Below are 144,179 nucleotides of genomic sequence, written 5' to 3'. Positions count from 1 at the left end.
CAGCAGCCAGTAAATATCAAATGATAACATCGCCAGCAACGCTGTCAAATTATTTAAACAGTCAGCTCTGTAAAAGCTTAGGTGACCATCGTTAATGTATGTCAGAATATGCTTGTGTTTGATATCATATCTGGCATCACAAGGGACAGAGCAATACTGTCATCGATAAAAAAAATTGTGCGTTAGACGAGAATGCCTATTACAGCTTCTCACCACAGCTACTCGATATCTTTGAGACATGGCAAGGGGTATAAGAATTACCGTTAATGACCGGAAAATTCTATGAAGGATAATATATCAGCTTGAAGTTGCCATTCACCTGGATTTAGATGCAGCAGGTAACAACCTACCACCATGAAAGGCAACATACCGTCGCATCCCAAGAGGTTTAGCTTGAAACTCAATATTAAGCAGAAATACGGTTTAATAACTGCGTGAATTGCCGTAGAAATGTGGAGATTTGAGGATTCTCAGTTGGAAATTAGGCCTTTCGTTCTAAATCGGATGAAATACAGTTACCATGGCAACCATGGCCCTAAACAGTTAATACCGTTTATGGAGAAGGGGAGAGATGCAATGTCCAGTTAAATTCATAAAGATCTACTTCGTTAAAATAAATTAGCACTGACATTTCTATTTCATATTCTAAATGTCATTTCATTGATCAAAGCTTTCAAAGACAGTACACGGTAATAAACACTTGAGATATTTGGAAGTTGATTGTTCTATACCTGGAACAAACGTTTATGAAACATTTCGGATTATAAACAGTAATCTGATGTGTCAATTTCTGTAATGTCATTTTATCAGTCCTGTATAAATCCGTGAATTTCGTATCCATAAACTTTTAATGTGCTTTTGTCTAACAGGTGTGACATGCAGACATTAACCAGTCCCATCGCCTTTATCGAGACACAGAGTTTATTAAAATCAGTTCTAATCAATTCGTGTCTTAGTTTCAACAGCAAGTTTTCGACACGCTTCCAAACTCCTCATTATGAAGGTTTGCTCAATGTTTCAATAACTGAAATTTCCCTTCATTGCAGGAAAGGTGCATCCCAGCTCTAAGCTATGTCACTGTTTATGATAATGACGCGCTACTTCCTCCTACATTGTGTAAAGTTTATGTTGTGACTTTGTGACGTTAGTATATGTCCGCTAGAGCATCCCTCAATGCTACAGCCAGTAACATTAGGCTAATTTTTCGAAACTGGGACTAGTACACAATTACAAACAAACCCGACTTTGCCATTGTGACCTTTACAGGGTGGTTGCTAAATCACTCCTTCAATTTAACCTCAACTATCAGACCGGCGACAGATAGGCAACTTTTGTCCTGTGGTGTCCGAGAAAGAAATATATAGTATAGTTAAGGTTAGTATTTTACACGGCTGGCCGGAAGCTTCCGTGTGGTAAAGGAGGCCGGCCTAGGGCAGTTGTCGGCTAACAGGAATCGTCTAGGCTAGACACTTTCCCAAATCGGCCTTCTGTAATACTTCCGGTTCCGGTCATCTGACCATAAATATAGGTCACACGAGTGCACTGATTTTCCTTTCTATTTATGCAGTAAATTTGTCAACTTCAACCACAAAAATGCTCTCTTAAAACGCAGATAAATTTTAAAATGTTACCCCTCTCAATAATTAATTAAATGAACACATCACAAAAAATGGTAATTTCACATTTTACAACAATAGGTTACAACATTTTCTAAGCATTTTGTAAATTATTAAATTTCTAACAATTTGAAAATCGTTAGCCTTAATAAATTCTTTCCTTCCGCCACCTCTGCGAAAATGTTGCATTTAATATTTCTAAAGTTACAAATTGCATTCCAGTTCAAGGAAAGTATACCCCAAAACTTTAACGTGGTTAATGTACATCAAGCAAAATAAATAATAAAACTACATACTTAGCTAAGCACAGAATTAGCTGTGCTTAGCTATATACTGTTATGTGACACCTTAAGTTACATTATAAACTTGTCACAAGCTTGCTTGTCATACACTGATTCCAAGAAAGGCAGATTTCATATCTAACTGCTTAAACTTATCGGATATGAAACAGTACACCATTCAAAAGTAAAACTTTGCAAGTTTGAATGTATGCTTTTCTTGCCGGTGATTGCTAAACATATTTTTCTTTCTGCTGTGCATGTTGCCATTGTTTTTTGGCAACAGCATTTTTTATACTATGTTGTATTTTTACTTTGGCTAGCTTTAATTTGATGATCCAACAGAAGAGCAGCCCCATGTCGGAAATGTTAAATGGTTGTAATTGAATGAAGAACAGGGACTTTAGTTTTCATTTATAACTTGACAAGTCTTAATAGCGTAACCTTTAAGTTTTTCTCCCTAGGTGCCAATCATTCAGTTTCCGGACATCTCCAAAGAGATCGACCGGATTAATCAAACTAAAGAGGTCTCAAGATGATAATGTTTAAGGTTGTCTAAAATAATTTCTTATCGCATGTAAAAGTCTTAAATACGTAACGGAGTTTGTAATGGATGGTGAGTATAGAGAAATCTAATAAAAATGCAGTATGCTGGAAATTAGTTACAGTGTGTCCGTTGTAGCTTGATGTATAGTGATGGCGTTCGAAGCTGTTGTGAGGTACGGTACATTACTTTCTCTGGATTTCTGTACATATCTCGTCTTGTAGCACTTTGTGATATTCTATTTGTTGTGTGACGATTTCATTCAACGTCACAAAAGCTATTACTACAAAAAGTAGTGTGTCAAGGACATTCCACCAAAGGCCTTCTCTTTGAGTTCCTTAAATTTTACGGTGAGTACAGTTCTACAACACACATGAATAAATTATGTCATAGTATACGATTCGGATAATGATTTCATTCATTCGTCTAAACCATTCCTTGAGTCCTTCCATTATCATTCAACTGTCGATTGCTTCTCTTTGGATGAGTTTGTCCTTAAATTTCGTACTTAATATGCTTTTTTTAGCCCTGTTGTGATTTATGTTGAACGTTGTTTTGCAAACAGGCCTTGTCATTTTTGACCCGGAATATCTCTACAGTGATTCCAGATAAAGGAGAAATAAAAACCATATAAACCTAGAAATTAATATATGAAGTTACATTTCTACTACATAAAATGACACACACAGTGACTCCCAAGTTCATCGTAAAACTCAAGGATGCCTATATACATACATACTTACATATGTGTTCATACATACATATATAGTACATAAATACATTACATGCACACATACACAAGCCGTATGTAAATTCGACAAGAGAGGGGCCTAAGTGGCTCAGTTGGTTAGCGCGCTAGCACAGCGTAATAACCCAGGAGTCACTCACCAATGCGGTCGCTGTGAGTCCAGCTCATGCTGGCTTCCTCTCCGGCGGTATGTGGGAAGGTCTGACAGCAACCTGCGGATGGTCGTCGGTTTTCTCCGGGCTCAGCCCGGTTTCCTCCCACCATAATGCTGGACGCCGTCGTATAAGTGAAATATTCTTGAGTACGGCGTAAAACACCAATCAAATAAATAAATAAATAAATTCGACATGAACATTTAGAGTATATCCTCATACTACTATCCACTAATTACTCACATGTGAGCTTTTGATGAAGCAAGAAGTAAAATTTGTCCCTGTTATTATGATGAATATCCGGCAACATGATTTAAGAAATGGTCTGACCACTCAGGTTACCTTGACGTTAGGTCAACTATACCTTTACCCTGAGGTAAGGTCAACTATACCTTTACTGTGAAGTCAGGTCAACTATACTTTTACCGTGACGTAAGGTCAATTATACCTTTACCGTCACGTCTGGTCAACTATACCTTTACCCTGACTTCAGGTCAACTATACTTTTACCCTCATCTCAGGTCAACAGTACTTTCACCCTGACGTCAGGTCAATATTACCTTTACAACGACACTAGGTCAACTCGTACATTACTGTGACGTCAGGGAAACTATACGGTCTACCATAAACCCGACAAAATACAAATAATTACTGTAAAACGGTCTCTTCAGCCTAGGGCTTGCTCGCCATACCAGTGGAAGACAAGTTCGCCCCAAGGAACGTAAGTCTGCGCATCTGCATGGTCATACTTACGTCATCGACCAGTCATTGTCAGTAAGAACAATTGACTGTATACTTAAAGTTATCAGCAAACAGTATGTCCTGGTGATGAAAGTGTACGTAAAATCGCCACCAATGCGTTATTGCCACAGACAGCTGGTCATCACAGCATCCTGTACAGGAAAGCTTCCTCTAGGCGCTTCACGGTTTCCGTAAGCCACTGTGAGGTAAAGAAATACATGAAGTCGCTTTACAACATTGTGAACAGCTAGTGCAGTACAAGTGACGTTTTCGACATATTTAAATATTAACACAGGTTCAGTCTCATCCTCCCTGTGGGCAAAGATTAGGAGGAAGTGGCCAACGATGCCGTTGGGAGTTGGTTATTCTAGTTGCCAACCGACGTCTGCTATACTGGTGGCCCCTTACCACAGAACGTAATAAATGAAAGTAGCACTACGGACTCATGTGTGTTGTTGGAGATTTATGTACACAGTTTCTCTACATTCCCATACCCTGTCTTGTTAAGCAGTACATGTACATATATGTAAAAATGACACATAGGAGGATTCTGTGTTTACGTCCTCTATATGGCATGTTTGCTGTATCGTATACCAATGAACCGATCGTATTCACACGCTGGACTGATGATCGCAGAGGGCAAAAACCAAGTCGACTTCAGTCGGGCGCGGCACACCAGTCACGCGAGGCCACCTGACAACGGTAAATGGTAAGCATTATCATTCATGATATAATCAGGGTGCTGTCCGGAAAGTGCCTTTCTGAGCGAGTAGTTCTCCCGGACAACTACGATGTCCCCAGATCCCAATTTCGCCGTATAACGGTTGCAATTACCACCGTACACTATAATATTAGGAATCTGGTTAACAAAATGTTAATTGTCACCACTGTTGCTGTAAGGCAAGGTTAGGTCCTTAATTCTGACACAGCGAAGGATGGCAGAGAAAATGTGTTAGCCTAGCCAACCCTACATGTCTACACTGGGGACGGTGACCTGAGAGCGGCTAGCCACGTTAGAAATAACTGAACATAAGTGATCGGCACAACTGTATCAGGAAAGCGATGTTATTGCTCCTTAATTTAAACAAAGCGAAGGCTATGTGAGGAAATGTATTAGGGTGTTTGGCTTTTATAAGCCTGCTGCCGAATGACACTTTGAGGACCAAAGGCAGCCTTTGCTGTGTTCAAGGCCCATAAATTCCAGACCCCAACCTGTGGAATCATTCATCTCCAGATATCTTGTGTCGAAGTAAAAGGAGTTGATACCAACTTAACTCGATCACATAAATCACGCTGACGGAAAATGTGTTCCCTATTTTCAGAAAAAAAAAAAACATTTTTTCTAATGAAATAACACGGTTGTAATTTTCTGTAACTGATACTAGATGATTAGAGGCATACACACGACCAACCTCCTCCTACCCCACCAAAAACACACAACCCACGCTAGTTTAGGCCTACATTTAACAACATTTCGTACCAAAGCTTCGATGATTCAGGGACTTCGTGGGCCGTTTAGAGACGATGTTCGTGGCTTGGCACTAATTTGAGATATAGGGATAGTGACTGGAGTAGGCTGAATCAAGGTGTACAATTGGTGGCTTTGTGCAACTTTCGAGGTGGGTCTTGGTTGAGTGGTCTTAGGGTGAATTAGGACACTTCGTTATTTGGTAAGAGCTGTAATTTTATTCAACAGCAGATTTCCCGTAAGATTGGTATCGTAATTGAAACACACTGCATGTGTTCAGAAAATACTAGAAAATCACTATACCTATTCTTAGAATATCGCCTTGGAAATCATTTATGTGGAGCAGGCTTTTACTATAGTGTGGCCAACAAGGTGCGAATTACTTGGATTGAGGAGGAGAAAATCTCGGTCAATGTAGAGATTTTTCACATTAAAAGCACATTTTGCCAGTAAAACGTAATAACCCCAGATGCCCAGACTGATGGTGAGACACGCCCGTAAGATCGCTATCTCCCAAACCTCATTCCCGTTAAACTAGTGAGGATCGAACTGGGATTTGTATAATTTATAACACAATAAAACCGTAGGAGAGCAGTCTGGTTTTGAAAAAAGGACACACAGACAACGTTTATGTAACGGAGAAAATTTCTCGCGATTATTGATTTGAGATCCACATTTTGTAGGTTCCTCTTACATGACAAAAAAAAACTAATTTCGAATTATGGCTAGTGCCAAGCATATCTTAGCGAGCAGCGGGATATTGGCTCGGCTCTTCCTCTTAGAAGAAATGCTTTTTATTAAACTTTGTCTTTTCAAGACAAATGACCTTGTTTCCATGCATCTGTGTCTGTTACCGCCTTTTCCATTCATTATACCTCATGTCGACAAAAGCTGTCATCACTGAGTTGTCATTAGCTGTCACGGGATGATCATTTGGCGCTGGATAAAAAAATACCGTGTAATTCCGAAAATCTCTGCCTCATAGATTAGACTGTCCGTGATTGATCAGAGATAGGAAATTTCCAATCCTATGAGCCATCGTGATCATGAACTGTTGGTCTATTGGGCTGGTTACCAAAGTTAGAAAACACGCAATTGTCCGGGAAAGAACCAATTTGCAAGCCAGAAGAATATACATTGTACATCAGAACAAATGATCTTACTTCTCACGTGGTCTTCTCATGAAGGTTGTTCAACGAACAGGTTGTGTGATGTATCTGACTATTAGACATCTTCTCCTAACATTAGAGAATTGTGCCAGTTACTATGTGACACGCATGATTTTGTTGTCAGCAGAGCGTGTACCTCAAACCCAATTATCAGACTCTCCTCATTCTGCTGAAGGAGGAGTGTTTATCCTATGAGATAGGATCCCACAACCTTCACTTTAAAGTGTGTATTTTCCTACAGCCAGATACATTTCTTTTTCCTAAAAGTGCACCATGTGTACATATAACCCTAGCCCAGACACGCATCAGTCTCCTTGCAGCGCGCTTACTGTCGTGTCACGTGCATGTAATCCCCGATAGATCCCGGACCCATTTCCTTACCGATGATATGTGTATATTAGCATATACTGCCAGATACTTCCAGATATATCTCTAGATACTCATTCCCTTAAGATCAAATCAAGAATTGCACTTCATTTTCCTTGTGTGCTGTTAACTATCTACTCGATTTAAGACCGATTAGGGCTGTTATTTTTCACAGACTTCTTAAGTTTTTCACAGGCACTTGGTAACTTTATTTGGAATAAGTCGTCAGCGCATGTGTATGAAATACTGTATATCTGCACTATATTGGGCTACCAAGGTGTATATGTGGCAATTGAATGGGTGCCAGCCCACATTGGTGTTGACGGAAATGAGTTGGCTGACAAACTGGCCAAAAAGGCCCTTGATCTACCCAATATATCCCACACCATCCCGTTGTCTGTACAAGAAGCTATTAGTTATGTCAAACCGAAATTTATACCAGTATGGCAAAATGAATGGGATAACTCTGTTATAGGAAGATTCTTTTATTCTCACAACCCTCAAATCTCTGTAAGCTACTCTCAACTGTCGCTGTGACGAAATACTCTTATTTAGACTCTTGTCTGGTCACATTACAACAAATAGCTATTTGCATAAATTCAATCTCCGTGACACGGGTCTTTGTGAGGGAATGTTTTGTAGAAGATATTGTTACGCATGTTCTTTTTCGTTGTAGGCGTCATATTGACGCCAGGCGTGTATTCTACGTAGAATTAACTCGTGTTGGTGTTAGGAACCCGTCAGAAGACACGGTTTTAAAACCGGTGAGAAATAGCTGTTGCCAATTTTCTCGCTCGCTGCTACAGATCCTAACACTTAAAATGTGTACTTAACGGTGTACCCAAGCATGTCTTGAAATGTTATCTATCGTTGCTTAAACATGCGTAATTTGTCAAGGGTCAAAGCGTAGCATTTTCTGTGGACTCAATGTGTTAACATTCCCCCTCTGTCCACGTGTGTATCCTTATACCATCGGTGTTCTTTACGATAGCTGTGTAAAGGCTTAGTTCTCTTGAGTACTGGACATTTATGTAAAGCAGCCTCAATTGGCAGTTTACATGGGAAAATAATTTATTCAACGTTCCGTTATTGGCGTGCATCATTGGACTTGGAATTGGAAACGCCATTACAAACTAATTCCCCCCCCCCCCCCCCCCCCACCACCACCATCCACTTCATTTTCTATCTATTATGTGTCATCTATCACGAAGTGCAACTTATTCTCTTCAACGCCAAGTGCAATGGGACTGCCTGACATACCTGTTTACCGTAACTATGTGGCATATTATTCATGTAAAGGTTACAATTTTCACTTGCAGATGTAGAATTTCCAGTTTAAGGACATTAAGATGGTATTATCGTTATTCCCTTCAATGCTCTTCAATATATTGTGCCTCCTAATTTGAACTTGCCAAGCATAAATAGGCTATTCTGGAACCAGCGAGACGCAGGCAAACATTAGAGCATAATCTCACGTTAGCTCAGTACTGCCACCGTGATGTAAGTGTGGAACTCATCCAGTAGAGATCATGCTGTTGGGTCGCGTATAGTTAACAGCATCGTCGTAAAGTGCGCAGTAACCTTCCTGGGCAGAATCTAGGCGAGAACTAAGACCACCACAAAGGTCAACTGGATATAGGCCGTCTATGTCCACAATGTGACAAGACATTTATTTCACCTCCAAGTTTTGTAGGATAAAGTTTGCTCCATTGGGTTTAGTTAATTGAATTGGATGGTCAAGATATTGCCATTAGAAATTAATAAAAACAGTCCTCACTTCCCACATATTTGCTTAAATCAACTGAAACCGACACACAATTATGCGTTGCGTAAGCTTTGCTATTTTGCTTTGCGTAAGCTTTGTTGCTTTATTTCCTTGGGTTTTCACGCCCAAAACTCCAATATGCATGTATTTCAGCTATTTAGTGCGGTGGTCAACGTTTTGAGTTGTGAATACTTCTTAATACTAAGAGTGAATAAATTTATACCCTTTGATAACACTTAATTATAGATGCTGACAGGTGCTGCACTCATGATACACATAGTGCTGATGATACAGGTACAGCTGACACGTGCTTCACTCATGATACACTTTGTACTGATGATACATGTACAGCTGACACGTGCTTCACTCAAGATACACTTTGTACTGATGATACATGTACAGCTGACACCTGCTGCACTCGTGATACACATTGCACTCATGATACACGTACAGCTGATACATGTCATGTTGATGATACACATTTTAGTATTTATACACATTGTACTGCTTATACACATTGTACTGCTGACACACGTTACCGACACACTTTGCACTCCTACATGATACACTTTGTACTGCTGATACCCGTTACCGATACACTTTGCACTCCTACATGATACACTTTGTACTGCTGATACACGTTACCGATACACTTTGCACTCCTACATGATACACATGGCGTGCAACTTTACAGGGTTACTGGACTAGTTTTTACATTAATTGCATGCGACTGCGTTATTTTTATAACTGGGACCTGAACATACGACTGTATTTCTCCTTGTACCTATCCATCCTGCATACTGAGCATGTGTCTGGCCGTTTTCCTCCGACACATATCTGACGTTTTCCCTTCCGACACACGCTTTTGTTGATTAAAACCGTTTCAAAGCACCTGTGTCAGTGTCGATTGGATTTAATCCGCTAGATCAAGGATGAAATCGTGCCCAGCTTGGCTTACCCCAGGTCTCGAAAATTTCCATATGGATATATTTATATATCTATCCGATCATACCACAACAGTCTCAGGTTTCCCAAGCGCATAGACATTTTCCACGGACGATGTATTGTTCGCAACCAAGAAGGGCTCTTTGTGAGTGAGTTTGCGGCTGTTATATATAGACTATCAGATAAGCAACTGCTTTGAAAACTTACGAAACACGTGTTTCAGAATATTCAAACATGACGAATAAAACTGGTGAGACCATATCAGCAATATATCCGCGATGAAACTTTCGTAAGAATTCAGTCCTGATGCTTCGGAAAGTTCAGCCCCTAGTCCCTTGTTTGTTTGCTGTTGGATTTTTTTTTTCAGCCTGCTCCTCCGTTTTCATGTTTTGTCTCTGCGCCTATGGTGTCGTTATCCATGAATATGGAAAGCAAAATTAGTGTTTAGATGACAACCATAACTGTTCTATTTTCAGATCACTGAATCTTAGCATATCAAGAGAATTAGTAGGTGGCAGCTGGTGGATGGCTGAATCACAGGGCAGTTCTCATTAGGTTTTCTCGCGCCCTTTTCGAATAAGTAAGTGAAATAACTATGTCGCATTCAACCTCCTTCAACATTTTGGTTGCAGTGTGACGAGATCAGGGCGTTTGAAGGATGATTACTAAAGAACAAAATGAACAGCCCAGATCAAATGTCACATACCAAGATCTACATTAGACATTTCTCAGTTCTGAGCATTGATACTTACTATTTCAGAAAGAGAAAGCTTCAATACGACCTCTGTTGGTTGAGATTATATTACACTTTGTATAAGCACGATATCGTTAAAACAATCCAGCATGCTTTTCCCTTTCCTTTTACATGAACACAGCATACCGGCACTCCTACAATTTCAAAAGAGCATTAATTCGGAATGGATGTATTGGTCTGTTGGCAGTTGCCTTGTAAGCAAGGGAAATGTAAATGTGAACAGGCAAAGAGCGATAACTATTACACATCCAGCGTACATTGCACCAAGTCTCTTAGATACCCGTTATGGCTGTCTGGTCGGCAAAGATGTGCCATTTCTGCTAGATCCAAAATGAGAATTTTTGATGATATCGACTTCACACGGCTGCATGTGTGTCAGATCTCCAGGGGGAATCCATCGATATCCTAATGTTGACAGTCATATCTTATTTGAAAATAAGTACCCGTGTACTGTGACGAGAGACAGTATAGAGTGATAGCGTTGTAATTAAAACAAGAACGTTGGAGAAATGGATGTCATTTTTTTTAGCAAAAAACACGATCTCGCACTGATTCGAAGTAACCGAAAAACGTCCATCCCGCAATAGTTTTTTTTAGTTGAAAGTTAATGGTCTAGCTAGTTTTATTCGTCATGTTTGAACCTTGCTCAAACACATGCGTTTCAGCCTGAAGCCAAACAAAACACGAAAATCCGCTTAACGCTATTAACTGAGAGTTGTAATTATTGCGCTTCCATGACCACGGTATCCCTATAGTTTAGTGCTTGCTGATGTTGCGGACTGCTCCACTGACCAAAAATTAAGTGGAAAACACCAGCTGTTTACAGCCTCATTGGCCATTATTATTTCTTCCTTTCGTGTTTGTATTTTAAGATCTTCTCTTTAATGATCCTTAGTCACGCCAAGTTTCCTATTGTTACGTGGATAACGATTTAACCACCTAAAAATGCATCTTATTTATGTACGTTTAGTTTTTTAAGATATATTCTGAAATAATAGCCTGTTATGAATGTCGGACTATGTAGGAAATCATAACACATATAGTATGGGTGGGTTTCGAATATAGCGATACCGTCAATACAATAATCACAGTGGCAAAAATCTCACCATCATAGTGAAACATTATGACAGCCCGTGTTAAAGAATGTTTTTTAAACTTCAACTAAAATTAACGGTAGGAAATAGCGTACACCTGGAGAGGCAGTTCAAAATACCTCATCCAGTGGGCTTGCGGGAATGCAGTAAGGTTTTCGCACAGGCCAAAACTAGAACAAGTGCAAAAGCAACCGCCTGGGCGCATCGCTGTGTCGTTTCATGTTCTCTACACCGTAGTGACGAATTTCTCTAGGCGCAGATAATGGCATTCGCCTAGGATAACTGACTACATTTCATACGTTTTGTGTGAGGCGAAGAGTGCTTCGGGATGTAACATTGCTCGTGCTGTTATCAATTGCTTGTTTCTGTTTCACTCGACCTTTCCAAGAAGGACTGGCAAAGCCGCGCTACCATTACAATGCTTTTTGCGATTAGGCCTTCTCGGAATAGACCAATGAAACGCGACCAATAGATAACAAGGAAGCACAAGTGCGGCCAGCCAAAGCCAGCATGGGCATTAAGGTAGCACAACTGCTCGGATAATTGCCGTGTTGTATTGATTAATTTGACCTTGTATACCTTGATGTATTGTATAAATCAGGGAAGATTGGGCTCCGGCTGTCCCGCTGTCGTCAGGGTTGGGTTTCCTGACATGACGAGAGCCTGGTACATTCACAACAGCTTTAACATGTTATCGTGCTAAAACATGAGTAGAAATCATCCATTTTTGTGTAATTTTGTTTTTAAGCGAATGCTAGGCAACACCCCCCGGGCGAATATGGCAGCTGATTCCCAACGTTTTAGACAAGTAAACTTGTGTTAACACACATTTGTCCAGCAAGGCGAAATAAGTACAGACCTGGACCATCGACAAACAGGGAAACTCAATTATAGCTTAGGCTTGGCCTTTACTACCACCAAGCACTAAAGAGCAAAGAGTCATGTATATGTAGGCCTGCATCTACCTGAATCATAAACACGTGATAGACAATACCTGCTGGACACAACTACATGTATATAGATGAATATACCAATATTGTTTATCTTATTGACGTGTTATTTTGTAACGATTCTTTCTTATCAATTATGATTAAACTTCTATCGGAATATCATCATTAAAGACCACTGAAGATATTAACTATTAAAGGGCATGCTGACAGTTTTATGGCCAATAGGCTGCTTTCGTCAAATGAAGTAACTCTCAGTCATTTTTTGTCTATAGTGTCTCATAAAATTTCAATCTTCACGCAATGGTTTATACGTGTGTGAATGGCAGTTTCCAACAACAACACCGTCAGATTGGTCGTGTCAAGGTAAGGAGAATTTGGAGGTGAGTATATTGTTTAAACTTAAGACAAGATCGTAAGATGCTTGTTTACTTGTCGATGTCAGTGATATGACGATTATGTTTACGGATGACATCGTTTTTAGACAGAGTTTGTGTTAGAATTTTTATCCCAGATGTCTACGCCATACAGAAGTGCAGTTGCCGTTTACACAATTGTGTATAGGGCTTTATTAATGGGTGCACACCTAGAATAATGTAAATACATGTATTATGCTGTCTAAATTTTCAATTTCCACAACAACATGACATTGGAAGGAAATTTTTCGCCTTTAAGCTTAACCTATGGCAACCAAAGATCGTCACTGCATGTTCCAAGAAGGCTAAACCAAGCCAAACGAAAACAAGTGCTCGTATCACAAACTGTAATGAATCGGTAACAGCAATGCAGCAAAGCATGCCACTTACTATTCAAGTCATTTCAATGGACTGACATTTTAAAAAAGTCCTGCAAATTGACCAAAAGTTTTTAGCACGAGCAATTGTCTCATACAGTGACTGTAATTCTTGAAGCTCTATTCCATGTACATAGAGCAATGTACATGTATCGCTCTCCTTGTGGTCCGATTTTGCTGATTTTGGAATACCGTGCCTTGATCGTAAGGTACTTATGCCATACGGCAATCCTTGCAACACTGCACACCTTGTCGGTACCAAGAGAGCTCAAAGTCTCTCCGGGATAATAAAACTGTCTAGGTCGCGAGGTCCTGTTGGTGTGAATAGGTCAAGCTAACATCCGTGAGATGTCCGTGTGTCAAGTTCACTTAACAGATGACCGTTTCCAGAAATATGGCTGGTGAGACATGAATGTTGAACTACCAGATTAATAACGGGGCTTTTGACATGGATTGAGTCGCTGCCATTGGATGCCAGGTGAAACTTTTCTGAGGTTTGGTGCTACGTCCTGAATCGTATGCTTGGTTTCTAGCTGTTTAAAGATATAAAAAGAGGGTATGGTAAGAGCATTAGGTAGGCCTCTTTTTAATATAGTATGCAGAGTTAGTCATGTACCGGACTGACTGATATATAGGCACCATATCAGACCAATGTCTCTTCGTTCAACTGTGAAGTACAGCACGGTTTGTGTGTGAACGGTCAGAATAATATAACAATTTGAAAAAAGCTGCTATCATCTTGCGAAAGGTGGTTCAAAGCTTGCCGCTGGTTATGAACGGCCCTCACACGCCTCTTCAGCTAAAGGCGAGGGAGCTGAGTTTGGGTGTATTTATTGTGATTATCTGAAAATAAAACGTTGAAAAACATCTGACATTATCTTGTTCTAGAGGCAGGTGCCATGGAACGCCGCTTCAGGGTGAATTTCTCTTTACGTGTTGCATTTGACAGCCAATGTGACGTTCTTGGGGACTGAAACCCAATCCTGCCCACCAGGAATTCAACGGAAGAAAAAAAATGCTATGTTGGAGGAAAATTATATATTATTCTAGTCTTGCGTGTTATCCGGTTCTTTCGTTGCACTCTAAAGTGTGACGACACCTAACGCAAACCTGTGATAGTTTTATTAAACAACAGAGCACTAAATCGGCCAGTGAGGGTTGTCCGTGTCTAATGCTTGTAACAGTCACATGTGATCTTCAATACATCCCAAACAGCAACAATAATTCTCGCAGCCTGGACTTAAATGGGAAACGACAAGGGTACTGGAACACCCGGAAATTAAAATGCTGAACTTTATTTCTGGGACAACGTGTTCAAAATTTACTGTCGACATAAAGTGACAGTTGTGAGGTGAAGAAACGGCCTGCATAATGAAGCAATTCCCACTAAGTGTCAGTGGAATTTCTTCCATTATGCCGATTACGTTTAAATTGAAAGCGGCAATACTGATCTAGTGTCAGAGACTGTTAACCTACATGGTTATTTTGAATCACTAATTTCACTGAATGGATTGAGTGAATGAGAGATTTAATTTGATTTATGGATTGAAGGATTGATTGATCGTTTCGTTCATTCATTTATTCATTCATTAATTGAATCATTGATACATTTATTTCTTCATACATGCATTCATTCATCCATCAATCTCTTCATTCATGGAATCTTTGACTGAAATAGCCATTACATCTGAATAGCTTATTGTAAAAATTTGCTTTATGTCGGAATTATTGATTTCTTTAGATATGTATATTTCTGTATATGATAGGTGTTTTACACCGGGTTCAGGTTAGTGGATGAATGAAACCAGAGTCCGGAAGAAACATTGAAGCCACAAGGAACCGGATTGGTCAAGACCGTGTGACGAAGGACGTCTTCATCCATTGACCCAGCAATCCTCTCCAGCCATGAAGCAGCATTTGAATGTTCCGAAGTAGAAAAGAGCGAGTGAGTGATAAACGGTGGATCAACTGCTACGGTATAGCCTTGACAATGACATACCAAAGACTCCAATATTGGCATTCGTGCTTCATGCATTTATGCGTGACCTTAACCAGTATACAGATAACATCACAATACCTCGAAAAACTGGTGACCTCTGACAATTGACAAACATCAAATGCGTGTACATCAACTTAACTCCTTTGTGAATACGTAATGCGGCGTTAAACTATAATCACTCGTTCAGTCATTCTTAGTGAATGCGTGTTATCCATATAGCCATGTAACGGTATACAAAGAAATTCGAATTGCATGCTACTAGCCGTGCATTAGGTAAAACACTGATTTATAAGATTGCTTAACGTGATGGTTAAGCATTCAGCAGGTATGGCGATGAGGTGTGTAGCCGTTCAGTGAATAATTAGGAAGTTTGTTCAATGTTATCCTAAACATGCGTGATTTTGAACTTTGGTTTTCCGCTTGTCATTACATGTAGAGATAATGTGACCGCCGTGGCAATTAGTCTGTGTCCGTGATCATAGAGGAGACATGACCACGTGAACTACGCCAGGTGCTCCGAGCTGAACTCGCTGAGCCCAATTAGGTCTTAATGCATTCTCACTTAAGTAGCGCAATGTGTTTGAAGCTTTTCACAGTTATATTAATTATAAATAAAGGTGTACCCAGGGGCAGTGTTTGACAATGAGATGTAACACCGATAAGCGTCCCGTTAAACAAATCATCTTCCACAAACGGGGTCTCTGCTGCTAGGGTATAGGGCCACGCCACATCCCCATAGTGCCACACGACAGTGTCATAGTGCCACGCCATAGTGTCATAGTGCCACGTCACAGGGTTCTAGTGCTCAGCGACATCAGTGTATTTGACTCTTCCGATCATGCCGACAGTAGTTTTACCCTGATGTTATTAGTCATAGTCAAAGTTGTCATGCACGTGGAACAGACCAGACAGGTTTGGCCAGAAACTATAGTAGTCATATTCCCAACGCTGATGTAAGTAATTATACATTCAATCGATCATACCATCAATCAAACTGCAGACGACCCTGGCCTGTCTGACTTCCGTGAGGTATGATCAATCGCCCGAAACGTCGGTAGCCTTAGCGTCAAATCCTCAGCACATCTTCACAAGTACCGCCAACTTATCAGATGTCAGCTTTGAAGGAAAAGCTGAGAATAATTCAGCAGAGTTTGGGTAGCGGAAATCTCTAATGACCACACTCTGCATGATGTGGCAGAAACTTAACACGATCATATCTAGCCAAATGGGATCTATCATGGTATATACTATAATTTGAGTTCGTTTAAGTTAATACTGATACTATTTCGTCTGGATCCAAAGATCCTTATCATGCTCCTTGCCAATGTGGATTTAGTCAAAGGAGAATTAGTATTAACTTATTCCTAACACGCTACACGTTTCCTGCGCCCCGCATCGTTTCTTACTCCACAGACGTATATTGCTGTATCCTGATTTGCCCGCTCTTGTTGCTCTTTGTTAAGAAAACACGTCGGATGCCTTTTGTCAAGATTTGTGTTCTTTGTATACCACGGATTTTTCACCAACATGTAGGCCTACGACACACGTTGCAAAGTTCGCTAGTACACTGTCAAAGGGTAGCGGTTTTTCCCTCATAAAAACCCTCTTCACCCTCATAAAATTACTACTATCGCATAAGTGCTAAACCTTTCAATGTGGCGTTATACACAATAATCACAGAGAGCATAAGTATATATATTTAAGCTTTATGTAATCTCTAACAAATAATCAACCTGTGCAAAGCGGCTATAGAGTAGATAAGACAAATTGTCAGCATTGGTCCTCTCTCATATAACTGATAATACATCAGTTATTATCTAATTTGTAAATTTTAACTTCTTGCAAAATGTCACTGCTAATGTTTTTTTTTTTTGTTTTTTTTTTTTTGATTGGTGTTTTACGCCGTACTCAAGAATATTTCACTTATACGACGGCGGCCAGCATTATGGTGGGTGGAAACCGGGCACAGCCCGGGGGAAACCCACGACCATCCGCAGGTTGCTGGCAGACCTTCCCACGTACGGCCAACATGAGCTGGACTTAAACTCACAGCGACCGCATTGGTGAGAGGCTCCTGGGTCATTACGCTGCGCTAGCGCGCTAACCGACTGAGGCACGGAGGCCCCCACTGCTAATGTAGAGACAAATGAGTATATAATATAGACAACATGTAGCATTTAATATAGACAACATGTAGCATCAAATCAGCTGAAACAGCATTAGTACAGATCAAAAAGCTGCTTTATTATCCACTTCTTGAAAGACTTGCTAATTTTACAACAACATTCCGCCATCGAATAAGTGGAATATTTTTGAGTACGGTGTAAACACCGATCAAATAAATAAATAAATACAATAACATCAACACCCTACCACTTCACATAATTCTCATAACCCAAGAAAAACATAGCTTTGCTTTGATGTCTGCAAAATTTTAATCGGGACAAATGTGTTCTAACTAGTCTCACATTTGAAACACCGTCTTCAAAAAGCTGATGTATCGTAACAGGTATTAAGCCTAGTTCTCTCTCGGAGTCTGGTAGATGGGGAGTTTTGCCTTAAGTATTTAAGCCATCAACGCAACCGTAGGTTCATTCAGATTGATGATATATGCCACAACACCTTTGGTGCGTAAACGTTTTACGTTGATGCTGGCCTAGAAAGCTAGCCTCGCGTGACTTCCTGGTCTTTCCGTACACGTTTTGAAATGAAGTCGACTTTGAATGTCGAGAGGAGCGCGCGCAAAACGGATGTGGGGTATTCATAAATCTGATTGCTCGAATCTCTACTGAAGTCCCGGATGGTGTGTCAGACTGACGCCGGGCTACGCGGGAGGAGAGGAGTGCCGACACGCTTGTACCTTTACCTCTGCATCGATTATTCCACAGCAGTTTTGTCGATGGTACATAGCTTTCGTCGCGTCCTCACAATAATCTATCGGCATAGAAACAGATGCCATTTACATAGCGCTGTTCCGTCTATCTAGCCTCTATCTGTAATATTCACAGGTGTGTAGGCTGGAGTATCTGCCCCTAACAGGAAGTCTCGACCAACTGTGGAGTTTATTGTTATGCATTAGGAATAATGAGGACATGACCGACTGTCTCTGTAGTCCTCTGTATCTGAACCGAGGTGTCCAGACTTGTTGTTCTCACGTTGGAAGGAGATAAATCTGACTCATTTTGCCTTGCCTACGTGTTTGGCGAAAGTTAAAAAAAATATTATGCCGATCACACTCTTATCGATATCATAGTTGAAGCTTCCTTTTGCCCGGAACAGTTTCGAAAAAACGACCAATTAATTAGATGGCTTCGTGCAGTTCGTAATCATCTTGACATTATGAAACTTCACTTTCTACTCGGCTTCTCCACCTCTTTTTTTTAATCTTCATGCGTGGTTGTTGAAGAGAATCGAGTGTTGTTCGGAAGGACCACGTTGTGATTTCCGACGGGCAAATACATGTATGAATGAATGAACCATCGAGAGAGTAACCATGATCCGCTGCATTCCGTTTTGTCTTACACTTTAAAACGGATGTTCTCAGGAAATCCTACTCAAATCTCAATTAGAACATTTGAATCAAATATATGTGGCCTAGACCAAAGTAAAGCATAAAAGCACTAATATTCTAAAATCAAGATTATCCGTGAATGTGGGGTTTGTTCTTATGCGTGAATGTTGGGTTTGTTCCTTATTTACTGCATGTTCAAACAACATATACGTACTTGAGGGAATTTGACTTTACATGCAGGTTTAGATATGAAAAAACCCAAAAAGAGTGTGAGATCAGTATGTCTTCCCAAATGCACAATTTGAGGAGACCGGGGTCCAAAACGTTTCGTAGTCCTAAAAATATCGTCCCAAAGTTCAGAGGTTATATCCTAAACTGTTTTCTTTTGTGTACGTCTAACTCACCACTATCCGGAAATGACCCTAGCTATACCATTTAGACATAAGACGTCGTCCTCCTGCTGTCGCACGTCCACAAACCCCCTTGATGGACAAGAAAATAAATAAGTCTGTATTGTTCACCCGATCACACCAACATTGTCTACTGATCTAAAGCCTCTTTTGTGAGCAAAAGGATTATCTTTGCACGGGTGACAGATTTGCATGTATATGTGTTTGTTTGCTCTGCTAATGCTGATGTTGTCCACGTAAACCAGGCTATATGTGTGTCTAAGTACCGTAGTCAATATAACAACCAGTGTCGTATTACAAGTGCCGGGTAACTATAATTAGTAGGGTTAAATGCCTGTGCTCAATGTCATCCGTTATACACAAAGTCATTTCATAGACTTTATGGCAGTTTATAGTTAGCCATCGCTTGTTTCCTGTAAAACCTAATGACCTTAAAACCTTAAATTAACGATTCCAAACAGTTTCGGAATTTCCGAAAGTGGAAGCCATTGACTGTCTCCTTTAAAAAAGCGTTCATTGTTATGCAACTTACGTGTGTGCACCATTGATATTGCATCAAGGGTTTGACTCTTTATTATTTAGATTAAAAGATAACTGACTACACCAATGTGTATGGACGTATAAAGGGGTTCAAACAGAAACTGCCTATATTCATTTAACGGAAGTGTAGCTGTGTCATTTGTGGGCATGTGATGGCTTATATCATAGCTCATATCACGAGATCGAGCCATCCTTACCTTACCATCGTCAGCTGATTCACGTCACCGCTCACCGACATGTATCACCGATCAAAGCTTTCGCTCCATGTTCAAAAAGCACTAAGGGAATAGCATATATTATTTATCTGACCCAGCAACCCCGCGGCTCTGTAAACGGCTTCCGGTTTCCATAAACCTCACATTTAAAGGAGTCCGAAGAAATGAAGCGTTCAAATTGTGTCATTAGCTTTTTTATAGTTTCTGCTTTATAACCCAGATTAAGCTCATTTAAAAGTAACACTATATAGCAAACGTAATAAACGCGACACGGTAGCGACATTGAACAATTCACAGAGCAAGGATAAGCCATAGTTCAATTACTGCGATGGCCGGCCAGTCGGAATAACCATATTTGAGGCCGGCCAATGACGGGGTATCCATGCTGTTTTATAAATGTATGCGTGAAACAGGCGGATGGGAGAGAAATTTTATACGCTAATTGAATATAAATATTGTCATCCGAGGCAAACAGCCTTACGAGATTGAATAAACTGAAATATGGCTTAAAGTCAATTCCGGCCTCACTTAAACATGGGAATCTTATTAGAGACCTACATCGATTGCCAGAGAAGCTTCTAATGCTGTCCGATTATTCAATCGGCTCATTCCATTGGACCGCTGAAAAGGCAGCCAGAACCAAGCGGCCTTTCATATACTCCGTTGCGGAATCAGTACGGCCAGTACTGGCGCGTACTCCCGATAGAGTCACAGCCTCTGCTACGGCTTTCCGTCTGTACCAGCTATATCCAAACTTACGTGACGATTTCATTCTGACTGGCCCGATTGGCCGAAAACGTTAGGGACTCAATCTGTGGGGTCTCATTTTACATAAAGTGTGAAAATTAATAGTTATTTGTGATCGAAACTAGGGCATGGTAAGAAAAACATGCAGTATCGTGAAGGCAGACGAGCCGTTTGAAAAGAGGGTGTGTGTACTTTGGATGCAAAAGCCGTGCCGAGACGATTCCCTGAAGTGTACACGCATCTCACCCACTGCTAACCCATGCTAATCTAATACCGTGTCAACGGTCGTCATTCGGCTTCTCAACTAATACCCTGGTGCATTTATATGTATGCTGAACGCGGCTGGATTATACCGAGCTTCCCTAAACAGGTTCCCTTCATGCAGAGACAGGACGTTCTCTCCTAACTGGTGTGCTGAAATCCCCCAGGAGCTTTTTTACCCCAACAACTTACATGGCTGGACCGTATGCAGCTCTGAGTTAGTGTTATTAGAAATGCTGTCGAAATGGATTCCTCTGAAGCCGAGTTTACACATCTTCCAACGCAGAGGGTTCGCTATCTAGTCTTCGTGATCTATCTTCAAATTTCTCTGGGTGAGTTTACATGTTCCTTTCCCTTACCAAACTTTTTGAGCGAATTTCTTCTGAGGTGAACGATGGGGGTTTAGAAAGCAAAGATAGGGCCAATGACGTGCGATGGCCACATATCATTGTCAACTACCACCAGTATTCACCTACTGCGAGTAAGGGTAGCCCTTATTGAAGTAATACCAACCCCTTCATATCGTCTCTTTACAGCTCTCATTTAATTCTGCTAATGGTTCTGCTCTTCTGTACAGTTAACATGCCATTCCTATAGAAGGAACAGCTACAAATGTTCACCTCCGTAAGTCGTATGATCTGCATATAGAGAAAGTTTGACACGGAAAACAGTTGTTAATATGAACAGTAACCACGTAACATATAAGTTTTGTACATGTATTTACCTGTGAGTGTGCCCTAATGACATCTACCACATTGGCTTACTTATTCCTGCTTGCTGACAAAGCCAAGACTTTCGTAACGTCTTCTGTCTAATTTCAGTATACCAAAGCTGTAGGCTAGGAAAAGTAAAAGTGTAGCTCCTAGTATTCTGCACGTGGAATTCCCACAACGCAATTATTCGTTGCCAGTAATTTTACAACATCGTATATGGTAGCAGTGAGTTATGTTTGCGGCATGGAAAACTGTGAAAGTCAAAATTTTTGCCCACTGTAATCAAGTGGCATACTTTCCCGACAGGTGCGAGAGACAACCGTTGGAAGTGTTAAAACCTTTGGGAGCATTAAGTGGTGGATAATGCCAATGTCTGCTGCTATTTGTCAGATTGATTGTCAATAGAGTGACGCAACACTCCACCATGACCGTTAATTCTATCAATTCGCGCTTTTTGTTATACAGTTCCCTTACAAAATTCAGATAAAAAGGCTTTTATCCTGGATTCTAGTTCACAGCAAAATCCCTATCCGCTATACCTTCCTGTTAAACGCTAAAATTTCAGGAAAGCATATTTTAAAACGTGTGAATTGGAATCGCAGAAGACTATCATGCCCTACATTTTGCCGCACAAATCTCGTTATATAGAACTACATGAGATGGGATTGAACGCTGCAAAAAAAAATTCGTTAATTCTGTCGATTGTGAAGAGGGCTCAATACGTTCTTAGGGCTTATTTCGATTTTAGTTAAGTGCATGCGTGGGTATGTCTTGACATTAACAGATACGGCACAAAAGCTACTCACTCCTATTAGAACACGAAATTCCACGACTAGCTGGAACCACAGAAGTGGATTTTGTTAGATATAAAGAGGGTCATTTTAAGCGTTTATTTCCGCACATAAAACTGTGTTTCTTAGCGAGGCACCATACTATATTTGACAGTAACGCAATGCGGATTCGTTTGCCTGTGAGGAAACTTTCCCGCCTGAAGCAATTCGGGACTAAACTGTGTTCATAGTTTGTAGTTTAACTCTGCCTTGCGAAGGCAACCGGTTGCTCACTCACTTTAAGAGAATAGTGGACATTTTAGTTTTACTCGAGTGACAAGTCCGCCGGAAAGACACACCGTGGGTTCTGAATACTTAACACGCCTTCGCCTGCTGTTTATGTAATCAACCATTTTCAAATGTAAATATTAAAAACTACGTCTAACTAGAGCCATGTTATTACGAACAGTATATACTCCACGATATATCTTTGTGAATAGATGGGACAACACAGAAAAGAAAATCGACAGTAACAAATAACGAACCCTCTTTTGTTTAGTGGCATATATAAAATGCCCCTTGAAAGCACGATGGCTTTATGTTATGACTTTATGGAACTCTGTATATTGTTATTTGTTATGTGTGATATTTATGAGGTTCCCTACATACTTTAAGCAAAAATCAAACATTTCCCACGATGATACCATATTTCCACTTGCTTATGTGACAGTATACATAGACTGATGACATTGGTCCTGCAAATTACTGTCCGGACGTGTGCAGTGTCTTTCGGTTTCATCAGACCGCCTTAAAATAGGAAACTAGTGTAGTTAATCGGCGCGGTGTAACTTCGGCTTTATAAAAATGATGAAAAAGACATATGTGGAAACTTTAATGATTACCATGTACAATGGGCTAATAACAATTATCTTCGACTTTTGTCCTGGATCCTGATACCTGAACGCCGAGCTCTGTGTCCATTTGTGCAGGTGTTCAAACGTTCAATGGTTCTTCGTTCACATCAGCACAGCACATTCAGGTGGAGGAACTACTTAGCCAGGATAGGTAATTAACCAAACAGCTGGTCAGCAACTATTGCTCAGCTTGCGGAGGACATTCGCTATATAAGTCCATTAACAAAATCAATACGTTATTCAACTAATCGCAAAATGTACAATGTAGACTATTTAACGAAGTATTCATTCACTCCGTTCTTTTCATCACTATTGAAATCCACTTATTTGAGACACAGGATCGTTGAGTTATTGTCACAGAATTTCTTGTTGATCGGCATGAGGTGGTTTCCTCTTTCCACCTTCACTGCCGGTGTTTGATCTCGCTGCTGACAATGCAGTGTTTAACATCAATCCGTCAAGAGGATGGCTAGCCGGTTAAGCCATCGAATCAGACGATCGACGAAGGCATAATTATAATGGAACCCTCGTGGATTGCACTGGAAATGTCTCCTACAGTGGAATACTTTAATATTCAACCTTAGCGATAGCCCAAGGCTGCGGAAGGCCGCTGGTCGGGTGAGGTGTCACACTTGAGCAATCCACCACAAAAGTCCCACCTGAAGCTGTAATCACGCCAAACGAAAAGGGAAAAAGGAAAAAATGATAGCAGTACGGCAGTGAAATAATGAGCCATGGGAGAATTCAAGGGTTAATATTTAATATCTATCTTTCTGCGTTTCAGCCACTGGCACAACCTGGTCCGAATGGTGGGGCTATGAAGGGATCTCTGGTGAGTATGAGGTGGTGGGAGATCTAGACGGTCTGCTTCGTCAATTCTTCTGCTCTGCTCAGGCGAGCAATCCGAATACGCTTAGCGTCACTTCCTGTCCTTTGGCGTCCAAAAGGCCAGTCCGGAAGATCAGTCGACTTAGAGATATGTGAGTGAGAGTGGCCGATTACTTGCCATTAAGGCAAGCGGTCGTCATCCAAACCCCTTCCCGGATAACTTCCCAATACCCTCCCGAGCTCAGAGTAGATCGGGAATATGAGGGCTCGGGAATCGTACAACAGTCATGTAACTAAGGCCACTTTCCATTCACATTCCTTGCCAATTTCTGCGCGCGTCGCTGGTTTTTATATTCAGTGCTCCGTTTTACATCTAGCACAACACTAGCACTCACATTTCTGCCTTTTGAAGGCCAACGAATTGCATTAATATACGGAAAAAAATAGTCCTTCGCAGTCGTCTGTGCTTCTATTGCCTTGATAACAAAAACATGTTCCTCCACCCTAGATTCCGGGCTCGGCTGGCCTGTACAACCAAACGACTCGTCAAGCGAACAGCTCTCATAAAGGCACTTCACCCTGGGTCTATTCACTAGCGTCGATTAAAGCTTTTCCCTATGCCTTATTGCAAATTATCACTCCTAGATGGCTGTAATGTGTAGCAAAGAGCCCTGTTGTGATATTTTTTCAATAAGCTATTTGCTCGGCATGACAGTTCAGCTTTTAATGGTGTGCCCCGTGAGGCTCTTCCAGTCGTCATTGCACAAGGTTCTCGCATGCACCCTTATGTCGATTCAGGCTTAAGGCTAACGGCAATTCAAATGTACCGTTCTGAATTATTTCCTTAGGAGTGACCCCCAAGCTATAAAGGTGCAAATCGTAAACAAATACTCGTCATGCAAATTCACACAGGCGCTGCCATCGGTGTTGGAAGAGACGTTCACTTGAAATACTATAGCCCAACAGAAATGGATAGATTTCTATTAGCGAGCGTGTCTGTCACTGTACGACTTTGATACCCGCCGGAGCTTTCGCTTCCCTGGAAAGCCCGAAGATGAACTGCTCTTGTCCAAACCCAACTCTTGAGAAATCTTAGAACCGATATCAAAATGATACCCTATCTCCTCACAGGGCACTGCCGAATAAATCAACACCGCAGTTAAATTCTGACAGCACATAATTTGTTAGCCCTAACATATACAGCCACTGAGTCGCGGCGCTTCGCCCAACACCATTACTTTTATAAGGTAAATGGGCACGCAAGATATCAGCTTGCCAGCGAAGAGATAACACCATAAATGTTATTGAACACCCGCTGAAATCAGACAATTTATGTTGCTACTTCTGCTGTCTACTTTTCTTGGGGATAAACTAAAGAAGGCTTCATGACGGCATATACCCATTCATCCATTTTTCTATTTCTAATTTATTCTAGTCACGGGTTTTTGTGTATAAGTCATGTCTTTGTTCAAAAAAGGCGGTTTCGTTCGCACTTATCTTTGCGAAGAACTAAAGTTGTTTTGGTTTAATTTTTATTCGTGTTCTTCTAAACGTTATTATATCGTATCAAGGTAATTCATCCCACTTTCATTCCTGCATTTTGCAATATTTAAGTCAAAACGTTACAAACGTCCCGCCAAACGTTACAATGGGGAAACCATTCAATGTTTACCCATCAAAATTTCCCACATCTTCCGACATTATTACACTATATGAAGTTCAGCTAGAAAACATTACCCAATGAACCAGTAACTAGACTCATGCTAGATTCCTCATGTATCCACCTCAATTAGTTATATATACTGTCAAAAAGAAGTTGAAACTTTTAATATTATTCCAAGACTGGGGAATATTATGTTAATGATACTATGATATTGAAACAAAGTAGTCATCCAAATAACCAAGAGGTAGTTCCAGGAGTATAGTATCATGTATGCTGACACACAAAAATGAAACACCATTTTTGTACACATAGATTAACAGCTTATAGTTAGCATAGAAAATCAATGGTGACTTCTCTGTTGAGTGTTGCCTTGGTGCTGTTTCAGTACCACTCAACTAAGCGCGTTTTGTCCCCTACCTATAGATATTAATTCTTATCGACGAATCCGGATGGGCGTCGAAGATTTTGGATGACCCTCAGAACCAGAATATACATATCATGATCAAAAGGCACATCTGGCAAATAAAACCTAACGGGATCGGTCAATATGCAGCCTGACAATTTTTTCTCCTGTGTCAAAGGTTTACCACAAAATTTGCTTCCATAACAACTTATGAATGCACACTTTGTTTCAAGCGACACGCGTGAGGGCTCATTTCCCGTCACTACATGGCTTCTTATTAAACATTCATGTCCTAGCCTCTAAGACCGGTCAGTGTTAACCGCTTTTTTCTTCCCTGCTTCTAACATTAGCGGCTTTGTTCCTGGCAGCTACTTAACGTTGAGCACTGTTTGCTAACTGCTGTCATTGTTATCAACAATAAAAGACAAGGTTTGACATTACATTGTTCATCATTGAATGACATGTATTTTGCGTATGTTATCTCTTTGACAATGGAGTGAGATTTAAAAATGACCTTTTTCAGCCAAGTTGCGCTTTTGGAATTAAACTTGTGAAGCACTAGCATCAAACCCAGATATATGAACATGAAATGCAACCCCACATATCAGTTGCAGCCACACAGAGGGAAATGTGCCACACTACCGGTCTCAGGGTAATGCTTACTGCCAATACCCATATATGACTAGGACATAGAAAAAAATCGCATAGTTTCTGATGGAAATCCATTCCCTTTCGTATAGTTCCTTGGTTTAATGTTTTTCTCTTTTCCTTTCAGGCTCGAAATTTTGGGGAATCATACATCCAGAATGGGCCTTGTGTTCCAAAGGGAAGTATCAGTCCCCGATCGACATCGACCCAAAGCTGCTGCTCTACGATCCGAATCTACGGCCGCTAAACTTCACAAGGAAACGCGTAAGTTGGCAAAGAATCGATAGGCTTAGATCGTTACGCAACGTCAATACAAGGTTCGAATCGCTCCCTGAATGACACCAAGGCACACAAATAACGGTGTATACGAACTGTCACCGCCTACACGCTAAGATAAGCCGAGGTATTAGCAGGGGCTTATTCTATGCCCAGGAAACCTTTTAAGTGGCAGTCATTTATTATATCTTACCGTCTACCGTAAATATGCTTAACACCTATTATCAGCCATTCATTTTCACGACGCTGTTTTGCTAATATTAACATAACGTAGATTAGAACATAGAAACCAGGTACATGTGAATGTGTGTCAAGACAGGGTGTCTCCAAGGAAATCAGTGATCCATTGTTGTGAGGGCAATGTCCAAGGGACGTAATCATAGTGTTTTGTTTTATTTTTTTGTGTTTTTTGTTGTTGTTTTTTTGTTGGTTTGTTTGTTTGTTTGTTTGTTTTTCCTTTTTTCTTTTCAATTTTTCCAGATTTCCGATTGTTTGTCCTTAAAAAAACTTCCGACGGGGAGTTTGGATGTAAAGTTAATTTACAGTCGTCTATCTGCTACAATACATATAACTGAGGTCAATAATCTATACGTCACCACGGCCAGAACCCATGTTTACTTTCACCTGCCTTCTGATAAAGGCCAGATACACGCGCTTTCTCGATTTTGTCTCGTAGGAGTAACGCGAAAGCTAGGAACAAACCTGGAGGCGAACAGGTTTTCTGTCATAATCACGGAAAGTGATATATGAGACTGTGAAATATCAGCAAATGTAAAACAGCACTTTGTGGCAATCTTTCTTCAACCACAGTGAACATATACATGTGCCATCAACGACTAAAAGTTGTGTAATGCGATAAGTTGCATTAATGACCTTGAGAAACCCAATAAGTCAGTATTTAAAGTAAACAAGCAAGCAATATAGACAAAACTTTCGGCATACTGTACCCTTTCAAACCATGGTTCAGTATCGGTCTCGAACGGTGGTTTGCCTCCCTGTCTCATTTAATTGTCGGTTAACACCATTTCCGACGTCCGGTTTCTAATAGTGTTGTTGCGTGGGTCAAAGACTGTCTTGCCCCAGGGAACCATCTAAGCCTCTTGGACGTACAACCAACCCTACCAGTCCACTCGGTTACCTTTCTTTTTCACATGCGTATTTTTTTTTATCTATGAATCAGATTTGTCACTTACACTTTCATGGGTAAAGTTATGCTTTGGACTTTAGCCAACAGGCGGTAAAACACTCGTAAATTAAGAGAGGATTGTATATTTTGTTTTATTTTATTTATTCATTCTGTACTTTAATACGTGTACACAGGAGATGCCTCACTCATGCGGGTGTTGTCAGGCTCGTGGTAAGCGACAAATCGAGGAACACTCGTGGGTATCTATAGCAGGTTCGCTAAGTCAAGCAACTGTCAAACCTGCTGATGTCAGGCCGCTGTGGGAGCTGGTTTCGAACGCTCGACTACGCTAATCCACGGCATGTGATCTCAGTAGAATACAACGCATTAGGCTACGGGGACCACTCAAATGCCAGGTTTTATTTTATCCTTGAAAAGGGTATTAAACTGCGTAGGCTCTGTTTCGTTTTACACTTCCTATCTCCACGCACCTAACCGCACAACAGGACAGGCTAATGTGAAGCGATTATACAGTGACTTTTCTCTGTAATTGTATAGACTGGTTACAAACATAAGCAGAACACAATTTCAATGGCAGTTAGTCTTCTTTGTTCGTCTCCATCAGACTCCATTAGATGAGACTCGGGGTAGTAATCAGGTTAACCATCGTTTGTCACCGAATTGAGGCAAACGACATTCTGTTGACTCGCGTGTGACACTTAATTCGGCTATGAATAAGTTATATCTTATGCCAGTCAAGAGCGGATCAATTTTCTGGCGCTATGGTTCTACAGATTCGATGGTATCAGTGATGGGGATGAGCATGCGATAAGATCACTACCAGATGTAAAGGGTTCAGAGCACAAAATGTGCAAATAAATAATTAGCCACTTTAAATATTGCTTTGAAATGACTGCAATATGAACAAAAACGAACGCGGGGCCACAGATTTCGATAAAGAGTCATTATTTCTATTCTATTAAAACTACTTTCAAATTTTACATATTTGTTTGACACGAAAATAACGCAAACGCAGGGCATATTGTACAATCTTCCTCCCCTACTTTGCTGCAGTCTCTCGTCCGCTGTCAGCACCTTCCCGAGAGCGTCATGGAAAGGATCATACACACACAAAGGAGAGGGGTAGAGCAATTAGCATGAGTTTGTTGTTGTCTGCGTTAATGAATTTGTGACTTGAACACCTGTGATAGCCCCCTGTTTTGAAATGGTGACGTCCAAGGTGAAAGTTTGTGACGCAAGTCGTGACGCAAGTTCATGTTCGAAGCGAGCGTCCCTGATTTTAGGCCATTGACGTTCAACGTTGCATGTAGTATGAAAGTCAAAAAATTACAATTTTAGATATCCGGCTTTTCGTCGTTTTGGCGCTTTGAACAAATATTCTTTCTATATTAGACACCCTGATATAACTGTTTTCCTATTTGGGGCTGCTATGAGTTCTTCGAGGCCTGATAATCCTAGATTAGCTACTTTCTTGAATAACAAGAAAATCAGCCTATCAGTGTTCGCTTTGACCTTTGATTTGGGAACAGTTTAGTGCATTTATAGCCGGTCACGTTTTACGGAATGGACTTTGTCTTAGTAGATTTACTTGTTATACATGTAAACATCCAGGGCAGATAAAGCAGAAGTCATCAAGAGTAATTAATAAATATTAATAGCTGCGCACTATAATCGTCACATCATGTGCGGTACAAAGAAGCCATACTTGTTCAGGCATCAAATCTATAACCTGTGCCTAATCCGTCATGTTCTTCTGACTTCGACATGAATTCCGATCGGCTTTACCCGTTATTGGCAAAGGCCCTGAGAACCCTCGGTGAGTACAGAATAACAAATATCATGTCAGCCAGACGCAATTTTTGTTCATTTGCCGACTATTTATTGCTTTGTATAGCCTTTCTATAAACGCCATATCCAGAAAACTGTATTACGAATGGCTTACATTATGTATTTAATTCGCTGTAATTGTTTAGATAATAGAAGCTTTAAAATGCACTTGATGTATGTTAGCCGCATAGCCAGAATACGTGATGACGTCTTATCGAATACCAGGCTGACATATTCCAATTTATCTTTCACTCTAACATCTTGGCAAATAGGAAAAAAAAATCTCTGAATATCATTTGTTTTCTACAAAAAGAAAAAAGCTTGCTCGTGTCGCCATGCTTAGGGGATTAATCATAAGGCATATTGGTTTAGGCTGGACCCACATCGCGCATCAATCAACATACCAGGGAGGGGACAGGACTGTCTTCCTTGCTAGGGCGGTAAAAAAGACGTCTTCTAGTGATTCCCCGTGGCTCTGAATGTATTCTCAGCACGTACAGAGGGCAATTAGACCAGTGTTATCAGCGACCAATGTTCGTTATTAATAAATGCATAGGGTCAATTAGCGAGAAAGTAAACTTGGGAAAGTAGCATGTTACCGATTAACTGCGCATGGAGAAATCACTGCTGCCCACATACCGTGGCATGACTTTTGACAAAAAACTAACCGAACGGGATAACGAGTGACTGATCGATAATACCAGAGATCTGTTTTGACATACGATGGACAAATCGCGGTGGTAAAATAACGAACAAGCCACTTAACACCGCAGTCCAGACGCTGGCCAATAAACGGACAATGTAGAAGGTCCCGCGTCTGTGCCAAGCCTATCTTTTCGATTCTTTTCTAGATAGCATTTTGATGTGGCGAGAATAAGAGTGTCTCGTCACAGAAGCAAATGTCCATCTGAAAAAAGTTCCGAATTAGACCAGTTATGCTGATTCGCGAGGCAACAGCTCGTTATAGCTGCATTGATCAGCAATACAGGTCTGATTGTTAACAATGTTTTCAAACAGCCGGCTCCTTGATCTACCTGCACTTGACGCAGACGACAAGCCAGAAGCGCAAAAATCGAGTTTATGGCTTTTTAAGTTGATCTTAACGAGATCTAAAAAATCGAAATAGTGAAGTGCGCGTGCTATATCAACTGTCTTCTTTGGAATAATGACTGCAAAATGGCAGCTTTTGGAGAACTTGTATAGAAATGTAAATGGAGACTTCATGGTGAAACAGAAGGACTTCGAATTTCGCCACTTTGAAGGTTACAAATTACAGCTTCCAGTGCTGCTGGTATAGCATATTCTACAAGTCCAAAAGTCTCATGTGCGGAATAAATTGACGTAAAATTTATATCCACCAATGACGACGTTAAATGAGAAACTGATCCATTGAACCGCACTTGAGCATTCCATCTATATTGAATGAGGTGGACTTTTTCCTGTCGCTATGGGGATCCCGCGGGGCCAATGGCAACTAGTATCCACGTAAGCAAGAGGATTTCAGGCAGGGCCTTGCAAACCCTACACTTCAGACGTACGTGTGGGATTCAGAAGGTTTGCCGCTAGTGCAAGATCTAACGATCTTTCGCTGGGTTTTTTGAGGACCGGGTTGTGTTTGCTACTGACATAAAGGGAATCTCTTTCTGAGCTGGAACTTTTGCAAAACGACCGAGACCCATGACCGATAGCCTCAGTGACCTCAGTAATGATCACTTTCTGTGCTTGCTCAGGAAAAGGTTGAGCAAATGGTTAGTCCCATACACGGGACGTTACTTTGAAGGCCACAGCAGGACAGCCCACCTGACCTTGGACAGTTCTATTATTGATGGGAAACATTCACTCGAGCCTTATGTTACCAGACTCAGCGGAACGCATCTCTTACCGAGTGGGTTCTTTAAGCAAACGTTATTCTAGCTCTTTTTCACGATTCTAAGCTAAGATGAGGTTACATTTCTTACATGCCAAAAAACATGAAATGAGGTGACAGATAGGTCATGGTTGAAGAATAACTGCGAAACGATAGTGACATTCGCCTTGCCTTATACTATCTCTTGTACTGATCATTTATGTTCATGAATTTTTCTGTGTTTTAACGGCTTTTGTAAATACGAACATGCTCTCGCTTACCCTGAGGTGGATGCTGCCTCAGTTCAAACCACTGGCCCTTGAACAAAAGGGTTTGATTTCAAAAAACTTGTTCATTACCGGTTAGATGGATTGCGACCTTACAGTTCAAGTAAATGTTTGGGTGGTAGATTCTTTCGGGCTGATTGCTGATCAACCTGATCGAAGACGTATAGACGAAATATATTTGTAACTGTCAATAAGACATGTCAAAACACTTCTCTGTTAAAATTGCACAAGTAGGATTGCTGTTCAAATTGTCTACTAAAGGGCAAACAGCTGTGTGCACCTCTAAGATACACATTTGTACTGGACAAGTAACTCTCTGGAGTCGTTTTCATCCTAGTGGATGTCGTTAAACATCGTGTAAAACAAGGAGACATAAGGAATTCATCTATACAGAGCACACATTATTGCTTTGCTGGGTAACCTGAGAGCGCATTATTAACGGCTACGGGCAAAAGCAAATCTGGCTCAGGTTATATTTGATCCTGTTTGCTGACAAATTTTTGCAACATGAGATCGACATGTTAAAAGCGGTAGCGTAATGAAGTACAGAAGTAAACATGGTTGATACCATATCTGATCGTTGTAAGTGCTTTCTGAGGAGTTCTCTAGTTATATGAAACAAAAGCTTGGTTTTCAGGAAGGTGTGTTATATGCTTATTACTTCAAAGTCGACTAAACCTTAAACATGGAGACGAGCTGGCGTGAGTTCAGAGCGCATAAGCCTTCTCGTACATCATCTTGTATAATCAGTAGCCTAAAATCACAGCCAAGGCATTCACCTATTCGTGTGGCCATTTCTCTATTTCACCACTTCTCGTCCTCTACTGACGCGAATATGCCAGATTGTTCTTCGTCCAGATCGATTAAGTTTTCAACGATACGCATTTAATCCCACCGCCAGAATCTCCTAAGTGGTTATCAGACTACCAGATTTTATATGAAGAGTTAAGCCAATCAATCCATCACTCACACCGCCAAGTTGCGTAAATTCTTAACAGAAATCAAGTCAACGACTTTGGGCCTCAGTATCGTGTGAGCCTCACAATAATTAATCACAATTTGCCCGTCCCAATTAAGCTTGTAACATGGCGTAGCTGAGATGTTGTTAACGGCATGGAGTGTCTCCAGGAATCCATAAATCCATGGCCTAATCAGCCCTCAAAGCCCCCTTTCTGATGAAATTTGGGCGGCCCCTCACCGACGGTTCCGCAAAGGCTCGCTGTTAGTGTCTTAGGCCACGCAACTCAAACATAACCCGATCGGAACAGATGGCTAAGACAGATGCGCTCCGTTCACGTTTGCTCCACGGCGTAAATGAAATCAGGGGCAACCCACATGTCCTTTTCTCTCGTGTGCACGATGTGTAAGCACAACTAGATGTATACATTTGTCGATAAAAGATTGTGACATTCATTCAATGCCAAAACGAACGTAAAGCAAGCTTTGGAGATTTACGTTCCGGCAATCCTCAAGTGCAGGAATTGGTTTGAAAACAAACCGTGATACTACAACCATTCAAACGCCTGATAACAGAAACAATGATTGGATTTTAAAGTAAACATTTCATAGGATGTAATTTCGATTCCGTTGTAAATTCAATAAGATTGAAACCATATGGAGTAGGCAAATACTGCTAAGACCCTTGGATCTGCAAATACTGGTTCATGCTCGCACATAGCGCGCCAATTAGCTGCATTGATTTTCAAACGCGCGCTTTCCATCTGGCTCTGCTAAGTTTTGTCTCTCCCCTTCTTGTCTTGAATATCCAGTGGATGAGACGTTTTAAAATTCCATAGAAAAGTTAAATCGATTCCATTACGGCTGAAGGGTATATGTCAATAGGTAGGTTAAGGCTGGGAGCTAGGGTAGGGCGATGTCCACTTGAGATGGAGATATTAACTCGACCCGACAGTCTGTAATCCGGGTGTAGATCGATGAGGCGTCCAGGCCAGGAAGACCCCGGGACAGTAGCCCTGTCTATTTCAGTGACACATACCCAGCAGGACACATCTCGGCAAAACTCATAATTACGTTAGTGGAAATCTCTGCCACTGCTTTATCTCGTACGAGTCCGACCGACATCACAGGGCTCTGGACACCAGACAAACTTAGGTAGGCAGATTTGTGAAAACAGACAATAAGCCTGTGGTGTGACAACTCCGTCTGACCGACGGGAATCGACCGACGGCAGTTGAAGATACTATAATTGTATTGCTCTCTGCACATGGCTATTAGTGTGTTCCGCTATCTCCATTTAAGACATGTTCCCCTATAAGGAAGATCGTGGCCTTCAGCCGTAGCATTCTGTACAATAGGCAATGGTCAATCAACCTACTGCGATAGCCTACCTGATACCACCACCTTTCAATTCGATCTTTCTGAGACCTAATCTTTTAAGCCTTCTGTCAGTGCCACCAACCATGTGTCGTTAAGAGTTGCAGCAACACGTCTTTGGGTAATAAGTCTCCATATCTCAAATCATAATTGAATCAATCGTTCACACGATGCGATTTTATCAAAATCTACAGATTTTATGACACAACGTCTGTCCTGTTTTCGTTAAACTTGCTGTAAAAGCAGGATAGCACGTCTGGGTGGACATTGCAACCATTCATTACACATTTCAGAAAAATTAATGAATTTTCAGAATGTTCTTACTTTCATCTTAAGGACAGTGAATATATTTTGCACCTTAACATTAAAAGCATTAAAATGCTCTGGGGACAAATGTTAAAACAGAGATCCGTTGTGTTCTTTCAGCTAATAGCTTTCGGAAATGCTAATTAGTACTGTTTCATTACTATACGTGGAATTCAGAGTTTTTGTGTTTCGCGTGCTAGAAGTTTTGGCCTACAAAATCAGGTTTCTTTTAATCTTACTGATGTAATTCTAATTCCATATCATTTAATTGTTCATGATAAAATGAACAACATAAGGTCATAATTAACACCAGTATAACATCAACAGCAGGCGCACTTAAATAATCGTCATTATCGAATTAGTTGGCCGCACTCGGCATCTTCCGGAGAACGATAAGCCCATGGAAGGTGTAGGGTAAAACCAGGAGATGTAAACAATTAAAATTACAATAGGCAAGCTGTACAGAGGATTTGACTTTTATTATTCTTTTAATTATGAACTGAAGAAATTAATATCAACTATTGTGGAAAAAGAAAATAGTCTGAATTTAGTAAGGGCAGTGGATAATGAATTGGTGGCTTATGAAATGCACTGGTGTTGCATTCATGTATTTCCCGAATTATTCGTTTGACGCCTTGTTGAAGGCATTTCAATTGCGGATCAGTTTTATGGGGAGAGAAATCTGGATTATCTGGCTTAATTTGTTAAAATCCTGCCTCACTTTCCCACGTATGACGTACGTATATGCCCACCATATGGGTGCAAACAAATGGTGCTTTTATGGTCACGAAAGCCCCAAGAACAACGAGGGTGTCCAAGGCCGGGATTGAACCCGTACCTGATGTGTCTTTGCTATTAATAGATAAGCGCCTTTATCTAATCGGCCACGATCAGCTCCCCTTCACACGTTGAAAGAACAGCCGGAATGACTCAGTTCTACGTTCGTAAGTCTATCTATTCAAATCGCGATTTAAGGCAACAAAAACACCCAAATAAAGTATTTATCAGATTAAACACTTTCTTGGAAATTAGTTTGATTTATTTTTTTAGAATTTTTAAACCGACTAAAATGCATTTGAAGCATAGGATTCTATGGTGGCCTGTTGGGATGCAAAAGGTATCGGTGTACGTCACAGCAATATTTCTGGCTAGAAATAGTTCGTTTCAAGGTCCGTTTTCTAAATACTTTCATGGCTCTTAATGAAGGTGCCTTTTGAATGATGAAATACAGCAATCTATGTGTGTCAAGCGACAAAAAGTTTAAGTGACATTACTGGTCTCATCGTGGTCAGAACAGGCCACAGTAGAATCAAAGTTTAAATGCATTTTACAAAGTCGAAAAATACTCTAAAAAAATAAATCAAACTATTTTCCCTGGACAGTATTTAATGCTGTTTCATCTGACATGTAATACATGCAAGTTTGTTCTTTGCCTTTAACGTGGTTTAAAGCTGTGAGAATTGTTAACCCTTTACGGGGCTCGTAGTTCTATTTCCTCTGGTTGGGTGTTTGACAAATGGGAGTTTTTTAATGAGAAAACATCAACAACATGCTGTTAGCCTGCCAGTCTGCCTTTGGTCTACGCCTCCCCTGATAGTCTGACATCTGCGCGACCAGCCCATATGGCATGTCACATTCCATCAGTACTTGATGCTCATCCATTCCGTTAGGTATTCGGAATTCTTACGGATAATTGATGAGAACGATAAAGACTTGTAAGTACTTCTCATTATGTGTAATTCATATGCTTGGGAATGTGTGGTTAATCATTAATGTAGTACAGGTGAAACAGTGTATATGCACACGACATTGACAAAAGAGTCGGTCCACTGGCCTCAAGACGACAATACATTTTCATCTAATATTCTACCTTTTTTTTCTTTTGTCGATTTATTTCTGGGTGTTGCGATATCAAATATACACGTATACCCAGATCTATATCTTTGCAGGCGCAGTTCAAGCAATTAATGACACCTCCAGGGTAGGGTATAGTGGCGCCCTCTGATGTCATTGTTTTACCATTCAGTGTCCAGGTTACCTGCAAGCGCTGACTGATTTATTTATATATTTATCTGGCTGGGGTTTTAAGCCCACCTAAATGGCACTAAAGGGTGTTTTCCACTGTATACAACAGGACGCATCGTCCCAGAACCCAGCAACTAATATGAAGGAAACTGCCTTTAGTGTGGCACTTTGACCAAAAATGCTGATTTATAATGAGATAAGTTGAATATAGCGACCGAGGTCATAAGATACATTTTCCCGCGAGATAGTGATTCGGGTCCAAGCTGGATGGGCCATAGTTCTCTAACTGCTTTACATGTTTGCCAACAAATCGTCATATTAAATGCACAACTCAAGAATAAGGAACAGACTATATAACTTGAGCCTGACTACTTTAGGCGGAAAAGGCTCTCATTTATATTGTTCATATACTAGTGAGAGCAATGGGTGCAGACGTCTTATTGGGAGTAGTGTTATTTGTGTTATCAACACAAAACGCTGGGCACATCTGGTGTTCACAAGCTATTAGGAGAATCTGCTATTAATAGCGAATGATATTTAAGATGCCTTTAGCCTTTTTATTACATTTGTTTACGATTCGCGGATTTGTCCGATTGCACTGTTGGATCTAATTAGGACGTAAAAATTGCATGGATTGTTGGAAGCCTTGTTGCAGGGTCTTAAGAGAGACCATAACAGTTCCAGTAGTATAAAAATGTCGCACAGAAGCCTGATTGGGGAGATCGATCTGTTACATGTATACACCTACAACAAGGAACCTCTCTCGGTTACAACCACTGTTGTCGACAGGCTTCAAGGAGACGTGTATAGCTCGCTAGCATGCACTCTTGCCAGGCAAGTGTGTTTATTAATATTAAAATGTATCTGAGGCTACATGTAACTGGAGTATCTCAACGGAAAGCAACACTCTATCAAATGAATACAGAAAAAAACCTTACGGTAGATATAAAATTTATATTTCCATCACATATCACCATGCATTTAATTGCAATTTCAAGTATGCCATTCATCACTTACGAAAGATAGCCCAAAATTTCATTTTCAAGCGATCTCCGCGCGCCCTTATTTTTAATAACATTTTTTCCTGGACAACGTGTTAATGACTTCGTAAGTTTCATTGTATACTAACACAGCATATATGTAGCAAAGAGGTAAAATATTTTCTTAGATTATGATTACTAACAGCAGATGATTTATGACAGGTAGTGAAGATAAATATTTCTGAAGGCCGTGTTTTTTCTTTCAGCTTTTGTTACATAATTTCAGTGTATGACAAACTTCATAATGCGTCATAAGCAATGCTAAAACCACTTCGTCGTGTATACATATTGACGATACAGAGACTTGCATCTGTGTTATGCAAACACGTGTTTCGCAGGCACCCCTGACACCCATAAGCCATATGATTTGGGAGCGGGAATATGAATAATTATCTCTTTCTGTAGCGGGGATAGAGAATTATCTTTGCCGGTTGAATAATTCCGGCTTAAAATAAGATGGTCTGTATGACCACGCAATGAATTCTAGTTCTGGGCTGGCAAGCCAAATCACAGTCGGTGGAGGAGATTTAATTTTGGTCCGCCTTGCGTTCACAAATGACATATCGCTTCTCTGCCTTGTAGGTGTCTGGCGTCTTCGTTAACACGGGTCAAGATTTGACCTTGACCTTTGACCTTGATGACGAGGACTCCGGCGTTTTTATTGATGGCCCGCTGACCTACAGATATCGCCTGAATCATTTAATATTTCATTTTGGAAGCGCAGACGACAGAGGTTCTGAGCACGTGATAGCAGGAACGGCATTTCCATTAGAGGTATGATATGGCTTTTTTACTCTTTCCTGATAGGCCCTTTCGGGTAGCTATTCGGATGAAAAACTGAGATAAGTGATTTGCGTAATAACTGAAAGAGTTGGGGAATGTATTCCTAGTATTTTTTATACATTTCCTACTGATGTTTTTAATGCTGCTTGAAAGCCGTTCTGGCAGGTTTAGATCCTCACAAAGCCAGACCCTTCCAGCATGTCAGAATCAGACGCCTTCTTCTGTAGCTGTACAAATACATTAGATAAACTCGATGGAGTTGCAATGGCCCCGCTGTTTCGCCGACACAAAGTCTGCTTAGGTGGGGACTAGGCTGTCAGAATAAAATCAATTGATACCTAAAATGACTTAACCTGGTGGCTGACTCCCCCATTCATCGCCACATCTCCGTGCTCTTTCAGATTCAGTTTGTGGCCTATAACTCAGATCTGTTCTCAAGCTTCAAACAAGCGGCTGTTGCCAGTTTCGGCGTTATTGTGATCAGTTTGTTAGGCCAGGTGAGTGTTCTGAAGAATTCCTCTGAATAGCAATAGCTTAGCCTTTACTGACAATGACAATGTGTAAAGCAAGAATAACCTTAACTCTAAAGAGATGAACTGAGCAGCCTATTGTTCTCTCGCAATCAGTGAGTAACACGTCACCAGATTGCCCTAAACCTCCATCGTGGGTTTAAGCAACAGACTGATCATGTTAGCTGAGAATTACTTTTGGCGGGAAGGGTTCCCATTGTTTCCTTAACATTTCATAACTTTTTTTCTTAATTTTCTAAGTTAATTTTAATTTAAAAACCTACTTCTTGTGGAATCATTTTTTAAGAGAACCAACGATGGCTTAAGCTATAAATTACGAAACGCCATCTAATTTATAAGTGTAACAATTTAATGATTTCAAAACTGTTATATGTTGTTTTTTAAATGAATTTGTATCACCTAAAATTTTGCATTTTCTTCCTTTTATGCTTTTTAGACATCAGCAGCCAACAACAATACGTATCTTGACGCATTAATTAAGGACGCTGAGTCCATATCATATAAAGGTAGGCTAACTAAACATGACAAATTTAATGTTTTATTTTGATTTTATATTTTTTATTTATTTGATTGGTGTTTTACGCCGTACTCAAGAATATTTCACTTATGCGACGGCGGCCACCACTATGGTGGGAGGAAACCGGGAAGAGCCCCGGGGGAAACCCACGACCATCCGCACGGCTGGAGAGGAAGCCAGCATGAGCTGGACAGCATGAACTCACAGCGACCGCATTGGTGAGAGAATCCTAGGTCATTACGCTGCGCTTGCGAGCTAACCAACTGAGCCACGGAGGCCCCACTGTTTTATTTCATTAAAAGTGATTTCATTAAAAGCCATTGCTCCATTTCATGTAGTGTTTCCTTTAACCTATTTAGTTCAGTTCATGGCGTTTTCTTTGTCTCTCAACAGGGGACAGTAAAGTCGTCTCTGACGTTTACGTGGACGGCTTAATACCCAACACCAGTCAGTATATAACATATGAAGGCTCTCTTACAACACCGGGATGTCACGAGGTCGTCACGTGGATAGTTCTAAATAAACCTGTCTATGTCACGCCGACTCAGGTAAGGCACCAATCTCAGGACTCCAGCCGTTCTACCAGCTCGTGAAGACGAGAATATTGTACTGGGAGATTTTAACACAAGTCTGACCATCACAGCCTTTCAAATAGAGCTTCAGATCAAGTGATGACTTGCCAAGCCGTCAGGATCAAGATGTTATACCCACACATCATATACCTCAATCGTCTCCATGGCGCCATATATCGTCACACCTCATCAACCACACGCTATCTCCCTCAGACGTCTACGTGCTTCCATATACCTTCGCACCTCATCATGCACATGCTATATCCCTCAGACGTATACGTGCCTCTGTATCTCCCTACACGTCATCATCCACACGCTATCTCCCTCAGACGTCTACGTGCTTCCATATACCTTCGCACCGCATCATGCACATGCTATATCCCTCAGACGTATACGTGCCTCTGTATCTCTCTACACGTCATCATCCACACGCTATCTCCCTCAAACGTCTACGTGCTTCCATATACCTTCGCACCTCATCATGCACATGCTATATCCCTCAGACGTATACGTGCCTCTATATCTCCCTACACGTCATCATCCACACGCTATATTCATGTATCCCACACTTCACCATGCACATGCTATATCCCTTAGACATTTACATGCACGTGCCTCCATATCCCAAACCTCATCATCCACAAGCCATACCAGAGTTTTACAAATTTCATATTCCACCTGTTATAATGACTAAGGTGTTGCTATATGTGTAGTTGTATCAAGGCCATATATGAAATATCCCTTAGACATCTACATGCACGTACCTCCACCGCTTAAGTCACGCCCACACCTCATCATCCACAAGCTATACCAGCGTTTTACAAATTTCATATTCCACCTGTTATAATGAGTAAGGTATTATTATGTGTAGTTGTATCAAGGCCATACATGCTATATCCCTTAGACATTTCCGTGGCTCCTATATCTCCACTCCTCATCATCCACAAGCTACATCCTTCAGACATCTACACGCACGTGCCTCCATTTATCCCCATATCTCACCATCCACAAGATACAGCAGTTTCACAAAGTTCATATTCTCCCTCTCATAGCGACCAAGGTATTACTGTAGGTGGACAAAGCCCATAGTCATGGATGACAAAACATCTATTGCTAAAACGCGATGTAAGCCTGTGTAAACGGCCCTTTGAGCACTGAGAATATTCTCACATGGGCTATGAGAAGAATGGAAGAATGGGAAATCTCGAAAATTAAACCAATCCCGCTGCCTTGTATTTAGAGTTTTATTAGCAAGCGCCATGAGGGAAACAACGAGCATATTTAGAACAGCTGTCGCCCTTCTTCTCAAACTTCATCAGCTTTGATTTTAAATACTTAGAATTTCAGAACAATTATCTTCTTAATGAGAATGAAATACCCGTTATCAACAAAAAGTCTCCTGTAATTTGCTTGCCATTCGAGAAACGATTAAGACGTTTTTCTTCTCAAAGTCTTTAACAACATTTCATTAGAAAATAAGCTTTTTAGCGCCTAGACAACTTCAGATGCTCTTTTTCTGTGATTTACGAGCCAATGTTTACGATGATTAAACGACCCAAAGCAATTACATCTCAAAATTGCGGTGCTGAATTTGTAGACGGGTATCTTACTAATAATGATCTGCAATGCTACATCCTCAGAGGTCTTTCAGTATCCACACGGAGTGTAGGAGTATAGATAAAGCATAAACTACCTTTGTTGATACACAGGACACCAAAACATATTGGGACAATCAGGTTAAATTTATATTCCAAATATTCTTATTTCATTAAAATTATTTTTTTTTTTCATTTTATTTATTATTTTTCATTTTATTTATTATTTTTCGTTTTATTTATTTATTTATTTATTTATTTATTTAATTGTTAGTTTTAATAGGTTTCATCAACATTCTCATTCCATAACACAAAGGAAAGCAAATGAACCACTATTTTAACCTATGAAAACAAATTGAACAATAACAAAATTTAGATTGAGTCGCGAAAAAAAATTCGTGCAAAAGAATTTGAAATTGCAACCCAACAGCAACGTTTAAATGTTGCACTATGGCCTTATATTTGTCTTTTTATACCTCATACCATACGTAAATACGTTTAAGTGCTGAGAAATGAAGACAATCCTCTCTATTAGAATGAAGATAAAGACCACGTATGAGGCATCATCAGCACAGAAGGTGGCTTCATTATCTTAAAAGTTTCTTTCTTTGCTAGATTTTTTCAAAGCATATTCGCCAAAAATTTCGTCCACAGAAATGCAACGTCGTTTTTGCCTCGTAATCAAATAACAGCGTTCTAGATAACTCGGTTAGAAACGATTTGCTGACAACTGGCGGGTAACTTTGTGACAATTACCCCGAGCAGGAACTCTTGAAATCAATCCCACTTTATGGTTACAAGAGCCATAGACGCTCTTTCGTCTTTGACCTTTTTCTTTGTTAGACACACACAGAACGGAAGCACTGGCGAATCAAGTAAGCCCCATCAGTAGTCACTTTTCTATGGGATAACGTGCAAAGACCTTGTAAATTACACACTGCTTATTTAACCACGTCCTTCAAAGGACAATATATTGCCGCCATTTGAATATTGCATCGTCTTGTAAACATCACGTTTTGTGTAGAAGAGCGAGGAACTGCGGACTGTTACAGCCATGGCTCCAATCATGCACCACTCTCTTACTTTTTCTTTTATGAATCATGAATATCCATGCCTCCTTGAAATTATTTTTGTCGTTTTAGTGCGAAAATTGTTAAAGAGTCTTAATAGATTTTTGGAATTGACGTTCAACTTGCCTGCTTAAGTCACGCCCATTAAGATTCCATACTAGAATTCTTCCTGAAAAGAATTACATCGCAGAAATTCGGTGAATAATCCATTTGAAAGTTATTGAGAACTATGCATCTATTAAAGGGATTATTAGAGATGACTACAGATCTTGCAATGTGCTGTAAAGAGCCTTGAGCCTTAATCATCGACGACTGAATGCACCCATCTTACTTACATTGACGTCCTGTCTTCGAATCTGTTTTCCGCCGATTTGTTAATAAATTGACTTGTTTACTTGTTTCATTTACACTAAGCTACATGTAATGTCAAAAGACTATGAGTAAACCAGAGTGGTGACGGCAGGTTGTGATAGTGTCAAATGCTTTCACGTAATCAATGAACTCATTTTACCTAAGTTTAGAGTTTTATTCTAAGTATTCGTCAAAATGCGTATATAGTAGCAACTTAAACAACTTTTAGCACCATGACCTATAAAAATATTACGGTATAAAAGATTACAGCAACGTAGTAAATCCTGCGAGCAGTAAGAAACCATACAGGCATGGGCCCGCCTTGTTTACAGCGATCCAATAACTGATATATAACTACAACGTTGTTATTGTGAAGTTTTGTGATTGTAAAATGATTATTTGTTTGTTTTTGGTTCAGTTAGCTTCTCTGAGAACCGTTCATAAAGAGGGTCGGGGAAAAGATGATCGGCTAATGGAGAATAATTTCCGTCCAGTAATGCCTTTAAACAATCGAGCAATCCGAACGAATATTCTCCCATCCGAGGTAAGTTCCTGTTCTCATTGGTTAGCCTCAGTTGACCACCAGACCGTTTTATGGGGGCTCCGTACGGCACTGGTGCCTTTCTGACAATACGTCTGCTAGCTTTGGTGTGACAACGGCAGAGAGCAGTACGCAGACGTAGGCGGAGCACGCTTAACTGAGAGAAACGAATTTGACACCCCAGACGAGGTGCTTAATAAATAATAGAGAAGTGAGAATATGGGCTTGTCTAAGATTTCCATGTTCTATTTCCATGCGGTACACGACTCTCTTTCACACACGTACGACTCCGTAGGTGGCGAAAATGTCTTTAGGAAACATCATAGATTGTACTGACGGGTCTAGTCTGAATCTAAGTCTTGCGTTTCTTTTGCCAGCTCTCTCTTGTACGTTGGGGAACTCAAACAAAAATATATCTGTACAGCGGACAAGGCAACTGGGTGATATACAGGATAGAAATGCCCATTTCTATACCATAATGTTTTGTCTACCTATGATTTAAACGCTAATCATGTGCTCTCAAATGCCACAAGACTTTGGTAACAAGGAGCAGCTGCAGCGAAAATGTAAAAATTGCATCTGATATAATGGGATAATAACCGATGCAGCGAAAATGTTAAATATAGAATATAATTTAATAAGTAGTGATATCTTACAAATTCCTATGAAAATCCATGGAGTTTATGCACCTAATTCTGCAGTAACCATGTTATAGGGTGTGTGTAAGTAGCTGCTGTTTAAACATTTACATGAACAGTTAGAATAAAATCCCCCGGCACAAAGATGCCGGATTTCACCGGCGACGTGTAACCGAATTCATCACACTGTTGTTGCTACGCTGGTTCTTGCATTCCACGCTGTAGTCCTTTGTGTCACGCGCATTATGAACTTCGCCACTAGAAACGTGGTAGAAAGTCACACGTCGAACTGATTCCCATGATTTTCCTTCGGGGTCCTGAATGGAGATATGTCATATTATTAAAAGTATTTTAATTCTGGTAGAGAAAATTGGTTCTAACATTATGACATTTTGCTGTCTGTACAATACATCCCAAAGCCGTAATCCGCTCTTATCCCACATCAAATCACATCAAACCTCGTGGGTACAGATGTCAACGTGATTGTGCAGTCAGTGTATTAGCTTTTAAGTAAAGCTCGATTTAATCCCCACATGCATGCGATATCAGACTCCCACCACGCTGCCTGACGTCAATGACAATTCGTGCTTAAACCGGCATGCGGAAGCAGTCAATTCGAACGTGAACATGAAGAGTGCAGGCGTGAGATCTAACTTCAAAAGGGCTGGTTATTTATAGGAAAATGAATGACGGATTGAAATTTTATGAGTTTTGGAATTCTTTTGGAATTTGTGTGAGCCATATCCAAAATTTTTCATATGATGCCCTAATCATTTATTAAATAATCATGTGGTAATTAAAATTGACCGGCTGACCTTAATCATACAAAGCAACAAACCAAAAACGCAGTTATGGTAAATTGTGCGTTTTTCTTTTTTTTCGACAATTTGCGACATTCATTATGTCTCTTGCACGTCGAGGTTTTTACAAGGGGTCATTTTCGATACACGACTTGATAATGCAGTGTGGACACATCCCTGTACCATAAATGTTGTCGTCTAGTGCATAGGCATACGTGAGTGTCATTTCCTGTGCAATAAGTATTTTGGTGGTAATAGTATTTACCATCACTTTAAATGTCGCCGTCTGATAAGCATTACACATTATACAAAGGGTGCATTGGTCTATTGAGTATATGAGCATTAATTCCTCTACAATGAATGTTGTCGTCAGCACTAGGGCATTCAGTGTTGCAAAATAAATGACGTACCCTCGTGAGTAAAAGAGCAAAGAACAGGAAATTCGGGAATGGGATATTTCTACAGGTGTATACAGATTTGTTATTGCACAAACTCGATGTGTTTATTCCAGCTTCTTTATCTGTTCAAAATACATTAGAGTCCCGATAATGCATTTCTTTGCACAACTTAAGCAGGCCGCCTTTTTCTTCTGGAGTGAACTGATTTGTACCTTTTTTTTAGTGGCTATTCCTGCTAAATCGACCGCATACTTTCGGCGGAATTTATGGCAAGACGCACAACACAATGCAACATCTGCCGAATCCCAAGTCGTTTCTCTTTGTCTTGGATTTTCCTGTCATGTCTGTTATTTTCAGACTGGTCGCCTCCCAGCAGTCTGTGGTCCGTGAAGAAAAGGAATATACTGATCTTGTGCTAAGAGGAAATCTCGGCACTGTCCACATGTGTCTAATTGACTTCAAGCTTCATGAAGGGTATAATTACGAACAGGCGGTATAAGCTAAGAGGTATAAACTTTGGTTGCGAATGAACGGTTAACGGTACAAAGGTTGTATAAGTCTTGGTTGCGAACACGCGTTGTAGCTAAGCTTTATGAAGGGCAGCTGCGAACAGGCGGTGTGGGGTAAGCTGTTTGACCGCACTTGCGAACAAGCGACATGGTTGTTGTATAAGGGATGTTTGCGAACAAGCGTAGTGGCAAAGATGTGTGAAGGGTAGTTGCGAACAAACTTCATAGCTGAGGTGTATAGGTAGTTGTGCTGAGCTGTACAGAGAGTAATTGGAAACAATTGGTATAGTTATAAGATATATTATGAGAAGTAGCGAACAAGCGGAATAGCCAAACTGTAAAGGGTATTTAAGTAGTAAGATGTATTTGACCAAAGAGGAATTGCGAACAAGCGGACGATTCCTTATAAAGTGTGGTTGCGCCAGGCCATTGCGTTGACCGCTGTTGGCTGATGAATGGCCCGAGTGGCGAAGGTTTTGTTGAAGATATAAGCACTGAGCAGAAACCATCCTGTCTGTAAGAACACTTCTCTGTGATGTATTTGAAAAAAGATGTCATGTTAGGACAACCACTGATTTCCTTCGGCGTTTCAAATGAAATCGATGTCGACGACGTTATTCGTTGGACTTGTAAATCACCATAGAGCAGGTGTGCGTCATATTGAACGTTAATTCATCTTACCCTCAACATCTTAGACTCTTGACGCGTTTATAAATATACGAGTCCCTTGCCTCGTTTTTTGCTTCATAATGACATCGCACAATTTACTGTTAGGGCTGGAAACATTACTGTTGATATTTCGATAGTGACCACTAAGAGCCAGACTGCTTTCATTCTCAGGAACAATAAATTCAACAGGATTGCTTTAGACATGGAATTTTTGGATTGCCCCGCACTCAGTGCTCGTGGGGCGTTTGTGACAGCAGGCTGTCGTCGACGCTGGTTTGGACTTTGTGTAGTCTTACATGCGTTGAAAACCACTTGTTTTCCACAAATATAGCGTGTCACAGGTGGCAATGTTCGTTGATATAAGTTGAAAAATAGTCGATGGTTTACTTCGGGCATTCCGGTTTCCTCCATCCAAAATCTGATCGCCAATGTATCAGTGTAAACATCTGAGTATACAGTTTTAAACAACAAGCGAATAATTAAATAAATAAATGATAATTATAATGCCATCGAACAAATATAGAAGTCGTGATACCTATATTTGTTATGTTACGCTTTTAAATTATTCATTAAGAATTCCACAGCTGGCAGTCACGGGCTCAATCAATTCTCTGGCAGTATACTGGTATTTAGGATAAGCAGCTAGAAAACCTCACACCAGACAATTAGATGAGTCCTGTCACATACCAGTGATAACTAAACTGTTTCTAAAATACACACATTTTGTCAGGTCCGATGCATCTTTCGAAATTTAAATATTCTGGCATATGTACAGTTCATATTATAGCAACTATGACCACAATCGTAACTGTATATACAGTTTTAGATTGCCACAGGTACATGCCCAAGTTTGTATTGAACAATCAAGATATTGGGCAGTATACAGCAATAACTTCATCCAGTAATGCAGTACCTCAGTTTCACTAGTCTACATGCGATAAGGTCGTCCGTCATTTGTTTTTGAGCATTCCAGTGGCCTACTACTGGATTAGTTGCCTTAGCCAGATGGAGCCATCTGTTACATTGTTAATGTGACGGATGTAGCTGTGGACTTGGCTCAATCAATCACTTTCCCTACATATCAATCAATCGATTACGGAGTCGTTCCATTCATCAGAAGAGAGCTGTGGTGCATTTAAGGCGCATACGCCATGACATCACCTTGTTACATTGTATTTGTCTTGTGGGATACAGAGGATTACGGTATACTGTGTATTATATCCACGCGTAACCGCAGCGAAGACCTCTTAACCTGCGGGAATGTGTTAACACATATATCGGTGTATAAGGGTAAATCGATGTCTCTGAGCATTATGGAACAGGTAGAGGAAGTGTCGACTAGCGATAAGCGAGGGAAATGACTCTTAGCCAAGGGATTATATTGAGTCGGAAAGAGAGAAAATGACCAATGCGTATTAATGCCAATATACGCTGTATAATAGTACGCGACCTTCGCAAATTAAACATTACTAGATTAAAAATAACTCTTATTTTTTGTTTGCAGTCACCCGAATGCAGACGAAAAAGGACTTTTTCCTACGAAGGTAAGAATTCTGATAACAGATGCAGAGTCATGATTCCTTAATCCAATCTTCTTTAAGCGTAAGATAGATTACGTGTCAAACTTAAAGTGTACACTTTGCTGTTGTCTATAATTCTGCAACGTATCTGAATGGTTATAGTATGCTTACTAAAGTATATGTTGAGACATACCCCTTTCAGCTCAAGTGCTGCTCTCTGTATACGCTCGCTTTACATCACTGTCACCGACAGACTGACCTTTGCCGCAGGTGCGATCCACATAAATTTGTTTACTCTTAGCCTCATCGCTGGTATCCTCGCGCAGAACTAATTAATCAGCATTCAGCAACAAACTTCTTTCAGTTGTTGGCTAGAATCATGTACACACTTTAGAAAATGCCTGTGTATAAAGTATTATTAAAAACAAAGGGGGAGAGTTTTTGTGTTTTCTAACATCTCTTCCTGCCACATCGCCGTGACCTCAGTGACTTCGGCGTTCTTCAAGATTTCTGTATAAATTTTGTTAGTGGTGGCAGTGATGTAAAGCGAACGTAGAGAGGAATGCGTGGGCTGTAAGATGTATGATGTTGAAGGTGATATTCTGTCTACACAGACAAATAATTGCGCTCCTTGTGAAACAACAAAGTGGCTGGATCTAGCCAACTGTCTGTGATGAATAGACTTGGCATGTTGAATTACTACGCTCAGTCTGGAACGGTGTGCTGTTTCTAATGATGAAATCATAATAAGGTATGCATAAGCTGCATTCAAAACATAACATTTATCCGAAACGGTTGGAGGATTATGGTAATCAGCGGCATGGAAACTGATGTATGGTTGACGTCGTAACTTCGGTTGAAAGTTGTGGCGGAATCTCGGGTTAACTTCACCGAGCTTTACAAGAAAATGTCATAGATGGATGCTACAGTGCATAGATACGGACAAATGGACATCGTGCATCAGCTATAGTTATAGTATATATTGTTTTCTTTAGTGATGTCATGCACTATAAGCTTATTACCTTTTAACCGAATGTAATCCACAGTTACACACTTTTGGTTAAATGACTTTACGTTATATCTGTGTGTTCTGTACAGAGTGTAATCGCTATTATCTGTGGAAGAATGGGATATATCTTACGACCATTTACCAAGAGTCTGTTACATTCTAAAAAACAGTGCACGCAAAACACCATCTAATCTATAATATTATATTTTATGAAAGAAAATATTCTTCTACTTAAAAACAAAAGTTATATCGTAAATAATTAAAACGTGGTCATTTTTCTTGCTTTCCAGCCGAAGTGAAAGTCAAATATATCTATACTTCCTTGAGTCTTTAGGCAGTCCTCAAAACCGTCGAAACAGGCTCTTTTTAAAATCGATGACGCTACACCCCTGATTCCTACACGAATTTCTCCTTCATAATGCGTCCATCTAAATACTTCATCACACCACTGATTTCGGCAATACAGATTCCCGGTTTGAAAAAATTCTGTATAAATTCTTTAAGGCACTCTGTATATTTAACAGACTTCAGTACGTTTTTATTAATTTATTTATTTATTTATTTTTTTGCAGAGAGATTATGATATTTTTCTCCAGAGCTTTCAGATTGTTTTATATAGAATTCTCATGTATAATTCACTCTACATTTTGATTTGCAGTCAATGAGCGTTTCCTGACGTGACGACACGCGAATGTTAACGCTGCGCTCTCCTCTAGTTACCAAAGGATTAGCAGTCTTCCAGCAAGAGTCCTCACAACTTCCTCCTACCGTCGACATTTCTGAATAGCTCTAACGACTCCCACCAAAGCCGGTACTGTTCGCTTCTAAACGCAGGCCAGGACCCTCTCTGGAAGGGTGATGTAGAAATAAACTAATTATCCGGCAGGATGTCGCTAAGGGAATATTCGACCCACAGAGTGCGATTCTCACCACTCTGAATGGATGGGAAGGAATGAAAGTTCTCCCGACGGACGAAGATATATCCCCCTTCAAATGAAGTACACGTGTAACAAACAGGGGGCAGTTTATCTTAAGAAGTGTGTGACCCTATGCAATAATTGCAACATAGTATACACAAGCAATTTCTGATTGGAACTGATGTTTGAGGCACGTCACGTACTTTGAGATGCTTATGGTAACATATGACTGGGAGACATTTCTGTCGTATTTGTTCGGACGAATAACCGTCATGCATGGGAATGTATGGAATGAATTTAAAATGGAACGCGTGTTAATAAATGTAAACAAGCAAATCTTTGGAAGACAGAGACTTTCTGGGAAGGTCAAAGATCTAACCCTGAATATAGCCGAACATTTTCATCATTGTCCCAATACCGTATTACAAACATTTTCTGGTATTTGTGTATAAGATGTTTTGAAGTTTTTCTGTCCTTCTAATTGTACAAGTAAGTGTATATGCAAGGGAGAGAATCCAGTACATTGGTATTTGCTCCGTGTGTTCTAAGTATTCTCTTCTCTTTACGTCACACGTTGGATTAGGCCATTACGTAATGTAAATACATTTCAAACCTCTTTAAGTTTGGAAGCATAGTGTCTTACATATATATCTATATATATATATAAAGTAAAATTACACCAGCTTGTTGACATTGAAATCCACTGCTAAGTCGATCTGAATAGATGTGTTGCTTACAGTTCCTTATTTCGAAATAAAACGTTATGTTTCGTATTTGTTTTTCTCTCTTGCCATAGCGGAATAAAATTTACTACCCCGGTACCCGTGAATACTTTGTCTGCCGTGTGGTACAAGTATTTTCAGGAGCGTTACATAACAGTCGTATTTCCTTCTGATTTTGTGACTCGTGTATCCACAAAGGGTGTTCATCTTCTGTGCAGTTCATCCTATGAAATACCAATATCGTAAAGTAGGCTTTCATGTACATGAAGCTTGCATGCGATTTTTCCTATGAAACACGAGTATGGCAAAGCATTTTATTATATTCTGTATTATTTCATCCTATACCGTTCAGTTCATGATAGTACATCCAAGCCTGTCATGACGAACGGACACTCTGGTATAAATAAGTATATCACCGATAGATGTAGACGTAAAAAAAATCTTAGCTAGGAGCAGCTGGTGTTTTTCTGTGGGACGATGCCCCAGTTGTGTGCATCAGAATTCGCGTGAATCGTCATACAGAAAATTATCGAGTATAATGGTCTAGCTTGCGGCATAACGTCATCGCCGGAATTGAGGTAGCGGCGTGGTGCGTATGATCGGGATTTCTGTGCTGCGGGACTAAGATACTCACGTGGCTAACCCAAAAAGCCATGTAACCAGCCCTCAGTGGTCACATCCAGTTCAGAAAATATCGTGCATTTTATATGATAAAATTGTGACAGCTCACACTTTGCATGAACCTCAGCATAGTTTCATGTCAGAAACTTTAAACAAAAAAAAAAAAAAAAAAAAACTAGACTGCGGATGGTCATGGGTTTCCCCCGGACTATACCCGGTTTTCCACACAATAATGCTGGCCTCTGTGGCATAAATGAAATATTCTTGAGTACGGCGTAAAACACTAATCAAATAAATACGAAATTAAAATTGAGCTCTTTGTGAAATATTCAGTATTGTAGCATAGGTATGAAATGCTTGGGTTTGTCCTACGTGTGCCCTTTACAGCGCATGAGTTCTGATGTGCACTCGAAAACGTTATCTGGATTATAAGCCGAATCAGCATTTCAGAATTTTTACAAGTTCGCCAAGGTTTACGGGAGGTACAGTGGTGGTTCTGGTAAACTAACGCGGCTAAAACATGTGAATTTGCGAGAGGGTCTTGTTTAAACCTGCATGAACTAGCAAGATTCCTGAAGCGCCCATTCGATCAAACCCAGAAAGTGCGGTTATGGTAGCTGGACGTTTGCATCGCCATAATTTGTACACTGCTGCTTCACTGAAGTACATCTATCTCTGTCAACAGCAGACATGACACTTGATTCAGACACATTATAAGTCTATTGACACTATGTTTTCCTGTCGAGGTGAAGCAAAGACGTCTATTAATCAGTGAGCGGACATTGCGGCGGCGACCGGTAGTAAGCGGCTGTTTGCCGTGTCTCCACAATACCCGGTGTCACATTACCTGTTAATTATATGAGAAATACAACGTTTGATCTCTGGCCGATGTCACTGTTGTAGAAAGGTTTCTAGCAAAGATCGTTTCACGCCTCACTACTTTGGTTTATAGTTGTATTTATAGACGCACAACATCAAAGGATGTTGTAGTGATCAGGCTTGATTGGCACTCTGCGGGGGAAAAAACACACCAAAGGTAAAGGTTAGTTGGTACCTTCGCTGCCAAGCAGTTTGTACCAAAACCTTATATCCATACATATATAAGCAGACAACATGAACACATAGCTATATGATGATGTACATAGCAATACACGTCGTCTTCACTGGCTATCGATAGACATATTCTTCAGCAGTGAAATCGATACAACTGAAGGAAATGATCGACTAATATTCGACCTCAGGGACCTCCGGCAGTCCTCTCGGTTTCATAGACTCGTACAGGGTTCAAGTTAAGTAACGCGAACTCTCCATGTTAAGTTGGACTAACATTTGTGCAGCCAACGGAGCTCCAGGAAAAGTATCAGTTTAATCATGCCACAAGTACCTATTCTATTATTTTGAATATAGGGCTATAAGGTTAAACGTCCGTACGGGAAAAACAAATACTTTTTCAGCAGCAGCGAAAAGACAGGTAAATTGGCAGTCATCGAGATAATAACCGTGGGACGAGGTATCAGTTTAAATATGATTTGATGAACTATAGCTGCACGAATGATTGGTTATTGGGTTTTACAGTATAAATATGTCTGAATGTTGATATCAGGATGATTGCAACTGGATGGGGGTACCTATGGAATCTAGTAGGATCAGCAAGATGTTTAATTAAACAAAACGGTATTTTCCGCCCATAGATAACGGAAGAGCATGATGATAGCGACTTTAAATCTCCACCATTTATATAATTATACAAATTTTATTGTCTTCGTAAACAGCAACTATATACAAGCTGATAAGACAACAGAGCTTTCCCCGAGCTATACAAAAATAAGTCATCCGCCAGACAGCATTTACCATAATTGCTTGATGATGTGTACCACTTAATACTTATCTCCGCCTTTCCTCCTCGTCCACGGTGGACTGTTTGCGTTGGGTAATGGGTTTCCTAAGCAGTGTAGGCTGGCATTGCTGATTTCATATAAGCTAATGACCGTTACCCTTTGTATCCATTGTGTAAGGAAATGTCGGTGAGATGTGGAAATCTGCTAGCTATAAGTATAAAGCTTAATGCTATCACTTACACTCCAGCACTGGCCGTGTAAGGAAATTCATCCCCTCAGGACAGTCCACTCTGGGAACAACCAAAGATTCACGTATGATAGATTCGGGTAAACCAGCGCTCCGCGGAGCTCGTGGCGAGTTCATGTGTTGGTCTGCATCAGATAAAGCTACAAATAATACCACTGATGATGGGGAAAGACATATTGCCGTTGAACGCACATGTCTTTGACAGGGAACATAACGCAACGCAGACAAAGTTAACGAAGTTTCCTCACGACTTGGATGGAGGGATATGGCGAGTTACCTCCTGCAAATCTGCTTGGTCATTTCTCCCATGAATAAGCATAACAGAGATAGTCAGATCACATGAATATTCATATCCCCACATGTACATGTGCTACTGAAGTACAGTACAAGCATTAAAAATAATGTATTATTAAGTAAATAGTGCACTGAGACACGTGGAGGATTATGTCAGAAGAGAGCGTGTCAGATGATTTTTCTGGTGACATAATAGTGGTTTTGGATGGTGCTTTACAACGGGCACATCGATTTCCTTGAATGAGAGTCAGCAGAGGACAAGTTAGACACACGACTGTTGGTACCACTTGATAGAATTGAGAAACACTATATATGCTATATACTACGCTATACCCTAATACATTCATTACAGCCTAGATAAAGAATCAAATAAACATGAGACACACTTCGCGGATGTCCCAAAAGTTTGGGGAATAAAACTTTTACTCAACAGAATTTCAACTCCCTTTCCAACGTTAAGCTACATAGAACACATCCGCCGTTTTAAAGTTGGGGCTCTGAGACAATTTAAGTGTGCTGACTAAAGTATCTGTGCACTGAACATTCTAATGTGTGCAAGATGTTGTGTACTGTCTCAAGCTCTCCACGCACATTGTTGAGCAGCGAGCTTACAGATATGAAATACTGGGTTGTTGGAGTTGAGCGCCTATGCAATGAGTCATGTATCATATTCGATTAAAAAGGAAACAATTTCTGAACAGTTATATTGAACAGGCTACTGCGTCTTTCAGGTTATCAGTATACCGCAACATGTGTATTGTACAGAAAATGTTCAAGACTAAAGTAAAAGAATCTGCTATAAATGCTGAATTCTCATGTATAAGGTAGAACAAGACGTGACCCGTGCATCTGTAATCATGGGTGTCTTAGCAATGTTAGTTTATTACCGTACCAAAGATTGCCTTTTCTAAATGACCTTGCTTCGACCTTGGGCTTCGCAAAATGCTCGTCATTTCACTCTCTAATGTGACAAAGATAGTCAAATCTGCCTGACGTTTCTTAATTCCATCATTCCAGAATAAGGCAGGTCCATATCTAAAATTGATTACATGTCAAATCTGGAAAAAAGGTCTTCTGGGATTTCTTCTCTATGGCTGGGCTATCTAAATGGACTGAACGCTTGCTGTAAAAGGCACCTCGCGATTTGAATGAAGAACAGCCCGTAATTACAGAATGTAACGATTTTAGTGTGACGCACAAAACCCCCACTATAATCAGAATCTTCTTAAGACTTGGGCTCTCTTTTGGACTTAAGCCCGACGATTTTTGTCCAATTTCCCTTAAAAATAGAGATCACCAAAATCAATTACACGTCTCGAGCATTAGTGCAATTGAAGTATCTAGACACGTGAATGGTATTGTTAACCTCCCCTTGAGAGATCTTCTCCTTTGAGGCAAACTCAGTACCGCTAATTACCATATTCGTAAAGGAAGATACGCGGCAGACACCCTCACTGCAGGTGAATACATATGGACATGTAGCCTTGTCGTAATGCCAGAGCGATTCATCTCTTTGATATACAGAAACATTTGGACTTGATGAACCACGCCTGTAGAACATAATACCTGGTTTGTAAACGTACAGTTTACAGCAAAGTGTGCATAAATTTTGCGCAAAAGTGACAAACAATCATCGATAACTTCCAGACAATTCTAAATCCTATATACTCCACACCTCATGCTTGTTTAGGCTTGATGAAAACTGACGATTGTTCCCGAACAAGGTACAAGGCTACTCTTATGGCCTATTCTTGGCTATCAAAGTAGGAAGATCTGCAGCAACCTGCGGATGGTCGTGGGTTCCCCGGGCTCTGTCTGATTTCCTCCCATAATGACCGCCGTCGCATAGGCCCGATGTGAAATATTCATGTACACAGCGTAAAACACCAAACACATATTTAAATAAATAAATAATCTTGGCTACCACATCTCAGAAACAGGTCGATACAGCCATTTTGTTTTCTAGCTCTCTTGACGGAAGCAAGCGACACTTCATCGAGCAACCATTTGGCCTTATGAATTTTTCAGTAAAAGTTTCAGTATCTGATCTGAATCAGATCTGAGTTCCGGATATGCACTTCTATATCACTGAAAAGGTATTCCAGCCTCTTATACCTTTTATGACCACCCATATGCCTTTCATATAATTACTGATACGCCTGTCACAACCGCTGACAGTACTTTCCTTTTCCTGTGACGTCTGAAATATAGCAATTAACATCACTGTCCTTTTTTTAAACCTACAGGTTATTCTGCATAAGCCATATAGGAGGCATGTGATTTGCTACTACATGAGTATTTACATGAATATATAGAATAAAGCCCTAACTGAGAAAATTTGATAAAATTTGAATTTCGCTACGTGTAACCACTTGACAAATACCACACTCGTCCTTGTTCGGGCTTTACACTCTATGCTGTAGTCTTTTATATTCCCTAATCATCAATCCGCCCTGCCAACCCAATGATATACCGTATTTTCCGAAACATTGACAGATCTTTTGTAGTCACTGCTTTTGTAGTCAATTTTAGACTGCTATACATTTCACAATCACTGATATATCTTTCGTGGCCACAGGTATTCATTTTGTAAACTTTCATGTACCTTTTCTAATCTCTGAAGTCCTTCTAATGCGCGACAGTCAATATGCTTTTCGTTATCACTTACCCTGCCTTTGTTGATGAACCATATACCTTTCGTGATTATTAATGCGGAGTTTGTAATCACTGTTATGCCTTTCTTGCTCACTACTATGCCTTTCTTGCTCACTGCTATGCCTTTCTTGCTCACCGCTATGCTTCCTTGACCACCTGCATGCCTTTCGTGATCACTGATAAGCCTTACAGTAGACTACGAGGCGAATTTACCTGATCCATATTTTGCCTAATTTACCATCAGCTGTCATCCGTATTTTATTTTTTCGATTTCTGCAATATTCTGCTGATGGCAACTGCTACTATGAACGGCTTGGAATACATTATGCTTTACCCGCGACTGTATCAGCATCTGCTACTTTCTCAATACAACAAGAAGTTTGGCACAAGAAGCCCGCGTACTCTTATAATTCGACATTTAATTGGACGAAAGAGGATCAAACACGTGTGTTATCTAAAAAAAACATGTTTCTTCGAAATTAACAGCTTTAATTTTGTTAATGTTGGCCGGATTACTTTGCCGCTTAAGGCAAGCGATTATAGTCCGTTCTGGTTGATGCATTCAGTCGACAAAAATACACTCCAGTGACATGAACAAGAAGCAGTCTTTAGAGTTACCGTCATTTCAACCATTTGTACACACAAAACAAAGCAAGCTTAAGCACGAATGGTACTCCGCAAAACGTCTGTATCACTATACAGATGTAGATTACGCAATATTTCAAATCTCATTGTTAAATCTTGGGGACAGACTGCTTGATTACAGACTAATTATGCCACACACAAGTTTGAGGACCGGTTATCTGCGAATTAAATTAAAAGGTTATACATAAGGCTGCAAATCTCCCTGGATTGCGTCATATTTTAAGTGTGTAATTATTGCGACTAAATTTCTGTCGGCACTCAGACTTAATTAAGTGCACAGTTCCCTAGAAACAGTCATTCAGACGTCGGCTATACACACGGATCGATTAACAAATCCCCAAGATCGAAATGAAGAGAAAATAAAGCGTTCAGCAATTAGAAAATGAGAAGCAAGTTATCTTTTGCTTAGCCTTGGACTGATGTATTTGAACTGTAACGCCAAAACAAAGCAAAATTCAGGTATACCTGAAAACAGCTCTTCCTGCCGGATCGGGTCTGGATACGGCGCAAGGTCTTCAGGGAGGAGGCATTTTCTGTATCTTGGGAGATACTCAAGCAAGCGGAGATTATCTCACCATTTAAAGATATACAAAACAAAACAAAAATCACGAAAAATAGCAAAAAATATATACACCTAAGAGCATGAAATGGTTAGGAATAAATCAATCCATCTTAGTAAAAGCCAGTGGAAGCGAAGTGTTCTTTTTTGGCATCCATGACCTGGTTGGTGTTGTGTTTTTCTTTGTTCAAATAGACGTGTCTGAATGTCTACTCACGATATAATAACGTCGACAATAAGTTATTGGTCTTCTTTAAGGTAGAACGAGACATTCCATTGTGCATGTACCAAGTACAGCGGAGAAGCACAGGAGCTGTTTGTTTAGATGAGACCGGAAAAGGGATCTCTTAATGGTCTATTAGAATAACCTCCTTGGTGCAAAGTCAAGTGAATGTATTAAATTAGCCCGATTCAGCCTTTGACAGTTCCCTTGCTATTGATCTATGATAGGGCCTTTGGAGCGTGAACGCCTTACAAATTAGTTCGTTCACACAATGGAATTATTACAGCGGTGCTAAAACATGATTGACACGCATCGATCTCATCGCTACTCCGTTTTCAGTTATGTTTGATCTTGTAACCTGCCTTCCCCTCCCAGAAATTTAAATGAAATTTGTTTCCCTTGGCCTTTGTACAGGGTGCATTCATTGGCTTAGAATCACTGCCCTATAAATCAGATCTCAAATAACCGTCTATTTGTTCAGAGACCTTTGTGTTACCTTCCCTGGCATGGTGGAGTGGCGGACATTCTTGTCTGGAAAATGAAATGAGAGATGGATGAAGATTAAGGAAAATCACAAGCAAGAATTATAGGTACACTTTGTCCACATTAATCAGAAGGACATTAATATGCTCAAAGGTTTGCTCTCATTGCCAGTTTAGACTGAGAGCGATGTGAAGGAAGAAAATAATCAATGAGCCTGAATTGGCATAAAAACGGTTGAGCTCCTTGGATGAAAACAAGATACGTGTTGTTGCCTTAAGCCAATTGTGTGCTCAGAAAGTAAGCTTACCAAAAAACGTCGCCCTGTCGTTACACTGAACTATACATATATATAGATGGACTGAACTGTCATAAACTAAACCCGGAAGTCATTGAGATTGGGAATATGCCACACAGGCAGCCGGTAAAAAAAAATCATGAACACTATTAAACGATGAAACAGTGACAAAAATCATCTCAAAATCACATGCCATGTAGCTAGGCTACCTTGTTTCCTGGATCAAAATCCGGGTAACCATTCCTGCAATGAGACACTAGGGAAAGGCTTTTCACATCGATATACCAGTATAATGGGTCATTTCTTATGACACGCTGCGGTTTTCAAGTAAAGATTATCTTGTTCTGCTGTTCGTGAAGTAACATACAAACACTTCAGTGTTACCGTGGGGAGTTTCTCACTCACTGTTCACTGCCTCTTTGTACCGGTAGGCCTACACGTGTTCGTATGGTCCCTACAATTTCATTGCGATGTATTTCAAGACATACAAGCAGCATATAAACATAATAACAACATCTGTATGTACGTTAGTTTCATGATATCCTTCGCACTGTGTGTGTTTTGAGGAATCTCAGACAACTTGTAGCTAACGGAGAAGATGCATCAAGTGCAAAATGTTGCACACTCATTTAGCAGTTCTGCAAATAGATAAAGTTGATAAATGTCCAGTTTAAACACCCGCGGAGCACAATTCTCGGAGTCCTTGGAGCTACATCTGCTCGCCTGACTATCCTCTGTGAAGATGAAGATGTTCTGACTATAGAATTTCACCAATCAAATTCTGCAAAAGGAGAATATTATACTACCCGAGAGTTCAAATTAAAGGCGCTTAACCCAGCACTGATTTTAATTATTTATTGAATTAGTGTTTTACTCTCATGTTCGTGTTTATTTCTGTTTTACGATTGGTGCTGGATTGGTCTAGCTTTCTGGATTGGTCTAGCAAATAGAGCCAAACCGACATTATAGCGACGATGACGACGACAACGACAACAGCAAGCTTTAACGACCAAGTCTGGTGCACCACATATAACTTAAACGAAGCAGGAGATGCGTTCTAATACATTATACAAAGATTATACAAAGATTACAGTAAGCGGTGATTAAAACCAGAACAGTGACGACTGGGTTCTCGTACTGATGTGCCCCAGTGAACTAAAAAAGCAGATCGAAGGCCACTTGACGCAAAACGCTGAATCATGACATGCGTTCGTATTTAATACAGGGTGCTGGCATTTAAAACACGTCAGCACAGCTGTTTTCATTAGATCGTTCGCGAAGGAATGAATAATAAACGACTTCAGTCAAGTGTGCATGTCGCTTGCTTAAAATTTTACCGAGAAATTGGCTATGTCGTAATGGGTTTTTTTCTTTTCTTTTCATACTGTCAAACGCTTACGTAAACACATGACTTCAGTTACAGACGTGGACAAAATAGTCGCAGAAGGTCATCGTAAACGTCATCCCGGAACAGAAAAAACGCAATTATTCAGTCGAAAACGTTCACAGTGTGGTTTTGATACTGGAAGGTTAGACACACTGCGAGTATCGTGTAACAAAAGGACACATTCTCCTTTTGATCACAGAAGGCAAGGCACACAACGATTATTGTGTTACACTGGGAAGCATTATCCTATTGATCACACACTGCGAGTATCGAGAGACACAACAGCACATTCTCGTTTTCATCACACACTGCGAGTATCATGAGACACAACAGCACATTCTCGTTTTGATCACACACTGCAAGTACCGTGAAACACAACAGCACATTCTCGTTTCCATCACACACTGCAAGTATCGGGAAACACAACAGCACATTCTCGTTTTCATCACACATTGCGAGTATCGGGAAACACAACAGCACATTCTCCTTTTCATCACACACTGCGAGTATCGTGAAACACAATAGCACATTCTCGTTTTAATCACACACTGCGAGTATCGTGGAACACAACAGCACATTCTCGTTTTCATCACACACTGCAAGTATCGGGAAACACAACAGCACATTCTCGTTTTCATCACACACTGCGAGTATCGTGAAACACAACAGCACATTCTCGTTTCCATCACACACTGCGAATATCGTGGAAAACCACAGCACATTCTCGTTTTCATCACACACTGCAAGTATCGGGAAACACAACAGCACATTCTCGTTTTCATCACACACTGCGAGTATCATGAGACACAACAGCACATTCTCGTTTCCATCACACACTGCGAGTATCGTGGAACACAACAGCACATTCTCGTTTTCATCACACACTGCAAGTATCGGGAAACACAACAGCACATTCTCGTTTTCATCACACACTGCGAGTATCGTGGAACACAACAGCACATTCTCGTTTTCATCAAACACTGCAAGTATCGTGGAACATAACAGCACATTCCCTTTTTGATCACATAATGCATCGATCAACGATAATCCTCTTGTAACAATCCCTGGAAGAGAGAAAACCAGTGTGCCAGAACCATTAGATCACCTGCACCATGCAAGTATCGGGAAACGCAACAGCACATTCTCGTTTTCATCACACACTGCGAGTGTGAGTATGATCACTCGGCAATAATACAGACCACACGTGTTCCATTATCAAGACAACAGAACCATCTCATTTTGGTTGTAAGACTCACGTTGGATAGCTATATGCCTGAACAGGAGTTGCAGTCTTTTGTTGATTACTTTGAAATTGATGGCCTAAAGGCTAGACCATCCACTTCGAAGTAAACTCGGGATTACACCGAGGTCGGGTCACACCAAAAATTTTAAAAATGGCGCGTTTTGATTCCTCGCTAGGCGCTCAACACTGAGGATTAGAGCAAGGAAAAGGACTGGTTGGCGATGTGTCGGTATAATGTGACTGGGCGGGGTGTCATGTCTGGTGTCTTCGGCATGTAACTTCAGTGGCTGCAGCAACCTGTAATCGATGGGACGAGTCGCGTAATCGTGTAAATGTCGATCTAAATTTAGGAACATCCACAACGTTTGGATGAGTTTGAAAACGAAAACTATAGTATATACTAAAAGTTACATAGAAACGTGTTCTGGTATAAAATATGTTATTTTCAAAGGTGGGGTGTGTTACATAACCACTTGAGGACTGTTTTACGTGATAGCATGTATATGTTCTAGTAAACAGAAACACAAAGAGATATGCAAGTTTTAGTCCAAGCCATTTTGTTTGATCAAATTTGGACTAATCTTAATTACAGATGAATTTGCACAGGTTGTATATATTCAATGTTTAATAACGGTTATTTTTAGGCAGTTATTGTTCGGTTATGTTTAGGAAAAACCAAGATATGGCATACGGATACCCATACATTTTGTTGTATTTCTTAACAATACTTCGGTCACATCACGACTGTGTGTTCATGTAGCAGCCCAATACCGACTTTCATAGTGCCGTCTTTTATAGTACCGTCTAGCTGGACACAGACCCCATTACAACTTCGGTTTTTCGGTAGGGACGAATGTAATTCTGTGTATTTTAGGGTGTAAAGCCTTTTTTCTGCTGCCAGCCTACCGTTTTTGGCGTACAGGTGCATGCTTTGTATAAAAATGATGGAAACTGTCTAATCTTTGGGAAGGTATAAGCTTTAATGATGAAAGTTTGAAATTCTGGGTGCGATGACACAAGGAGACAGTTGGTGATGAAGCTGCGAGTGACGTCCCCTTGGCGTTGCTAGGCACCCCTTCCAGCTGCCGGCATAGAAAGGTCCAGATTTTGACGGTCAACCTATGTCAAGATTTTTATGGCTTCTTTCTCACAAGCTGGGCCAGGTATGCACCAAAGCTTATTGGTCATGGAATGTTTGGGACTGAGCTACAGCGCTAAACGTTAACATTGTCGCTTATAGAAAACTATTGGGGGTCTGTGGCCAGCTGGAAGATCATGCCGAGGTCACCAGACAGGACGCTCAACTCATGCAGCCACATGTACATTACACCGACCAGTACATGAAGCATCTTTAGGCAGTTCTAGTACTGGCATAACTGGCATAAACATGACAGGTTACGTGTAATTCATGGTTGTACAAAGAACAGTGCCATGACCTACAGTCTGTTTCTTTTAGAGAGTCGCCTATATTCAGCTGTATGTACAATCAGTTATACTCGCGACCAAAATTGCCTTTAATCAGTGATATGTAACAACACATGCTCTACATATGGATATGTTCGAAGTCCATATTCTTCCAAAGAAAATCACATTACAACACTTTTTCTCATTCATAATGTTAAACTGCATAAGTTCAGTTTGGACGCCAACGACTCATTGCCTAGGGTGACGTCATAATTATTAAAAAACAGGTGACATGCTGGGGAATGAGCGTGGAGAGTAATTAGTTTTACAATAGGTACACCAACATGCAGTTAGAACAAAATCCAAGCAGTAACACATCCTACACAACACTCTCAGACTACACTGTTTTTTATAACAAAATTTCCTCATATCCAGCTTTAAAACCATCACATATAACAACAAGTAAAATAAATTTCATTTCTTAAGGTTATATTATACTAAAACGTGTGAACAATTTAAAATATGGCAGTGTCAGAAACAGGGCTAACAGTAAAATCGATAACAGTTTAGGTAACAGGTGTCGCACTCCGCCAAAATATGTTGAAGTCCTCCCAATATCCAACATGCCACTGTTTTTTTAACAATTATGACGTCACTCGAGGCAATGGCTTCTTGCCGTCGAAACCGAGCCTATAGACTTTAACATTATGAATTGGAAAAAGTGTTCTAACTTCATTTTTCTTGCAATAATGCGAACTTCAAACATATCAATATGTAGAGCTTATGTCGTTACGTGTCAGTGACTAATGGCAATGTTGATAGCCAGTATGACTGATTTTACAAACACCTGAAAATAGGCCAATCTCTAAAACAAATAGACTACAGTAGTTAAAGATGCTTGTCTTGAATCGTTCGGAAACACGATATCAGTCTTGATGACACTAAAAGTGACTGTTGGCACTAACGTTCAATGAAGAGCACTTGTCTTTCACAAATATGGTGTAGGTCAATATATATCTACGTCACACGTGGAAAAGTCTGTCAGTAGTTTGTCAAAATTGGGTGGTTTTACATGGCACTATGGTCTTCACCACACATAAAATTGACAGCTATCATATAAAACAGACAGTATTGAGTATGGTGTTAAAAAGCAATCAATCAATCAATCACGATTTAGGCCGCTGGCACTATTACTACAGTCACAGCCTAAACAAATAGGCAAGTTACCTGGTTGTGTATGATTTATATACAAAAGGAACACATACTAGTCTGGTCAGCCAGTGATATTCAAGTATTGCCAAGATAAAAGAGGAAAGAAACTGTGAAGTCTAGAGTGCCGTGGTTCCCGGTGGTCACCTCTAACTGATTGCACTATCTTTCAGACTTGACGGGTGGCTACCACAGGTCAAGAGCGAGTTGTTTGTCTTACCTGCCAATATGTTGTCGGGCTCCCCTTTTCCTCCTTTATGCGTCTACTGGGATATAATTCATGCAATACGAAATCCCGCTTCCCAACGTGAACGTAATTCAAACTTACAAGACTGATACACCCATCCAATGACCGGCACATGACGCAAAAATCTTGAGCACCGTACCACATGAGTATCACACTAATTACTACTCTCGCCACGACGGACCACCGGGGCGCAATGGAAGGGAGGTTACTCTGTCGGTCAATGTTACTGATACTGCGAAATCCTTGAAGAAAAACAGCACTAACTTGAGGCCCATGTACATGTACTTCAGCAACAGAAGGCTTAGTTATATTCCTATATAAATACGTTCTAATATCTAGAGAAAAATATCATTATTTACAAGCCTTGTAACCTTGTCCAATTTCAGTCTGTAATTTGAGTATTATATAAAGTATTTCACTCAGTGAGATAGTTTTGTCTGCTTCATGTTTGACATTGCTTTCAACTTAACTATCGGGTATTTTCACGACGGTGTATGTAGCACACCTTTCCCAGTGGCAACATATTTACAGCACGGAACACCGTGTCAAAGGCTAAGAGGGCTTCTTGCAAAGATCCGTATTAGATTCCCTCTAAGAAAACTCCTAAGAAGTTCACGGCCGGCAGTCCTTGCGATCAAACTATACTAAACTCGAGCATGCAAACCTACAATAAACTGATCCAGAAGGTTTTCATGTATGCACTATACTCCCAACACCTCGACTGGACACGCAACGTACATGTACATAAACACTTCATCAGTACACAAGTGATGCTGAACTTCAAATCTGAAACGTCATGTTGCCTATAAGATTACTTCTGTACTGTAAGTTTATTTCAGTTTGGAAGGCGAAGGCGATGGCGGTGGAAACGTGTGGGTTATCTTCGCGCATAAAAACAACTAAAACTGCGTTCAGCATGTTACATTTAAACCATTTTATTACAGATTCTGTCCCAAATTCGAGTCCGCTATACGATGACTACGATTGGAAATAATTCCAGGCGGGAAAGTACCATAAACATTTAGATTGTCTCTTAACACACGTCTGACAGCTTCAACTTATAAGCTAAAAATGAAGAAAAAATTAGATGTCATTTGTCGCTGACCACCCGTTCTTAAGCATGTGGTGTCAACCAGCTATATTGAAGCAGAAACAGACAGCTTCCTTGCCAACAAGAGGTCTGTACTTTTTAGGCGTACATCATATACATGTAGGACAATGAGATGGGCGAAACACGTGATTTTCAGTGGAAATATCACAAAAAGAAAGTTATCTGAAAACGCAAACACTGAGAGAAACTTGTGAACAAAGAGAAACCGTTGCGTAGGCATGACAAAAACAAACATAAACACATAATCTTTGTACAGGTGTCTGCAAAAAAGCTACGCGGTACGCTTATGCGTTCATCTAGGCCTACATCGCAAGACAGTAATAAAAATCTTAGCATACAGGAAACTTGACTAATATATGTTGAAGGACTAGATTACACATTTCAAGTCCGATCCTATCAAAAAAAGTTTACGACAGGCTAGTCATTCGTCATCCAACATGGCACACCGTTGTTGTTGTTATAAGTTAACCTGGACATACTATGTAACAGGTGTAGCACTATAGGCTTTCCTAGAAAACGTGTGTTTAGAAAATAAAAAGTTATACTAGCAGTACCAGACATTTACTGGCAACGTCTTGTACAAAAACTTGAATGAAAAGCATGGCTCTTTATAGAAACTTCTAGGTCTACACAGTCTGCATGGAATTTTTTGAGGAGATTTTGTGCGTTTGTCTATCGTAATGAGGGTTTCAACGAATTCTATGCCCAGTTAGATAACAGAATTTTTAGCATGTAAACTGGAATATAATAGTGCTGAAATTTCTGTGAGAGGTGAGAGATCTATGAAAGTCTGGTTATCACTGAAGTTTTTCACTTCGTAATGCATGGCATTGCTGTTTTTTTTTTAATCGATGTGTACTATTTATAACAGTTTTGAATAAATTTAAACTGCTTGAATCAAATTTAAAAGTAACCATCTATGTAATAGGAGATTACAGTGAAATGTCACCTTACATGTATATGACGAAATTGTTGACATTGCACTTTTATAGATATCACTTTCTTATAAAATTCACAATCTTACATGTACATGTTTATAAGTACATACATTCGGAGTGCTCTATTCCCCTTAGAAAAATGGCATGTATTTAGGGCTGTTTGTTTGCAAGAGGAGTGATACCGGGAAAATGTCAGTTTCAAGGTAATATTTAACAACCTTTGTTTGCTTTAAAAAAAAATTTTTCAGGTGAATTTTTGGGCAAATAAGTGAGTGTTCTTTTAAGTTTTGGACCACACTTTGTGTAAATGTGGGAAATATCCCACTGATGATGAGGACTCTGAAGATGCACATCCTGTTATGAACTTTGGCTGCCTTATATGTTAAGCCAAACAGAGAAAATTCAAATGAAACGACATTCTGTGTGTTTCAGTAATGACATGGTTAGATGACAAACCACAACATGTAATATTGCTACAAGTAAACACTTCACAATTTTACACATATTATATAAATTTATATACAAAGATGACAATTGGCTTGGTGATTACCTTTGGCTTATTAAAACACATGCCTCATGTCAGAGACTGAAAAACAAACTTTCTCTACAAAACTTAACAAACCTGTATACCTTGCTAAATGTATATTACTGGTAAATATGCAATGGTTATGATTAAAACATGCACGTGTAAATGGATAAAAGATGAATAGATGAGAATAGGTGTTGTTTAAAGTGTATATTGCATGAAAGAAAGAAAATTAAAAAATGCTTTGATTCCACAGATGACATAATTCAGTAATAGAACCAATGAGTCCCCACCCCCCACCCCCACCCCCACCCAAATATGGTTTTAAGAATGAAGCCATATTATTCATGTACAGCCTACATTTACCAGTAGGGCCAAAATTGTATGAGCTAAAGCTCTGAGAGTCAAGAACTGAAATGACGACAAGATACTATGTATCAATTTGGATAATCCATTTGGTCCTCTCCGCACATAACCTTGAATTCTTTAACTCTGATCTGAATCATTAGTAGTACATGCCAAGTTAAATGCAAATATGATATTTACAACTTAAAGATAAAATACAAAACATCACCTATCCAGTATGATAAATAAAAACAAGAATACATGTATATTTCATGAATGATCAGCTATATGTACAACCCATTCTAAAATAGATGTTTGTGTAGACACATAGACATGCACAGAGCGCAGATTACATATATCTACATAAATCCAGAGATACATTCAGGCTTTGAATTTGCACAGTCATGATAGTACAGGAACACAGGCTATTATTAAACAGAGGGCATGCATGTTCACAAACTGTAATAGACTAATATGGCAGCGTAATTACTGTGACTTTATCTGCAATGTAAATATGCATGAGCAAATATTCATGCTATCAACGTCATGCTAGGAATCACGCTCTGGACAGTTTTTTATCAAATTTGGTAGATTTGCAGTGGAGCCTTGGACAAAGCAAGTGGATGTATCTCGGGATATAAAATTAAACAGTGTGAATGTAGTGTTTCTTTATAAAAAGCAGCATAAACTTAAATTTAAAAGTTTAGAGTGTAATCTTTTGGGAATCTTGAGAATTCATAGTTCTTCAGTTTTGAAGATGACCTGCTTTTACTCCTGTTAAGCTTAAGCATGAAATGTTTCCACAAAACAAAGATGAATAGTGTAACACAACCCACAGGTAACAGAGTACTAGGAGGCAAGTCCTACATACCAACATATGTATCACCTGCCTGAAATCAGCAATCACTCTCTTTAGGATTTGATTTAGACATTAAATATAAACATACAGCTGCATGAATAATTAATTTGTCTACTCTGCGATTCAGCATAAAATTACAAGTAGAAGGAATGAGATTTAATAACCAGCAGCTATACAAATTCAGGATTGTAACAACAGGTCAATTATTCAGTGTTCATTTATAATGAAATAAAACCAATTCAAACTTTCACAGTCCAATGTGACAAATGTATGATTTGTAAAACCAGATGCATACGAAATTTACATGAGTAAACATAGTAAAATGTATCTGTGTATTTGTAATACATCTACCAGTAACAATCCAATATAAATACCACGGCTTCTTGTATGTAACATACAAAACCTCTACTGTAAAAACATAACACATGAACAATACATCCTGTTTATTTTTATCTTCTCTCCAGTAAGACAGGTAACATTCCAACTGGAAAAACCACATCGACGTCACGCTCATGTATACAGGTATACATAGCTATATGAAATTTAATCAGATTCAAAACTACCATTCGTACTGTAAATGTACCAAAATTTTCAACTTTAATACCCAGAAATGATACTGACATGCACAACCAAAGAGCTCAGAAAGGCATTTCACTCACTGAACCCCACGAATATGAAACGGGTACGCATACATCCACATATACAGGGCGTTGGATACCAACATGTATATTGTACTTCATCAGACAGACCAAAAACCAGATGTCGCACACCACTTTGACGGAATTCTGCTCTCCGAGGTAAAATGGAAGGGATCGGCAGGATGGATAACTGCACTTGTTTTTCCTGCACAACCTTTTCACCTACACCAGGCAATCCACTGCTACATAAGCAGAAAGGATTTTCTGTAGCTAATTATGTCTTACATATTATGAGAACAATCTGTCGTCTTCAGATGAACATTTACAAATCAGGATAAAATTCTGGAAACGATATTAAATTTCCATAACATCAACCCTTGGAAATCTTTCACCCTGACTATGAACAGGTGGAAAAAATTGATGGATACACGTATTGGCATTTTTATTATGCCAGGTGCCGGTAGTGGGTTGGTTGCCGTGGGAACAAAGGCCTAACCCTGTCGGCATTGAGCCACAAACAATCAGCAGAGGGCTCAGTTATCAGTGAAGGTGTTAAACATGCCAGTAATATCATTAAAGTCGGTGGCTGGCTGGTCCAGCATGCTCCTAAACATGTCCCCAAACTGCTCTTCTTGTTGCTGCTGCTGCTGCTGTTGTTGTTGTTGTTGTACAGTCTGCTGGTTGGGGTCAGTCTGCCACTGCTGCCACAGACTAGGGTTGCCTACAGAGGAGGGATAGTTGGAGGGTTGAGTGCCACTAGGTAACCTCTGCCCACTACCCAACTGAGTGTAAGTCGGGCCTGCTAGAAAACCAGGAAAGGCAAACAAAATCACAATATGGCGCAAATTAAATAAAAATCACAGCTTGTTAAACAAAAGATATGGTACGCAGATAAAGCACACTCACAAACTTACAGAGAGCATGCATATGCCAAAAAAAAAGACATCTACGGTGACGAAATTCCAAGGAGCTAAATCCAGAATAAAGCAAGTTGGCAATGACTTGAAAACTGCAGCCCTACATCAAATTTAATATGATTATACACGTGGCTTAAATTGCACATACATACATGTACTTATATACTTAAATTATCTAAACTCTCATATACAAATTGTAAATATCAGTATGTGGAGTAATATGGTAAAAAATATTTTGTGTCTTTGAATTTCTTCACAAAGTATACCATGATTTGTTTTTACAGGAGCTATATCCTTCTTTGTCAGTACAGCCTCTATTATAGTGAATAGCAATGCCACACTGGGTTCACCTACTTCAATGAATAACAATGCTACTCAGTTATTTTGGAGCTGATGTTCATAATCTGTTGCTATTCCATGCACATGCTAAATTTAATATTCCTTTCATCTAGTATCTATTCTAAACGATTTTATGGCTTTGCAGATGTAAGCAATATGCCTACATATGTAGATCAAAACTGCAACATGCAAATTTTGGGGTCTTAAAGCACAGGCTGTCATACGTGTGTACACAGAATGCCTCCAAATCATCACCAAGAAAAACCACAAAAACTAGTAAAATAACTCAAACTGCTCAAGAACAAAGCTTTGGCAAAGCAAAGAAAAATTATGTACCAGAAGCAAAAGGCTAGGTATGTCTGCATTTCAACAGCATATTAGCTTAACCCTGAGATTATGCAAACTGAGCAATGGTGAAGATCCCCTTGCCCACAAACACCACACCACCTACCTGAGGCACTGTTACTTGGACTCAGCTGACCATAACCCGATGAGGTGGTGTAATCCTGTAGAAAATTAGAACAAACCTATCATCAAAAGATCAGTCAAGTAATATAACTTTGCATATATATTAAGGTATCTAGGAGTGCGAACAGACCTAAAAAGAGGCTCAGAAATTTTTTTTCTGAGGTGCTAGGTAATTCTTTAAATCAGCTTTTAATGCAAACATCTTACATGGCAATCGGATACGCCTTGTAGAAACAGGTGCATTTCTGGGGTTATCAAAATTATTTCCCCCTCACTGGTCAAAATTAATAACATATCGGCAAGTTTTATTTTCTTAAAGTGTATTCTTACTGGATCTGAGATTTCAGTTACTTCTAGTAAACTTTGGCCAAGATACTTTATCAATGTATATGTAAATTTGGCCTTATGGTGTCTTTTCTTTTGACTGAATGCACTCTAGTTACTGCCTACTTCCAGGTGGTTCCCACTTACTGACAACAGTACCACTTATATTTACTTCTTAGAAAGGTGTTCTCATGAACATTTTACATACAAAACAGGGATGAGCCTTCATAAAACTCTTTCATCTGGCATACAAACCTATGACATGTATATAATAGCATAGCGGTTTAGGTTAAAAGCAAGCAAAGTACAGACCTCTTCACAACCAGATAACATTCCTCAGAAAGAATTGTTTAGTTGAGAATGGGTATGTTATATTTATTTATTTATTTGATTGATGTTTTATGCCATACTCAAGAATATTTCACTTATACAATGGCGACCAGCATTGGATATGTTCTAAACTTCTATGTTTTATACATTATTAGTCCACGATGCAAGGCTAACACTTCACCCAGCTGCATAACATGGCTTAATTCGGTTGCTCTCACCTGTCTTTGGCTGTAGCTCCAGGCACTGGCCTGACTTGGGCTCTGGTTCCTCCGGGACAAGGCCTGTAAGGTGGGGCCTGTGCTGGACTGGGGCAGGGGCACCGAGGAGGCGGGAGTTGTAGCTGAATGGCTTGAGTACTTCATTCCAGACTGACCGGAGTTATACGGGTACATTTCAGCTGCTGCACAAAAAGTGAACAACACATCATTATGGGATCATAAAATTCATGTAAGACTTAATTATAGTTTACAGTTAGATTTACATGGAGGCAGAATTTCACTGTAATCCAATGTTTGAAGGTTCCAACAAACTGTCTAATTCTGTCTTAGGACCGTGTAATTAAATTCGGTGTATGCATTTGTGGAGAGGTGTTTTACCCCATATATATTCATATTTCCAAGAATATTTTACTTAAGCAATGGTGGGAGGAAACAGGGCAGAAAAAGTGAGGGAAATCTGCGGCCAGCTACCCTCCTACCACCTTCCCACCTACCACCACAGAGGAAGCCACAATGAGCTGGAGTTAAACTCACTGTGACCGCATTGGTGAGAGGCTCCCGAACCACTGTGATGCTCTAACAAGTTAACCACAGCCACAGAAGCCCCAAGTTATGATCTCAATAATCTTAAAATAATATAACAGTTAATTCACAAAATGTGTCTGTCAGCTGTACTGGAAAATGATCAAGAGAAGTCTGCCAAACTGTTAACAATACGGCACACCACTGACATAAGGCACCACCAACCTGCAATGTGACTAGATCCTATAGCTGTCTTACTGTACACGTCTGCTGGGTAGCTGCGATAATCTGCCTTCGCTGCTTCCATGCCCATCGTCTCCGCCCCGAGGTGACGGGCCGGGAAGGCATTCAGACTGGCTGTAGGGTCACCAGCCTGCTCTGTGGCTGAAGGCACACCCACTGCACCCTGCTGTGTACTTCTGTACAAACATGGACAAAACTAGTGTTGCAATTGTTGTACAATAAATGAAGTGATCAGGGGAGACAATCACAAGCAAAAACAACTAGATACAGTGTGTACATCAAGTCTTTCTAATTTTTGGGACACCTGTCTGCTCTTTTAAGCCAATATACATACATTTATAGTAGGAATATTTAGTTTCTTTTTTTTTTATCACATGGTCAGTCCATTTAATGAAGAACATGTACATATCTTTACTCTTTCAAAAGACTGGGAGAGAAATACATTTCTTTGCTTTCAGCATTACGAATACGTCCTAAAAATTAGGGTATATAAATTATTGGGTGTATTATTGTAACTAAAGCAATGGCTGTTAGTGACACCATCATTGGCTACCTTGTACACGGAATGAGCAAATGTTTGATTACTCCACACTCCAAATCCTTCGATCCTCACCAACATGCCAGTTGAGTATGAATGCTCGAGCTGGAATGCACAATATACTTCACCTACCTGGATGAGGTGTTTGTGCACACAATGTATTTCACCTACCCAGCTAAGGTGTTTGTGCACACAATGTACTTCACCTACCCAGCTAAGGTGTTTGTGCACACAATGTACTTCACCTACCCGCCTGAGGTGTTTGTGCACACAATGTACTTCACCTACCTGGCTGAGGTGTTTGTGCACACAATGTATTTCACCTACCCAGCTAAGGTGTTTGTGCACACAATGTACTTCACCTACCCGCCTGAGGTCTTTGTGCACACAATATACTTCACCTACCTGGCTGAGGTGTTTGTGCACACAATGTATTTCACCTACCCAGCTAAGGTGTTTGTGCACACAATGTACTTCACCTACCCGCCTGAGGTCTTTGTGCACACAATGTACTTCACCTACCTGGCTGAGGTGTTTGTGCACACAATGTATTTCACCTACCCAGCTAAGGTGTTTGTGCACACAATGTACTTCACCTACCTGGCTGAAGTGTTTGCGTACATAATATACTTCACTTACTTGGCTGAGGTGTTTGCGTACATAATGTACTTCAATTACTTGGCTGAAGTGTTTGCGTACATAATGTACTTCAGTTACTTGGCTGAAGTGTTTGCGTACATAATGTACTTCAGTTACTTGGCTGAAGTGTTTGCATACATAATGTACTTCACTTACTTGGCTGACGTGTTTGTGTACATATAATGTACTTCACTTACTTGGCTGACGTGTTTGTGTACATATAATGTACTTCAGTTACTTGGCTGGGGTTATTTGCGCAAACCACAAAAAAAAAAAAAAAAGTTCAATTACTTCGCTGAGGTGTTTGTGCACACAATATACTCCACTTCATCTGTGTAAGGATTCTGAAAACTGAAGCTGCTTGTACGAAGCCACACCCACTCCCTGTTTGACGCCCGGAACCGGTACATGATTGACATCACCTGACCTTTCATTTTTAGCACTACAATAGAGACAGCAGAAAAGAGCTGAATCAGCAAAACTTGTAATATGCAGAAGATATGTTTGTGTCGTGATGAGAATATCTTGCAAAAGTGATGTTGTCTTATACATGGGGCCCTCGTTAAAGTAAAGAGTACATGCTACATCATAGGATGTCTTGAAATTTGACAGACAGGGCATCTTGGTTGGCATGATAACTCTTAGTGGAAAGCTCAAAACATAAATAAACTATTTTCAGATATATCTAAATACATTTGAGCTTCTAGCATTACCTTGTTCAAAGCTGTCTTTCATTGGCGCCTGGTCCTCAGGATGATAAAACTCAAATGCTGATTTACCCAGAAGTTCTTGTGGCTGATAACCAAGTACAGGAGTCACTCTGCACACACAAAAAAAGAGAAAACTGTAAAAACACTGCCCGTATACAGGGGTGAAAATGTCTGGTACTTTTTGACAAAAATCGAGGTAATCCGACATGATTTAAGGGTGGGAAATTAGATTTCAAATACAACAAATATTTATGTGTCAGAAACTATGAATATCTGCCTGATACAAGACCAGTGCTCAATATGAAATGATAATTTTCAATGTGAGCCATTACAAACGATGGAATGGCCAAATATTTTGACTTCTGATGTACAGCAACACTTTACTAAATCTGAATGCACCATAAATATGTTATGTTTACTTTTTCTTTTCTCATACATTACCTTAAAGCATGAGTATCAATTTAGAATTAGCCCACAGAGGTACACATGCCTACACAAAGGTACACATGCACACACAGAGGTACACATGCATACACAGAGGTACACAGGCACACACAGAGGTACACATACACACACAAAGGTACACATGCACACAGAGGTACACATGCATACACAGAGGTACACATGCACACACAGAGGTACACATGCATACACAGAGGTACACATGCCTACACAAAGGTACACATGCACACACAGAGGTACACATGCACACACAGCAAAAAGCTCACCGCTGATCAACGAATGTGAACTTCCCGTCAATACTGTGTCGTGAGATGAATTCTGTGGCTCCGTTAGGTCCTGTGAGGTCGCTGCAGTTTGGGGTACTTGTCACTTGTAACCGACCAATCGCCACTAGGCAGCAGTGGCTGCCGCTGTGCGAGTCGTCTCCATCGTTACGCTCTATTGTCACACCTACACAACCAATCACAGGTAAATATGTGGTTAATATATAGATGTAGCCTCCTATACCGCACCAGCAGCCAGCACCATTCATGCACTTGTTTCAGTGAATGAAAAAAAAAGACCAAGCTACATGTATAATAATAAATAAAGGAACCGAAATGAAACCAAAAAAAAATCTAATCCACAAATAGGCTGAAGAGACGAAGAAAAAAGAAGGTGTGAAAGCAATCTGAATATTAAAGCCACTTGCACCGATCAGGCCTAAAAATTCACCTCTGAGCGAGTTAAATATTTTGCTAGATTCTGAGAGATTTATTCATCTTAGGTGTTTTTTTAATGTTTGTCCGGAAAATGTAATGATATCATACTGAGAAAATGTCAGTTTCACCACCAAAAGTAATATTTCATTACATTTATTTGCCTCTCAAATAGGTTTTTCGAGCAAAATTTATTATTGCAACTGCTACTATGAAAGTTTATGAGTACATGTAGATCTCAATGAAGTTAAAACTTTCAACCCTCCCAAATGACTCATTCATTATTTTGTTATTAAATAATAAGACAAACAGAGGCTAACAAACTCATTTTCACTCAACACATCAACATTGCTTTGGTAATACGAACGGGTTCAACAGCAATCTAGCTGTAACGCTGCCAAATAATAATAATATTTCACCTGAAATTTAGCGTTTTTCAAGTGACACATTTTGCTTCATTCTTATTGATGCATCCACCTCATAGGGCCACACAAGACTTTTTCTTTAAGTTTATTAATTTCCTATCAAAATAACTTTTACGCTGACATTAAAAGTATCATTGTAAGACCTTTGTGTGCTTCTCAAGAGTCCATTTTTACATACCAAACTTAAGGTGAAATACAGGAGTCCAAGTTCTTCAAATTAAACACACCATGACAAACCCTAAATGACATAAAACTTCATCCATGACAGAGTTCCTCATTTTTTGCAGATTTTAGAAAGGTGCTTTGAGCAGTGTTTGGTAAGTAAGATGATATCCTACTGGGGAAATGTAAATTTCAGCACCAGGTGTACACTGTCATATCTCATGACATTCATTTGCCTCCCAAAAATACTCTTATGAATTTTTAGGTTATTTTTCTCTGGAAGTCTTTATACTACATACAGAAGTTGATGAGTGAGTTTATACTGGTACCTTGCTGACGCATACCTGATGGTGGCCAGTTTTTAATGTACCCTGTGACATGGACTACGGCATGGTGTGAGCCATCCGAGGACGGACCCAGTGTGTTCCTTTGGCGGATTCTCACTGTGTGATTGGCTGTCATAGGATCCACCTGGATGTTGCCCATCTTCATACGACAGATAAATCCTCGGCGAGATCCCATACACAAGCGTATTGAGGCTGCAGAGGAGTGATTAATATATGATTCTAAAGCAATCCTACAACCTGTACAAACATTACAGCATTTACTGTAGTGGAATAGGCCTGCTCTGGATTACCTCCCTTACAGGACACTGACTATGGCATGGTCAAAGATTAGTTTTTGAGGCATGCAACTATGAGAAGTGGAACCTGCCAATATTAATGCATGCAGTAGGTATATATGCAGGTAATGTGATGACAGTAACAACTATTTTCCAGGTAAAAGTATCTAAAAAAGTATGATATCAGCCTTTGAGAGTCGCAAAAATGTCTAGAGGTCTTAAAGGAAGATAATGTTTTTCTGTAGAATGTATACTATTTGACCAAAGCTGTCTAGTGGTGAAGTACTCAATTAGGTCCAGGATCCAGGAAAGCATAAAAAATACACAGCTTTTATCTTGGGCTTTCAAAATAGGTTTGCAAAATTTAAATCTGTCTTATAGTAAGGTCGTCAACTAGTTTATGAAGCTTTAACTCCGAGATTAGTCATTTTCTGAGGTCCCACCTGATCACAGCTAACTCATGAACCCTTTAAACGGTAGAGTGACCTACATGTAAGGAGAGGTAATTCAGTGTGGGCCTATTTAACTTAACATTTTTATATTCAGCTTGAAAAGATGCAGCATCACTGAAGGCATATACATGTAGTCATATTGCTAAAGGCAACGCTGCAATATCAAGGTAAGCCAATATAAAATATGCCAAACAATCAACACATGGCATTGTAACAAATGATGGCAAACGTGGGCCCCAGTGGTACACGCACATTAAGCAGGCTTCTATAAACACCTTAACTTTCCATTAAGACGACCATGGCTTCGCATCTCTTCATTATACGTTGGTATGGAAATTACACCAGACACAGTTTGCGACTGTTTAGTAGAGCAGGGCCCCATGTTCCTAACAACAGTGGTCAGAGGTCACCGGAAGAAAACTGAATTCAAAAAGCACAGTAATCAAAATCATACTCACATTGATGACCCTCTTTTTTAACAGTTCCAGCTGAAAGAAACAGAGTAGAGGTTAGTGAAGCAGTCTGTTGATTTGTAGACAATGTACCTTCAAACAGAATGCAGTAACTAGCAGCATAGTGTTCCCTCCATGGTAGGGACAATCTGCCTGCAGCATTTTTACCGTAGTGAAAGTGAAATTTGTTCCATGGTGTCATAATTATTGATGTGACCAACTGTTTTAAGATCTTTCTAAGACTTGCTAAACTAACATCAAAATCACCTAAGGGAGGGCACCACTTATATATTTTATTTCATATTTCTCTCTTTTTCTTTTTTTTAAAATCACATGCATCTTGTTTCAGATGTATATATATATATATATATATATATATATATATATATATATATATATATAGATGCCTAACAACAATGCCCAGACCAGAGTAAACTAAACAACAAAATATACGTATCCCAGCCTTTAAAATATAGATACGACACTGTAACAATCGCGGAAAATTTTCCACAAACCGTGACACGTCACAACAAGCTACTGTAGTTCAATGTCAGTAAGCTCAACTCATAGGCTTCTCCATCTTTTTGTTTCATAATCACATTGTTACGAGGTAAAAACTTCTTGAAACTTATAACAAGGGAGTTAACTAGTGACAGATACTGAACTACGTCACAGACCCACAGTTATCTCCCCTCACCCAGAAACCTATCTGTTTATCAGGTCAAGTGGGAACTGAACTTGCGGATCAACTCAAGATTTCATGCCTATTTTGTGTCTATGAATACCGAGAATGTTAAAGACAAAGCCAGCATGATAACATGCATAAAGCTAATACTTAACCATAACACACACAGTTTATTTCTTGATGCCCAGTACTGAGTTCTCCTTGAGTACTTAGGTGGGCTACTTACCCAGGTTTCACTAAGAGGTTTAATGCCGCTATAATGGGTCTTTGGCGATTCTCACCAATGGACTCATCAAAAACAATTTGTAATTTATTTAAACTTCTTCTCTGAGCTGTACATCTTAAGACCCCTCAAGTGAAGGGCAGGGTGCAGAATGATAAGTACTGTCAACTGCAGGCAGCAGTCATTCATACATGTACTTACTTTTCAGATCAAGTATTCGTCCTGTGTTCTGAGATTCTGTGGTGGACAGTTGTTCACGGACTTTCTCTATGTCATCCGGGTGAACCAAATCATACAGTGTATTACCAAACCAGTCAGACTGCAACAAAATCATACAGTGTGTTACCAAACCAATCAGACTGCATCAAGATCATACAGTGTGTTACCAAACCAGTCAGACAGCAAAAAAATCAGTGTGTTACAAAGCCAGCCAGACTGCATCAAAATCATACAGTGTGTTACCAAACCAGTCAGACTACAACAAAACCATAGTGAGTCACAAAACCAGTCACACTGCATCAAGATCATACAGTGTGTTACCAAACCAGTCAGGCTGCAGCAAAACCACACAGCGTGTTACAAAACAAGTCAGACTGCAACACAATCATAGTGTTACCAAACCAAACAAACAAAATCAGAAAGCGTTTTACAAGTCAGTCAGACTGTAACAATACCACAGTATGCTACACTTAGACTATAACAAAATCATAGTGCGTGTTACCAAACCAGTCAAATTGCAACAAAATCATACAGTGTGTCACAAAATCAGCCAGACTGCAACAAAATCATACAGTGAGTTACTGAACCAGTCAGACTTATGCAGTATGTTACTAACAAGTAAGACTCCACAAACACCAAACAGTATATGATTTCAAACATGTCAACAGATTATTTTAACATAGCCATGTGCATGTAAACATAAAACGAAAAATTTGTATTGAGCAACTAGATGCTCTTGATTTTTCTTTAAAAAAAAAATCATGTAAAACGGAATTTATTGCACACATAACACATCCTTACAGTCAGATTATCCTAGGCATTAAAAACATAGGCATAAAAACACATTTTAGTGCGTAATTTCCAAAAGTTCACATGGTGGAAGGGAGGTAACTCACCTGAGACTGATTGAGCACAGGAGTGACGGAGTCTGAGACGTAAATCACCCGCCCTGTGTCACATTGCACCACAAACAAGAACCCATCAGCTGCCTGTAGACAGAGAAATCACAAACATCGATATATTACTGTAAGTCTTCAACATTCTTGCATCTTTGCAAGGTGCATACTCAAGCATATTCTGAAGGCATTATTTGGTGTTGATTGATAAAATTGTACTTTTTGCAAAGCCCTGAAACTGGCCAAACAAACCCATGTACTTTTGTCTCAAAAATCAAATTTAAAAAAAAATATTAAAATGTGCATAAATTGCACTGAAAAGTTTTCTTTCACCTGCCAAAAAGGTCTGGGAAATAGGGTAAGCTCCTTTCAGAAATGTGCAGGACATGGACTCCAAGAAGACTAATGGCTCTAAGGGAATAACCTGTCTTGGAGCCATTTATTGTTCTATTGGTAGTTTTAGTACATGTATGTAGATACCAGATCAAGTGGCTGCATGACAGTTAAAACACATGAGGCTAAAGTCTAGCCGAAAGTAGCAGGTGCTGGTGTTATAAAGCTGTTAATGATAAGTCAGCCGACATTTCTATGTTGACTGTGACTTCTATAGAGACCGGGCTCAAACATTGAAAGAAGTTCTGCTTTGGATAAATGATGAACACAATAAAATGACCAACACAACAAAATGGTGAATTGATTTACCTCCAAAATAAGATGTTTGAGTTCTTGATCTGTTAGAAACGATGGTTTGTAGGATCCATCTGCCCCTGTGTTTCCGGTGCCTAAAACAGACGTTAAAGGAGTTATATACCAAAGGGTTCACATAAGTACACGTAAACCATAGCGTTCACATAAGTACACGTAAACCATAGCGTTCACATAAGTACATGTAAATCATAGCGTTCACATGAGTACGTGTAAACCATAGCATTCATGTAAGTACATGTAAACCATCGCGTTCACATAAGTACATGTAAACCATAGTGTTGACATAAGTACATGTAAACCATGGCGTTCACATAAGTACATGTATAGGAAACACAGATTTCAATGCAAACAGAAATGAGTTTACATTTATGCGCACACAAGTACACAAGAAAAACAATAGTATACAACTGTGCTACCTTACATGGATTCACATATACATAATTTAATTTTACTGTGTATTTCTACACTTTTTTTAAGACATGGACATGTACAGAGTTAACTGCACTTACTCCTTACAGTGCAGGTGCCCGTCTCTATTTGTACACTCCCTTTACATCACTGCCACCAATTGACAAGCTTGAACTTCGGAGTCCGAGAGACACATGAAAGCTTATTTAGCCTCATCAATTGTGCCGTTGCTTCGAACTATTTAATCAGCATTCATCAATTAATTGACACGTTTTCATTAGAATCAGGCTGTATGTACTTCAGATAAAGAGAAGGCATGTGTATTATATGTGTATTATTACAAACAAAGGTCGAGACGGATTTTTTGTGTTTTCTGATATCACTTCATGCGTCATCACGGTGAACCCAGTGACTTCGGCGTTGTTCAAAATTTTTCTGTTCAAAATTTGCTAGTGGTGCCAGTGATGTAGAGAGTACGAATGTAGAGAGCGAAGCATCAGATGTAAAGATGATGATTCCTGCAGCCAATCATGAACATCAAAAAAAGCTCGCTACCCCCGTCATTTCAGAACAATATAAACACAGTACTTACACAACTATACATGTACTCTACAATATACACCTGGTATAAAATGTGAAAACAGACTATTTGACAAAAAGATTGTCTGTTATGTTTGGAGCAGTCAGTCTGTTTTGTTTCTGTTTTTTTTTTTTTATCAGAATCTCACATTTAAGCATGATAGATATACACAATCACTGTACACCCTGACGTTAACATTGACCCAGTTCCGCTAATATTTAAATGATGCGTGCAAGTGTACATGTACTTATGGCAAATACAATTATGATATAACACATAAAATGTCTCATCTATTATTACAACTAAAAAAAACAAGGTGTGCATGTATATATAGCAACAATGACTGTACAAATACAACAAAGTTTCCCCAGGAAGGGGGTCAAGAACTGCATGTACAGACGATCAGATTAAGGGAGAGACTTGCAGCAATGCGCAGTCTGGGTTCAGGAAGGGTGTGGTAATGGGAAGGGACAATTAAGGGGCCGTCACCAAATAACCATGGGAAGTCTATCAGCTATACTCACCTCGCAGAGTCTTCATGTGAGAGACAGCCATTCTTAGAATTGTCAGTTTGTCAGGTTTTCTGGCTAGGGTACTACATGCAGGCACCATGTCACATAGCTCGTTAATATTGGCCGCCATCTTGTTGCGCCGTCTCCTCTCGATTTCACAGTGACTCTCCCTTAAATTTACAAAATGGGAACAGTCAGACACGTCTGGTGTGGACTTGGGACGCAACAGACATGTACATGCAGTTGCCTAACCCCTAACCTAGACGGACTTCTAGCTGGCCTTACCCATCCCCCCCAACTCCCCCACGGGAAGGGGAGCAGCCACACCCACCTACCTCGAAGGGTCTTCATGTGGGAGACAGCCATTCGAAGGATGGTGAGTTTGTCTGGTTTGCGCGCCAGAGTACTACACGTAGGCACCATGTCACACAGCTCGTTAATGTACAAGGTCATCTTGTTTCTCCGCCTCCGTTCTATCTCACAGTGACTTTCCCTTCAAAGTTACAAAATGGTGCCCGTCAGTCCACACTATTTACGGCCATACCATTACTATATTACATGTACATTTCTCAATTTCTGTATTTATTCCACTGATGCTTTACGCCGTACTCAAGAATATTTCACTTTATACGACTACGGTCAGCATTATGGTGGAAGCTCACAACCATCTGCAAGTTGGTGGCACACCTTACAACAGACGGACAAAGAGGAAGCCAGCATGACTTGAACTCACAGCAACCACATTGGTGAGAGGCTCCTGCGTCACTGCGCTGTGCTGGTGCGCTAACCACAAAGGGTCCCTGCATTTATCATGAGCAACTCGGTCCTGAATATCTATCTCAGTGTTTTATTAAAACATTTTCCAACCACTTTCACTTCTCCATGTAAAACACTAAACAATAAAGCCTGAAGAAAAACTAACATTTACATGAAAAGCAAACGTTACTACTACTCTGACTATATTTCCATGCATAAAACGAGGATGATTTTTATAATGCCAAACAAAAGCATACAAGTATGACAAGGGAGATGTAGGATATGATAAATCTCGAGATCTTGTAATGTAGTAGGGGGCACACACTATGTGGCTGGGTTATAAATCCTCTTGGTTGGAACCCCACAAGCCCCCTGTGAAATCAAATACATGTACGCGGGAGCCACAAACTCAAAACTGAAAATAGCAGACTACAACTAAAGATTAGAAAATTGAAAAACATGAGAGCAAAATCAATGTCGAAAAAAAATTTTAAAAATTTAAAAATTTAACAGACATAATGCTTTTTTCAATAATGCTAAATTCATTTTAAATCCTGTACAAGTAGTTTCTTCCTTTAATAACTCTGCTTTATGAACTCCTTGAGAATGGGTTTTCTTCAACAACCAGGACATTGTTTACAAATCTAGGTCACAATAGCCACAAACTCACACAGTGTACACCTTTTAATTTATCATCTACAATTTCCCAGATAAACTGCTTTCCAAACATCTAAATTACAATGTACACATGAATGGAAAGTGGCTTTAGCACATGTAACTAGAGGCTGGTTCTCAGTGAGAAAACAGTCTGCTCGCTTGCTTCTGGTTATGATGAATGTATTTATGAACAGCTTTATGTATGATACAAGCAGGCTCTTTTGATGTCAGAAATGACTTCACCCACACTTAAATAGGCACAGAATGCACATAAATAGCCATGTACTTGTACAGGCATACGCGAACAAAAGAATGACCTCCATTGATAAACAGTGAGCCGGACATGGCATGTGTGACATCAGATTCACCTGATCATCCATACACAGATATCAGTAGCCTAAACTATTAACAATGTCAAATTCTCTTACGGCACCCACCCATCTCTCCCTCAAAAAAAGAAAGAAAGAAAGAAAAATAAAGAGGAATATAATCGAGACATGTAGACTACATAATTTTATACAGACTTTTTCATAGTACATCTGGTGTTTCTGTCAGAACTGAAATATGTAAAAGAATGATTTGAAGAGAATGAGGGAGAGGTATGTTATTGTAGCATTACATGTCAGGGATTCGTACTCGTCAATTTTAGACCCCCGATATTTGGTGATAAAATTGAGTTAAAAACTTAAACTCAATTTTGAGTGTTTCTGGTACAAATACTCAAATTTTGGGATAAAAAATGAATTGCATTCAAAAATATATGCGCAGCGATGAGCGGTTGACTTCAATCACCAACGGCTGCATCCTTGAAAAGCCGATGTGGTCATGCGTGTATTGGCTGTAATTACATTAGAATTAGCCTTCAAATGTATCCAAACTTTTACACATTTGTATTCATTTTGATCAATCTTCGGCATGCCAGGAAAGTGAGAAAAAAAAAGTTGATACAACACGCGCTGGCTTCCAGTGAATGTCGCTTTGATACATGCTATCCCATTGGCTGTGTGTCTATCCCAGTGGGCCAATGAGTGAGCTTCTAACAAATTATGAACTGTATACAACAACGTAATGGCCGCTTGACAGCTACAATGTTAGCGGTTTTTGACTAGCTACAGGGGATGATTAAAACCGAGAGCAATCCCAAACTAATCGTGTTGCTTGACTGCCTGAACGACTGGCTCCGGTAAGGGTGAATTGACATGGTTTACTTTGAACTGCTCAAGGTGACAAGGTAACAGGTCACTTTGCCAGTTGATTAAAAGTACTCAATCACCAGTAAAAGGCCGATGCGAAAACAAATGACACCTCTTGAATAGAGCTAACAGTTGGTGTGAATGTCATCTTCTTACATAGTGATAATCTTTCCCCTGTTGTTTTAATCACTGATCCAGATTATGAGGATTAGTGACACCGCAGGAAACAAAAAGAGGATTATAGCCACCCTTAATTGATAATGCCTGTTTGATGTGTTTGAGTAATTTCGGCCATATTATAACACGGAAAATTAAACAGTTTCAAGAATTTTTCTTCTTCAGTATTTCCTTGATTAATTACGCGACAATCAATTCCCGTGAATCCATCTTTGAGGTAAATCCGCAAAAATAAATTCCAGCGAATAATAAATATTTACAGTATATACCTATGATCAGAATAAGCTTTGTGTCTGTAGGCCTGTTTATGTTCATTGTTTATGTTTGTATTTTTATGTAATATTTCTTAGTTCCTTTCTTTCTTCAAATCTTTATACCAACCAACGACTGAACATGCATGCTTTATAACTGTTTCATTATATATATGTGCCTCTGAGCAGGAAGAGCCTTAATTTATCACTGTATTTGAAGTATTTTTACTTTTGATATGTTTGTTAGTTCCTTTCTTTCCTTTATTACAACAACCAACAACTGAACATGCATCACCATGGTTTATAACTGTTTTATTATACAATGTATATCAACGATGAGGATAATATACTTACGTATATGTATGTACCAACAACAAAATCATAATCAGAAATGGACCTCAAATGAAATTAAGCTTTCTCTCCCATATGTATATATACCAGTATATCATAATATACTTTCAGGCTCACAAAATTACCTGTCGCTAAAGCGGAATTAAACTCAATACCAGGTTATAGTCATTATTTAAAATATAAATAAACTCAACCTGGACCACAAAAAAAAAAATCAATTTCGAGTTCCTCATTGTAAAAATTTGGACCTGTATGAATCCCTGCATGTATGGATACAAATTTGTGATTTTCACAATTCTACACGTAACTTGAGTGTCAGACTAACCTGGCAAATCTTTCCTTGTCAGCTTGTTCCTGGGAAGGAGGAAAAGCCCCTGATTGACTGTCATCATCATCAGAACTGTAAAGTCACAAATACAGGCACACATGTAGTATGTAACCTTGGTTTATAGTTTCAACTGAATGTACACTATGCTGTACATGTATTTCACCTAAAGTTTAGCTTTTTCAAGTGACACATTTTGCTTGATTCGAACTGATTCGTCCAACTTGTAAGGCCAGTCAAGAGGGGATTTTCTGCTTTCTTTGTTTTTTTTTTTTTGGTTTTTTTGGTGAAGTTTGATTCATTTCTTACCAGAAAAGCTCAAGCATTGGCATCAGCAGTATCATTTTTTTGTTAAGTTTGACTCATTTCTTACCAGAAAAAGCATCAGAAGCATCATTTTTTTTGTGAAGTTTGACTCATTTCTTACCAGAAAAGCTTAAGCAATGGCATCAGCAGCATCATTTTTTTGGTGAAGTTTGACTCATTTCTTACCAGAAAAGGCATCAGAAGCATCATTTTTTTGTGAAGTTTGACTCATTTCTTACCAGAAAAGCTTAAGCAATGGCATCAGCAGCATCCTGTTTTTGGTGAAGTCTGACTCATTTCTTACCAGAAAAGCTTAAGCACTGGCATCAGCAGCATCAATTTTTTGGTGAAGTCTGATTCATTTCTTACCAGGAAAGCTTAAGCAATGGCATCAGCAGCATCATTTTTTTGGTGAAGTTTGACTCATTTCTTACCAGGAAAGCTTAAGCAATGGCATCAGCAGCATCATTTTTTTGGTGAAGTTTGACTCATTTCTTACCAGGAAAGCTTAAGCAATGGCATCAGCAGCATCATTTTTTTGGTGAAGTTTGACTCATTTCTTACCAGAAAAGGCATCAGAAGCATCATTTTTTTGTGAAGTTTGACTCATTTCTTACCAGAAAAGCTTAAGCATTGGCATCAGCAGTATCATTTTAAGGCCTAATGTGTGCTTCTGAAAGTGAATTTATACAGGCCAAAATTTAGGTGAAATACAGCACAGGTTCCTTTACTATAGCTTTTTGCAGATCATAAGAATAATCAAAAATTCTGTATATTTAGACTGGCTTATAGAAGGCTAACATCACATTCTTATTCCTTTTCCTTCATCGACAATGCCATAAAACATGTACAGGTGCTGTTTTTTTCTAGATTAATAAAGCATACTTCCTGTACATGTACCAAACGGTAAGTATAAGCATGGTGAGTCTATCCGCACAAAATAAAAAGTAAACTTTACAGTAATCAAGTTGCAATTAAAACATTTTCTATTAAAACACTGAAAGAAAAAAAACATTACAGAAATAACAAAATGAACACGCACAGAAAATAATACCAGTAATGCCAAAGTTCTATAAACACATCAGTTTGAAGAAATCAGATACTTGAAATATTTACATTCACTCAATTCCCATCACACTTCCACTCCTAGTTAGACCACCACGGACAGAGATGTTTATATTTGAAATAGAGGACAACCCGGAAAAGGATGTTTGTTCGAATGGAAGTGAAATTATCTAAACTTTGCCAGCGCTGTTTGGAACATGCTCCTCAGCTCAAGTGAGGACTATTGACAGACTTTTTCTATGGCGAACTTTGTGTAATTTACATGTGAAATTTAGCAGTGACGACTTTTTCACAGACAGATTGTGGGTTATGTTAACCATGTTTGGGCTTAATGCACAAGGATGTCTGCTGACCCCTGGCCAGACTTCCTTACTCTCTGCCGCTGAAGCCTTTCCTCTTGCGTCCCCCTTTCCCACTGTCAGGTGTGCCCGAACCTGCAAAATATAAGATGTACATGCACAGATTCAGTTTGCATGTGCCAGTTTTAAATACATCAAACTAAAAACAAGAAACAACACGAGTTATGAGAATCTCCAGAGCTCAATGATGTCAGCGCTCAGTACACACAACTCAGCTTTCACATCATGTCAATGTGTTCAACAGTACAAACTAACAGCATAATCCACATCTCCCACAAAAATAAACCAGATGATTTTCAAGGTTTTATCACTTGGCCCAGCACTCTGTGCTGGGAAACCAATTGAAATAGTTCCGATTTTTATTATTATTATTCTTCCCGTTTCTTGAAAGCTTTAAGAGTCGCAAAAAGAAAAGTTTTCATTTGATGTTGTTGAAATTTGGTGATTTTAGGAGCAAGGTTACGAGGCAAATTTTGGCTGTTATTGATTACCTTTGGTCACGTGACATGGTGGCCATCTTGGATTTTGATCAAAACCTTTAAAAATCTTCTTAAGAGCCAATGAACAGATTCCTTTGACATCTGATGTACTTGTAGAGTGATCACAGTTAAACTAAGTTTGAAGAAATCTTGGGATATTCATTAACAGCTTTGGAAGCTAGCCATTGGTGGATGTTATGACTTCATAAAAAGTGTCTTATTTTGATAATGTTTTCATGTATTCTGGTTTATTTGGCAAAGTTAATTCCGAATCTGCTTTCAGATTTTGCCTATCTTTTTGACATATGGTCAAAAAACATTTTCTCAGTTATGCAATTTCAAAGGCCTGTAACGCGAGAACTATGGTACACTTAGCTAGAAATGTGAAACTTGCACCAAATAGTAGCCCATGGCATGTAGTTTTTGGTGGGTGTCAAAGGATTTGAACTACAATCAACAGTTTTCTCGCTAGAAATGTTTAAATGACACCACCCCTACTTCAGAAATAGAACTGTAAGCCTGTGCATTAAACACGGACTTTAGAGGCAACTGTGTATTGCTATACATGTGTTGAAGTAGTTGTGCAGTGTTTGAGACTTACTAGAGTACGGCATTTCACTGTCTACATTTTATGCATCTGCATTTTTTATTTCTAACCACATGTACATCCGTACTTCCCCTTGTAAAACTGTTTGATACATCTACATCTGCATGTGTACATATGTGTGTGTGTGTTTGTCAAGTCTATAAGGCCAAGAGAGATTGTCCACAGGACAATCTGACAATAATGAAAGGTCACATTTAAATTCTTAAGGGACCACATGAAAATCATTAAAGGGTGAGAACTAAAAGTACTGCAGATCCAAATTCTGATAAGCCTACATACTTGACAGTTCTACAACCATCAAAACAGTATACATGTACTTGTGGCCTTATTAGGAATCAGGGCCAGGCCTAGACTTTGGGAGGTGCCAACCTCCATGACCCAATCCCTCATGATTTTGCCGCCCCCAGACCTGGAAATGCCAGACCACAACAGGCATCCTCCAGTCAGGCTGGTGGATGTACTAATGTCAATAAGACGTACTGACACCAGAATACAAAGGACAGCTCTGACAGTTTGAAATGTGACATGAAGATCTCCACAACAGTTAACAAAGACACCAGTACATGTTTTTTTCTTTGTGTTTTTTTTCCCAATGCAATCAACATTTATATTTTAATTTTTTTAAAATTAAAATCAGGTTGATTTTTTAATCAACCTGAAGACTAAATGCGGATATTTCTTTAATAAATAATGTTTCTAAAGTATTTTTTACATAAAACACTCTTTCATTCTTCACAACTGTAATTTAAAAAATGCAAAAATAATCCAGTCTGCATGTACATGTACCTAAAAATCACAAATTCAGCTTGTTTCTCTAAACAACTTTTTGATTTTGTCTGCCATAAATCTGAACATTCTAAAGACACATTTTCGATAAAATAAGCTTCTTACCTTTTACCTTTGAAAAATGTGAAAATTCTCACATTGTCATTTACACACGTAACATTTAGCATATCAAGTGAACAGTTTAAAAACCTCACCGTTATGCCAACTTCTGAAATCTTTGGCATACCAAATATTTAACCACTATTACAAACATAAATACATGTACTGTAAAAGCAGGCTTAAATAAAGCCATGAAAACTTAATTCCATACAAATGAAATAACCTTCATATACATGGATATGAACAAATGTCCCATCACCACTCATAACACAGGTATCTTATGGATGGTTTACTATGTACATACATGTGTAACCGATTACATGTACATCCTGCACTCAAAACATATCTGTACACACATGTATGCTAAAGATATACTCTATACAATAAAACATATACAAAACTTAAAAAAAAAAACAACAAAAGAAACAAAGCAAGACAGTGTAACTTGATAAACAGCTATGTGTAAGGCGTTTATCTATATCCGGGTTATAACTACCACACTGGGATGTTTACACAGAGGTATAAAGTAAATGGGCAAGCAGTACCAGCAAATGGGTGTAAGGAAGCAGGGCAGCAATATGCACATGTACACATTCATGAACTACACAAGCAGACAAAATTTCTGCTTTGACAGGCACATACAGAATGTATGTCATAATCATACAAGCACGTGTTGTGGGCTAGTATTTATGCATGTCTAAGCATTTTTATTTCAAAAATCCAAAAGCTTTATATTCCCCTAACAAATAAAACAAATAGCAAGTAAGTTCCTCTCAAATTTGAAGATTGTTGAATAAAATGTTACAATTAAATTCTGGCCATCTACACTGTACATGTACTACAATCGTTTCTGACCATATGTAGAAGAAACAAAGTTTTCATCTCTTACCCAAACTAAAGTTTGTTTCATAAAATCCGGCACTGAAAGTGAGGATTTGACCTCAAGAAAACAGTAGTTTCACTGCTAAAAACAAAGATACACCAACGGTTAAATAAGACACCTGTATTTAAATGACCCATTCATGTGGAAAAACTTTTTACCGCATATATACTCTAGGTACATCATGTTCACGTACCTTTACTACTCCAGGAGGAGTATAGTGTAAAACATCAATCAAATAAATTAATAATTCATTCAGCATGTTTCCATATACATACACATGTATATACTTACTTGAGGGATAGGCCACAGCCGTATGCATTGTCAAATTACAAGTCCACCAATGACCAATGAAACTGGTCTACATCTATGTATACACTCTCCTGATACACAATTAGATGTGTTTGGGGAAAACAGAACAGACCAGCCGCCTTAACATCAACAGGTGTGAGCCAGTCAAGGCTGGAGTCAGTGTGACACATATACAAATGTTGTCCACAAACCGACAGTCTCTAATTATCAGGCCTGCCCCTTTACCAGATACTGTGTACTGACCAGCCAACAACCTTTTACATGGTTTCTAAACAGCTGAATCAAAAGGATGTTCACTAAATCCGAGGTCTGAGTCAGGAAATATACAGCAATATTCAACATTTATCTCAGGCCTCCTGCAGAGGACAGGTTTTTATACTAGCAGCTATTAATAGCACAGAGAGTCACGCTCTCTTATCTCAATAACCTATTAATAGACAGCCGTTCAACTGGCCTCTCAAAATTACAGAGTAGGTTCCTTGAAGGAAGTAACAGATAAATGACAACAGCAACCCACTTCAGTGACGTGCATGTATCAGCTAAACATTAAAGATCATTACCAGAGCTGCTGTCAACCTACACATGAATTCATTCATTTACATAGAGATTCAGAATACATGCTGATTAGCTAAGCAAGTCTACGGTACCTAAAAATGGCACAATCCTTGAGAATTTGTCACAAAATCATCCTCAACAGAAAACAATAAATATCTGCGGTGTTTCTCATATAGCAAGAAATGACGAAAGAGAGCTATCAGTAGCAAAGTGGTGTTATTTTCCTGAAGGTTTTTATTTCCTCTTAATTTAATGTTGGTGAAAAACATGGTTTATCTGGAAAGAAATAAACTGGTGACGACAAATATTGTGATGGAGAATACTGTAACTCGCCTAAGTTTAACAATTTAGTGGCACATTTTTCTTGATTCTACGTGTAATTTATACATCCACTTTATGAAGTCACTGTCTTAAGAGATTATAGTGAAGTTTGATTTGTACCTTGTCAGAAAAATTAGCACGAATAGTATCAGTTTAAGTCCTCTGTGAGCTTCTCTTTATCTACATAGATAGCTTTTCACCAATTATATTTATTAGCATGACTTCCAAAGCTTCAGTGACTGGTTACTATACAGACAGAGCTGTGGTGGGCAGGTGGAGAACAAAGACAAAGGCACAGTACTACATTTAAAAGGACCAGAGTTATTTCAGCAACTGTACATGTTACAGTAGGGTATACCTTTCAACGACACAAAACTGAAGCATTTTCTTTATAGTATACAGGGGGCCTCCGTGGCTCAGTAGGTTAGCGTGCTAGCGTAATGACCCAGATGTTGCTGTGACTTCAAGTCCAGCTCATGCTGGCTTCCTCTCTGGCCATACGAGGGAAGGTCTGACAGCAACCTACGGGTGGTCGTGGGTTTCCCTGCAGGCTCTGCCCGGTTTCCATAATGCTGGCTGCCGTTGAATAAGTGAAATATTCTTGAGTACGGCGTAAACCACCAAACAAATAAATAAATAAATTTATAGCATACACGTACATGTATATCGCATCATATCAATGAATCTACACATACATTACTACTGTAACACGGGTTCATAGAAGTCATTTTTCCACGTACTGATCACCACTTTCTGGGTGAAATTGAGTTGTTTTTTTTTTTGTTCGGACGGACCATTTGAGCTACATACTAATATTGGATATTTTTGTACTTTACTATCCTTCACTGATTAAAGTAATTATCAATGTCTATATATGAACTCACGCTGGCTTCCTAGTTGATACTGCAAACTGATAATCTATGCACATAGCAGTTATTGTATTTCAGGTGCCAGTCCAGTAAAGTGTGAAGAAGACCTACTAACAACCTGTATACAGCATCAGTCTAGACTGAAACTGATTGACTGAAACTCACAACATGAGCAATTGGTTTTGACATCACCTTTAAAGAACATTCAATAATCAATCAAGACAGAATGGTCATGCATTAATGGCTTATGGAATATGTGGTTGTCACTCTTGAATCTGTAAAAGGTCATATCAGAAATAATCTAAAAAAAAAAAACATTTGAGAAAATTCAAAAATTATGCAACACCTTACATGTTTATATTAGAAACTATGTGTATAGTGCATCTAGATGAATCCTCTGTGCATTATCAAAATTCTCTTGAAATATTATTCTTGCTTGTCAAAATAAACGAAGATTTCAATCAACAAAAACAGTTCCAAACGATTTGACAGGGTTATAATCTCATGAAATTTACTGTGAAAATCAGCTGCCAGTAATTAGAAAATTTAGAGACCCACAAATAGGGAATTACCCCAAGGAGTATTAACTATAATGATTTTTGAATAGAGAGGTTACATATTTATAGAGATAAAATACACTGCTACTTTATGTATCAATGAATTGTCACGTATACCACACCAAATACGGCTGGATCTCAACGGCCTGTCTGCCACACATCTCCATTTTCACTCTTTGAACAGAAAACATGCTTTATAGCGAACCGATGTCTCTGGTAAATGTTCATATCTGACAAAGGTTTTAATTTCGCTGTTATAAGCCATTTATAAAACTTCAGATTCCTGAAAACAAAACCTGGATGAAAACTGCTTGCTTGCCTTGGAAGGGGCTGAAGATATTCGTACCACCTGAAGTCATGGGGAGGAAAACATTCAGACTGCATGCAATCACATGCAGTCACAGGCGTTAGACTAATGTCAAAAACAGAACGATCGGAAGCCCAAGTAGGTCAAATTATTCATGAAGATCGAATTTGGCAGATACCAAAAGAAGCTTACTATGTGTCAATGTTTGACTTCATATGACCCTGCACTTCAAAAAATTGCCTTTTTAAGTCTAATCAACGTAGAGGGTCATGAAGATTTCCGTAAAAGGGAAACAACTCGTAACACAAAGAGGTTGTCTCGTGGAACTTTGGATATGTTCAAACTGAGTTTATGTAAACTTCTGAATATTTCTTTCCAAAACAACCTCAAATTACATAAATATAACCAGTTATTGAGATTTTCATTTAATCGACAGACCAAATAAAGGCTCGTCCACACAACTTTTATAAACACCTTTTTTAACAAGTACTTCGCTTTAATCTGACATCCTTCATTATACTTGTATGTACAATTACGGCAACTGAATTTTAAACAAAAATTGCTGTGGTGGAAAATTTTAGGCACTTTGAATTGTAAGGTTACATCTTGCCCTCTTGGGCAATAATTCAGAGGGGTTTTCGTGACCAGAGATAAGATATCCGTTTGCCACATACACGCTCACAACCAGTATAGCTGATCTCTTTGGTGATTGAGTTCAGTTTTAAGCCTAACCACTATCTATCACATCAGCCCATGAATAATTCATCCATGCACCCGCACGCCTCATCTTGATCAAGCTTCACATCTCCATTCCACAAACACAGCTATCCCTGCACTGAGTCAGCTCCCCTCCCTCAGAGCATACATATGTATACAGAGCATTAGTACGTGAACCTTTAATTGGTAGCCTCTTAACATTTGTTTCCACAGATAACCTTACAAAGAGCTACCTGTACACTGAGCACTACATTTAGTCCTCGTCGGTTCTGAACTTGACCATCTGTTGGTACTGGACGAAGTAGAGGTATAATCACACTTCAACAGTTATCAGGATTGACATGGTAATTTAATGTACCTCTGATTAATAATAGTGACCGGAAGTGACTATATGAATTACAGTTGCTTGAATGATTATCTACAGATATGAACACTTGCATATCCATCCTCCCTAACTATGAACAAGGACACACAAGCCACTTGTCATATCAACTTTTAGCCCTAGACATCTGAGTTATCTAATATAATTTCAAAGGTTTCACATGAATTTTAATTCAAACATATTTATCAGTGATCAGTGAAATGAATCTTGATCTAACTACTATATTCTTGTATTATTTAAAAGATTTAACATGGGCTGGAAACAACCTTAAAATTAGTACTTAAATAACTCATAAAAATCAAGAAATCAAGCAAAAACTGGAAAATTTACAAAAAGACACTACTTTACAGAGTTGTCTCACTGGAGCACCATGCCAAGTTCACCCACCTAGGCACATTTTGCTGACAACCTGGACAGCATTGACCTTCCCCCATTGTAGAGTGATATTTAAGCCAGAGTATATCAAGATCGTAGTCTTTAGCGTTTCAGATATGTGTAGAAGCATCCCCAAGCATCTGATAAGATCCCAGATGTCCAAGTGACAAGGTGGGGTAGTGTGTACTGGTACACTGTGTACATGTAAATGTGTGCACACAAACTTAATACACAAGTTTTTACAGAGATCATATCAATCCACATGTTCATTGTACCGGAGTACATGTGCATGTGGGTACACAGCTGCCTTCTTTACACATGTCATACATATATTCCACAAATCAAAGATAACTTTTAGACAGAATGGGTCAAAGCTGCATGCTACATGTAGGTACAACTCTATATACATAATCAGCTGACATCCACAATGATCGAGAAGGGAGCATGACAAAATTTTACAAACCACTAAAACTTTCAGAGATTTTAAACTTTTAAACCTGCACTGCAGCAGTTTGATCATTTGCTTTGATCACATGTTGAAAATATGCATTAGGATATTTTCAAACATTACAATCAGTAACACAAATAATATGGCAAGAAACTGCTCCCAATGGATGTCCAACCAGAAATATTCAGACAGTTTTATTATTCATACCATGCATTTAATTAAATTTAATGTTGATGGTGGCGATGTTTAACTATATGATGGTCGACAGTAACAAAGACATTTAATGCAGAAATTTCCACACCCAAATGGATCTCTCCGAAGGATATATGGCAGATAGAAACTCAAAAGAAAATCAACACAAAATCACACAAGCTGTCCTGATGACTTCTCACCTATTTCTGATAAATTTATCTGTATCTCGGGTCTTTGCTTATGACCATACTATCTTGCTTCGGGTAATCTAACCGACTGGTTTTGACAGAAGAGGAGGGGCATTTCCATTACTTGTTTTCCTTTTCAATCAAATACTGGTGTTCAAAATGTGGATCAGTGCATGGATTGTCATTGGAGATATATATGTACATAGATTTAGCCAGAATTGGATATCAATTTTCTCCTATTTTCCCTATGTTTCCCATGTTGATTCTGTCAGAAGAGAGCGTCTCGAAGACACTCAGATTCTCCCCCTCCCCCCCTTCCCCCCCGGCAAAACCTATAGGGCCCTTTACGTTTCTATTGAGGGAGATAAAGAGGGTAATTATAAATTGCGGAGGTTTATTTTCTGTGAGATTCTATCCAACACAAATATTTCAGTCAAGTCCAAGGGTCTGGAAGTTCCTGCATTATACATTGATGTCTAAAAGCCAGGTACTTCACAGCCACAGTTATGCCGAGCCAAATTCACATACAGGTGTACATGTATACAAGTAGTCCGAGACTGTTCTATTTATATATTCACATGAATTGATTTGATTGGTGTTTTAAGCTATACTTGAGTATGGTGTAAAAAAAAGATCAATAAATACTTGGCCATATACAATTTTGCCAAACTTAACATTAGAGCAATATCAGACTACTTGTATAAATTGGAAAAAGATGGCCCCTAACCAACTTCAGAGTACGCTCCACGTAAAAGTCTGGCGCAGATACCTGCCCTTGTCCAATATGCCGCGGCTGTCAATACAGCGTGTGGTGTTGACCATTACCAAAGAATCTTGGGCAAATACGGCCCAAGGAATAACCAATGAATGTTGTGCTTTTGTGCTACTCATCGTTTCGAACACCCAGGTTGTTCACAGGGATCAGGAGGTGATAAATAACCAGGAACTAAATGAGCAAAATGCTGATTTTTGCTGATTCCTAAAGCTTAAAGCACTACAGGACACTGAAACTATGATATCTGAATATTACGTATGTTTGATTACTTTGTCAAAATTTCAAATCACTTTCAAAATGTTATTTCTGATGTAATAAGGCCAAAATATGAACGCCATATGAAAGGCCAAATGAAAGGAACTCACCAAGTTTAATGATTAAAATTTCAACCTTAGTCTAAGTTTGCTTCGTTATCCCATGACCACTGCAAAACTATGATTTGCAATCAATCCATGTATAGGTAAGGCACTTAAGTATCCACACACTTCAGGCCACGGAGACGTATTTGATGGGTATTTTTCGTATCACGTGTTGACACACTGCCACAGTAACTTTATCAGATTTTTAAATGGTGCATGTACTGATGTTGTTGGTTTTGGAGCCATCCTTGGCAGAACAAATTTCTGCCACATCCAACGTCTAAGTAATCTCGGACAAGTATGCAAGAAGCTTAATTAAATTAAACGTTGAGGAATATCAGAAATTGCTGAAAATAGACTTCAACATTTAATTTAACTGAACTAGTATACAAGCAGCTTTAACCTATCTGTATGTGATTTGTCAAGATTGCTAACCTACACAGGGCATTCAAATACAGAACAACTTCGTGAAAACTAGTCAGTCTCTAAAACTGATAATGTAGCAACATACGTATTACCTAAGGCTAAGACAACATCCATAGACTTGAACTTCATCATCCGTCATTTGTCAACACATTACCTGAAGGGCCCGGAGAAACTGTGGCCGTAGCCGCCATTATCGTAGATTACGTTGTACTAACTCCTTCTCTATGTACTTGGGTGGTTGTGATCCGGTACTGAATTAATGAATGACCTTAATCTTCCCTCAAAACGCCATTAACAGGGTAAAAAACCGATCAAGGAAATGGTTTCAAACCCCTCCTTCTCCAAACATGGCAGCTCGAGAACAAAGCGATCGCGCAGTTTCTCGTGAGATGTTGCGAGAATAGCATTTCCCAGGGTGCTCGTTGTTTCCGCTACTTTCGATGGGAAAGTCGGGGCCACCAGCGGCAGGCATGTGATTGGGTCCCTTTCTCAGAGTAGACCCTATCACTGTCTGAACCCTTCAGCAAGCGTGAGCAAAACCAAGCAGCACTATTCTCAGCCGCAAAACGACGTATTTGAGCATAGCCACGTGACTTGGCTTTTTTTCATTTCCTTACAGGCGACGTGGATGAAGGTTTAAGACGCCGTGCATATATCTCGGGAGGGAATGTCTGGATCAAACTTAGCGTAACTAATAATTGTGAATGAAAAAAATAAGAACAACAACAACAACAAAACCATAAAATGACCACTTCACCCGTCTGTATTAGCAAAATTTGGTTACACGCAGACCTTAGCACAGAAAAATAGGCATACATTATCAAACAGGATGAACCACCGTGCATCATCAGCATCCTCTTTATATATAATACCGGTGCAACAAGGAAGCACATTACACGTACATGCGCTCTAAGGAGTAACTCGTCGTCATATGACTGAAAAATTGTTAAAAACGACGTTAAAGCACTCACTCACTCTTAATATCGGTATGTTGCCCCACTATATTCCGTGAGGGTTACGTGTCCGCTACAGTCCGTGAATTTATTTATTTATTTCATCGGTGTTGTACGCCGTACTCAAGAATATTTCACTTATACGACGGCGGCCAGCATTATGGTGGGTGGAAACCGGGCAGAGCCTGGGGGAAACTCACGACCATCTGCTGGTTGCTGCACACCTTCGCACGTGCGGCCGGAGAGGAAGCCAGCATGGACTTGAACTCACAGCGACTGCACTGGTGAGAGCTAACCAACTGAGCCACGGAAGCCCCTATAGTCCGTGAAGGATATATGCTACGTACTTGTTCGTGCAGATCGCAACAGTAAGGGCCCACTTCACATTATATTGTATGTGTAGATAGTGCGTGATTGCTGTATAATTGTCCGTATTTGAGTACTGTAGTGCCTGTAGGGCCCCCTTGAAGTCAGTAACAATTGTCTGTGCCGTCATTGTGCTGAAATTATGACTCAATCTGTTGATTCCAGAACTTAACTGTCTGTATACAATACTTTTAAGGGCCCAGTTATTTGACTTCTTTATATTGTTTACATCCAAGTTTGAAACTCCAGATGGAATATAACGATAGAAATTGGGAAGGTTTTATCTCTGTCACAAATATGCCATGCCCAGATATGCGCAGTACCTGGGGCGACTCAGTCATTGACTGCTTTTATACCTTTTTCGATTGCAGTGTTTTTAGGGGCCATGTCAGTGACTGCTTTACCTTGTCCGTATGCAGGATCTTTAGGGGTTCCGTATGGTGACTGTTTTACCTTGTCCATATACAGGATCTTTAGGGGCTCAGTCAGTGACTGTTTTACCTTGCCCGTATGCAGGATCTTTAGGGGTTCAGTATGGTGAGTGTTTTTACCTTGTCCATATGCAGGATCTTTAGGGGCTCAGTCTGTGACTGTTTTACCTTGCCCGTATGCAGGATCTTTAGGGGTTCAGTATGGTGACTGTTTTACCTTGTCCACATGCAGGATCTTTAGGGGCTCAGTCAGTGACTGTTTTACCTTGCCCGTATGCAGGATCTTTAGGGGTTCCGTATGGTGAGTGTTTTTACCTTGTCCATATACAGGATCTTTAGGGGCTCAGTCACTGACTGTTTTACCTTGTCCGTATGCAGGATCTTTAGGGGTTCAGTATGGTGAGTGTTTTTACCTTGTCCATATGCAGGATCTTTAGGGGCTCAGTCAGTGACTGTTTTACCTTGCCCGTATGCAGGATCTTTAGGGGTTCAGTATGGTGACTGTTTTACCTTGCCCGTATGCAGAATCTTTAGGGGTTCAGTATGGTGAGTGTTTTTACCTTGTCCATATACAGGATCTTTAGGGGCTCAGTCAGTGACTGTTTTACCTTGCCCGTATGCAGGATCTTTAGGGGTTCAGTATGGTGAGTGGTTTTACCTTGTCCACATGCAGGATCTTTAGGGGCTCAGTCAGTGACTGTTTTACCTTGCCCGTATGCAGGATCTTTAGGGGTTCAGTATGGTGACTGTTTTACCTTGTCCGTATGCAGGATCTTTAGGGGCTCAGTCAGTGACTGTTTTACCTTGCCCGTATGCAGGATCTTTAGGGGTTCCGTATGGTGAGTGTTTTTACCTTGTCCATATGCAGGATCTTTAGGGGTTCAGTATGGTGACTGTTTTACCTTGTCCATATGCAGGATCTTTAGGGGCTCAGTCAGTGACTGTTTTACCTTGCCCGTATGCAGGATCTTTAGGGGTTCAGTATGGTGAGTGTTTTTACCTTGTCCGTATGCAGGATCTTTAGGGGCTCAGTCAGTGACTGTTTTACCTTGTCCATATGCAGGATCTTTAGGGGTTCAGTATGGTGAGTGTTTTTACCTTGTCCACATGCAGGATCTTTAGGGGCTCAGTCAGTGACTGTTTTACCTTGCCCGTATGCAGGATCTTTAGGGGTTCAGTATGGTGACTGTTTTACCTTGTCCGTATGCAGGATCTTTAGGGGCTCAGTTAGTGAATGTTTTACCTTGCCCGTATGCAGGATCTTTAGGGGTTCAGTATGGTGAGTGTTTTTACCTTGTCCATATGCAGGATCTTTAGGGGCTCAGTCAGTGACTGTTTTACCTTGCCCGTATGCAGGATCTTTAGGGGTTCAGTATGGTGAGTGTTTTACCTTGTCCATATACAGGATCTTTAGGGGCTCAGTCAGTGACTGTTTTACCTTGCCCGTATGCAGGATCTTTAGGGGTTCAGTATGGTGACTGTTTTACCTTGTCCACATGCAGGATCTTTAGGGGCTCAGTCAGTGACTGTTTTACCTTGCCCGTATGCAGGATCTTTAGGGGTTCCGTATGGTGAGTGTTTTTACCTTGTCCATATACAGGATCTTTAGGGGCTCAGTCAGTGACTGTTTTACCTTGTCCGTATGCAGGATCTTTAGGGGTTCAGTATGGTGAGTGTTTTTACCTTGTCCATATGCAGGATCTTTAGGGGCTCAGTCAGTGACTGTTTTACCTTGCCCGTATGCAGGATCTTTAGGGGTTCAGTATGGTCACTGTTTTACCTTGCCCGTATGCAGAATCTTTAGGGGTTCAGTATGGTGAGTGTTTTTACCTTGTCCATATACAGGATCTTTAGGGGCTCAGTCAGTGACTGTTTTACCTTGCCCGTATGCAGGATCTTTAGGGGTTCAGTATGGTGAGTGGTTTTACCTTGTCCACATGCAGGATCTTTAGGGGCTCAGTCAGTGACTGTTTTACCTTGCCCGTATGCAGGATCTTTAGGGGTTCAGTATGGTGACTGTTTTACCTTGTCCGTATGCAGGATCTTTAGGGGCTCAGTCAGTGACTGTTTTACCTTGCCCGTATGCAGGATCTTTAGGGGTTCCGTATGGTGAGTGTTTTTACCTTGTCCATATGCAGGATCTTTAGGGGTTCAGTATGGTGACTGTTTTACCTTGTCCATATGCAGGATCTTTAGGGGCTCAGTCAGTGACTGTTTTACCTTGCCCGTATGCAGGATCTTTAGGGGTTCAGTATGGTGAGTGTTTTTACCTTGTCCGTATGCAGGATCTTTAGGGGCTCAGTCAGTGACTGTTTTACCTTGTCCATATGCAGGATCTTTAGGGGTTCAGTATGGTGAGTGTTTTTACCTTGTCCACATGCAGGATCTTTAGGGGCTCAGTCAGTGACTGTTTTACCTTGCCCGTATGCAGGATCTTTAGGGGTTCAGTATGGTGACTGTTTTACCTTGTCCGTTTGCAGGATCTTTAGGGGCTCAGTTAGTGAATGTTTTACCTTGCCCGTATGCAGGATCTTTAGGGGTTCAGTATGGTGAGTGTTTTTACCTTGTCCATATGCAGGATCTTTAGGGGCTCAGTCAGTGACTGTTTTACCTTGCCCGTATGCAGGATCTTTAGGGGTTCAGTATGGTGAGTGTTTTACCTTGTCCATATACAGGATCTTTAGGGGCTCAGTCAGTGACTGTTTTACCTTGCCCGTATGCAGGATCTTTAGGGGTTCAGTATGGTGACTGTTTTACCTTGTCCACATGCAGGATCTTTAGGGGCTCAGTCAGTGACTGTTTTACCTTGCCCGTATGCAGGATCTTTAGGGGTTCAGTATGGTGAGTGTTTTTACCTTGTCCATATGCAGGATCTTTAGGGGTTCAGTATGGTGAGTGTTTTTACCTTGTCCATATGCAGGATCTTTAGGGGCTCAGTCAGTGACTGTTTTACCTTGTCCGTATGCAGGATCTTTAGGGGTTCAGTATGGTGACTGTTTTACCTTGCCCGTATGCAGAATCTTTAGGGGTTCAGTATGGTGAGTGTTTTTACCTTGTCCACATGCAGGATCTTTAGGGGCTCAGTCAGTGACTGTTTTACCTTGCCCGTATGCAGGATCTTTAGGGGTTCAGTATGGTGACTGTTTTACCTTGTCCGTATGCAGGATCTTTAGGGGCTCAGTCAGTGACTGTTTTACCTTGCCCGTATGCAGGATCTTTAGGGGTTCCGTATGGTGAGTGTTTTTACCTTGTCCATATGCAGGATCTTTAGGGGTTCAGTATGGTGACTGTTTTACCTTGTCCATATGCAGGATCTTTAGGGGCTCAGTCAGTGACTGTTTTACCTTGCCCGTATGCAGGATCTTTAGGGGTTCAGTATGGTGAGTGTTTTTACCTTGTCCGTATGCAGGATCTTTAGGGGCTCAGTCAGTGACTGTTTTACCTTGTCTATATGCAGGATCTTTAGGGGTTCAGTATGGTGAGTGTTTTTACCTTGTCCACATGCAGGATCTTTAGGGGCTCAGTCAGTGACTGTTTTACCTTGCCCGTATGCAGGATTTTTAGGGGTTCAGTATGGTGACTGTTTTACCTTGTCCGTATGCAGGATCTTTAGGGGCTCAGTTAGTGACTGTTTTACCTTGCCCGTATGCAGGATCTTTAGGGGTTCCGTATGGTGAGTGTTTTTACCTTGTCCATATACAGGATCTTTAGGGGCTCAGTCAGTGACTGTTTTACCTTGCCCGTATGCAGGATCTTTAGGGGTTCAGTATGGTGAGTGTTTTTACCTTGTCCATATGCAGGATCTTTAGGGGCTCAGTCAGTGACTGTTTTACCTTGCCCGTATGCAGGATCTTTAGGGGTTCAGTATGGTGAGTGTTTTTACCTTGTCCATATGCAGGATCTTTAGGGGCTCAGTCATTGACTGTTTTATCTTGCCCGTATGCAGGATCTTTAGGGGTTCCGTATGGTGACTGTTTTACCTTGTCCATATGCAGGATCTTTAGGGGCTCAGTCAGTGACTGCTTTACCTTGTCCGTATGCAGGATCTTTAGGGGTTCAGTATGGTGAGTGTTTTTACCTTGTCCATATGCAGGATCTTTAGGGGCTCAGTCAGTGACTGTTTTACCTTGTCCATATGCAGAATCTTTAGGGGTTCAGTATGGTGAGTGTTTTTACCTTGTCCATATACAGGATCTTTAGGGGCTCAGTCAGTGACTGTTTTACCTTGTCCGTATGCAGGATCTTTAGGGGTTCAGTATGGTGAGTGTTTTTACCTTGTCCATATGCAGGATCTTTAGGGGCTGAGTCAGTAACTGTTTTACCTTGTCCATATGCAGAATCTTTAGGGGTTCAGTATGGTGAGTGTTTTTACCTTGTCCATATGCAGGATCTTTAGGGGCTCAGTCAGTGACTGTTTTACCTTGCCCATATGCAGGATCTTTAGGGGTTCAGTATGGTGAGTGTTTTACCTTGTCCATATGCAGGATCTTTAGGGGTTCCGTATGGTGACTGTTTTACCTTGTCCATATGCAGGATCTTTAGGGACTCAGTCAGTGACTGTTTTACCTTGCCCGTATGCAGGATCTTTAGGGGTTCAGTATGGTGAGTGTTTTTACCTTGTCCACATACAGGATCTTTAGGGGTTCAGTATGGTGACTGTTTTACCTTGCCCGTATGCAGAATCTTTAGGGGTTCAGTATGGTGAGTGTTTTTACCTTGTCCATATGCAGGATCTTTAGGGGCTCAGTCAGTGACTGTTTTACCTTGCCCGTATGCAGGATCTTTAGGGGTTCAGTATGGTGACTGTTTTACCTTGTCCGTATGCAGGATCTTTAAGGGGTCAGTCTGTGACTGCTTTACCTTGCCCGTATGCAGGATCTTTAGGGGTTCAGTATGGTGACTGTTTTACCTTGTCCATATGCAGGATCTTTAGGAGCTCAGTCAGTGACTGTTTTACCTTGCCCGTATGCAGGATCTTTAGGGGTTCAGTATGGTGAGTGGTTTTACCTTGTCCGTATGCAGGATCTTTAGGGGTTTAGTATGGTGAGTGTTCTCACCTTGTCCGTATGCAGGATCTTTAAGGGGTCAGTCTGTGACTGCTTTACCTTGTCAGCATGCAAGCAGAATCTTTAAGGGCCATGTAAGTGACTGCTTTACCTCGTCCGTATGACCATCTTTAGGGGCTCTTTCAGCGACAGTTTTACCTTGTCTACATGCAAGCAGGATCTTCAGGGGCCATGTAAGTGACTGCTTTGCCTCGTCCGTACTAGCATCTTTAGAGGCTCATTCAACGACAGTTTTACCTTGCCTACACGCAAGCAGGATCTTCAGGCGTTACTCAGATTCCTTCTGCCATAACGCTGGCCGTCGTCGTATAAGTGAAATATTCTTGACTACAGCGTACACCAATCAAATAAATCAAAATTAATAAATAAGTCTTGAGGGATTCAGTCAGTGACTGCTTTACCGTGTCCGTATGCATGATCTTTAGGAGTTCAGTCAGTGACAGCAGTATGTTTATTTATTTATTCTCAAGAATCTCAAGAACATTTCACTTCTATGACGGCGGATTCAAGTCAGTGAATGATTATGCGTACATGCATGAGTATTTTAGGTCAGGCTGCGATTGCTTTACCTTGTTCGTAGCCCATTCACTGACTAAATGCCTGTATGCAATATCTTTTAGGGGCCTAGTTAGTGACTGCTCCGTGTATATACACGGATATATACACAGGTTACAGCGGTCACTGACTATATATACAGGTGTCAGCTATAGACGCCGGTTACAGCAGTCGCTGACTATATATACAGGTGTCACCTAGAAACCCCTGTTACAGCAGTCGCTGACTATATATACGGATGTCACCTGTATACGCCGGTTACAACAGTCATTGACTATATATACAGGTGTCACCTATGTACGACGGTTACAGCAGTAGCTGACTACATATACAGGTGTCACCTATATACGTCGGTTACAACTGTCACTGACTATATATACAGGTGTCACCTAGAAACCCCTGTTACGGCAGTCGCTGACTATATATACAGGTGTCACCTGTATACGCCGGTTACAACAGTCGCTGACTATATACACAGGTGTCTATATACGCCGGTTACAGCAGTCGCTGACTATATACACAGGTGTCTATATACGCCGGTTACAGCAGTCGCGGACTCGACAAGTGTCACCTATTTACGCAGGTTACAGCAGTCATTGACTATATATATAGGTGTCACCTAAGTACGCCGGTTACAGCAGTCGCTGACTATATACACAGGTGTCTATATACGCCAGTTACAGCAGTCGCAGACTCGACTGGTGTTATCTATTTACGCAGGTTACAGCAGTCATTGACTATAGGCCTATATACAGGCGTCACCTATGTACGCCGGTTATAGCAGTCGCTGACTACATATACAGGTGTCACTTATATACGTCGGTTACAGCTGTCATTAACTATATATACAGGTGTCGCCTATATACGCAGGTTTCAACGGTCAAAAATCTCGAATAGTGCCGAGGTCACTGGGGTCACGGTGATAAGGCAAGAAGTGATGTCAGAACACACAAAAACTCTGCCTCTTCCTTTATTTCTAAAAATACTTTATTTTTCTTAAATACGTTAAATAGGCATTTTGCTGTGCAAAACCGTTGGAGGAACCGTTTCACGCCGTTTGTTGCCAAGGAGATCACGTGGTCTCTGTAGCTTCCGATCCGTCTTACCGAATGCACATGTAATATCTTTATCTAAAGTATGCACATCCTGACTCTGACCAAAAGCTGAATCAATTTTAGTGATGAATGCTGATTAAACAATTCCGTGTGGAGACACCAGTGGTGATCATTGTTAAGCATAAACAAGCCTACAAGCCTTGTGATGGCCGTGTTGTAAAGCAAGCGTATAGAGAGGCACATGTGCTATAAAGAATATGTCTTTTTTCATGTAAGGGCTGGTATTTTACAGTTAAACTTTCAGTGAAAAGTTATGTATAGTTTATATTTGCTATTTCTGTTTGTATATATGATTATGGCTGTTGAATGTTTGTCGATACAACGGCTAAGAAAATGAAGTTTTGTCAAGGGGCCTAGGCACTGACAGGGGCTCATTCAAGGACGGTCCCATTCTTAACCCTCTGGCTGGTAACCGCGTTAGCGATGGAGAGTTGTGGCGTATGAAGTTTGCTGACGACTATGTGAGATTATTGAAATACCAAAGATGAACATGGGGTAGGTTTTTGTCAAAAATGAGTATATTTCAAAGATTTAAAGCTTAAAAATGTTGATGGCTTGCTGTACCTTAAATTGAAACTTATCGGCGGAAGCAAAACATTCTCAAGCACATGTTGTCGCTGGCGAGTTGTTCTGGTTGGAGTGTGTTGGAGTGGAAAGTTAGCAGACGACAAGTTACGAGCAAGTCGAGCCTTGTTATGCTAACTTAGGACGCACATGTATAGTTGTATGTCGCCCACCAGGAAAATTTCACAAAACCTTTATGTCTCCCAGCAGGAAAATTTCACATACCTGTACAACTCGAGTCAACCCTAATGCACCCTATACATTGAATGCACAAGTAATCCGAATTTAGACGATGTCAAAACTTGTACTGGCAAACCTTGTTCTCACGATAAAGCAGGCGTTGAAAACTTTAATCTCAAACAGACTTCCACCATGTTTCATGTTAGCCTGGGGTTAAACCCAGATCGGGTCATACATTGTACGGGTCATACATGTCCAACACGTACCTTGCCGGAACTTGAAGAAAGTTCGAATTCAAAATATGGCATATGTTGATTCGTCATGTTCGATTCAAAAGTTTAAGCAGCTTGATTGGTGTTATAAGATGGCGTACTGATGCAGACTTTAACATGTCTACACTTCGGATAACCTTAAATTGGGAATCATTGACAGAAGGGTGGGTTCAAGAGTTAAAGTTCAGTGAAATTTCTACGCGGAATACATGTGCAGTAGATAGCCAGCTAACCAGGGCCATTTGTATCAATGAGAGCCCTGTTCAATAACAAACGTATGTCATGTAAACCATTGCTGTGATCACCTTATATTATTGTTAAGAATTATTTGCATCAATTTAGTTTTAAATGAGATTACTTGGTGGCAAGATCAGTATCTGGTAGGGTATGGTTTATCAGTTACAGTGCATGTTGTGTACATGCAATAATATATTTTTATGTAGCTTGGCTTAACCACTTAAGTTATACAGTGCTTACATGGTTACAGTGACACTAGACAAGGCACTTGAGAACGATGCTAGTATCATGAAAATAAATGAAGAAGTTGTAAATCCATAAGCAATGCCTTGTCAAGTGTACTTCCGTGCCAACTTCTATATGCCACTAAAACAGTGAGTCTACCGTAATGAAAGTATGTGCATCTCATTGTGTTCTCAAACTCTACAGTATCTTGAAGTACATGGGTGAGTACAGGGTTTTCCTTATTAATTAGAGAAGGAGTCCAGAGCTCAAAAGTAGGCAGCTGAATTGAAAGTGATTCTTTCACGGAACTTTATTATTGGTTTGAAAGGTCAGATTATCCAAAGTAGAAGGCTACAAGGACAGCTGTATAAAGCTGTCCTGAATCACTTCTTCTAAGCCAGAACTTCTTTAGGAGGCCCCGTGAGCCAGCTTGCGCTCCAGAATAAAGAAGCTGTATTTGGCAATGAATCATACATTTGTGATATCCTTAGATAAGTAAAACTAAAGCTTTTACCCCATGCACTGCTTTTAATAGTACATAGTTAAAGTAGGACAAGAGAAATCATCTAAAATTCTGCCAGGGACATTCCTTGACTCTTTAAGTCAGTGGCACAATGTTTCACATATCCATGAAATGTTTCCATTATAATACAGTGAATCCATGCTCATCATTTTGGTCTTTTTGGCCCTTGATTTAGTATCTACACAGAATTTAAGACATCACCTGATAGGAAAATCCATCTTTCTCAATGCAAAAGTCTTCATTTTCTGTCATGCATCACATCCACAGCCTCATCACCTTTGAAGGTACGCTTTGAAAATAAAATGTATATCCATGGACTTGTTAATTTCCACAGAAATTAACCTTCACATATATGTGGGGTTTATCACTCATTCCATTCAGATTGTCCTTAAAGATTGGCACTGCTTGTTATGACACAATCTGCAAAACATCCAAACTGGCACTGATGCAGAATTAATGCTAGATGATTGCTATAGACCTGAGTTTGAACAGCCTACATGTATAGCCATAAGGGTACACTATATGACATGTTCTGTATAAAACTGCAGCCTTGTACTTCAGAATGGGCTCATGCCTGAATGATTGAAACAGCTTTTTTCCACGGCAGTAATTCTAATATTGCCAAACTGTCACAACATGTATATGCTGTTAGCCAGTGATCAAGATTATATACATGCATGTGAATCTGCATGTCAGTCAGTTAAGTGTCTTTTCTATTTAAGCATACTTATACTGTACGTCATAAAATACGGTACAAAATCCTGCTTGTGTTGGTCTTGAAGCAGGAGATTCAGCCCTTGATCATTGGGGTGGCAAACTAGAATACAGCTCTCACTGGCTGGGCTGAAGGGAGGTTAGTCTGGTACTTGTACAGGTATGTATTTAACAAATTGCTGTTGACCATTCAGGCAGCCTAATGGTTAGAGCATCTACCTCGAAGTTAGGGAACCGCAGGATCATACCCTGGGTGTGTCATACCAATGACATGGTACATGTACTTGCTGCTGCCTCACTTAGAGCTCAACAATGAGGGGATAAGCAAGGAAACATGACTGGTTTGCCCGGTGCCCATGTAATGTGACTGGGTGAGGTGTTATGTCTGGTGTCTTCGGCATCATACTTCAGTGGCAGCAGCACTTTTGGTGGAATGGCCTAGCCCTGCCACAAGAAGACACTCACCTAATGACTCTCATCATCATGTGACTGAAAAATTGTTAAGTACGACGTAAATCTCCAAGCATATATACATACGGGCCTTGTTTGGTTCGCCAATCTGTGCTATGCCGTGAAAATCAAGGAAAATACCTTTACATATATTATTGAATGTGGCTTTAAAAGTTAGCTAATCTATAAATAAATTATCTGTTTATTATTAATGAATAGGATGTAGCCTTCCATGTCTATTTGTGACTTCTCTCTGATCATTTTCACAATGAACATAGATGTTAATCTATTCAACAGTTTTAACCTCTGGTGTGCATACATTGAGTATTCTTTCTTCAGCCTAATTATCAGTCTCTTACTGTGTCATCATGTTTTCTGACAAGCGATACATGTATGTGGAGTGGTGTAGAAGTGGAAAGTTGTTTATTCATTCATGTGTGCAGGTCTGTGCCACGTACAGCAACACACTTCTGAATGCTTCTAAATTAGTTTGACTTTTGGTAATTGGCAGTGGGGACATTCATAATCTTATACCATTTCATAATTTGTATTCATGTAACAGTAAATATTATCAGGGCAATTTGTTCCTGTTGATGCTAAGGACACATGATACACGTGCATTTAGATACATTTTCAACTGAAAAGGGGCATATAAGTATATATACATTTAATTATTTTAATATGCCATGTTTGAAACAAAATCTTTTCTTTAATTGCATATATATATATATATACATGTATATATATATATATATATATATATACATATATTTACATGTGTGTGTGTATATATATATATATATATATATATATATATATATATATATATATAATGTTTCGGAGACCTTTAAAACCTTCGTGTAATATATATATTACCTATATAAAACATTTCTTTACCAGCCTCTTGGAAAAGTAAAGATATGAGTATGTTGTTGATCAGATAGTCTAACCATTTGAGAAAAAAGATACTCAATATTCCTGCTAGAATTACAGATATATGGGCTATAATGAGCAAACTAGGTGTCCCAAATTTTAGGAGAAATAGGTAAGTTTAGCTGTTTTTAAGTGACACATTTTTCCTCATCCTGATCGATTCATAAGCTTAAGCACCAAAAGTAATATTTTATTACATTTAATAATTTGTGTTTAAAGATGCACATTTTTAGACGAAATTTTAGGTTATTTACAGTGTTCTCTAATCTTGTGCATGGACACAAGAAATTTCCTGGGACAGTCAGAAATGGTCATCTGATTGACATTATTGATTGATAATGTCGTCCATACTCATGTCGCATACCAGTATATGCAATACACTTGTACCTGGTGTTTCCTTTACATCATGGTCTTATTGTCAAAAATCATATTTCTAAGATGCATTTACGTGTATACATGTGTTTTGTAAGCGTATACACAAAAGTTCTGTGTGACTACTTGACAGACAGTCCTCGGGTATGAATACCAATACAGTATGTGATGAACTTGACACTGCCATATCTTAACATTAACCGTCCATTGGTTGACCCAGACTCTGGGATATAACATGTACATGTATATTGAATTTCTCTTGTCCTTTTAGATAAGCCTTTTCGCAGGCCCATCTTCCAGGCTTATGTGTATATATGATATATGGCTGGGGTACTGTGTGTGTGGGTCTTCTATAGGATTTAAGTGATTACTCAGGTCTTCTAAGATTGTTTGTGTATGGACCTAGATGCAGTTGTATGTTGGAAGTCTTCACATAAAGCCAGTGTGGATATGTATCTGTGTACCATAGGAAAGACGAGGCCAGCTATAAAGACGTATGTTAATATTACTGTACTTCACAAAACTTTATTGTGAAAAATGTTATACATGTCATTCTTTAAAACAAAAAATGGAAATATCAGGTTGATAATCTTAATAAATACTTGTAGTGCAAGTTGCAGAATGTTGTCATACTGTTATAATGTCGGCTTTTGTCAACAAAATTGATGTTTCATTTGCACATGGTCTTCTGGCAAAGATACATGTATATAGATTATACACATATATAGTGTAGAGCTTGAGAACACATGCTGTAAGTACAGCGCACAGCTTTGGCCCAGTTCTGTTACATTGTGCATGTTTATACAGGCTTATTGCGCATTATACACTCTTTTTTCAGGTGTCCAAAATTCTTTTCCGACTTTTTTTTTTTAAAGGATGATAAGAGATAAGGGAATTAAAAGTGAGATTGGCATATATTGGTACATGTATAGGGCTATACATGTCCTATGCATATGTTTAATTAATAATCATCCTTTTATACTGCATTAGGTATCTTCACATGTTGTACTTCAAAACACAAGATGCAGCTGATGGAATGTACATGTCTGTATGGCAAGGGAAAGAAATGAACTGATGTGTATTAAATGCTGTATGCGATCTGCCTGACTTAATTTCCTCATGAAAACGGGTTTGTGTCTAGTAATAGAAAGTCATGCATGTATTTTCATTTTCTTATGAACGGTTTCTCAATAAATTCCCTGTGGATGTATACTGATTAACTACAGGTAGGCCTGATCTCATAAACTGATGGTTTTATTACCAGGATTTGAGTGTTTGCAAACAATAATTGCCTTGTCTTCATTATAAGTCCAGTTTATCAGTGCCTTTGAATTTATTCATAGCCATAGGGTTGCATGTCTGTAATTTTTTTATATGCATTGTATGCGTAGCTTCCCTATACGTATTATTAAACCCTGATATATAATAGACAGAGAGGTATGCGTATATTAAACTCGGAGTTGACACCTGTTGATGGCCCCCTCAGGAGCCTCTACTATTTTCACACTGCCTTCCTGTATCCTTTTGATAAGGCAGACATCCTTACATTCTAATGGTATGCATATAGTTTATATGGAAATAAAGCACCCGAATGCCAGTCCATGCCCCCAGGCTGAATGGAATTTGTTTGGTGCTAAACAATCGGACCTACATGTAGGGTTAAAATGCCAGATGGATGACTTTCAATACAGGACTTTAAAAACGGGCAGAAAAAAAGCTGCCTTTATTTCTATCCAATGTGCTTTTTACTTTCTCTTGTTGCCTAAGGTCAGTATTTAACCCTTGCCCTTTCTGGATTGCTAAGTTTACCTGAAATTTCAAGAAAGCCTGGAGCAATGAAAGTCTATACAGGGATTTTTCGTGCAAGCTGTTGAACTGGATTGAGTTGTTCTCCAAAATTCTGCCAGGGCATCCTGTGTTTTATCATGAACCTGTGAGGATAAGGGTGGCTGTGCTGTGTTAACTGTCATGAAAATGAATAGCCAGTAAGTAGAGTGATATCTTAATGGAATGTTCTATTATGTTCCTACATGTATTTAATATACATGTATATATATATATGTATGTATGTATGTAACAAGTGTATGCGTATGTTCACTGTACAGTTTCTTATATATCCAGGCTGTCAGTTGAAAAACTCCCTTTTTTACAGGATTGTGCATGTAATTCACATTTATATAGGTTAGGAATGTGAGTTCAACTCGTAATTTTTTAGTAACCCACAATGACTGCCGTTACATTTCATGTACAAGTAACGTATCCACAAGATATAATATACCTGGTCTTAGCTGGCTCATTTGGCTAACATGTTGTTTTGACCGCAGCCAATAAGCCCTTGCATGATCAGTGTTCCTTACAGCCTTTTGGCGCCAGTTTCATGTTTCTTGGTGAAAGTGGTACCTCCATGTACTTCATTTTCCTCTATCCATAAAGCTAACTGCCACAGTACATATATACAAGCTGCACTGTAAGTGTAAAGCTGTTTACAATGGTGTCAAACATCAATCAGTTCAAATATCTGAATAAATGCTCTGTGTGTATCTAAATTTAATTACACTGCTCTTAGTACATTAACACTGTTTCACATTACTGAGTTGAAGTAAGGCCTCAGACTGTGTTTCACTAATGTGGTTTGCAAGTCTGTACATGTCGATAACACACAAGAAAAGTTTGTCAGCAATTTACAAGCAGTTGGTGATTAAGTTATTCTTGGCACTCAGGTTACCCCCTCTGTTAAAACTGACCACCATGAAAAGAAGTGAAAAATTATTGAGTATGGTACAGTACTAAACTTCATGTACAATGACATACAAAAAGACTCTGGATGTATACAGGATTATTTTAGAGGGCAAAGAAACTGGAGAGCTAAGTTTTTCTTTTAAAGTGTTATTACATGCATGGGTTTTAATTTGCATTGCTCACTGAATCTGATTATTCCAGTTTACATTGCATGCTGACATTAAAGATACATGTACATGTATTAATTGTACTTTAGTGCACATTATAGTACACTTGAGTGAGCATGTTGTATGCATAAAGTTTATTTTGAATCTGATGAAAAGTATATAAGTGGCATTTTCATGTTCATTTACCATACCAGACAACACATATCAGTTCCATTTGATATTGGTTACTAGTGAGAATAACCCCTTGTTTTGTTGTGCAATGCTGGTGTATATTCTCACATTAATAAGTGTATTGATATGCCAGAGGAACATTGTGACAATTCCAAGAAATAGCTATAAATTGTTGGAACACATTGAAAATGGCCTGAGAATTATGTTTTGTGATGAATTGATGTATGCTTTCGTTGAACTTTGATGTTACATGTACATGTAGGTAAATGGCCTAAATGCACATCAGCCGTTGCATTAGGATACATACATGCACCTGTATTGCACTCATAATATCAGTGGCTTTACTTGATCATTCACTGATAAATATAGATCCGTTCTCCGTCACAACAGCTTTGTGGGCCAGTTATCAGAGAGCCAGTGAAATGAAAGAAATACCTGGGAGACAGGGAAAATCCATACACAAAATATTATTGGACGTTTTATTATGTCATGTGATCTAATTGAAAGCTGTTATGTGATCCAGTTGAAAGCAGACTCACTCCAGGTGAGTGCTGGACAACTAAATGAATTATTAAGGATATTAATAAAGAAATTTCAACATTGAAATAATGAACTGCCAGTGGGTTTCCAGTGGTAAGTGCGATGGGTTATTTTAATAGTCTGGAAAATGATTGCCCCAGTCTGGGTAACCATTGTTTGTACGCCAGCTGATGTGTACCCGCTTTTTTTATTGGTTGACGCAACTTTTAAAGATTCATGTCATGGAGAATTCCCCAAGTTGACTTACAACGGAGAGTGAAACTGTGTTTATTAGTGGGTGATGGATTAAAGAATGACGAGATAGGCCACTGATATTATGAGTGTAGTACGTGTACATACATGTGGTGATATTTATGACGCAGAAGGGAGGCCTCACAGTGCCTCATTATTATACATGGAGCCTGCTAGCTTAGCGTTATTACTCAGGAACCTTTCACCAAGACGTCTGTTGTGAGTTCAAGCCCAGCTCATGCTGGCTTCCTCTCATGCCATACATGGAAAGGCCTAGCAGCAACCTATGAATGGTTGTGGGTTTACGCTGGGCACTGCCTGCTTCCCTGTCCATCCCAAACCGCACAAAGTCTGGTGCACTTGTCTTCCATCAATAATTGGTCTGGAAAAGTTGCTGGCCAAAGGACAGTGCTTTATGTCGGGCACTCTGGTTTCCTCCCACAATTATGCTGACTGCCGTCGTATAAGTGAAATATTCTTGAGTACAAACAATGAAATTGATGCATAAGATTTGGTTCATGACATCATCATGACATCAAGAAATAAGGTCGTGGTCTAGTGGTTAAAAGTGTCTGCTTGTCAATCAATCTGTTGCACTTGTCTTTCAACAATCAGTGGTCTGGGAAAGTTGCAGCCCAAAGGTCAGTGGTTTATGCCAGGCACTCTGGTTACCTCCACCTATCAAACTGAATCCCATCATAAAAGTGAAAAATTTGTGAGTACAGTATGGTGTTAAACAATGTCAATGAAATAAAGAAATAAACCATCGTGATCAGATCAGGTTTTATTGAGAATCCACAAAGCGCAAAATCAGACAGTGTTGACAGATTTGAACAGTGTAAGACATTATGATTGCTTGACTCAGTTCATTCCAAGACCTGTGGGATGACAACTTCATTCCATCTTCTACTTCCCATTCTTGTGGTGATGGTGGTGGTGTTATTTTATGGTATTTCCCTAGAAAGCTCAAATGAAAGATGGGATGCAACAAAATAACTGTATATGTGTACATGTATGTCTTATGTTGCAAGTGTTGAAGTGTTGCAAGTGTGGAAATGTACTACTGCCTGTGCAGCAGTCACACCTCTGACATGATACTGCATGTGTACATTGCTTAATTCCTACAGACCTCTGAACAGTTTTAATTCTGTATAATTTTGTGTTAGTTTTGACTAATAACCCCCCCCCCCCCCCCACTCCCCGAAAAAAAATATATATATTAGCGTGGCTATAGTATACAGTGTATGTGGCATACAGTACATGTGCAACTGTTTTTCATGTACAGGTGGTTTGCTGACCAACTTCAAGGGGGACAACTCCTCCTAGGACATTCACATGTTGAGAGCTAGTTTGATATGCTTTACTGCATGTACTGTGGTGTCTTTTATTTATGATACACATATTCAAATGTAGCAATGTACCACACTCTTACCCTGGAAGAGGATTTTGCAGGTGGGGGTTTAGAATTCAGAGAAAAAAGTAAAATATCTTTGATTTAAAACTAAAGAGTGATGACCAACTGTTCTAACAGTATATTTCTTAAACAGAATGTTTAAAGACTACAGATTAAAGTTCGGAAGTACTGATGGTAATAAATGTGTTGTAAAGGTATACTGATGTATTGTCAACATATTCTTTGTTTTAATCCACACATTCCACAAGTTTGTCTTGTATAATGATGCAAGGATCGAATCTTTGTATGGAAGAGTGATATCTTGCACAAAGGAGATGTAGTGTCCATGCACACAGTTACAGCTACTTGTACTGATCATTGATCAAGTACATATGCAATAGTACTATAATGGCTGTGGAAATGTAGTAAGGACTGGCTACTACATTGGATCTGATTATCTGATTCATGTTTTACGCCGTACTCAAGAATATTTCACTTATACAACAGCGGTCAGCATTATGGTGGGAGAAAACTGGGAAGAGCCCGAGGAAAACCCACGACCATCCACAGGTTGCTGGCAGACCTTCCCACATACGGCCGAAGAGGAAGGCAGCATGAGCTGGACTTGAACTCACGGCGACCGCATTGGTGAGAGACTCCTGGGTCATTACGCTGCGCTAGCACGCTAACCAACTGAGCCATGGAGTCCCCGCAACTACATTGGATACATACTACATGTACACCAAGTCATAAATGTGCAATAGAGCATCTGCGTGCTAAATTCGGTACTAGTGTGATGTATATTTACAGTTATATGTCAGCCTGTAAACGTGCTGTTATGGAATAAATGCATGGAATATCTCATCCCTGCTGATGTTACGCAGAACATAGTACAGTTCTTAAATGTATCTAATTTTGTTCCAAGGTGGTTTACTTAATTATAATCATATGCCTGTTTCCTCTAATCAGCTAAATTATCCACATAAATCCTGTTACTGTGCCTCCAGGAACTGAAGTTGTACATCCATCTCCACTACATGCACTTTCTGCTATTGCTCCAAGCCATCCAGGGTGCGCTGTGGTCTGTCCAATGAGGAGATCAATCCATAGTGACAGGGATAGTAGCAATTGAGTTAATAGACTGTGTCTCTGATAACAGTCAGAGCAGATTTGATGTAGCCTCTGGACAACACAAAACCCATGGCCAATGACACTCAGAACCGGTTATATATCTGCCTTGGACCCCATGCAGAAATACCAGTCCCTCTGGGTATGGCAGCCTTGGCTCTATAGATATGTGGGATTGGTGAGCTTGGCAAATCAGGGGAGATTGGACCAGCTCTTGTGTGAAGTGAAAGTGGCTCACATAAACATGAACTGTGTTAACTGAGGTGAAAATTGTCTAGAGTGGAAAATTGGATGCATTTGAGTCACTTTGTGTCTGCATCAGTGCCATTAAATTACCAGCATCACAGTACAGAGACCTGAAGAGATCCACGAAGCAGTTGCACATTAAAATGTACATGCATACATTCATATTAGACAGCGGCTTGCATTAAAGATATTAAGGACTGGGATCAGCATTGATTTCAAGCCTTTTAGTGTGTACTGTTCTAAGACATGGCATTTCGTTTGATCAGCTGCCTCTTGGGAAAAAAATTAGTGTTGCTGGTTGCAAGTAGAATTTTGACATATATTGCATATATATACATATGATATTGTACTATCAAGCTGAGTAAGTATAAACACTATTGAGGAGCTGCAGCCAGGCTGACAGTAATTTGATCAGAAACAAAGATGTGCCTGCAGTATACTGGTAAAAAAAATGGATTCTAATGTACTGCTGTACACTTGGCAGCATCGAATGTGCATTGTACATTTATCAACTGAGAGCTAAAGGAAAAGCATGCATAGTTTGTGGTTTTGCCTCTGGCTGCATGAGAAGAGTTAGAGTACATGGATGTCATTAGTGGACTGTGATCTGAGGTTTGCTCTCTCAACAACACTGCTGGCACTGCTTGAGCTCCTAGCAGTCCAAGAAGGCATGTTCATGTTCAGGTTACAGTAGGCTACACCTTTGATCTGATTGCTGGAGTGTTTGGAATTGTTCATGTGGTAATTATAAACAAATAGCACTTGTGGCCCAAGTGTTCCCAGGAGAGCTGTGATGGCCTGGTCCTGAGGACATTAAACATCTATAGGCTTTGGTGGCCACATTGCTGGCCTGAATAGATGGAGACTCATGGAGGATACAAGCAGCTTCGAAATTAACCTCCAGGACATTATCTCCTCAGCCTGGCTTCAGTATATCACCATGAGGGAAATTAACAGGCAAGATTTTTGCACAGGTTTATGGTGTTTTCATAAAAATGTTTCTATAATGAAATGGTGATATTGGTCACTTGACTGCCTTTAATTGTTTAAACCTCAAATAGGCAGAGCCTCATTTTATATTCTCTACAATCTATACATCTAACCACTGCTTTGTGGTACAAGTACATTACAGGAACTTCTTTGTGGTGCATTTACATTACAGGCACTGCTTTGTGGTAAGAATACATTACAGGCACAGGTTTATGGTGTTTTCATAAAAATGTTTCTATAATGAAATGGTGATATTGGTCACTTGACTGCCTTTAATTGTTTAAACCTCAAATAGGCAGAGCCTCATTTTATATTCTCTACAATCTATACATCTAACCACTGCTTTGTGGTACAAGTACATTACAGGAACTTCTTTGTGGTGCATTTACATTACAGGCACTGCTTTGTGGTAAGAATACATTACAGGCACTGCTTTGTGGTAAGAATACATTACAGGCACTGCTTTATGGTGCATTTACATTACAGGCACTGCTTTGTGGTACATTACACGCATTTGTATGCCATCTTCAATATCTTGAATATATAAAAGTTAATCTCCCTTATTATTGGATTGACTTAAACCTGGTACAAAAGTTTTCTACATACTTTTGAGGACTGTTATGCATTAAATGCATCTTGTCCAGTATACATTTCAGTTTTGTGCACATTCAAAATGGATTTAAGTAGACATTAGATGTTCATAAATTATGTATACACATTTTGCCCGTGCAATCTGTCAAGCCTTAACCAATTAAAGCAAAAGGCCTGCATATACATTTTGGAATGTTTCATTTTCCCCATATCAAAATGCATATATATATCTTTATTGTTTCTTTGCTTAATTCTGACAAATCAAAAAGATAATAATTAATCTGATGGAATCATTGTACCTGCCTGCTGTTGCCATACAGGTAATTAGTTTTGATTGTTTTGCATTCTGAAAATGATGTCCACTTCAAGAACCATCATTCAGTATATAAATTTAACCAGTTTCTTTGTCAGCCATTACTCTAGCTTTGTTCCTTTTTTTTTTTTTTGGTATTATCAGTTTCTGGTTCTGAGTAATAAGTTGGTAGGTATGTTTAAAAGCTGATGATTGACGTTCATTTGTTTATTTATTTGATTGGTGTTATACGCCGTACTCAAGAATATTTCACTTATACGACGGAGGCCAGCATTATGGTGGGTGGAAACCGGGCAGAGCCCAGGGGAAACCCACGACCATGCGCAGGTTGCTGGAAGACCCTCCCACGTGCGTCCGGAGAGGAAGCCAGCATGACCTGGACTTGAACTCACAGCGACCGCATTGGTGAGAGACTCCTCAGTCATTACGCTGCGCTAGCGCGCTAACCAACGAGGTTCATTTGAGCTACACTATTGTAATTGCTGTACCACATGCTTTCATATCAAGATATATTAATTATCAAGTGTCTTAAAGACTCATAGACTGCATGGTGCTATCTGTGTGAAGCTACAATAGGATGTACATGTACAGTGTATACATGATATTCTAATACAACCTGTCAATGGCTCTCGGACATACACAATTCAATTTGGAATCCTATTTGTTCAGAGGAATGGGATTGTATGTAGGTTGAGACTGCTTGTGGCATTGTTCTGATGTGTAGTGCTCTTTTTAACACTCTTTCAATGGATGAAGATGAGATCTGGCCTGAGGGTGATACCACTGTTCTCTAATGAAGGATTTAATCCCATGGGTTATACCATCAAGGCAATCACACTGCTTTGTTGTGCAAGGAGACTGACTAGTTGGAATGGGTATTATATTTTTTGTAACTCCGTCCAGATTCCATGTAGCCAATTTGTACACTTACATTATGCCTGCATAGAAGTTAAATACAGTCGTGGACTGAAGTGCTCATCCAGGTCTAAAGTCATTAATGATGATGTATGATAAATAATGGTGTAGCAAAGTACTGTTCATCCCATAGAAACTTTCAGGGTCCTTAAATCCCATGTGATCATATGCCTGGCGCAATGACCGACGAGCCTCTCATCAGTGAGTTCAAGTCTAGCTCAGACTAGCTCCCTCTCCGGCAGTATGTGGGAAGATCTGCCAGCAACCTGTGGAGGGTCGTGGGTTTCCCCCAGGCTCTGCCCGGTTTCCTCCCACCATAATGCTGCCTGTCATTGTATAAGTGAAATACTCTTGAGTACGACAAAAAACACCAATCAAATAAATAAATAAATAAATAATAATGTATAACTCATGTAAAATGTGAAGGCCTTGAGCTATGTACTCTCTGCAGGGACAAGTAACGTGAATTTTTCTGGTACCTGTACATGTATCTGCCACAGTGGATTACATGTACAGGTACATTGTATCATTATTATCTGGGACTTCTGTGGCTGAGCGGTCAGCATGCTTGCACAGCATAAAACATGAATAACTGAAATGAATCATGATTATCCGAGTGCTGTAGCTCAGAAGCTTTTTTAGAGTTACCACAATCCCTTGTAGAGCTCTGAAGAACGTAGGTTTTGTTTTGCATCCGAAACTGTTTGACTGGGAATTAGCGAATCTGCAGGAATCCATTTACGTAGATCTATGTTCAGAATCTTGTAAGAAATTACGTATTTAAAGGTGTGTATATCAGTCGTACATCGTCGTGTACGTGTTTATGCATCTTAATTTCTTTTAATTTTATCAATCTTGTCAATCAAATACATGTATCTGTGACTTTAATAGCTATACAGTAGTAACTCTATACATGCGTGTCTACAGTTAGGCATACCTGTAAGTAATCATCTATGAATTATGCTAATTAGCATTGAACTTGAACACCTGTTGATACAGTATAATCACATGTAATCATTTCTCTAAATCGCAAGCATTGTTAATTTTAACTACAAATGATGCATGCATGGAATATATCCATGTTCTTATGAACGGACGTACGCACACACAGAGAACAGGTAGTCTGCAGTAGGTGTACATGTACATGTTGTAATCACAGTGACCAGATGCTTCTGAATGCTTGTACAGTATGTACATGGAATTAACAATAGTACATGCAGGGAAAAACAGCTTAGAGGATTATAGGGACTTCATCCCTCCATGGCCCATCGATTAACCGGACACAGAAGTGATGTACTTTTTTAACTTTATGGACTTACTTGCTCTTGAAAGTTACCGACAATAGATTAGTGGAGACAGTTCTTGTTTTCTATTCTTCTCTATGTTGGATTTATGGTACCTTTACATGTACATGGACATCTAGTATCAGGGTTCATGTGTATTAAAATTAAGGGCCAGCTGAAGTGTGATTTCTGTCGTGTAACATGTATTCCTGGATGTGCCTGAACATAGTATGTACACACAGGAATATTTAAAGTAGCTCTTCACCACAACGAATATACACACAGGAACTCCATGGGTTGATGATGATGTTGGGGAACAAGGAGATACGCTTGTTGTTGGAACTTTTGCTCCCAGGGTAGGCATCACAGTTTCTTTTGTATTTCATTTGTACACCAGTTACTGTATATTCATAAATGTCACTTGGATTTTTAGATTACTTTGTTATTACATATCCATATCATCCTCAGTATCTATTTTTTGAAAGCTTCATTTAGACACATGTCGCATGACTGTTTTGATGTATTAATTTGATGTATTTATTTGATTGAATGAATGAATGAATGACTATGGCTTAACATCACATCAGCAATTTTGCAGCCATATCGTGGCGAGAACAAGTTTAAATTTATTTGATTGATGCGCACCAGGAGCATTGACTTTAAAGACAGCAGTCAGGGTTATGGCTGGCAGAAACCAGAGTAGTAAGCCACTGCCGTACACCCATGCACGTGCTTGACTTATACATGTTATGTTGTAGCTAATACATTGAGAGCTGGATTTGAACCCATGGCCTCATTTTTCGAGGGCCTCATAGCCTGCAAGGCCGCATAGCCTTCGGATGGTCGTGGGTTTTCCCCGGGCTCTGCCCAGTTTCCTCCCACCATAATGCTGGCCGCCGTCGTAGAAGTGAAATATTCTTGAGTACGGCGTAAAACACCAATTAAATAAATAAATAATGCAGCAATACGTGCATGTGCTTTGTGTCTGGGATTGATTGTATGCTCAGGTCATTTCATGGTGATGAACATTCATGTTCACACTTGGTCACATCATACTGATGTCCAATTGGGTAGCTTCATTGCAGCTAAGACAGATTCTGTCTTAGCTTCATAAATTTTTCCGTTTGATAATTGACAGCGCCTGACTTTGTATGGCTTACAGTGTACAAACAAAGTGTCTTCTTGGTGCAAAGTAGTGGACAGATCCATCTGATAAAAACTGTAGTACAATATTTCTGCATAGACATGTGCTTGTACACTTCGTACGTTTGTAGCTCAGGCTTTTTGATGCCGAAATAATGGCCATTGTCGTAATTGTGTTGTTTGTGAAAAGTTAGCAGTGATGTACATATATGTATGTACAGTCTCTGAGCATCTTAATTAATCTCTGCATAGTGATAATGCTTGTACAGCCCCCATTATCCCATTAGTAGTAATTTCTGCCAGGAACTGAGGAGTTGTATTAACTCACATTATTATAGGGGTTGAGGGCAACATGTCCACACACTGCCAGACAGTGTGCATATATGTGTATATCAAAGGCGACACTGGTTCAGCCCGTAAAACACAATACACTGAATATTTAAATGAATCTTATCAATACAAACACATACAGTGTATAAAGCCCAGGACACACTAGACAGGTTTTTTTCGCTTGTTGGGGCGAACTTAATCGCCAGCAAGATACGCTGATGATATTCACTGACGATATTCGGATCATAGTTGCAGACACACTAGGCAGATTTTTCTGTTGATCGTCGTCAGTAGATTATATCATGTGACCTAGTAAACCATGTGACAAAAAATATTTCACAGTTCAACACAGTTCCGCGTTGTTCGATAGGTCAGCTCTATCGCCCAAATTCGTTGGAGTGGACACATTACGCGGATAGAGTGAAATAGCTGGCGTATTTCTTCGCTAGTATTTGACATGTTTGATGCAAGCAAATTTGGACAAGATCACCAGCAAAATACGCCATTGCCGGCGCGGACGCACAAGGTGGATTTTTAGGATTCACAAAATACGCCTGTATGAGGGAAAAAATCTGTCAAGTGTGTCCCTGGCTTGTGGAACTTAGTATAGAAATGTCTGCTGACTCTTCAGTTGTGTCATTCTATATTTATGGCATATATGAGCTGAACAAGATTGAAAAACATACAACTACAAGTATGCTTTGTCAGATAAAACATTTAATATCCTTACCACCTGCTTTATCTAGAATGGAGGTGAGAGCCGTGCATTGGCATTTAACATGTGCAGTGGTAGTTGGAAAATGAGATCATGCATTTCCTGAATTGATAGAATCAGATTTTGTAATGCAAATTCATACAATTCTCTACATTGTACGAAGACTTCTATACAATGTAATGTATGTAAGGCTTTGTCAGTATGGGATTGTTGTAGTTCATTTTCATGTAGCCTACTTGTATACAGTGTATGTACATCATGTACCTGTACATGTAGTCTTGTTTATATATACATGTATACATACATGTGTAGTACTTTATCTGGGTTTGGGTGTTTGAGGGATGCCAGTAATAGAGACTGCATGCATGGACAGTACAGGTTTTAGTGGGTTACAAGCATATAAATATACATATTATACATTGTATACATGTACATGTAGATCATAATATGGATAGCCTTCGAATTGTCTTCATAATGTACATGTAGCTGTACATAAGTGTGCTTTCTTGTTTTCTTTTCTTTTTTGACTGTGAACATTGTGGAATGAAAAAGAAACTCTGTGTACATGTAGATGGACAGTGTACTATGTGTACATGTAGTGTCAGGCAGTCTGACTGATCATAATTTGAACCAACATTGTCAGAGCTCCTAATTATACCTCCTATTTTGCTGACAAGCAAGGACACACCAGTCTAATTACTGTTTTTACACATCTGTAACTTTCACCATGAATAAAAAAATGACTTTTCTCTGTTATATGGTGCTATTACTATAATGGGGATGGCATTGTTTTGTGTTAAAGCTCTTTCTACTCAAAACATATGCTAAACATGTTTAAATATAGTATGTCAGCTGTCTTTGTGTGCATGCGATCATGATCAACAGTACTTGTACATATTCAGCTTCAGTTGTATTCAGTTTAAGTAACTTCTATAACACACATGAGCAGACACGGCCTGTGCCAGTCAAGAGGCTCTGTGAGTGGGCATAAGTGAACTTGATCTGCATTTCATCAGTCAAATCAAATGAACATTGTATACAGGAAGGACTACAGTACATGTACGGAGGGGGGACAGTTGATTTTAGCCATCTGATGGATGGATGTATTCTGTCTGCTGGTAATTTGCATTGCGCTATCTAGTAATCAAATCCGGTGACACACACAGCCTGCCAAAGCTAGGTGTAAAGATTATCTGGTGATAGGTGTAATAGTATCTGGGGGGATGAGGCTGGAAGATAAAATCCGCCGGGCTCATACAGTCATTGTGAAATCTCAGAAGTCAGGACATTACAGGAAACTGTCACATTCCTTCCACAGGCATGAGAAACGCGACCACTATTTCCACAGGTGAGTCTGACCTTGGTAACAAGGCCACAAAACTTCAGCACAACTTACGCATTTTTGTTAATTCATAACACTGCTGATAAAGCTGATCATCAGCTGGGAAATGTGTAAAATGGGTGCACTGTTCAACACTTTTATTATAAGCCAAAGGAAGCACGTTCTTAAATAACCCCTTTGCAGCACTATACATGTGGCTAGATCAACTTTGAATTTGGATCATATGTCATATGTACATGTAGATTGTTCATATACATGTTAAGTGTAAATGTTTACATGTCCGAATGAATACTTGATCATGTGTCATATGAAAGTGTAGATTGTTCATATACATGTTAAGTGTAAATGTCTACATGTCAGAATGAATACTTGATCATATGTCATATGTACATGTAGATTGTTCATATACATGTTAAGTGTAAATGTTTACATGTCCGAATGAATACTTGATCATGTGTCATATGAAAGTGTAGATTGTTCATATACATGTTAAGTGTAAATGTCTACATGTCAGAATGAATACTTGGTCATATGTCATATGTACATGTAGATTGTTCATATACATGTTAAGTGTAAATGTCTACATGTCAGAATGAATACTTGATCATATGTTCATGTACTTAGTGCTGCATTCAGTGTTTTTATAATCATTAAATATTATTATGACAATAATATAATGTTAACACATGTTCAGGTACAATGTATTTAAGAAAAAAGTCTAGTCCATTTTGTTCTAGTTTTACATTGATTTACTACATGCTCAGGAACCTCTCACCAACACAGCTGATGTGATTTAGTTCATTCCACATAATGCTGGCTAATCCCCTCCTGATGTAAGTGGTTTCTCCAGGCCCTGCTCGGTTTCCTCTGACCATAATAATGGTTGCTGTGGTAGAAGTGAAATATTCCTGAGTATGACATAAGACACTGATCAGTAAAAAAAAATACATAGATGTACTATAGGTGTGTGCATATATATTTGCCTGTCAAACACTCTGTCTGTCAAATGTATATTTACATTGTATTTTAAGATTTTCATTACTACCATTATTTTACTTTTAATCCTTAATTCTCCTTGTATTAATGGTCATTATCCAACATTTATTTGTTTCATGTCTAACAATTAACAGAAATACATACATGGTTTTTAATATTTTGTACATGTATTGTGTACAGTACATGGAAGTGTACAATATACTTACAAGTAAGAGACTCTTATATGTGTATATATGACCAGGCTTTGTTCCAGCCCAAGGCTGAGGACATTACAGTGTAAGTGCACATCTATGTAAGTTGATTATATGACTGCATGAACCATGACAGCATGTGTCTTTTGACATGATTAAGTCAATAATTTAATACTGCATACACATGTACATGTATGTTACATATACAAAGTATATATAATCAATTTGGATTGCAGTAAATTGCGGTATATTATATAAAGATATTCAGGTTTCAAATCTGAATCAGATCTGAAATCTGAGGTTAATGTAGTTGTACATGTACATGTATGTGCACTGTACACGTGATGGGCTATACACGACAAAATCCTAGGCTGGCAAATGTGGTAATGAGTGACCACATGTACATCGCAGTTCACTTCTGTGGCTACTCTTCTTTGCTTATACACACTGTATGTGTATATGTATCATTGTATATACTTTTCTATGACTATTGATATGTATATATATATATATATATATATATATATATATATAGTGGAAATAATGGTACCTGTAGCTTAATTCTTCATCACTGTCTGACGAAGTACATATACATGTCATAGGAGTGAGTGACTGAACAATGTTCTTGTCACATTTGGGTTTTATCTGGATGTCATCAGTATTTATTCACGCATGAATACCCGAACCAGACCTCTTCAAATCAAACAAGCACATCAATTAAACATACAGTATACACTAAACATTAGGTATACACACACATATATATATATATATATATATATATATATATATATATAGATATATAGATATATATATGTATATATATAATGGCTACTGTATGTAATTATCAGTTCTTTTCACTAGTTTGCATAAACATTATAATACTAGAGTGGCAATTCAAACTTAGGAAATCCGGCAACTGAGGCATGTATAAGTTGTATATTTGTGCAGTACGTTCTGATAATGTGAATTTGCTAATTCACTTGATTGATGAAACAAATTTTTATCATATTAGTTAAAGTTTGAAGTATGTGTACCCTATACAAAATGAGTTCATGCTAATTACACATGTAAATACAGACATTTTCCTTATACATGTAGGTATGTACACCACATGAGTACAATACACATGTATGCGAGTACATAGATTTGGAAATCATTGTCTTCAAACTATTGTGTTTGCAAATTATATAACAGGGATCAGTCACATAAAATAAGGCAATAAAAAGGCATATTGGATTCACTGTGGCTCAACTGCGAATTTGAGACAAGTTAGGTGTTTGGTATACTGAATATCAGAAGTATTAACATGTAAGAGCCTATCAGTTGTACTTGTGCCTTTTAACTAATTCATGCAGAAAAACGTGTACACTTTGTGCTGATGCATCATGTTTCATACAACAGTGTTGTTGATTTTTTCAGAGAGCAGCCTATTTTTACCACCAAGGCCCATGTCTTCCAAATTGATCCCGAGACAAAGAAGAACTGGTTACCTGCCTCCAAGCAGAGTGTCAGCGTGTCGTATTACTATGACAGCGCCAGGGATAGTTACCGAATCATCAGTGTTGAAGGCTCTAAGGTTTGTCACACTGTCACCACACATACATAAACAGTTACTCTTTCACATTTACTTTTTAAAGTTTATGATAAAAATATTGTATACGTATGTATTAATATTCCAGCAAATCCTGCTTTTATATTTTAGTTTGCATAAGTCCTGTATGCACACTCAAAAGATTTATACGTTTTTGTTGTCAAGGTAACACCAATTTATTAAAATTTACAGTGCTTTCACAGGTGATGGCAGAAGAAAATAACCTTTTCTATTTTGCATAAACATTAATGTATATGTACATGTGTGTTAATAATGCAAACATCTGTACCCTTAAGGGTCAGGTATGAAGACAATGTACATGTATAGTGTGAACAGTCACACCTTTTCTAATTGATGTGACCTAAAAAATAAAGGATATTCTCACCTGAAAATATTGAGAAGTGCACCAACTGTACATTGACACTTTATGTGTATGTATGTGGAAATGTATGCATGTACAATTCATCATACCAAGAATAACAAGCTCATTTGAATTTGTACCTGTACATGTGGGATGGTTCACACTGCCCAACATGATCAATCAAGCCTTCCATTGTACATAAACATTGCGATCACAGCTTGCAATAAATTTGGTGTAAATTTTGATTTTAACATTCACAGAGCTGTGACATTAAGTGCTGATAAACATGTGTATGCGTGTAAAGGGAAGGATATTTTTATCCCTTGTATGTTTAAAAAAAATATACAATATGACAAAAAAATGTACTTACAAATGAGATGTACATGTGAAAAACTACAGACATACATATATACAGAATAGTTTGTCCAAGTGGCAGTTTATCTGTAAGTTTTTATTATGTTAGCCAGAAAAAATTATTTCTAAATCAAGGCAACATGGCTGCAGTGTCTTTGTCTGGTTTTCTGATAAAGACGATGTTACATGGATGTCGTCTTACTGTGTCATCAAACTCAAACCAGTTCCTAAAGGCTCACTGTGTAGCTTTTCTCTTTCCAAATATCAGTGTTTCAGCATTAAATTTATTGTTGCATAATACATAGGCTTTTGCAGTAGCTAAACCGTATGTTCTCTTTGCTGTCATTGACACTGCGTAAACACCTATAGCGAACTGTTACCATGTTACAATGCAGGTAAGAGGCAGATGTAAAATATATGCACTTACATATACTGTCATCAACCCATACACATGATATTTCTCTTACCATTCATAATTCAATTTATTGCATCTCTAATGGGACAACCCTGTTTACATTAAGATCCATGGAAGTACATTTACTACATGTACCTGAGCTGGTTCACTGTACTAAACCTTGTTGCCCCATCACCCTGTACATTATAGGTGCAGTGTGCTAGCCAGGAATGCTTTTATCTACATGTAATTTTGTGTATCTCATACATTTGTAAGCATTGACATGAATGCCTTTTAACACCGGCTGTATTTCACGTGCAACAGCACATTCTTTTACATATACAGTGTACATTTAGTTCACACACATGACACTTGAAGTATGACAAATTTTAATTTCCAAAGAAGCACAATTTTGGAGGTAAATAAGTGCCATGAAATATACTTAAAGTGTTGAAGTTACAATTTTCCTGTTAAATATCATCCTACTTTTCAAACAGTCATCAAAATATCTTTCTAAATTCAAGAGAACTTTCAGAATTAGAAAAACTGGATGAAGAGGACGTGTGGGTTCAGTGTCACCCATAGACCCCTGTCCAAATGGGTGTATAAACTAATGTATGGGGGACATTTGATTCATGTATGATTGGTTAAGGTTTAATCGTGGATTGGATAGTATGGATTGTTTTCAAGAATTCTATTGTTCAGATATATATTAAAGTATCATGCTAACAAACTTATTAAGCTCACAATTTATTACCAAAAGATGATATTCTGTTTGTAGGCCATCATCAACAGTACCATCACACCGTCCATGACCTTCACCAAGACTTCCCAGAAGTTTGGCCAATGGTCTGACCCCAGGGCTAACACTGTCTATGGACTGGGCTTTGGAACAGAAACAGATCTTGCCAAGGTTAGACATTACAAATCTATGGCAATTAGTTTTATACTCCCTGGTGATCTGCAATGAGAGCACTTTCACAATGCACCAATACGCCTTTACACACCCACAATACACACGATTGTGTAGATGTGTGGCACGATCTAATGAGCAAATACATGTAATTCAAAAACTAATTAAATAAGACTGTTCAAATTTGGTACGGTGAACATTTTATAAGAGCATAAAGAGCTACAAACACTGCATGTGTGTGACGGGGGTGGGGGTTGGGGGGTTGGGTGGATTAGAGGGTATCATGTGTTTGTAAATACCTATGTTTTCTCTCCATTTTCTACATGTACCTGTAATGTATGTGTTAAAAGTTTTGCCGACAACTTTTTGTTTCATATACCTGTGTAAAGGTAGTGGTTGTGCTCAAATGGACGCTGTACATGTATACACATTCAGAGGTGTGTTAGGTATCATATACTTGTCGGAATTTTAGTTTATAGAAAAGTTTAAGGAAGTGAAAGAAATGACGAGGAAAGGTTCTCTCAACCGAAGTAGTGAGGTGAATGGTAACAATGGAGATGCATCACCTGTGACAGATTCCATATCTAAAGAGGTGCTACACCAACGGACTTCCAGTCTCTCTTCACTCCATTCAGAGGTGAGATCACTCACACAATCAGTCAACCTCTCACTCACTCACTGAACACAGAGGGGGGATCACCCCAATAGTCTCTCTCCCTATCCCTCATTTAATTCAATGGTTCTTGGTTCGACTAAAAGATACCCTGCCCTGCTCTACTATCTCTTGTTTTGTTTGGAGATTTTGTTTACTTGTCTAGACAAAAGTTGTATTGTTATAATAATAATTGTTTATAAAATACAAGGTATACATGAACATATATGTACAGTAAATAATACATGAGATACACATACACAAGCTTCTAACAGTTCCTCTTTATCATTCAGGGAGATAGTAGTTCACTGCGAGAACGCCGGAACTCTCTGGGAGGCTCATCAACACCTAATCTTCCAGCTAATGCACCCGAGGCTCAACTTAAATATGAAAATGACAGATTAAAGCTGGCTCTGGCTCAAAGGTACCTGTTTTTATTACATTGATGTTTTGAGTATTTATTAATTTCATTGGTGTTTAACACTAGGATTAACAATTGTCTTGACAGCAGTCAGAGGGTGGAGGAAACCAGACAGCCAAAAGTAAACCACCTTCCATTAATTCTCCGGTACCTGACAGGGGTTCATTAAAGACAAGACAAATATTGACAGTTTGAGAAGAAATTGTTCACACTACCCTCATCTTTCGTCTAATTTTATCCTAAATATATGTGTAAGGTTATTCACCTAAAATTTTACCGAAAAAAGGGCATTTGTGGAAGCAAATAAATGTTTTAAAATGTTCCTTACCCTATTTACCCAACTTTTTCTCATATTGAAGAGCAACTTTCAGTGCAATTTACGCACATTTTTAATTTGATTTTCGAGACAGAACTACATTGGTTGGATAAGCCAATTTCTGGGCTTCAACAAAAATGCATTCAGAATATGCTTAAATAAACACCTTGCAAAAACTCGAAAAGAAGAATTACAGTAGGTGCTGGAGCTTTATTCTGTATCTTCCAAGCAAACATCATAACACCTGTCTAAGGTCAGTAAAATCAAGAAATATGCACCACTTAGCCCTCGTCAAAGTTTTAGGTCCTTGAACATATATATTTGGATTGCTTGTTTGATGTGCAAAAAAGTTCAGATACCCCATGTGATTATATTGTAGAAAAAATTGGCTCGCTGTACAGGTATTTTCGGTACATTGTACCTTGAGTTTTTTTCTTGTGTAAGAAAGAGATTTGATATTGTACATGTCATTGTGTTGTTTCAGCTCTGCTAATGCCAAGAAATGGGAGGTGGAGCTACAAACTCTGAAGAACAACAACGCCCGTCTTACAACTGCCTTACAGGAGAGCACGGCCAATGTGGAGGAGTGGAAGAAGCAGCTAGCAGCTTACAAAGAAGAGAGCACCAGACTCAAGAAAAAGGTTTGCTTCAATGACAGGCAATGTGTATATAACATATTGGAATACATTTAGCTCAGTATCTTGGGTGAAAGAGGTACATGTAGCTGGCTCTTGAACGCAAGGAACAGAGTATTCGAATAAAGAAATACACCTAAATACATGGTTGTGGTCCTGTTACCCATAGCCGTCATAAACAAAGCGGACTTGCTTCCTTCTTGATACAGGTTATAACACATATCTTGCCTACAGTCAGCGTAGTTATTCACCGCTCAACAAAGTTATAGGGGAATCACCCTGTCTGTCTGAAGACTCCATTTTGTTCATGCATCAATCCTTGTGTTCAGATTTTGTCGACGCAAGTACTGAAACTTATTTTCATGAAACTTAGCATACAATTTCCCTGTAATCTAATCTTGCGCATGTCTAATTACAATCGGCTAATTATTTTCATAATTAATCCCGTTCAGGTACTTAATGCAGTGATGAATTTTCCTTTACGCTGTACTCTCATCTGATTGCTTAGATCTGAGATCAGTTTCCTTCTTCCCAGCTTAGCTTTCAGAAATACAGATCTGTACTCTTCCATTCACTAACATTGAACCGTGTTTTCGAATATACTGTCCTCAACATGTCATTGGTGTACACTCCAAAAACATGTTGCCCGCAATCCTTCAGTAGCTCTTAGTTATCACCTAGTTATTCGTGAATAATAAAGACCATAACGTCACAATTAACACACCTGTAACATCGGCAGCAAGCCAGACTTCATTAACCACAATGATTTCATTGAAACCAATGACATGTACACCATATATAGGGTGATTGACAAATTGTTTGGGAGTCTTAACTTCAGTATGTGTGTCAATAATGAAGAGAAATGAACTATAATCAGTTGTGAAAAAAAATATTTTTAGTTTTGGGAGTCCGCCGTAGGAATCAAGTCACATGATCCAGTTACATTTGTGTTATTTTTGATGTTATGGCCTTTATTATTCCAACATAATGAGGTGATATGAATTCAGAATTACCTTAATATCATGGGACACCTCTATTTGTGGTGTAAAGCACTGGCACTTTGGAGACAGCACTGGTGACAGGACCGAGTCCCAGGTTAGTGAATGTAACAGTTAATGCAGAAGCTAACCTGGGAACATGGCCAACTGATCTAAGAGCTACTTATTGCTATACTTTTCTCAATTCAAACTGGATGTACCAGTAGTGCAATCAGTGTATACTGTGAATGGCCCAAGAAACAATCTGTGTGAAGCCAAACTAAGCAACATGACATCCTGTCATTTGTTTAAAGGTTCTTTTAGTTTTCTTTCTTTTATTTTTGGAAATGTTGGGGAATTTCGTACATCCGGATTCCAGTTTAAAATATTGTTGTGGAGTGCTGCCCTTATCATTTTCCACATTACTCTAGTGCTAAGTAATCAGATGTTTTTTCTAACCATATAATGTAGTTGTATACCCCACAGCTACAAGATGTATTTCAGAGCCAAACGTGGTGGGCTCACTGAAATCAAGTCCTGCAGGAGAGGGAATTACAATAATTTGTGATTCTTAGATTAGAAAGTAAACAGTTCAAGGTCATACAGTATTTATGATAGAATTCGGCTTGTAATCATAAATGTACTTCACTCTGAAAATGACATCTGAGAATAGCTGTTTGCTCTATCATCACACATGTTTTTTTTTCTGATTATGTTCACATTATATCAGACGTATGGGTCTGTGGATATTAAAACCTGACACAGATGCATTGGAGCTGCAGGTAATGGCAAATAGACTATGTACATGTGCTGTGGTTCTTTTGCCAGGTGTTAGAGATGGAGAAGAAGCAGGGCAGTGCTGATCAGAGCAGTCAGCTACAGACAGTACAGCAAGAAGTGAAGTTACTCCGCAGTCAGACAGAGCTCCTCCAGCAGGAGAATGCTGTCAAACAACAGGTTTGAACTTCAATATTGATACTTTTATCCTCACCCATTTTAGCACGCTTTTTTTTTTTGTGTGTGTTTCATTTTTATCCTGACTAGCCTGTGCCACAGGGTTGTGACTGCCCTCGGTATGGAGAATTGAACCAAAATGTTAACTTTTATTATACATTTTCACGCTCCCGCCCGTCACCATTAGGAAATTACCATCACGAAATGCACCGTAAAGAGCACAAGGGAGACTACTTCAGTCATGTCACTTCTATGACTCACAACACAACTCAATGATGTTGTGAATGTGAGAAAAGTAATATAGATTTGAATACATGTGGTAAATCCCAACAATTACATATTGTTTATCTAGAAGGAAAGATTTTGTGAAATGCATACGTCATGTGGCCTATATGCAGTGTACACATGCAAATTGAATGTGTATCAAGCCACGCCCTCTATGCCAAGACCATGTGGCAGTGTACGAGGCATTGTAAAAGTGTGGTTGCTAATGCGAATAAATGCCCGGTGGTTTGTCCAGGGCTAAAAAAAAAAAATAATGAAGACAGACACAATGCATAAGTTTTTTCAATGTTGTGTTTGGGTTCTCTGTACAAAGAGCAGGCACAACTGTGTGGTTACAGCTGATGAGTCGAGATAGGATGTGTATTAAGACTTGTGTGTGGGATTTGTCAGTTTATTGAGGCAAGGGGAAACTGCTGTAAACTTGGAGTTATATGGTATCCTTGATACGAGTTAACCAATCAGTGTTTCTGTGGCCAGTAGTGAAGTACAAAGCCAAACCACAGAAATGCTCAGGGTCTACAGATATTAGGCCTCAGTTCTTTGTCTCTCTTACTGAAAATGACCAAATGTCCACCACATATAGAATATGAAATTACATATCTTTCATATGATGCTTTCCGCGGACTATATTACATTGCTCAGGCATCACCTGATTTGTTGACGTAATTGTTTAAAATTGTTTTTGCTAGATTATCAAAACAAATACTGTTTATATATTATTATTATTATATATCATTCATATTAGTTTAAATATGAATGCACTGAAAACTTATTATTATTTCTTTTTTCATTAATGTAAATATCTATATCTTTCAGGAAATTGATAGATTAAATAAAAGATTAACAGACTTGATGACGAAGGAAACCTTGAACAGTACATTGCAAACCAAATTACAGGTGAGTGCTCCTGTAATTATGACTGAACAAAGCTCGGTTTAGCTCGAGTCAGAACACATCAGAGTATTGATACTAATAAGTCTGTTTGAAAAACGTGAACAATTTGCAGCAATACTGACTCTGACTACTCAGGCCTTCAGACACAAGGACAATAGCTGTCTTAAAAAAACTTTGACTCACAAAGCATTGTGTTTTAATTTATTTATTTTTAATTTTATTTATTTTTTTATTTAAAAATTAACAAACAATGAAAAAAAAAACCTATACATGTACATGTAGTCTGTTTGTTAAACCATAATATCATAATACAAGTAGTTAAAACCAGCCCATACCTTACATCGTCATCCATTCAGCCAATAAAAACAACAACATTTTACATATGTTTTATGTGTGATTTATGGATTTACATGATGTTGTTATTGTCACCAAAACCTTTGCAGTAATTCCCCAAGCATCTTCAAATGAGGGTTTAGGGGAAAATACACGTAATAAAATAAAACAGCAGGTCGTATGAAAAAGGTAGCAGGTCATTTAAGATTTGGCCCGTAACTTGTTAAATAACATAAAAAGTAGCAAGCCATGGAACATTTTCTAAAACGAGCCCTGCTGAACTACTTTTACACATGCAGGTGTGTGTATGTGTATGTGAGATTTAAATGCACATGTATGAGGTATGTGTATTAAGTCTTCATGATCAGAATCCCGTGTTGATCTATTGTATCAGATTGCATTTCAAAGAGTGTAACACTGGTGCTATACATTTGTAACGTATACACTAACACTAAATGTTTGAGTTTGTCAAATTTTACAAATTAAGGGTAAAGCTTTAAAGATATATAAAAACCCACCGCGTGAGAATCACCTAAAGTAGCACTAAATTATCCAAGAGGAGATAAAACCATTATTAGTTGTCAGCATTGAGGACTAACTTCAAGTGAGTGTGCGTTTTGATTGTCCAAAGAAAGATCAGATAATATTAAAGTGTGCATGTTTCTTGTAATACTGCAACAAGGTACAAAAATTTGGACTAGCATTGCGTACACATACATGCGCATTAGCATCTGTTTGATAAAACGTACATATATTATTATAGAGGAGTTAAAAACCAAAGCTAAAGACAGAACTGCACAGCCATGCATGTACATGTTCATTATAACAATTGGAGTTTTTCTCTGTAACAGCAATGGCTGCTATCTGAGCAGGTAGGTGGACAGGTTTCTTGTTTTGTTAATCTTGTGCTCAAGGATACGTGGACAAGGAAAGTCTTATGTTAATGGCTTTGAATGTCTGAATTCCATGTGCTGACATGCCACTACACTAAAACAGGCTGTCTTCATGTTACTTACACAACTCTACACGTATATGCTGTACTCTAACGTTATGTGATTTACAGCTACTGCGTTAAACTCTCAGAGTATTAAGTGTTTAACAATGTATTTGGGGGATTCTAACTTCCTTAGGTGGATAAAAAAAAAAACAGTTCATATTGCAGCCACTCGGTCCTTCACCAATGAGGTTACAGGCAAAAATCCAGCTATTGCTGGATGTCAGGAGATTCCTCGGGTATCAAGCAAAGATGGTTTAAAAAAAATTTTCCTGTTTCTCCACACATAAACTTAATTGGTTATGAAGGCATGGGGTAAAAAAATCTGTTAAAAAGAACAGCATTGAAAACCAATCAAATAGCTAAATATATATGAGTTAACTTAAATTATGCATTTGGCTTTTCCAAAGCTAATGTGCAACTGGAGTTGACAGACCAGTTGCACATTAGCTCAGCATGTGATAAACACGTCTATTATGAAACGAAGAAGAGACCTGTAGTTTACGTGTCTATGACCATTTGAAACATACTGTATGTATATATATGACTGAGCTTTCAGAGTACTACGGACTCCATCACCAGAATGACCACTGCATAGAATAAAATGTGGCGTTTACAATATATAGACCATGTAGAGACAAAAAGCAGACAAACAGAGAAAGCAGAAACATCGGAAACATGTTGGTTGTTCAAAAATGAAGGGCAGAGCACAACTTGGTAGTGTTTACCGACAAGCAGTTAATGAAGTATATATGCAGAGAGGGCACAAAAAATATGAATAGCTGATTAGTACTCACAAGGTATTTCTGACTCAGTGGGCTATACAAGATGATGGTATCAGTTAGATTTGCCTCTGGCTGATTGCCAGTGATTCTTTTATTTTAAGAAGGCTGTAATTGAGAGGTGCTGTCAATACTACTGTAAGGTGCCATGTGTGGGCTGTGGCCAGTAACCAAACGGTGGTCACCAAAAGCTAAGTTTTTTTGTAGCATGTGCTGGTTATGTCATGTTCCCTGATGCATTCATGTATCTGTCTTGCTTTCCTGAGGAACACCATTCTCCACATTGAATTTTGCACAGGACTTTATACAGTAGATCATCATTCTGTAGTTGAAATACATGTAGCTCCCGATGGAACATTGTATTTGTAAACCCTGTTTAAATATTCACAACAATTGTACTTTGAAAGCTTGGTGATATGTATATATATATATATATGTACATATGCACATACACACAGTATGTTTTAATAGTCACGTTTGTCATTTGCTTCCTTGTAGTTGTGCCCCAAAACACTTTCTTTCATTCTTTGGGTATCAACATGTATATTGATTAGTAATTCAAGTGTTCTTAATAATGCTTAAAGCTCCAGTTTGTGCGAAATGTAACCATGTGTTTAACATGTACGTATATGCTGTATTCTAAGATGTTACATTTGTGAAGATGGGGCTTTTGGGGAGGCAGGAGTGTAGTATGTTCTTGTTGGGTTGTGTGGCTCCTGTCCATACATCTTGTTACCAGAGTATTTAGAAAACGTGGAGAGAGTTGTATAAAAGCAGTAGACCTTGCATACATGTCTTAACGTCTGTAGCATGTAATATTGTGAATCAGTAAGTACTTGTTCTCAGCTATTGATATACCTGGTGGTGATTGAGAGAAGACATTGGTAATAAAGTACACTTTGTCACCAGTATGGGAAAGTCCCTGGAACACCTAAGGTCAAATTGTATATGGTGTTTCAAGTTATCTTAGCTTGGAGTTGGAAATAAATGCCTTTACCGTATGAGGTACATGCACATGTACATGTATATCCATTTTGCAGATTTATGTGGACCTATTTCCTATGTTGTACATGTGTATCTCTGTGTTGTACATGTGTTACCTCTGTGTTACTTCTGTGTTGTACATGTGTTACCTCTGTGTTGTACATGTGCTACCTCTGTGTTGTACATGTGTTGCCTCTGTGTTGTACATGTGTTATCTCTGTGTTGTACATGTGCTACCTCTGTGTTGTACATGTGTTACCTCTGTGTTGTACATGTGTTATCTCTGTGTTGTTCATATGTTACCTCTGTGTTGTACATGTGTTATTTCTGTGCTGTATATGAATTACCTCTGTGTTGTAGATGTGCTACCTGTGTGTTGTGTACGTGTTATCTGTGTTGTACATGCGTTACCTCTGTGTTGTACATGTGTTACGCCTGTGTTATACGTGTGTTACCTCTGTGTTGTACATGCATTACCTCTATGTTGTACATGTGTTACATTTGTGTTGTACACATGTTATCTCTGTGTTGTACATGCATTATCTCTGCGTTGTATATATGTACATGTGTTAATATATATGTTGTCTCTGTGTTTGCAGAACATGGACAAAGAAAACCAGAACCTGAATGTGCGAGTGAAAGAATTGGAGCGCCAGCAGGCAGAGTCAATGAGCCAAAAGCAGAAGGAAACTCAACACCTCGTTCACCTGCACACACAGCTAGGAAACAAAATGTCTGACATGAAAATTCTACATGAGCAGATTATTTCCTCTTTAAAAGAGGACACCAAAAGTTAATAGTCTGCTGGAATATCATCAACATGAGAAAAAAAAGTTCACAAACAAAACAGAAATATATATTTATAATTGTTTATTGTGGTATTGTGCCAGTATTGCAACAGCTGTTTAGTCAGCTCTTGTTTAGTCTCTTTGAAAATATAGGGTCTTGCTGAGTGGCCTGAGCTGACCTCAACCCCATGCAACTCTGTAACCAGAGTAGGTCATTGGTTGCAACTCTGTAACCTGAGTGTAGGTCATTTGTTGCAACTCTGTAACCTGAGTGTAGGTCATTTGTTGCAACTCTGTAACCTGAGCGTAGGTCATTGGTCGCAACTCTGTAACTTGAGTGTAGGTCATTTGTTGCAACTCTGTAACCTGAGTGTAGATCATTTGTTGCAACTCTGTAACCTGAGTGTAGGTCATTTGTTGCAACTCTGTAACCTGAGTGTAGGTCATTTGTTGCAACTCTGTAACCTGAGCGTAGGTCATTGGTCGCAACTCTGTAACTTGAGTGTAGGTCATTTGTTGCAACTCTGTAACTTGAGTGTAAGTCATTTGTTGCAACTCTGTAACCTGAGCATAGGTCATTTGTTGCAACTCTGTAACCTGAGAGTAGGTCATTTGTTGCAACTCTGTAACTTGAGTGTAGGTCATTGGTTGCAACCCTGTAACTTGAGTGTAGGTCATTGGTTGCAACTCTGTAACCTGAGTGTAGGTTATTGGTTGCAACTCTGACTTGAGTGTAGGTCATTTGTTGCAAGTCTGTAACTTGAGTGTAGGTGATTTGTTGCAACTCTGTAACCTGAGTGTAGGTCATTGGTTGCAACTCTGTAACCTGAGTGTAGGTCATTGGTTGCAACTCTGTAACTTGAGTGTAGGTCATTTGTTGCAACTCTGTAACCTGAGTGTAGGTGATTTGTTGCAACTCTGTAACCTGAGTGTAGGTCATTTGTTGCAACTCTGTAACCTGAGCGTGGGTCATTGGTCGCAACTCTGTAACTTGAGTGTAGGTGATTTGTTGCAACTCTGTAACTTGAGTGTGGGTCATTGGTTGGTATGATTGTTGTCAGATAAACGAGCAACAGAGGAACTGGTCGTTATATTAATGTCTGTGCAGCAGTATTTCTTACAGCTCATTATGCACTGTATTTCGAGAGCTGTGCATTTAACTCGAAAACACAATGCCTGTTTTAAAGTCATTTGTGCCATAATCGTGTGTTTTTCATACATTCCACTGTCCCAACTGCATTGACAATGATGGAAACAAGCCCTGTGGTCTGTAAGCACCAGCTATTGCGCTGAAGTTTCCATGCTAGACAGTCATTTTGGATGGGTGAAAGTAGTGTTACTACCAATGGTAGTAACCAGAAGATGTTGACTCTGGTGCGGCAATGCTGGAATTATAAGGATAATATCAAGTTAGAGACTTGTTGCCTAAATACACATGCATGTCCCCAGAAAAAAAATCCCTGGAAACATTATTGCAATTAGCACTGCCCAAAATTAGTTTCCTTTTGAAGACAAACGTTTATTTTGTGGATTAGCAGTGTTCGATTTGTTTGAGATGAATTTTTTATTTGCCAGTCATAGAGAATAGATCCGTTTCATGCAGCAGTTATTTGCTCGGGATTGATAATGTTGCAATGCCAGTGTGTGCAATTTCTCGTGCTAAGGTAAAGAGTTGTCTACCCTTCAGCTAATCTGTAGATCTGATGATATGCACTTGTACTTAAGTATAATCTGAAGCATACTAAGATTCAAGTAAATTAGGTCATAATACATGTATGTACATGTATATTTGCTAACATTCCAGAAGAAGGTCTTTTTAACATACCATATGTTGTTTTTTACTTCTCAGCAGATGTATACATATGTAATATTAAGAATCATAAAGAAGGTGTGACAGATTTAACGTGTTATTCACTCAAACATCTGGAATCAAGTGTGTATTGTGAGACCACGAAATGCTTAGATCCCTGTTAATAAACTACATGTATAAATCAGTCAGTCGTAAACAGTTACAGTGGTTTCTTTGCATGTTGATGTTAAAGCTTGCATATATTTGTGTTTTCTATCATATGTAATTACTGAATATTAATGGAAAACACCTGGTACAGTCTACATGTACCAGGCTCTCTGATGCTACTCAAGCCAACCTGTACTTTCATCAATATACAATGCAAAAAAATAAAAACAACACAAAAAACAATCTTTATGACATGCTTATTCTAAACCAGCTCTACTAGACTAATTGTGGTATATGATTAATTACATGTAGGTTGGCACACATGGAAGACCAAAGTTGAAAGATGTCTCTTCCTGTCTGTATAATAACTTATGGTTAATGTTTTTTGGAAACGAGAGGTAGTGTTAACATTTGTGTTTTTTGACGAGTTATAATTCACTTTCAAACCGTTGGCTCTAGATGAAGACATTGTTTAACAGTACTTAAAGGTGGCACGTACTTACTGAGTCTTTTTTAGTTTTTAAATGACATAACGGTCTGTTAGAAACAAGTCATGTATAAACCAAAGTATGTTGATTATGATATTGTGAGAGATGTCATACCAAATATTATTAGACAAGTGATAAGTTTTAGAATTTTAACTTTTTCAAACACAGTCATAGTTAAAATGGCTTCACGACAAGATAGTTTTATTGTACTGTTAACATATCAATCGCATGATGTACAGGTATTAAAGTTGTCTCGGACTCTACCTTGTCTTACTTAGGACTGATCCAATGCGTGTAGTTTATCGACTTTAAAGCTGTACCGATACTGTATTCCACCTTAAGTTAAGCTGTTTTTCAAGTGACATATTTTGCTTGAGCTCACCCACCTTAGAAGCTTTTTTTTTTTTGGGAAGTGTGATTACTTTATCAGAAAATTTGTCTGTTGACATCAAAAGCATCTTTTTGCAGCTTTTATATGCTTTTTTTTTTATTTTTTTGACCAGTTGAATTACACGTAATTATGGGCATGGTATACAAATCAGATACAAATAAAATATGGGTAAGTCCACATGGTATAGAAACACTATAATGCCTGCAGAATGATTTTATTGTAAGATGGTAAGAGAGTAAGCAGGCTGTAAAAGCATTTAGTTCTACTAGCCAATGGGAATATTGCATGTGACAAAGTAACTCCAATTGTAGGAGGTTATCTTTTCAGTTTTTACACCAACCATTTTGTTGTGGGTTTTAATGGAACCGTTATGTAGATTTATTGTGATATTGGTGTTGGAAGGTGATGAATATTTAGTGCCAACTAGATCATGTTTATTGTACGTGTAGTACCCATCAGGTGTCAAGTCTTCCAACTTTCCACTGATATTATTTTTATGTAAAAAACATTCAAAGTGAAAACTTAGGAGGTAAAAAAAAAAGTGTTGTATTTTACACACAGGTGATGAAACTAATAGATCTGAAATACATACATATATACATAAATGTACATGTGAAAACCCCTCCACATTGATAATATTACCATTCCAGATTGGTTTTCATACGCTGTCTATCCCCATTTATGTAGAAGTCAGGTGTGTGTTGTTATCTCTTGCCAACATGAAGCGTTTTGCACTGTTTTCTGCTGTAATTTGTTGATTTTCTTAAATATTAAACTTCTATATCCTACTGCTGTACTAAAACATGTATTTTCTGGTAGGACAATTTGGGTTTTGTTCCAGTATTCTGATGTTTTGTTTTTGTAACGTGGTGTAGATGTGCCAAGTATGGTGTAAGCGTATCGGATATGGTGTAAATGTGCAAGGTATGGTGTAAGTGTATTGGTATGGTGTAAATGTGCCAGATATGGTGTAAGCGTATTGGGTATGGTGTTAATGTGCCAGGTATGGTGTAAGCGTATTGGGTATGGTGTAAAAGTGCCAGATATGGTGTAAGCATATTGGGTATGGTGTAAATGTGCCAGGTATGGTGTAAGCGTATTGGTGTGGTGTAAATGTGCCCAGTATGTTGTAAGCGTATTGAGTATGGTGTAAATGTGACAGGTATGGTGTAAGCGTATTGAGTATAGTGTAAATGTGCCAAGTATGTTGTAAGCGTATTGAGGATGGTGTAAATGTGACAGGTATGTTGTAAGCGTATTGGGTATGGTGTAAATGTACTCAGTTTGGTGTAAATGTACTGGTCATGGTGTAAGCTCACCAGGTACATGTGTGTAAGTGTTGGTCTCTCAGAGAACTGGATAGAATCTCAGTATTTTTCTTAACAGACATACATGCAGGTGTATCTTCCTTACAGTATAGACCTGATGCACAAATTGATTCAGGCCCATAGATCTTGAACAGTGCCAGCAACTCAAGCTCTGTTTTTTTTTTTTGTTTTTTTTTTTTGCCAGCACATTTTCAGAGAGTCTTCTGTATTTCTGACATCACTGTATGATGTTGATGTACCTAGATAATTGAGGAAGCTCAGGTCTGGTTTGCAGGTGATGTACTCCCACAAATCCGTCTCTTGTTACTTGGCAGTGGCATACCAGTTAATCTCTTGGTACTGTACTGTAATTTGATTTTTGCACGTTCAGCAGATGTTGTCCTGCTATATGCAATTTTGACAAAATTTGCCAGTCAAAATCAGTCAGTCGTTCAGAAATCACTCCATGCAAGTCATCGCTTTAAAGGACTGCGTGTTGTTAATTGTTATATTAAAAACCTTGACAGTTAACCCACCAGATTGTTAGCTGGATGCACAAGGTAATGAAATGAACGATAATATGTATAGGTCTGCGAGAGACTACGGAAGGCATTTAATTAGTATTCAGAGCCTGAATTTAATTGTTACCGTGGTCTGGAGTCTTGTTAAAAAGTATGGTTAATTAATTAGCATTTATTCCTCTTACATGTACCACTGTTCACTTTCACTCTTGTTTATCTTCACTCCTACTTACTTTTAGTTATAGTTCTATTTTCTACTGAATAACCTACATATATTTTCTTTCTGCTGTACTTAGCGTACAATATTTAACTGGCTCAATTATTGTCTGCATGGATTTTCATAGTTATCAGCATTCTATGCTTATAAAGGTTAATGCTTGTCATTGGGTTTATACATGTACATATATTTTGTGTGTGTATGCATTGCAGCAAACTGTACATCACACAAATGATCAAGAGTTGTCTTCTCTTAGGTATAAACTGCTTATACGGACTGCTTCCTTTACTGTGTACATACAGAACATGTTTGAAAATGAAAGTGCATGTCCATTTCTGTGGAACAAGGTTTAAGATGTGCATGTAGATGTAAAATTGGCTATTCATTCCACACATGAAGTCAACATTGTGTTGTTTTACTTCATGATATAGTTGCGTCAAGTTATATATACGTGTATATTTATTTCAGTATTGTTTCACACTGATGAACTGCAATCTCATGGATAAGAGCAGCGGTCTCATGTTTAAGAACATATCAGGTCTTATTCGTCCATAAAAATCTATGCCTGCCACAAAAATTACCATATCATATCCCTGTTAGTATTATACACATAATTTTCCTTTATTTTTTATTTGTGTGTGTGTGTATTCTGCGTAAAAAAATTATTTGGATGCATATTTTATAAGTATCAAAATAAACCCATAGATGATACATATACTTAATAATCCTTGATTCTCCTTTTTGCTAAAATTCCCTATAAAGACATATGAAGATATGAAAATAGTTCATATAAATTAAAAGCAAATGTTTGCGATTATATTATGTTGAGCCTGCCTTGGAAGTACAATTGTATTATGGGATATTGTTAGTATTGAAACCTCTTGTACATCATTAAGTTTAAGCTTCCGTTTGGGACTGCATACATGCAAACGAGTTGTACATTTGTAGAAATTGTCAGCTCAGACTGTGTGTGTAAATAATCAGTATCATAATTTTATTGAAACGTCTTTGTGTGAGTGTCTTTTTTTTCCATTCATTGCAGTGTACAGTAAGTTTCACAACAGGTCTGCTATTCAAAAGTGGTGGATATTTTAAATAAAGGAGCCAGTGAATATTCCCTGTCGTGGACATCCAATGACATTTATACAACCCTATTTATACGAAATTTATTATCAACACAAACTAGAATATACCTTTTTGAAATATTGATAGTTTTCACTGTCAAACTATTATTATAGGAATGGACGTAACTCTGATGAGACAGCCATGTACATGGGCCATGGCTGCATACCTTGGATTGAGGTGTTCACATGTCAGAGGGCACAAGCTTTGCATTCAACTATGCGCGTGCAGCCGTTTTGCATACCAGTATGATGTGCATCTCTGTGAATCACACCCAGGGATTATGATTTGTCAGTAACTTGGTCAATGGTTTACCCCAGGCTAGCCTGTTTCCTCCCCAC

At 39.2% G+C, this 144,179-nt stretch overlaps 3 protein-coding genes and 1 long non-coding RNA gene across 4 annotated transcripts; 3 read left to right on the top strand and 1 right to left on the bottom strand.

Annotated features, from left to right (window-relative positions):
- The first annotated feature begins 20,844 nt into the window (after window positions 1–20,844).
- On the top strand, window positions 20,845–51,088 carry LOC135473924 (carbonic anhydrase-related protein 10-like). Its single transcript, XM_064753865.1, has 10 exons — window positions 20,845–21,395; window positions 24,245–24,292; window positions 27,130–27,266; window positions 38,673–38,864; window positions 39,275–39,370; window positions 39,840–39,909; window positions 40,314–40,468; window positions 43,927–44,052; window positions 48,568–48,607; window positions 50,251–51,088. Exons 1-10 carry the CDS (start codon window positions 21,308–21,310, stop codon window positions 50,271–50,273), a joined length of 975 nt encoding a protein of 324 aa, XP_064609935.1. The 5' UTR covers window positions 20,845–21,307; the 3' UTR covers window positions 50,274–51,088.
- Window positions 51,089–67,500: 16,412 nt separating this feature from the next.
- On the bottom strand, window positions 67,501–97,165 carry LOC135472149 (aryl hydrocarbon receptor nuclear translocator homolog). Its single transcript, XM_064751512.1, has 16 exons — window positions 96,979–97,165; window positions 87,205–87,265; window positions 85,461–85,535; window positions 82,086–82,243; window positions 80,245–80,324; window positions 79,543–79,635; window positions 78,629–78,746; window positions 77,526–77,555; window positions 76,338–76,532; window positions 74,975–75,158; window positions 74,250–74,356; window positions 73,828–73,978; window positions 72,342–72,535; window positions 71,595–71,776; window positions 70,706–70,760; window positions 67,501–69,800 (listed from the first exon to the last, which is right to left on the bottom strand). The coding sequence occupies exons 1-16, from the start codon at window positions 97,013–97,015 to the stop codon at window positions 69,532–69,534; spliced, it is 1,989 nt and encodes a 662-aa protein (XP_064607582.1). The 5' UTR covers window positions 97,016–97,165; the 3' UTR covers window positions 67,501–69,531.
- An 8,565-nt stretch (window positions 97,166–105,730) lies between these two features.
- On the top strand, window positions 105,731–138,233 carry LOC135473756 (homer protein homolog 2-like). The gene is made up of 9 exons (XM_064753638.1): window positions 105,731–105,805; window positions 126,627–126,783; window positions 128,689–128,820; window positions 129,293–129,457; window positions 129,766–129,896; window positions 130,694–130,850; window positions 132,650–132,778; window positions 133,877–133,957; window positions 137,647–138,233. Exons 1-9 carry the CDS (start codon window positions 105,795–105,797, stop codon window positions 137,842–137,844), a joined length of 1,161 nt encoding a protein of 386 aa, XP_064609708.1. The 5' UTR covers window positions 105,731–105,794; the 3' UTR covers window positions 137,845–138,233.
- Window positions 138,234–138,596: 363 nt separating this feature from the next.
- LOC135472423 (uncharacterized) lies at window positions 138,597–143,719 on the top strand. Its single transcript, XR_010444527.1, has 2 exons — window positions 138,597–141,555; window positions 141,596–143,719. It is a non-coding gene; the product is annotated as an uncharacterized LOC135472423 (long non-coding RNA).
- Window positions 143,720–144,179: the final 460 nt, after the last annotated feature.

Source organism: Liolophura sinensis, chromosome 8 (assembly GCF_032854445.1).
Source record: "Liolophura sinensis isolate JHLJ2023 chromosome 8, CUHK_Ljap_v2, whole genome shotgun sequence".
NCBI lineage: Eukaryota > Metazoa > Mollusca > Polyplacophora > Chitonida > Chitonidae > Liolophura > Liolophura sinensis.
This window is presented reverse-complemented; position numbering and strand designations above follow the sequence as displayed.

Coding starts and splice junctions, on each gene's coding strand:
- LOC135473924 (XM_064753865.1), top strand. CDS start 21,308: ATGGATTCCTCTGAAGCCGAGTTTACACATCTTCCAACGCAGAGGGTT. Junction 21,396..24,244: donor CTATCTTCAAATTTCTCTGG/GTGAGTTTACAT, acceptor TCTGCGTTTCAG/CCACTGGCACAACCTGGTCC. Junction 27,267..38,672: donor TAAACTTCACAAGGAAACGC/GTAAGTTGGCAA, acceptor TCTGCCTTGTAG/GTGTCTGGCGTCTTCGTTAA.
- LOC135472149 (XM_064751512.1), bottom strand. CDS start 97,015: ATGGCGGCTACGGCCACAGTTTCTCCGGGCCCTTCAG. Junction 79,636..80,244: donor TCAAACATCTTATTTTGGAG/GTAAATCAATTC, acceptor CTCTGTCTACAG/GCAGCTGATGGGTTCTTGTT. Junction 76,533..77,525: donor TAAAAAAGAGGGTCATCAAT/GTGAGTATGATT, acceptor ACTCCTCTGCAG/CCTCAATACGCTTGTGTATG.
- LOC135473756 (XM_064753638.1), top strand. Junction 126,784..128,688: donor TCAGTGTTGAAGGCTCTAAG/GTTTGTCACACT, acceptor TTCTGTTTGTAG/GCCATCATCAACAGTACCAT. Junction 128,821..129,292: donor CAGAAACAGATCTTGCCAAG/GTTAGACATTAC, acceptor TCGGAATTTTAG/TTTATAGAAAAGTTTAAGGA.